Source organism: Chamaea fasciata, unplaced genomic scaffold (assembly GCF_029207755.1).
Source record: "Chamaea fasciata isolate MVZ Bird 193981 ecotype frontalis unplaced genomic scaffold, bChaFas1.0.hap1 SCAF_5, whole genome shotgun sequence".
Taxonomy (NCBI): Eukaryota; Metazoa; Chordata; class Aves; order Passeriformes; family Sylviidae; genus Chamaea; species Chamaea fasciata.
In genome coordinates this window covers 74,173,411-74,285,241 of record NW_027094090.1, presented here as the reverse complement: position 1 = coordinate 74,285,241, position 111,831 = coordinate 74,173,411, and the positions used below count along the sequence as shown (strand labels likewise).

The window sequence follows — 111,831 nt, the reverse complement described above, 5'->3', positions numbered from 1 at the left end:
CTCAGTCACAACTCCCTCAGAGAAGGATTCTCTTTTTTTTCTCCTTTCAGAGCAAATGTGGTGCACTTGGATTCCTGTTCATGCCTGGAGCCTGAAGGTGCTGCAGCAGTGAAAATGAATAGAACAAGAGCAGCAGGTGCTTCAGGGTGCAATAAACAGGACTGAGTGTCTCCCTCTGCCACCAGCAGGGAGCAAGAGCACAGTGTGTTGGAGCCCCAAGCTGACATTCTCTGAGGAGAATCTCTACTGGGAGTGGAGAATCCCTTTGAGAAATAATCCCACATGTCTGGCAAAAAACTTCCTTCCTCCTCCTCTATGACACAAAGAAGTGTTGGAAGAATCCTCACTGACCACAGGAACACTCCAAGGATGTATTTCACAAATTCAGAAATCCCCATTAAATAAGGATCTGATATTTCTCATTAAAGCCACTAGCAAAAAACTCCCACAAATTATAAGATGAGAGGACCTTAAAAGTGAGACAAGACCAGTATTTTCTGTCTGGTTAATATTCTGACCTCGTTGTTTGTTGCTGAAACATCACCATATGCTTAGGGGGGGTTTTGCCATTTATTGCCTCTGACACAGGAAAATCAGATCTAGACTAAGGAGGCCAAGTCAATTTTGCAACATTATTTTTAACTTTGGGTTGGAAATTGAAACACAACAGTTGTTTTTGTTTTTGTTTTTGTTTTTGCTTTTGTTTTTGTTTTTGTTTTTGTTAGTAGTTTTATTAAAGAGAAGGAACTGAACAGAATGAGCCCTGAGACTACAGAGGACCACAAGCTCATGGTTACACGCCTCCTGCTAGGTCAGAGTCCAGAGGCACACAGGACATTTATTTCTTCAAGTGTTCCCCCACCTTTCAAAAGGTTTTTCACTACAGAAGGTGGCCAGGAAAAGTCCAGGGTTGCCATGACATAACAGCTAGGAACACAATGTCTCCAGGCTGAAAGAGCTGGTAGTTCTGTGCTGACATCATGGGCTCTAACCAGCCCTGCAACCATGAGTGAGGTCTGGAGGCTGGGTCTCTTAAATCACTCTTCCACATCAGTGGAAATCACACTTTTATCAGAGTGAGCATGGCTCTGCTTGCCGTGGCTTCTTTTAACCCAGACTATGCTGGTAAAAACACAAGAGCAAGGAGAATTCTTTCTCACTCCTTCCATTATTTTAGGACAGATGATGGACAGATGGACAGATGGGTTTAGGACAGCAGGGTTTGGTAGCACCAATGTCAGGTTTGCCAATGCCCCAGAGGTGCCAGAGACAGGAGGCAGATCATGCATTATCTAAGCAAGAAATGGAAAATTCTGTAGGATTTGCCTGCTCGACGTAGACACAAAACAAACAAAATAAACTCCCGGTTCACAAACACATCTCAACCCCATCTGCAAAGGAGAAGTTCTGAGAGAAAGCACTCTTGGGTCTCTTGCCCATCCATCCCTTAGTTTTAAATGTTTCCTGTGCAAGAACATGCTACAGTGCCAACCATTAGACTTTTTTTTCCATTAAGCAGACACACGTTAGGTAGAAATTCCATCACTGCCATTTATACTTGGTATTAAGTGGCTTGCCCTTGGGAACTCCTATTACAAATTGTCAAATTATGTCCCTTCCTTTTTATTTCAGCAGAAAGTTGGATTTTTGTTTAAGTATGTTTTAAAAATTTCCAGTTGAGAGGTTGGGGTTAGTGAGAAGCAGAAACTCACATCACTTGTACCTATTTTTCCACCAGCCTCATGGAGGTGACACCAAAGTGGCTATCACCAATAATTGGACTTAAGGCTTTCCATATGCCCAGTTAAGAATCCCCAGAGGTTTTTTTCAGTCTCTTCAACTCAACCCATTTAAATTCAGATTTAACTGACATTGATTTAGGAGTTGGTTTTCCAAGGTGCTGAACACATGCCATCAATTGCAGCTGAAATTCTGAGTGCTCAGCCCTTCTCAATATCAGATCCTTCTTGTTTAAAAGAACAAAAAGCAGATCTGAAGTTTATTAAAGCCAGACCCATATGCTCAAAAGAAGGGTTGTTAACTCCCTAAGTGATCCTGTAAGTTAACATGTCTTTATTAGTTGGCTCTTTTCAACTTAGCAAGTGTTGTGGAATAGGCCATTATAAATTACAGAAGCTTTATTTGAACTGGCCTCTAATAAAACATAACACACCTACTGGAAGATTGTTTCATAAATGTCACCTCCTGATGGGCAGTCTGGACTAAACCACAGATTTTTTTTTTTTTTTCTAGACTACTGCTAACACACACAAAGTGTTTAATTTGTTTCATGAAGCTGGTCCCTGGACAATATTCAGAAGTGACAAAGATGGCAGTAATTCCTTTGTGTGCAGTATCTCAAACATTTTATACCAGCTCTCAGTTTGGTCCTATGTTTGCAGGGGAATGGAAAAAAAATATTACATCACTAAATAATTAAATTTGTTCTTGTCTCATGCCTGAGACACCAGCATGCACCAGTAAAAGTAAGAGATGGTGTTGGGAAGAGGGACTGATCAAGGACTTGAATTATTTTGAGGCCATATGGGTGGATGTAATTACCCACATTGTTTCCAAAGGCACTACAGCTCTTCTCTTCAGCCCTGGAGATTTGCCATCTCTACTTCTACACATACTCCACAGAGTCCCTCCCCATATTGACCCAAATACAGGAAGGAAAATGATTAAGAAATATCCAGAGTTAGCAAGATTCCAGATTAGTCACCAGCTAGCTGTAAATGCAGCAGGAGTAGCCTTGATTGCATTAAGTCACTGCTGGGAGCTCATCTGCCCTCTGTCTTTTTGCAGACTCTGAAACAGCTCTACCCACATTACTGACTTGGTCTTTCACACTCATTCAGAGCACCTTGGTCAGAATCTTCATTCCTGGGTTTGCATGGTTTTGTTGTTGTTGTTGTTGTTGTTGTTGTTGTTGTTGTTGTTTTTTGTTTTGTTTTGTTTTGTTTTGTTTTCCCCCAGTAAGAAGAGGGATGCTGAGGATGTGGCCCTCAGCACAACTGCACCTTCAATGATCACTTCCTGGACGTTGATCACGTTAACTGCCAGAAGAAATTACTAACCAGGTAACAAATCACTGGAGACTGGTCTTTAAGGGAAATATTTAATGAAAAGCAACTCAGGTTCCATCTTTCTGTGACGGGCAGAAGAGGAGTTTGCAGGGGGCCAGGCTTCCAAACGTCACCTTATCCAGGAGAAATAATTCCTGCCAAGCACTGGTCCCCACACTTGGCTCTTTCTTTTAGCCTGGTCACTGCAGGAGAAACATTACTAGCTAAGTTTTCCCTGTCTCTTGCTACAGTGAAATTGTGTCCTCAAAGGCCCTAAGTGCTCCTTGGAAGGCTCCTGACATGTGAAACAAAACTGGAGTGCACCAGTGTTGATCCACTGTGGTGAATTTCGGCGAGGGAAGAATGCAATCAATCAATATGATTGGTAAAGCATTGTTCAACTTTATTGCTCATAACATCCGTTATTATACTTTTGCCCAAGGCGTTCAGCATACTTGTCAAATTATAATTGGTTAGCATACACTACTCATCTATACTTGATTGGCTATATCAAGAATGAGAAGGTTCCTCCTCTTGGCATGCCGAAAACTTTGTATACGTGTTTACTGCTACGCTCACACGTTCTTTTATCTTTGGCCTGTAACCGTGCTTACTGCTGTCCCAAGGACAGCTTGTCTCAGCAGCACGTAGGCTGCTAGCACTTGGTATCGGGCCATAAGGCCTCTAATGATCCGTGGCTTTGCTCTGCTAACCATTCTTCAACAATTCCCCCATTTTTATTTTGTACAACAAACGCAGCGTGTTGAGTAGTTACTGTTTCTGCTACACGATACATCATCTGTTGCAAGCAGCGAAAAAAGCAAGGTACAAAAAGTACAAGCAGTAAAATAACAATCACAATATTGATTACATGTTGCAGTAGGGAAGTTATCCAAGGCCGTAGCCCAAAAGACCGTAGCCAATCTGTTAAACCCAAGCTTCTTTGTACTGATTTCACGCCTCCCACTCCTTCAACTGAATTTTCCTAATTCTGGAGAGGCCATTGTAATGGCCAACAGCATCTGGAAACAATAGTTACATCTGCACCTGTGTCTAGAAGCACTCAAAGGCGAACGCGATGTTGTTCTTGTTGAAGAAAAGCTATTACAAGCGGACGCTGATCTATAGAGAGGGTGAGCAGAACCAGTTTTCTGGTGGAACTAAATCTTTTTGTTCCCTGCAGTGGTCTCTTAGCTTCTTGCACCAACTGAGGCACTGGAACTAGTTGGGCTATTCGACTTTCTGCTGGAATACTTAGTGGAGTAAAATGTGTGAATGCCATTATCATGATTTTTCTAGTGTAATCAGCATTGATTACTCCAGGTATTATCATTAGTCCTTTCAGGGCTGCAGATGACCGTCTCAGTAACAAAGCTTCAAATGACCGTCCATTAACTTTAACAGGTCTTTTAATTCCAGTAGGGATTTTAATAGGTTTATTGTCTTTTAGCACAACATCTACTGCGGCTGCCAAGTCCAGGCTGATGCTTCCTCTTGTGGCGGGGCGTAGGCTGCTGGCAGGGAGGAGGGGGAGGCTGGGTAGACTTGAGCTGCTGTTGGTGTCGTTGCGCCGTGGCTCCTCGCACTCTGCTGTTTGTTTCCCGACTTCTTTCGGCAGGCGTCTGTTGAGTGGTTGTCCACTTGACAATTCTGGCACCAGACTTGTCCTGCTCGGCACTCCTTCTTCATATGTCTAGACTTGCGACATCGGAAGCATTTTAATTGCGCCTTAGGCTTAATGGATTCTTGTTTTTTTTCTGCACGTAATGGTTGCAGCGCGGCAGCAGCAAAAGCCTGAGCTTGTGACTGCCCCCCCTTGATAGTTTCTGTTAAGTCTTTAACAGCCTCAACTAGCATAGCCTGCGTTCTCTGAGGGATCTTACTCATATGATTTAAATATTGCACTACACCCCCATCGCTCGGGAGAGTAACAAGAATTCCTTTTGTTCGGGGATTACAATTTTGCATGACACACTCTCGCAAAAGTGCTCCTTGCATGTATAAAGGAACGCCAGCTCTTTCAATTGCGGCTGAGACACGATCGAAAAATGCAGAAAATGACTCTTGGTTTTTCTGCTTCACATTCATATAAGACGGTGCAGCACTATCAGTTCTAACCTTTCTATATGCCAGCCTTGCTAGCTGCATAGTCTCTCTTGAGATCAGGACTTAACATTGCCTGAGCCTGTGGTGTTGAAAAATTTCCTGTTTCTATATAATGCTCTAGTGTGGCCCCCCGCAAAGGATCACCTGGCCCCCTCTGCACATCAATTGCTTCTTGACACAATGCCTGCCAATGAGCCTGTCAAAGCATTATTTGTGATTGAGACATAATCCTTTTAAAAAGATTTTTCATGTCTTCTTGGAGCAACAGTCCAGCTCTTCAAATATAATTTAGCACTTGTTTGGTAGGTTTACCGTGCAGTCCAGATTCATTGATTGTGTTCCGCAATTGCATTAATAGCTTCCAGTCTAAAGGGGATACTGTTACATCTATCCTTCCTGCAGCGTTAGGCATGTATACCACCAGAAACGCTTGTTTATCTTCCTGTATTTCTTGTAATGTTGCTACAGCACTTGAATCTTTGCTCTCCAAAGCTTTTCTCATAATGCTTTGCCAATCAACTCTGCCTCTAATTTTGCCCCGACCCTGTCGAGCGCTGTTTTCATTCTCATGATAACGGGCTGCCTCATCTTCTAAGATAGCTTCTTCAGAGGGTGACAGTCTTCCCTCCGAATCGCTCGGATGCGGCGGGGCGGACGGCAAGGGTTCATCTGGGGTCCTAGGTGGCATTGTGAGCTGATTCACAGTGATCGGCTGTGGCAAGTTTTTCCCACCAAACGCAATCATTCCCTCCTTTGCAGGAGCTGATCTCCCTTCCAAGTGCAAGGCTGCTGCCACGGCAACGTGTTTTTCTGCTTTAAATTTTTCCAGGCAATTAACCACAGTGCGCCACGGTCGAGCTAACTTTATTGCCGCCTTATCATCATCTATTACAGCTTGCTACAGGCAATCCTCCACCTTCTGCCATTCCTCGAACTGATACATGCTTTCAGGGTCCCGGAAAAGACCCTTTTTCTCAGCATACTCTAGGAGGCCAGGAAGTTCTTTTTACAAATTTACCTCCTGCACTCCCCGCTTTTGTAAAAAGCATTTAAACAAATCATAGGCCACCTGTTTCTCCATTGCTTACCTTTAACAAACTATTTCAAGGGGAGCAGTCAGGAAAAGCTGTACTTTTTACCAGTGCGTGCACATGCAGCTTGTGCGAGGTGGCACTCCGTCGGTTTAGCAAGCTTCCTTCTGTAAGGTCAGCTTAGGCACGGAGCGGGGTGCACGCCAGCGTATGGGAGCCCTTCTGCTTTCCGAGTGCTGCTTCTCGGAGCTTCGCCGCTCGCTTACCTCCGGGTGAGTATCACGAGAGCAGTCTCAGTCGCTATCACATCGGGGTAACCAACTGCGGAGGATTTCGGCGAGGGAAGAATGCAATCAAACAATATGATTGGTAAAGCATTGTTCAACTTTATTGCTCATAACATCCGTTATTATACTTTTGCCCAAAGCGTTCAGCATACTTGGCAAATTATAATTAGTTAGCATACACTACTCATCTATACTTGATTGGCTAAATCAAGCGTGAGAAAGTTCCTCCTCTTGGCATGCTGAAAACTTTGTATAGGTGCTTACTGCTACGTTCACAAGTTCTTTCATCTTTGGCCTGTAACCGTGCTTACTGCTGTCCCAAGGACAGCTTGTCTCAGCAGCACATAGGCTGCTAGCACTTGGTATCGGGCCATAAGGCCTCTAATGATCCGTGGCCTTGCTCTGCTAACCATTCTTCAACAATCCTCCACCCTTACCACCTCTGTGTAAATCTTCCAGTCAAGCATGGCAGAAAAAAGGCACACAGGGAAGAAATTAGCAATTAGAAGCATCCTTGTCTATCCCTGCACTTCTCTCCATCCCTTATAATTAACTTGAAATTGCTACTTTATAAAATTTTCAATTTATAAAATTCTCATGATATCTGAAAACAGTTATATGCTAATAAAAGAAAGGGGAAAGAAATTTTAGAGTAATAAAGAAAATAATTTTAATACATGCTAACAGGTGATATTTAAAATTACAGCTGGTGGTAGTATTTCTGACAGACCAACATTAAGCTGTATTAGTAATACGCACATTTAGGTTTTTTTTAAATGCCCTATTTCATACAAAGGAAATGATTGAGAAAAAAAATGCAAGGTGAAAGCAAGCAATCACAAGAGGCCATTCATCATTCTGCCTACATTTTTTTATGATACATTCACAGAACTGCAACTGTGCTCATTCCACAAATAGCTCAGGGCAGAGGAATTAAATAAGAGAACCTTTCTAATTGTTCTCCTGCCAGTCAGCCTTTTTTATCTGCCAGCATGTGTGAACAATATCATTTCCATTAACAATGCCACTCATTTAGTGGCATTGGACTGAAATGATGACATTAGGTGGATACTGGGGAAAAAAAATAAAAAAGGAAGAAAAGAGATTATATAAATCAAAAAAACTGAAACAATTACTGAAACAGTTAATTGGCTGTTTCTCAAACACCCACAGCAAACAACATTGGCTCCACTGGTGTACCAGTAATTAAAAAGCTAATTACTATTTTATTTTGGAAAGTGAGAAACCCTAAGAATAAAGTAATGAGAAATGCAGCTTGCTGAAGTGAGAATAGTAACACCATTCTCATCAAGAGATCCCTGCAGCACCATCACCTTGGGAAGGTTTGCACACAGACTTGTCACAAGTCAATTAGCTCATTAGTAAGCTAGGAAATACCTCCTTCCCCATTCACTATCTTAGACTGCAGATACAATTCCAGATTTAAATGGAAAACTAACACTATTACTGTACTTATTTTGATGAAATATTTTCTGGGCTATGTTCATGAGATAAATTACTTTGGGCCATTTTTTTTTTTTAATTAATCCCTCCCTTAACTCCACAGGCTATTTCAGATACGTCAGCCTAAACCAATGTTGCCCTTTCACTTGAAACCACTGCTGAAAATACTGGGCAACCTGGAATTGTAGAGAAATACAAGTAACAGAATCATCTAATTCCCAATGTTTCAAGTGAAAGAGGAATTACACTTTGCAGAACTGTTTCAAAATACATCCAGCATCTATGGAACAACATCACTGCTGTCTGCTAATGCTGTCACTTTCCTCCTGACCATAGAGCTCATCAGAATACTTGAGCAAGCAAAAACCACTCTGAGGTGAGCCAGTACCAGCACTGCTCATGCTAGGCTGCGAAACAAGAGGGTCCTGAGCTACAAAGGGTGATGCCATTATTAAGGACAGTGCAGAAGGGATATTTACACTGATGACATAGAACGTGAAATGCAGAAGAGTGTGCAGGGGCACAGACAGCAGAGTAATTCATGTTACTTATACACAGTCCTCTGGAAATGGAACCCTTGACAGCTTCTGAAAATAGCTGCCACCACACCTGGGGCTGCCCTGTCCCTCCTCACTCTCACTGACCGCACCTGGGGCTGCCCCGCCATTCCTCATCCTCACTGACCACCCAAGGGGTGCCCAGGACACTGATTTATGCAGGAATTTCACTAAATTCCACTTGGAGTTTCACACAACAAGCCGAGAAAACCTTGCTGCTTTTCACATTAAAGCTGAAAGATGAAGAAAATGAGAATTGATCTGGATTGCAGGAGCAAGTCTATGAAGATACCCTGATGGGGCTGGGATGTGGCATGCCAGAAAACCTGCAGCAGATTTCTCCGGGAGTATGGAACGGAATCAGTTGGAGCAAAAACCTGAACCTGATATAGGCCGGAGTTAGGAATGGAGTCAGTTGGAGGAAAAAACATGGACTGGATTTCCACCGGAGTCCGGAATGGAGTTAGAGGGAAAACCCAGACTGGATATCGCCCAGGGTATGGAATGGGGAAAAACCCAGACTGGATTTTTCTGGAATTCGGAATGGAGGAAAACCCATATTGTATTTTAGTGGAATACAGAATGGGGGCAACCCATACTGGAGCTTTTCCAAAATACATAATGGTGATAAACCAATGGAGTTTGATCCCAGGCTTTTGTACAGAGGTGTACAGCAGAAACTGTGTTCCTAAACTAAGAAAACCATGTTCCTAAACCAAGAAAAACTAATTGCTCCAGCACTGCACTCTTCTCAAACATTCAAACACTCAAACATCGCTGGAACTACCCAGGTGCCATAAAAGACCGGACTGTTGGTGCTCAATGGCTTTAACAATCACTGGGTGTTTCTCCACTGATGCTCGGAGGTACCTCTTAGGTACAGAAGGGTGTGCACACCTGAGGCTTCAGCCTGGCTTTTCAGATAAAGGAAGAGGCTGGTAAGAGGCAAATCTTGCAGATAGGATAAGTCCTTGTCATGCCTCCCTTACACAATGACTCAGCAGTGAAAATTCCTCTCCAAAGTGCTGGGATAGTCACACCTCAGACGAGGAGATTCATCTTGGAAGATGGACCATAACACTAGGTGTGCATTTCTTAACTTCCCGAAGGCTTTTTAGCCTGACCATCAGCACTAGGATTTATTTTATTTGCAAGGACACTAAGCAATCAGGAGCCCTGCTCTTGAAGCAGTCAATGCACTTTCGGAGCTATCTGGACATTAGAAGTGCAGTGACAATTATCAGGAGCTAGCAGCTTTTGTCCAAGGGACACTGCACCGTGATGCTCAGCAGGCAGTGTGTTTGGAGACTAAAACACTGCACCTTTCAGCTTGAGCCGTCCCTTCATCTGAACCCATTTTCTGGGCTCAGACTTCTGCCTGCTACCTGCTTTAGAAGTGACAGAGTTCTGCAGACAAAGCTTAAAATATTCTTAAGACATACTTCTCCTAACTGAGCGCCCAGGCTTTCCCAGTGGTCATTACCAAAAGCTGTTTCAGCTGCACGCTGCTTCACTAACTTCCACCTGGCAGATTTAGCTCCTGTTTAACCTCCAGCGCCCTTTTGCACTTTGCTCAGGTGGTTTCATTCTCTCTAGGCAATTTATGGCTTAATGGTTCTTCTCTCTCCCTTCCTCCTTTCTATCGGGCAGTTGCCACACAAACCAGTAATAGGAAGGGTTCATCACTAAATTTAAACAATTGCTGAGTGCCTCTGCCACAGCCAAGACGCTGAGTCATTTGTGCCCTTCTGCTCCGAAGTCCACATTCCCCCGTGACGATTCAGGGCAGTTCTCACTGTCCCTACTGCCTCGACTGAAAACCTCGGAGAGCTAAAAACTGAAGAATTGTGCTGCCTCCGACAGAGGCAGTGTGAGCAGGCAGTGTGAACAGGATCCCCATTACCTGCCCCAGAGTGTTTGTAGCTGGGACCTCTCCACAAGACCAGCTCTAAGGGGCTCCAGATAACCCCTCCGAAAGCCTCCCGTGCGCTTTCTCCTTCCCATGGCTCAGCGAAGCCGGGTGGGGGATGCACAGAGGTACCTGACATAGGGCTGGGAGTGCCTGCTGTCAGATGAGCTGTGTGCGGACAGCTTAGCCTCATAATGCTTCCACATGCGAAGTGATATGTATTAAAGCACAAAGAACCGGCAGTGAAAATCCCCGGTCAATTTCTCCCAGCCCCCTCCGTGCCGGGAGGCGGCGCAGGGCGGCTCCGAGTTTCACATTCTATGCCTGCTCCCGGCCGAGCGGGAAATGAAAACTGCTCGGCGGGGCGGGCGCTGCTGCTGCAGCCGCTGCCTGACGCGGCGGGGCCGCCCCGCTCCGCCCGCTGTTCTCCTGCTGCCCGCAGCTGAGCTAATCTCGCTGCCCACCCGAATCTCGCTGCCCTCCTCCCTCTCCCCAGGATGAGCGGCTCCTCGGAGCTGCTGCAGTGAGGGTAGACGCGCGGTGCCATCCCACGCTGCCGCCTCTCGGCAGCGCGCTGTGAGCCTGTGGTCCGTCCGGCTCGGAGCGCTGCTGGTCCTGCGGGAATTGGTAAGAAGCCGTTTTTATGCTGGTTTGTACGATTGGATGCCGGAGGCGCAGGGTGTCTGGAGGGAAGGAAATAAGGAAATATTAACAGAGAGTAGTTCAGCAGCTAATGGGGAGGTCTCCTTTCAGTCGCATCCCAGAGAAGTGTGGAGGTGATGCGTTCTTAGGTGCTTCTTTCCCCTCAAGGGTGGGTCGTCACACTGAGTCTCTGCTGGACCCCTTCGAGGAGCACCTCAGGGGGATCACAGAAACACAGAATAGTTTGGGTTGGAAGGGAGCTTGAAGATCATCTAGTTCCACACCCCGTGCTGAGGGCAGGGATCCCTTAGCACTAGAATAGATCAGATCTCTTCCACTAGAAAAGATTGCTCAGAGCCCCATTCAACCTGGGGTCCCCACCTGCCCTAGCATCATCTGCACTCCAAGATTCCCATGAAGGAAAAGGAGCTGACAGGGAAGGGACCACAACAAGTGCCAGATGTGGGAGCCCTCCTCGGGGACGGGGAGTGAAGGGACAATGTGGGGTTTGTCATGAGAAGCCGGTGTCTTGGGTGGGCAGATGGACAGTGGAGCAGGCCAGGGTTAAAGGGAGGCTGCTGGGCTGGCTGAGGGAGAGGAGTGTGAGGGTAGATGATTATGGAATGGAGGGTACAAGGAGGGTATCACTGCTCCCTGCTCTCTGCCCAGTGCTGGTGCCAGCCGAGTCCTACCCCTGACATGCAAAGGAAACCGAGAAGCAACTCTGCTCCTCCAGAGAGAGAGAGGAGAAATGGGGGGCAGGACGAGAGCCTGCTGCTCAGTTCCTTGGCTCACTCACCAGTTGTTTTCTATCCTTGTGCAGGGAAAAGGAAGTCAAGCGTTAAGTCTTAGGAAAGCTGTATTTCTAATAGTCAAAATGAGCTGGTTCCAAGGGTTGTGAAGTTCTATTTGTGTTTCTGCTCCCACAACAGGATTCCTGATAGTGGTGGCTGGGATAGAATTTAATGGAACCAGAGATACAAATCTTCCTGTATCCCCCTGCACCCTCCTGCCCTAATATCCCTAAGATCTACCTTTTCCTCAAGTCACCCAAAGCCATTCAGCCTTTTGCTTGTTCCTTAATCCCACTATTAGTCCTCCCTTTCCTGACAAAACCTGTGTTTTGCAGGTTTGCTTTTCCCCCAGTACATTCCTAGATGTTGTTTAGCTACATCTGTGCTGCCTGCCCCTCTCCTTTCTGTCTTTTTCAACATCCCCACTGCCTGTGAGCATCTTTTACCTTCTGGCTGATTCCACACCAGCTAAACCCAACAGTCTGAGACGGGCTCCTACTCCAGCTCAGCTTTTAGAAACCTGCATGCGTCATTAAATCATCCCCAGGAGAACAGGCGGTCAGTGTTCAGGCTCTGTTTTGGCAAGGGAGAAATCAGATGAAATTTATATTTTCCTGTGTAGCTGTCCTAATCACTGGCTTTGCGTATAAAAAGTAATGTTCTTGAATCTGTCTTTCCAAGTTTATTTTTTCCACAAAAAAAAACTTCTCAGCAAATTCAACAATATTTTGTGAATCTTGGTGTGTGACACTTAGAGTTCAAAAGTAATCTTCAAAAGTAAGCAATCAAAAGTACAGTTGGAAATAAAGATACTTAAGCTTAAAGGTAATAATCGGGGAAAAAATCCATTTCCATCTCCTCTGCCTGAATCTTCAGTAACTTTGATATATGACACTATTAGGCATAGTTAACCCAAAACTAATAGTGCATTTTTTTAAAAAATGAAAGGCAGAACCAGGGTTTTGCTTATTTCCCTTTCTTAGTAGCTTTTCTTCATTTTTTCAGTGCTTGGCCTTAGGTTGATTTTTTGCACTGTTTAATATTTGTAGAATAATAATTTTGAGCTTTTTTTGGGGGGGGAGGGTCTCCACATCCCCTCCCCTTCCCCGTGGATATCTGCTTTTTCCTGATTCTTTCTCCACGTTGGCAGTGGGCTTTTAGAAAGTTACATTTTTGTGTAGGTGCATTTAAACTTTTATCAGATTATTTTGTGTATTTTTATTTTGCTTTAGTAGCTGAGTCACAGGAGACTGTCAGAATAGTGGTCTGTTGAATACTCCCTTAAAATCAAGGCATTATAATGGGTCTCTTGCATAAACAGTTACTTTGCCTGTGATCACTTGAAGGAACAGAAAAAGAAACTGGTATGTTGGTGCTTAAATGTCTTTCAAAATTACAGTCCAAGGTGCCACAGTAGTGCTGTGACTCAGGCACTTAAAACCAACGCAGGGAACCCAGTACAGAAACTAAACGTGCTTTTCTGGTCAGAAGAGAAGGTGAAACTTACCTTTTCAATAATTGGGCTACTTTTTTTGATAAAAGATTGCTTTTTCTAAACAGAGGAGTTTTGCAGCATTCACTTTTGGGCAAATTAAATAATCTTATTTACCCAGTCTTACCAAACAGGGATATGTGGATTTCCTTGGCTAGGTGGAGCCATTTCTGTGGAACTGAAGGCTCATTTATTTATTTAGCCACAAGAGGAAGACAGGATGAGCAATTATTGTCAGACTCTGTTTCTGTTCCCTTAGCCATAGCCTGCACACTTCAACATCCATGTTAATTCAAATATCCCACATGCTGTTGCAGTAATCTTACTGATTTTATTGATGTTCCAGGCCAGACTGGATGGGGCCCTAAGCAACCTGATGTAGTGGGTCTCATCCCTGCTTGTGGATGAAACTAGATGATCTTTAAGGTTCCTTTCCAACCCAAACCACTCAATGATTTTTTGATTTCACCTTTTTTGTAATAAAAATGTCTCTGCAGTCCTTCTGTCCCTGAGCAATACTGTCGATGGGACAAAGAAGTGGACGTCAAGAAAGAAGCAAGAAACCAGAGGTGGCACTAAGTGAGACCATGGAGGCAGAAATTGAAGTACAAAATAATAAAGAGGAAACCCAAGAGATGAAGGCCAAAAACCAGAAGCTGACATCAGTCTTTGGTGTGGCAGACTTAAAAAATGGTAATAATGTTTTGCCTATTCTTCACTGTCATATTTTCTATTTCTCATGCCTGCCGTTCTGTTCTCTGTCCATAGGCTCAATTTTCTCCTATTCCTTACCTCTTCACTGAGGAATATACAGATTCTCATTTTGCCTTGCCAAGTAACAATTTTGAGTTTTTTTAGAATGAAATACATGAAGATCTCAGAGCTTTTTCCCTGTTGAAGTCCTCAAATTGGCCATTGCAACCAAAAACTCCTAGTTGCTGGCTCTGTCACTCTCCAAACACATTGCTGGATTTGCTAAACCATGGACTAGGCCCTGGTTATTCTCCTCATACAGGCAGTCTTTGCCTCCAGTTGTTCTACTTTATGTTTAGGTGGCTTATGAGACGACTGAAAATAGAGGAACTGAGAAATCTGAGCATCATTAGCTAGGTTTACTTGGATATTTTCTTTCAGCTGCTGAACAAACCCAATTGTTATCTGCTTGAGCGACTGAAGAATAGATTGAACATTTTTTCAGGTCTGACCAAGATGCTGGGCTTATGCACTGAATGCCTGAATGTGCACAAGAAGAGTTTGCCACTTCCAGATAATTCTCACTTTTTTTTTCTTGTACCAATCCACAGGACTCACCTCCCCTTTTTCTCTCCTGCAGAAGCTGTTGGACTGTACAACCTTGGCCAGAGCTGCTGCCTGAACTCTCTGCTCCAAGTGTTCCTCATGAACATACGCTTCACAAGGATACTCCGAAGGTACCACCTGTTTGAGCTGCCTGAGATATTTCCATTATTGCGCTGTTGTCTCCACTCCTTTTTCTTTTTTATGTGGGATGTACATTTTAAAGGCTTGGATCCCCAAGGTGCTATTGGGATGCTTTTGGTCCCTCAGCAAGGTCTCTGCCTTGTTGTGTCTGTCAGACACTGACAGGCCCTGCAAAGGGAGAAGTTGCAGTGCTCAGGCTTGTTAATCATCTCCGCTTCATGTTCTGAACTGAGTCTTTAAGGCTTTATGTATCTCTCTTTTCCCTAATAGGATATCATTTTATTCTAGGTTTACTCACAGGCTGTTATAATAAAGGATGTGTCACCTGTAGCCATATCCACTATTTATTTTGTCACTTGAAGCATGTCAACATAAACATACCCTAATCCCTGGCCTCTGGGCCCTGGCTAGCCCGACAGAGAAGTGTTGCTGCAGATCATAAATACCTAGCATTACTTTGTTTTGCTTTACTGTTGCCCCTGCATGTTTTGAGGAGGATTTGGGCTTCTGTCTCCCTACTGACCACACTAAGAACTGGTTTGATTTGTTTCCAGTTTACTCACTTCGCTGCAGATTTAATCATCTAAGTGGATCATTCCTATTCAGTCCTTTCTTACATGCTCACTACTGAGCAGAGGAGAAAGAAGACAAATTACAGACATGCAGAAATTATAGGTGTCATAAATGGGCAAAGCTAAATAATGTAGACTCTAGGGCTACCATGCTTATTTGAAGAAAGAAAATCTTGTGGTCTACAGTAAATTTAGGGAGAATTAAGAGGTTTTGTTGGCATATAGTTGAAATGCAAGCATTATGATATAGGTGCCCATGAAATTTTGAGGGCATGTTGAGAGTGAGGACATCAATAGGTGGGAGGCAATAAAGGTCTGAAATTGGCTATAACCAATGTTTTTTTCTAGAGGCCAGGAAGCACTTGAGGTCCTGCTTAGCTTGTCTCTTATTCAGGAACAAACTAACTTAAAATTTTGGCCTTTTACTTTGGAACTGTCAGCCTGCACTGTGGGATGAGCTAGTGCAGGTGACTGCTTTCCCTTTTTCCTTCTTTTGCTGAAAATGTTACCCATTATGGTTCCTTTTGAGCTGCTATCTCTGCTACTGACCTGTGCTCCTTCTGGTGTGATGTCTGATATTTCTCCATTGTACCTCTTAATCACCACTGGTGTTGCTTCTTCCCCTTTCAGGATCACAGTGCCACCATCTCCTGGGCAGAGGAGGAGTAATGTCCCTTACCAAATGCTCCTGCTGTTGGAGAAGATGCAGTGTGGCAAGTGCAAAGCTGTTGGTCCCACAGACTTGGCTTGCTGCCTTTCAGAGCACAGAGTGAAATGTAAGCAGCCCTGCCTCGTGCCCATCTCTGTCTGCATTATCCAGCACTTACAAGCAGTGCAGACTCCAACATCTCCTTCAGGAATTCAGAAATGCCAGGAGTTAGGTACACAATGACACAGTGCACTTTGTAGCTGCCTCCCAGCTGAGTGGAATGCTGTGTCTTAATTGTGAAGAGAGGAAAAAAAAAAAAACCCCAAACAAACCCAGCTGGATATATTTGCTGATATCCAAAAGGTGGGAAGACTATCAGACTGCTGGAAGATTCAACTGTGGATACTGGCCAAGAGGAAAGGGCTATGCAGGGCAGAGAGGACAGTTCATTGTTTGATTTGCTGTACTGGCATCATGATAATTATTAGAAGAAAGGGATAGTGTGGAAAAGAGTGAGTTCTCACAGATCCCCCTCCTGCTCCTTCTTATAAGGGCAGAGAGAATTTGCAGGCTAAATCTCCCAACTGGTCAAAGTTCTAAAAGAGAGAGGTTTTTAATGCATGAGTGACCAGTGACAATGGAACACCAAGAGTATATGTGCACAAATACTCAGGGTATAACCAAATGCCCTAACTTTTGTCATATAAAAGCCCAAACAGAATAGGGGAGGTGCCCTGACCTTTATGAAAGAGGAACACAAGATAAACTCAGTATCTATCCCTGTTTACATCATTTTTCTCCTGACTCTGAGTGGCTTTGCAGTCAGCCATCTCTCTCCCAGTTAAAGAGATAGGGATCAAGAGGTTTACACTAGCTGGTGTGTGAGACATATGGATAGGCCCTCCTGTCATTTTAATCTCAGAACTCAGGAGCATTTTAGCCTTCATGGGGCATGAGGGGATGGGGGAAGCAGGTCTGTGGAGTAATACAGGTGAAAAAGTGAACAGAATCTTCCCTGGATTGTTTCTAAGGAGGATTCAAAGTGGGCTGTTCACAAGGGCATGGTAGGACACGTGACATAGAAGTGATAGGACAAGGGGTTGTGGCTTGAAACAGAGAGCTGATTTGGATTAAATATGGGGAAGAAGTTTTTTACTGTAGGTGTGGTGAGACACTGATGCAGGATGCCCAGAGAAGCTGTGGATGCTGAGTTTCTGCAAGTGTTCAAGACCAGATTAGAAGGTGTTTGCTGGTCCAGTGGAAGGTGTCTTTGCCCATGTTTAAGGCTCCTTCCAACCCAAACCATTCTCTGATGCTGTGAAATGCAGCCCTCAACTCAGTGAGCCACCTGAGCCTTCCACTGGTAGGTATTGAGTATCCTCTTGTCCCTGCATCTGGTGACAAGGACACGACTTTTGCACTGGGTGGTACAAAAACGCGTGTCTCTTCCCACTGCCTGCTCAGGTCACACAGAGAAATTGCAGCTTGTGCCCAGTGTAAGCTCTGTCTGAAGGGAGGAGCAAGGCACAAGAGACTAGATCGAAGGGGGTTGAAATAAATGTTCCTTTGCCATTTGTGCGAAATACGTGCTCAGTGCTGTTCATGATACTGACTGAGGTTGTGTTTTCTGTTTGTGCAGTGTTTGTGCAGCATGATGCTGCTCAGCTCTTTCTGACTCTCTGGAACTTGTTAAAGAAGCAGATGAAAAAGCCAGAACTAGTAAGGATGGTGACTGAAATGAACCTTTGCCTCTTATTGTATGTGGTTTCCTCTGCTCCTTGAAGGATCCCATTCACAGGCAATTTTCCTAAGTTAAATTTTTAAGATTATCTTCTCTTTCATTGCATCTTTCAAATGGGACAGAGAATCTTTGTTTCATAAGCTTTGACAGTTTGAATCACAGTTAAGTTTTGCTCATCCTGCTTTCAGGGCATGCCAATCTCCATTCTAATGGAAGAGCTGATTAATATCTAAAAGATTGATCTTTTTGCAGCATTGTTTTTATTTATATTTAATTTATTTTTTCCCAAAATTTCTGTAAGCACTTACTGGTGTATCTTGATACAGCTTTTCCATTCTTTGAAGTCAGCCACGTGCATTTCATTATAATTAGTCACTGATAGTATATGATGTATATAACAGTTCCTCCCATGGGACTGGGAAAAGTGACTCTTCCCTGACTGACTGTGACTGTTTTATTAATACAGAAGACAGGGTGCTGTTGCAGTTTCAAGCAAAACAGAACAATTCTGCGTCAAAGCAGATATTCAACTCTCTGATCTTATAGGCTGTGTCTTTCCCCTCTGTTAGGGAATGAGAGGAAGGAGTTGTTCTCCTTTAAATTGTGGGAAGTACTCTGTGCACATAAGTCATTGTCACACCTTGGTTCCAACCTTAAAGCAATAACCTTGCTTGAAATATGTGACCACATGGGCTTTCCCACCCACGGGGAAACAGCTCAGCTGTCTTCTTCATGAACCTTGTTTTGGCCTTTTTTGTTTGGTTTTTTTTTTTACCCCTCCAGGTTGAAGAGCTGAGTGACTTGTACACTATCTGCATACGGGAGCATCTGGCCTGTCAGAAGTGCTCTTTTGAAATAAAGACCAACAGCACCATGTTAACCCTTCCACTCCCAGTGTTGGATGCCGATTCTCACAGGCTGAAGACTCTGGTAAGTTTAGCAGCAGCACTGTTTCCTTAGGAGATGATTCCTCTCTGTTCATAGTGGATTTTTCAAATGTCAGTGGACCACTGGACCTTATTGATTCTCTGACCACTTTTATACTGTTTCAGCATAAAGGAGCTGTTTGAAAACCTCTAAGGCTTTGAAGTAGGTATAAAAGACATTTATACATCAACACCTTCTTTGTGGAATATTAGTACTCTTTTTTTTTTTCCCCAATTATTTCAATCACAGCAGCTGCTAGGAGAAATGAGGTACCTTTTGTTTCAGGCTGCTAGGTCCTTTCAGTCTTTTGTCCTTTGAATAAAACATACCTTCTGTAACTTTGCTGTTTGCTTGGACCTTCTGAAATAATGTAGAAATAAAAATCCAGCTTGAATGAATTCAGTTGAAAGAAGTCTCTGTCTTCTTAGGAGGACTGTCTGCAATACTTCTTCCATACGGAGGAGCTGACTGGACAAAACATGTGTTTCTGTCAACAGTGTGGGAGGAAAACAACTTTCCTGCAGGTAATTGGAGAATTATTTCCCCATGTCTCATACCCAGAACTCTTTTGAGGACTGGGGAGAGTGAGGAAAGGAGTCAACCATATCAGTTTAAGAGGAGAGGCACAACTCAGATTTGCCAGCACAGCAGTGTCAGTGAGATGAAAACCACAGGCAACCTTCCTCCTTTTAGGAAGATCCCTTGTCACAAGGAAGTTGATTTGCCCCTCCTCATCTTCCTAGTGCTGCCAACCTAGGGCTAGGAAAGCACATGAGAAGTGAAGCAGTCCTTGAGACACCCAAGGCTGGGTGCTGATGGCACTAAGGCTGAACAGCTTGGCTCTCCCAGCTCTGTTATGTGGATGTGCCTTGTGTGCAAGTGGGCTACAAAGCTTTGGCATCTGCTGTCTCGTGGAATTGGCAAATACTCACTGGAGCACTGGCTCCTCTCCACTCTACACACACTGGGTGGCAATGGCTGTTTCCATCCTGCTTCCCCAGGGTTTGTTCCCCAGTTTTCAATTGCATTTTTTATTGCTTTACAGAGCATGAAGCTTGTCCATCTGCCACAGACTCTGACCTTGCACCTAAAGCGCTTCTGCTTTGAGCGATCCTCTCGCACGCACAAGCTCAGCCACTCCCTGCCATTCCCACAAGAACTTGACCTCAGGGAAGTCTTGACAGAAAATCAGTGCCTAGAAGATGACAGTGAAAAGGTGAGATACTCCTGTTAAAAGAGGGCAGATTTTCTTCTCTCTGCTCCATTCTCATAAAAATTTAAGAGATCACACCAATACTTGTCTCAGTTCAAAGTGCCTCTCTTAAAATTTGTGTTTCAAACTTTACCTGTGCCTGGTGTTGTCTCACATCCCATAGTTTTAACTGATTCAGTCACTATGCAACATTCTCTGTTCAGATTAAATCACCAAAGGCACCATAACTCGAGCTCCATGCCTTAAGGACAAAAGCCAGGCTTTGCAGATCTCACCTGTCCAAGACAGGGGAACTCTATTTCTGTTATTTCCCATGCAGTATTTGTTGGTATTGTTGGCCACAGAGTTTGGCATTGCTGGCCAAAACAGCTTTGCCAGGTAGCTGAGATGGATCTGCCCCCCTCTGGATGGGTTTCGCTTTCTGGGAAATATCAAGGGGAAGAGTGACCACAGAAGTCACCACTGCAGCGTTGGCTGTGATGAACCTTTGTGCTGCTCTTTTGTTGTCCTCTTTTGCCTTTTACACAATCCTCTGGTCTCCAGGGAGGCTGCCAGCCCACAGCTGACAGGCAGAGCTCTGAGAGTAAAAGCAAAAAAAAAGCAGGATACTCAAAGCCAATCTGACCTTTTTTTCCTTACAAAATGCCCATCCTTTCTGCCCTGGCTGCTGCTTCTCTCCAGTCCATGACAGATGAGAATTGCTGCACTGAAGGCTGCTCTTTGTGTCTCTCTGCAGGCTACCTGGCAGTATGAGCTTTTTGCTGTGGTTGCTCATTCAGGATCAACCAGCTGTGGACATTACTGTGCCTACATTCGGAGCCTCACAGAGTGTAAATGGTATTGCTTCAACGATTCTGAGGTTTGCCAGGTGAGCAGAGCAAGCCACATTTCTTTTGTCCCTTCCTGGACACTCCTCCAGGTGTCATCCAGTCTGACTGGCTGCTGACTAAAGAGAACCAGGAAAGGAAAGTGAGGCTGCAGAGTTTTGTCCACCTCTGCTACAGGATGCTCTGACTCTCACTTCTGTACCAAACAAGGCCTCAGGTTGTGTTTTGTGATTTGCAGAAGCAACCACTTGCTGAGTATCCCACTCGATGTACCCTACATCTGCTTAATGTATACATTCAGAACTGGTTTTCCTCCAAGAGTAAAAGCAATAAATCAATTTATTGAAAGGTGTTTAGTTCCTGGAAGTGCCACTTACACCGCTCTTATGAGAACTCCTGTGATGGTATCAGAATGTGTCCATCTCTTAAGAGTTTTGACTCCTCTTGTGTGTTTTTCTTCGCTAGGTATCGTGGGATGATGTTAAATGCACCTATGGACATTCCAACCTCTACTGGTATGCAGACATATCCTTGATTTCTCCTAATGCTGCTCTGGACTTTGGAATGAGAGTAGCAAAGCTAGGGAAGACAAATTGGTTTGGGCTGCATATTGCCTGGGGGGTCGTGGGGATGCAGGAGATGTGTCAGTCAGGATTTCTCCATGCTTTTATTTTGATGCATCATAAGAAAATGAGCTTACAGGAGGGAGATAATCTCTCCTATAAACTGTAGCACTGCCAGGGAATCTTGGGATCACTGGAGAGGACCAGCTTAGTTGACTTAAAGCTCAGAAAGCTGAGCAGGAGCAGTTCTGGGATGTTACTTGCAACCTAGATCTTCAGACATACCTTGTGTTTTGCTTTCTCTTTGCCTCCACAGGAGAGAAACAGCCTATCTCTTGTTTTACATGAAAAAGCACCCTCAGAAGCCCTGTCCAGGAGTATCAGAATGTCTCTGAAAGCTGTGCATTGTCCATGGAGCTCAGCACCTCTGTGCCGCTGTGGACATGTACAAATGATTCACAAGAAACACATTCTGCGCTCAGCAGCCTCGGTCTTCACATTTATTTATGAAAAAAATGCAGTCGACACTCAGCTAGAGAAAGCATCTGGGAACTGTTGCAACTAGAGACCTTTTCTTTTGCGTATTTTTTATATTTATGTGACTCTACATGTTCATTTCCTCTTTAAAAGATGGTGAAGTTAGTCCTTGTCTCTGCTGCCTTACCATTTTCCTTAGTGCTGATGCCTGGATTCCCCAGTCCAGGGGAAGTGTTTGGCCTGAAAGCCTATGTGATGTTCCAGGGAGGTGTGTGCTATGACTGGAGAGCTGTGGGAGCCATCCAGAGCCAGTAAGAGTGTGAGATACACTTTGTCCTTTTAGCACCATCTTAGATGCTGGCAAGCTGGGCAGGAGACCCCAAAAATCACCACAGAAACAACTGGAGGAAGGATCAGAACCCTTAAGACACACACATCAGTGGCACACACTCCTTAAAACCTTTCTGAAAATGAATTATTGCAGGGGCTGAGATGTGTCAAGGGGTGTTTTAAATCAGGAGCTATTGGAGCAGTTCTGATTTCCAAGATGAGTTTGTATAAATCTGTGCAGGTGATTATTATTTCACCTCACTTTTCAGGCTTTTAGATGCATTTTCTTTCCTGTAGAGGAAAATATTCAGAGCAGCAGAGATTCTGAAGCTGGTTAGTGATTTTACACAACATAGGCTGTACATGGTGATAAGGGAAGTGAGATGCCTTGATGTGCTTGAATTTTTGGGATTTTTGGTTGTGTGGCTTTTAAAACACTCCTGGCTTTAACTCTTGATGATCCTCTTGGATTGAGGATCCCAGCAGTTTGAGATCTGGAAGTGCCTTCACCCTAATACACCCTATGACTGTATCTTTAGAAAGGTGCTGTTTTTTGTGGGACTGAGCAATTACAAAATTATATTAAAATGATATAAATTACATAAAACTAATGTAGATATACTACCATCTACGTATAGCCTAATTTCATTTTGGTAATGATGATGGAGTTCACAAATCATGTCCATTTTCTGAAGGTTAACTGAGGAATCTTAGAGCATAGCTATGAAATTACTCTTCCATGGTGTAGCAGGTATTTACTTTGCTGTGTTAGCAAGGTCCATTATTCCATTCAGCTCTGTATTTGTATTATTTACTCTGTGGTAAAAAAATCCTAGTGTATTATTTGCCATCAGGATGAGGAGTTTTCAACCTGTTCACCTTCAGGAATGCATTGCACTCTTTGTAAAGCATCTTGCAATGGGTTAGTAAGAAAACCAAGTTTCTAATTGCTTTTCCAACACTTTGCCTCTGTGAGTGAGCTGAAAAAATCTGCACTTTCAGGAACTGTGAAGTTAATGGAATAAGAAACTGACATTTCTAATTAGCAATAACTTGAAATTTAAAAATTTATGCTTTTGAAAAATGCCTTAAATGCATCATAACCTTCCAAGGATGTCACTCATCAAGGAAACAATTGCAGAGATATATTTAAGAATCTTTTCAGTCAGTGAAAAAAACCTTAATTTCAATGAAAAGTAATCTGTGGTTTGTTTTTTTTTTTTTAATAAAATATTATGGGATACATTCCTTAGAAAATCAGTCTTGAGGTTTATTCTTGATCTATTCTTCCCAAACGCTGTGAATGCAGGTCAAGTATTCAGGGTAGAGCTGCTACTAATGTTTCTCTCCAGGAGCCAAGGAAAACCAGCTAAACCTGGACACTTCACCTTTGTGCTGGAGGCACAGTGAGTTTGTTTTCAGGTTTGCTGTCACCTGAAAGCTTAAATTGCTTTTACAGGCAGATGGGCCGTGAGAGAGAGGGAGGGTGAGCAAACTGCAGGCCAGTGCAAAAACTCAGGTTTAAAAGCTGCCTGAGCTGAGCTGCTTTTGCAAGAAGTCACCTTGGCTGCCTCTGTGTCCACAGCAAAGCCCATCCTTGTGCCGGATAAACTGCCCAAGGAGTGATTTTCATCCAAGAAGCCCCCTTTCAGCCCAGTGCCTGGGGTGTGCAGCTGAACAGGCATAACATAGAGAGTGGTGGGAACCTCACCCTGGCACTTAAAAAAGCTCCTGACATTTCTGCCAGAAACACTTTTCTACCAAAAAAAACTGTTACAGAGGAGCTGGGATTATTTGTCCTGTGTTTGACCAACAGCAAGGGCTTTGAAAAGCCCGATAAAACCAAGAGGATATTTGGAGTGATTATTGTAGGTCCTGGTAACTTCTTGTTTCCGTTTTTTGTTTGGTTTAGGATTACCATGCAGTAGCAAATTACACATTCTCTGCTTCATCTCTGCCAGACTCTTCCTCAGATTCAGATATTCCTCACCTTCAGGAAACACACAGAAAACCAGGAAAAAGAAGTAAATGCATCTAATAAATGTCTCAGAAAAGTATAATTTCGAAGATGTCAATATGTAATTTACAAAATCACTGAAGGACAGGAAAACAATGATTCAGAGAGTCATAGTCATCACAGATCTCTCTTCTACATAATTTTCTCACAAATAAGGAAAAAAAAACCACATAGGGGAATGAAATCTCCACATATCAGTCCTGGGCACTACAACTGCTGGTTCACCCTGCTTTCACTGCAGAATTCAGGCCAACAGGCCTGACCTTTTTGAGCTCAGAAATAAAATTAAAAGGGCTCTGAATGGAGTGACCACTCATCATACAATGGCTGAGAGCAAAAACTATGGGGAGCCTTGAGATCAAATATATATAAAAATAATAAAAGAAATAATAAAAAGTATAAAAACATAGGTGCCTGGTGCTGTGGGGATGAAGCCATATTGGGATTTTTTTAACAATGATTCTTCCTGTGGACAGGTTTATGCTTTCCCCTGAGACAAATAGGTGGCCAAACAAAGCTTTGTGGCATCTTCTGGTGATGTGTTCAGGGCAGGTGAGATGAGAAAAGGTTTTGGGGCATTGTGCCAGCTCCCCCAAATACCACTTCTCTTGCAGAAAAGTGGAGACCATGACGTATACAAACACCTGCAACTTCAGCCAACGCAAAATTGCCAAAATTGTCGTGACAAGCTCACTCAATAAATTCATGAGGAGCCTGCAATCAGTTTTTAAGTTATTTGAAGGGTGAGATATAACAAAATCCCTGCCTCCTCTTGTTGCAGCACTTCTGCCCATATTTTCCTTGTCTGTAGCCAGTCAGCAGGCAGGAGGGAGGGGCAAAGCTGATTTAAAAGGTTTTGCAAGAGATGCATAGCCTGTCCTTGCCTGTGGTGCTGGGAAGAGGCTGCACATGGCCACTTACCTGGAGCTGCCCAGGATGCCCGTCCTGGGACTGGGGACCTGGCAGGTACCTGCTGCAGCTGGGGACCTCTGGTCAGTCTGGTGACACCAGCAGATTGCTGAGAATCACATTAGATTTTTTTTTCAGCAATCTCATCTTCTCATCAGGGGAATGCAGCAAATCCTCTGTGCCATATTTCCTTTTGAAATATCTCAGGTAATGCAGATGTTTATTCCCAGCCTTCAGGAAATCTTTGTAGCGAGTGGAGGTAGTCAAGTAGGTACAATATTTTTCTGAGCTATGGAAAAAAAAATTACATGCTACAAAAGTAAAAACTTCTGCCCAGCTCATTTTTCTTTGTATTTTGGGCCCCTTCCCTTCCCTTCCCTTCCCTTCCCTTCCCTTCCCTTCCCTTCCCTTCCCTTCCCTTCCCTTCCCTTCCCTTCCCTTCCCTTCCCTTCCCTTCCCTTCCCTTCCCTTCCCTTCCCTTCCCTTCCCTTCCCTTCCCTTCCCTTCCCTTTTTTGGTAATGGATATTGATATCCCAGCATGTCACGTAGGTGTCATCTTTGGTGAGTGTGTGTAGATATAGGAACTTAAGGGGCAATAAGTAGATTTGGAAATGGGAATTCACAATAATTCCTTAGAGACTGAGCGTAAATTATTTTTATTGGCAGCAGATGAGTATGCAGCACTTTGCAGGAATATAAGTGGCTCTTTTACCTGCAAATGTTACCTAATGGACTTAGGTAAGAAAGAGTAGGTTGAAGAATATACTGAATTATAAATGCAAAAGGAGTCTAGAAATGAGCTGAAAATTTTAAGAAACTGATTTTCTTAACAAAGATAAAAAGAATTAAAGAGTAGATTTTCCCCTGGATCTGAGACTGGGAACAAAATATGTCAAATCCCAACTTCCCAGCTCCATGAAACACTTTTCTGGTCACCATAAAAATATCTCAAATTCTTACCATGTTTTTGGGTCAGTTGTTGCTAATCAGCATCTATCTTTATGTGCACAAACGGGGGTGAGTTTGCTTAACCCTTTCAGTCTTTATTTTTCTGATGACAAAGCACACTAAGAAGCCTCAAGTAATTCAAGTAGGCTTTAAAAACCAAAGTGTGCCTTGCGGGGGGCTCTTAGGGTACAAGGCTGTGATGGGGGAGCTTTCTGCAAGAACCTGTTAAGTTGCCAATAAAAAACGCTTAGGACTAAAGAGAAGAAAAATTTTGGGCACACGATCCCTGCCGCCACAAAACAGTGTCTTCTGTTATGTAATGAAAATGTGCCCCAAGCCCATGGTGATTATTTCATTAAAGCTATTTGATTTCAAGGCTCCCACAGCAGCCTCAGCATTTCAGTGCAGGAACAGGGCCTCCCCTTTACCTGGAGGCTGTGACTCGAAGCTGGGCTCAGTGAGCGCCTTGTAAAACAAAACAATGGATTATTTTTTCTGAAAAACATTTCACATGACAGAATTTTGTGTAATCTCAGGGTATGCTGTTGCCTTTGCTCTCCATGGGCTCCTCCCCTGAGAAGCTATACCAATGGCTCCTGCATGGCAGCTTTCCCAAGCTGCAGCAGGACCCAGAGATGAGGTGCTCCAAAAATTCCAGAATTTGGCCACTGTTAGCCTGCTTCCCCATGCCTGCCTCCCCATGCAGGCTCATGTGTAGGAAGGGATGGCATGGGGAAAGGCACTGCAAAAAAGAAAACCTGTAAAACTTTCAACTGGCTTGTTAGTTGTGTGTAGCTTTGTGGGGGAAAAAAAATTGCTGTGTTTTCTCTGTTTTTGTTGTTGTTAATTTAGGTGAACCAACTCAACATCCTTTGACTGGAAAAACTTGGAGAAGTGATATAATTTAAAAAAAAAAAAAAGTAGGATGTGGTCATGGTTTTGAATCACGTTTCTGTTTTGAGTGCCATTTTCTGGATTCAGTCATCAAACAGCTCTTTAGTGGCTCCAAGCCAAGAATCTGAAGTGGTTTATTTTACTTTTAAGTACCAAGTGTGTATTTTACCCAGGAGGTGGCACTGTCTGTAGTGTTTTGAGTGTCCTCACCTCCCTGTCCTGTGTCAACAAGAGCTGGATTGTTTTTGTGCAAGGCCAGCACGCATTCCGGAGGTGATTGGTTTCCTCGTGTCACCTGTATGTCACAGTAAAGTTGCTTTTAATTTCTGGGGAAATTAGAATTTATTTCAAGATAGCCTTGTGTCTCAAGGTGAACTTCCAATCCTTAGAAAAGGGCGGATCAGCTCAGACGCCTCAACAGTGGCTCCCTTTGCCATTTGATTTCACAAAAGTAATGAAAGCCAGATCCAGACTGGAATACCTCGTTATTCGGGGGCTTAAAAACGCCAGATTTGCAGAACAGCAAACTTCTTAATCTGCTATTTGGCAAATCACTGGCTTCTCTTCTGGTTTCAGTCTCTGCAGGGAGCAGCAAGGGACGCAGTGAAGTTTGCCATCGATGTTGGGTACCGCCACTTCGACTGTGCCTACATGTACCAGAACGAGAGCGAGATCGGGGATGCGCTGAGACAAAAAAATGAGGAGGGCGTGGTGACGCGAAAAGAGCTCTTTATTGTCAGCAAGGTGTGTACTTGGATAATGTTTCTCACGTGGTGCCAAGCTCTAGGGAGGAGAGACAAAGCCCCGACATGGAAAGTGACACGGGATGAAGCTGAAAATTAACTCCTCTCTGTCAGGGCAAAGCAATTCGTGGATGGGGGGGGTGGTGGGGGTGGTGGTGTGAAGGAATGGGTCAACCCCTGAGAAACAAAAGGCTTGGTTTGAGAGGGGTTTTTTTTTGTAGTCCATATCCATTGTCAGCCATGGAGACAGGAACTGAGGCCGTGCTCTCGGTGGCCTCTGGGACAGGAAGCAGGGCTATTGTTTTCGTGGTCGCTCCCGCTGCGCCGCCGGCCTCAGCCTGTCAGCTCCTGTATGTTATGCTTTATTTTGTTTTTTCCCCCAACAACAATGGTAGGAAAAATAAAGTAACTTCTATCTGCTGGAAGCTGGCGGGTCGATTTTCACCAGCTTCACTTATTTTCTTTGTTTTAATTGTTGCAATAATTGATAGGATTTCAGAGTATCCTGTTCTCATTTTACTTATTTAACAGTATCACAGATAAATTAAGGTGCCTCAAGTGGCGCTTCCTCAAGTTCAGAAGGTGTGCCAGCCACATCCTGAGCTGCCTCTGTGTCATGTGTTTCCCTGCCAGGGATGCTCTGCCATTGTGAGGGCAGGAGAGCAGCTCCCAGGTTTTGTGCTCCCCCACAGCTGTGGTCCACCTTCCACGAGAGATCCTTGGTGAAGGAGGTGTGCCAGAAAACACTCGCTGCCCTCCAGCTGGATTATTTGGATCTCTACCTGATGCACCCCCCTATGGGATTCAAGGTATTGCAACTTTAAGTCCTGGGATCCATCTGTCAGGGGTCTGCCCATTTTGCCTTTGGGACCAGACATGTCTTTAGTACTCTCCAAGGAGGAGTGTTGGTAAACCTTGTTAGGACATAATGATAAAACACTGCAGGGAGAGCCCAGGAGGAAAGGTAAGGTCATGACTGCTTAAACTAAGTCTTGTAGTACAAAAACCACCTTATTTTTCCCTGCACATCATTTTCAAGTAATGGATCAAATTTCCATCCAGTTCACATTCCTCTTACAGTGTGGGGTTTGGCTGCCACTTCCTTACCAAGAATCAAACATGTGAACTATTTAGTTCCGATTTTTCTCCTCTCTCTCTAGGCCCAGGTTAAATTAATCCTGGTTCCCCCATTGTATCACCTCCCTGGCCTTCTCCAAACCTGAGGCACACAGAGGTGCCTGCCCTTCCTCTGCCTGCAGGACAGGGTCCCAAGAGACAGATTTTCTTGAAGATTTCTCTGTTGGTACAGGTTACTCATTTTAGTCATGTCTCACCCCACCACTGAGCACGATCTCCAGCTCAGTGTCTTCAGCTCCGCTCGCTTGCCCAAATTGCTATGTGATTTCTTTAAGTACTTGTAATTCAGCTGACCTTAATATTGCTTTTCTTTTTGTGCTGATAGTCAGGAGAGGAGCTATTTCCTGCAGATGGTAACGGCATGATCATTCCCAGTGATACAGATTTTCTGGATATGTGGGAGGTACACTCATTTACAGGCCAAAAATATCTTGCTAGTTTGAAATAACAACCTGAAAACTCTACGCTCTCCAACTCTAAGCTGTGGGAATTGTTCTGAGAGAATTTCTAACATCAAGTATTCAACATTGCTGATTTCTCTGTGTCGTTGGGCTCCTTTTTGTGTCACTGTGCCAAAATTTAGGTATTTTTATATTTACTGCTTACTGAACTGGCTGAGTTGGCATGACAAGAAGAAATCTTTGACTCTGTGTGTAGCCTGCAGCAGGTTGAGCTAACAAATGCTGTCACTCTCATGCCTACCCCAATCTCTGGGCAATTTCTGGTGGCTTTAGTTGTGGCCATACTCAACTCGTTGCATCTGAGCTGTCCAGACACCAGGAAAGCCAACATGCCTGCACCAATGTACCAGAGCACTCAGATTTCTGTCTCTAGAAGGTAGTGGAACTTGGCCCAAGTCCTTTGCTAAGCCCTGTGTGCAGCACAGGCTGCGTGGGAGACCAGGCTTGGGCGCGAGTTCAAATTCCTGCCTGGCCAATAGTTTGGGCTTCCTTTCCCTTCCACTCCCACCATGTGCTCAGCACAGCCAGGCCAAATCTGGTAAGAAACTCACCAGAGTCAGAAGAATTCCCTGATGCTTTTTGCCTTCTGTCAGATGAAGAATTTTTGTTGTTCATCTAAAGGAAAAAAGTGCTGCCTATGACAGCAACTTCAAATGAAAATTATTTCTGCTTTGGAACAAGGGGATCTTGTGCTCTAAAGGCTGGTGGTAGGTTATTTTCCCGTTTCTTTTCTGCTGGATTTGACAATATAATTAGGGCTGTCTGGCTGTTTTATTCTCATTAGTGTGAAAGAAAATTGGTGATGGAGGGGGAACACAGTGCTGCTTATCCTAAAATCCAACAGCTAAATGGAACATCTCTCTTTGGAAAGTAATCAGTGTTGATCACCATTATCCATGCTGTTCCAGCTGTCTTCTAACAGTTCCTTGTTCAGCTGTTCTGTTCCAAAGAAGGTGCTTTTTACTATGGGATGATTATTTGGTTAGCTGAGGAATTACCCTGAAAGTATTTCTTTCATCCATGTGAAGGTCTGCCTGGGGATAGTATTTCAAAATAGTCATATTTTGCTGAAATAATACTAGTTTAGGAATTGTGTGAATGTTGCTGTTATTTATCTGTATGGTGACACATGATGTGAGATCCTGAGTCTGTTCACGTGCTGTTCTCACAGCACAGCACAGGAGGAATTTTAGGAATTCCAGGAAGGTTTTTACCACTCAAGTTTTTGTGTGGGCATTTTTTCTACATAATAATGAAAGAACCTAGTGGGAAGTGTGGTTCTGTGGTGTTTCTAGGCTATGGAAGAGCTCGTGGATGTGGGGACGGTGAAAGCTATTGGAGTCTCCAACTTCAACTGCAAACAGATCAATCGGCTCGTGAGCAAACCAGGCTTAAGACACAAACCTGCATATAATCAGGTAAATTGTCCTCCAGCTCCTCAGTACTGACATCACACCTGTCTGGGGTGCTGCACAGGATGGAACATCTCTTAGAAGTCCCTTAAAAACCCCACACCTGCAAAAAGAACCACCTTTTCCAAGGTGATGTGGCACTTGGTAGGTCACCACAGTGATGGTAAACCTTGAAGTTCCTTCTGGGAGGTAAAAGCTAATTTTTTTTTTTTTTTTTTTTTTTTTTTTTTTTTTTTTTTTTTTAGATTGAGAGCCGCCCCATCTTCCTCAGGAAGAGCTGATTAAGTTTTGCCAATCCAAAGGGATCTCTGTCACTGCATATTGTCCCCTTGGAGCACCCAACTGGCCAGGGTAAGAATGTTATGTGAGATTTCTTTCTTCGATGTAAACTGGAGTCAATGCAGTAAAGCAGTCCTAGGATGTGGATGAAACCTCAGAGTAAAGCTACTGTAATTAGAAAAAGATTTACTAACTCATTAAAAATCACACCCACAGAAACCTCACACTTATGGTGATAATGAGTTCACTACAGTTTTATATTTCCAAGAAAAATGATCAATTGGTTGATGAAAGCAGAAAATAGAATTCTTAACTGAGCTTTGGTGAGCTTATTAAATGTGTAGGAGAATTTCTGAACCACCCCCCCTGCCCCCCAACAAACCAAACAAAAAACCAAAGCAGCAGATGCTTATGGAAATAAGCATCTTTGAAATAGAAACTATGGAAATAGCAACTTTGCAGTCCTGCTGAGACAAAGGGATTCAGTTTTTAAATGGCTAAGTTGCAGAAATTTTGCCTTTACTTCCATTTTCATGGCTTTCTCTGACCCAGGACAGGGTGTTTGCCAGAGCAGCTGTGCTTATAAAGGACAAGATGAAATTCTTGGGATCTGGATCAAAGAAATTCCCAGCCTGATCCCAGGCTGGACATAAACATCTTACAGTGACCTGTTTTTAGTAGAAACTACAGGCCTCTCCTTGTGTGCTCACTTGTTATAAAATGAAAGACTGAAGGCGGGAACTGAAGTAATGAGATATTAAAGTGTTAAAAAGCAAGGTTATGCTTTTTAATCATGTAAATAGTTATGATACAGGGCTTGAGGGAGAAGACAATGGGTCATTCAGCTACTGAAGTCTGTTTTTTATTTTCACAGGTCCAAGCCTGACCATATTTCCCTTTTTGATGATCCTCAAATTAAGGAAATTGCACTCAAGCACAACAAAACCCCAGCTCAGGTTAATACTAGTCAGACTTATTTTCCCTGCTGACATGTATACTTCCTACTTGTGCTAAAGTAACTATTTACAGAGGTATTATGGAATAATAATATGGAGTTCCAGCTTGTCTTGTGTGCAGTTTGATGCTTTAGAAAAATATTCGCTGTACTTTAGTTTTAGTTATGGACTGAAGATTACCAGTGGCTTTGGGCTTTACCTGGCACACTGGCTGCCTTTCCACACAGCATCCCTGCCAATCCTGAACTCTTCCTCAATGCACTCCTTTGTTGTCACCTCAGCTTCAGAGCTGGATAAGGACTTAATGAGCTCATGTGGTAATTAGGAAGGGTTTAGGTAGTGCTTCTCCTCTGTGAACCCTGACTACCAGTAGAGCTGCTCAGTATAACCATGCAGGCAGCTTTGGTTTTCAGCTTTCAGAAGACAGGCAGCACTTCTCATCTGTAAATTCCCTATGTGTTCCTGCAGGTGCTTATCTGCCTCCAGATTCAAAGAAATGTGAGTGTAATTCCCAAATCTGTCACTCCACAGCATATTGAAGAAAATTTTAAGGTAAGAGGGTCCCTTACAGAGTCATTAATGGTATTAAACTAAATGGGAAAAAAACCCCACTCTGCCAATGGTACAACCCACCCATCTCAAACTTACACTGGCAAGACCTTTGTCAGATACCACACAGGTTATTACTTCTTTATGAATGCATAAAGTCACTTAGAAAGTAAGTTCATTAGAACAGTCAGGTAAGAGTCAAACTCTCCCACCTTGTGGTACAACCATGATGCCTGCAGACCCCACCAGCACTGTAAGCTGACAACATTTATTCATTGCAGTCCCTGCATGGGTGCCCGCTGCGCACCTCCTGGTGCTTCAGCCTGCTTTTGGTATTCTTTCTGCAAATAAACTTCCTTGTCTCACTGAAAAACTCAACCAAGCTGAAGTAACCCAGCTGTTTGGGTCCTTCATGCAGGTGTTTGACTTCGAACTGACTAAAGAGGAGATGCAGACCCTCCTTGGTTTCAAGCAGCGCTATCGCATCTGTGCATTAAGAGAGTGAGTACCTCTGCCTCCTCCAGGCTTTATGAGGATTGGGTTAGCACTGGATATCCTCTTCATAGACACTATTTGATAGCCCAACTTCAAAATAAAAAGAGAGGGAGCCTTAGCCAACACCTGGTCACATCTGCTGGAACTTCACACTCAGGTTTACTAAAGCATTGCCTGCCCTGTACACGTTGGGAACACTGGGATTGCTGCAGGCACAATGTTCTTAAGATATCCTGTACTGGATGCAGACCAAACTGATGTCTGAAAATCAAAATCAGCTGGAAATTCCAAAAGAAATAAGCAGCCATTTCCCCCCCATTTTCTTTGGGACAGTCAGAGTAAATAAACTCCATTTTAAGAATGAGAGTTGTAAGGGGTTTTTTTGAAGGGAAGAGCTGTGCCTATGTACTCCTGCCAATGTTATTAAGGCAGCGCCTAGATAACAGAATGGTTACAGACTCACCAAGATCTGCATTTTATTGAGATTTCCCAGGTTACCCACTTGTCTAACAGGATCCTGGGGACTTGGGAGTTCCCAAGAGAGAGGTTTAGTATCTCTGGGAATTTGGCAATTTCAGCTGAGCAAAAGATACATTATGCTTTGAGAAGGAGATCACTGATAAATGTGAAGGTTAAAGCAGACAACCGTGTTTTTAATGTAGTTCAGTTTTAGCTCTTTTACCAGGGAAAAAAAAAGCTTTTCCTTTAATCTACATCCTTAAAATGTCTTAATCATGCTCTCTTTTTCTAGATGCAAAAATCACAAGGACTATCCTTTTTCTGAAGACTGTCATAGGCATCAGCTTCAGATCCTCCAGGGATCCAGACCATTTATTGTTATTTCAAGGAAGTTGCAGTAGTTTGTGTATTAATTCATGATAGAAGGGGAATATGTATTAAGAAATGTGAGAAGGTAAATCACAGGCATTCTCAAGAGTCATCTTTGAACATAGATACATTTGCTTCCCTTTTTATCAGCCAGTTATATCAGTCCTTTTATCTGCTCTTGTAACACAGTTTTCAGTTGCAGCAAAATATATATTCTCTCTCAATTTAGGAATGATAATGAAGTTTAATAAACCCATATATTGGGATTAGGGAAAAGCAGTCTTTCTCATAACTATAAATCCTGACAAAGTTCAGAAAAAAATTAAATTCTCTGATTAGTTATGGACAAAACAGTCCATACTGTTATGGACATAAGTTATGGACTTTTGGACAAACAGTCAATACCTACAGTATCTTTTAATTATCAGTACAAGACAATCCATTTAACATCAGAAGACTTTAATGGCATGAGATGCTGCTTGAGATGCTGAGTTCAGTAATTTCAGTGTGACAGGCTGAAAGCTCTATAGAGAACACTGCTGAATTATGATTCAGGAGCTCTTTTCTTAACAAGGTTTCCTATTTATGAACTGCTAAAAACTAATAAACTACTAGGAGATTTGTATGTTTGGTTTAGAGTACCATGCAAGAGTTTATAAATACTGCCTTTATCAGTAGAAAGGTTGCAGCTGAGACTGTGAATCTCTCCTAGAAAATCCAAAGTCTGATAAAGGAGACACACAAGAATTATTTTGTTTGGCAACTGTCATATTTTGCAAGCAGAAAAGCTGGGCAGCTTCACAGAAGCAAACAGTAGATTTTCACTCTCCTGTACTGTTCCATAGGTACTATTTGCTTGTGTTTTGACTCAAAGGATGTCTCTGGTTTAAAAAAAAAAAAAAAAAGTCAGTGCTGCTGCAGCCCTTGCTGGTGTTTTAATGAGGTGTCTGTTAATCAAGACTTACTCTTAAACTCTAACACTTGACTCAAAACTCCTGTACTTGCTTTAGGCTCTTGCAGCCCAGGATAAGAACAATGTGGCTCAGCATCGCATGCAGAGAAGGACAGTTGTGTAATTAATGGTCAGGACTAGGGTACACACTTTTTGGATATCCTTGTCCAATTGATTTTCTATGTAGTTGATAAAGGAAATGCTATCTTTGAGCTACTTCAGACTTTTCCAAGACGTTTGAGTAACAGGTGTCCTAGAAACAACAGGGCAAATTCCCATCAAATTGGATTTCCTACAGTAACTCTTCTAAAGGCAGAGGTCTGAAAAATCTATCAGGAATTGACACTGAACAGATATAATACAGTGATATGGACAGGAAGGTGCCTGTAATGGGCATTCTCTTTTCTTCTCCTCCTGAACATGCTACATTTAAAAGGCCAGTTGCAGGATATCATCCTACATGCACTCAGAAAGTCAACTCAGTGAAAGGTGCTCTGCTCCAAGGTATTCAGCCTGTGGTCACTTGTCCACCTACAGCAGCAGCATACTTTAAGGCTGTAGCATAGAGCCTGTCTTGAAATATTCTCTACTTCATAGGAATTTTCTAACCACATTCCAATTTAATCACAGCTCTCAGACTTGAAGCTATTTACAGGATGTTTATAGACTGTGGTAGGCAGGAAGTCAGACTAGATGATCACAGTAGCCATATAATAGTAAAAAATTCAAAACAAGTTAGAAGCCAGAGATTGTGCATTTGTTTCAGAGACAATAGATCTTTTTCAGCTGCACAGACTTTGGTAAAGGTAAAAGGAGAAGAATTTGGGTGGTGTCAGTTACTGGGAAATAAAGCCCTCCTGTTTTGCAGCAGAGTTACAACGTGCCTTTCTAGAAGAGAGTTGCTGCCTCACAGCAAACACAGCCCTGAGCCTGCTGCCAGGAGCTGGATGGAAAGGTTTATAGTATCCCAAAATGATTTTCAGTTTCTACCAGCTGTGCAGCAGTGCTCTTACACCAAACCCACACATACATCATTCCTAGTCAGCAGCGACATTATCTGTGCCTATGAACCCAGTAAAATGAGAACACCTTAGCTTAGCATTTTGTCTTTGTATCACACTGTGTTGTTCCATGACTTCAGCTTTTTATTGTGGAGTTCATCCATTCTGGTAGAGTCAAGCCTCATGAAAAGTTCCAAAGGGGCTGGGTGAAAAAAGTAAAATGTTATGTCTGTGTTTTGGACGGAAAATCGGATAATGCAGGTCATGAACAATAGGTAAAAATCCAAAACTCTTTGCAGATCAATGCTGCTCAAGGTTTCCATCCATGGTAATTCCAAGCTCTCTCCGATTGAGCTCAACATCGTTCAAAAGCAAACTGAATGAGAAGCCAAAGACAATCAGATACAAACCTATTTCATGAACTTTTTGCATGCAATTCTGCACAAGAAGTACTGGTCCTTGCCTTCCTCTGTATCTTAAAAAAAAGACTTACAAAGACTGATTAGGATAATCATTGGCCTTGGAATAATTTATACAGATGGAAATTAAGTAGACTAAGACTTTCCTTGACCTGACACCAGTACAAGGAGTTGTGCCAGATGTTTACCAACCCTGGAGCAGCTTGCAAAGTATGACTAGAAATAGACCAGTTGTTATTTCCTCCACTGAAAAACCCAGTAGAATCAAATGAATCTATCAGCAAATCAGCCTGAGACAAATAAGAGATGGCAATTTTTCACAAACTGTAAGTGTGAAGCATCATGCCCTTGGAACGTAACAGATTCAGAAGGTAACTGAACAACAAAGAGGTAACTGATGGCTGTTAAACATTAAAGAACATAAGCTGCTGTCAGAATATTTAAATAACACTCTGCTGCAATGCTCAATTTACACATCTTCAGCAACTTATTTTGACCACAGCTGGAGACAAGATGGAATATGTAGGTACTCAGTCTGATTCACTTCAGCTGTTCTTATGAGCAACTACCAGCTGGCTTGTCATCAGGCCTGTTTCAGTTTAGAAAAGCTTGATTTTGCATTTAGCATTTTTTTTTTAAAAAATACGGAGGTTTGTAGATGTTTGCATTCGTGGTCCTGTACCACGCACTTTAATAAGTTAAAATGCAAGAGCAATGTGGCCTATTTAAGAGTTTTAAGAGCTGCCTCACAGCTAAAATAAACAAGGTCCTGCAAGAATAAGACAGGGCTCTGTATTTTTAAAGAAACGAAGGACAAGGCAGAAATGACAAATAGTTACTGACTGTTTGTAGATGACACACTAGGGGGGTATTAAGTGATTGTAATGAAAGTAATTTGTCCCAAAAGCAAAAGACAACTAGAAATCTGGAGTATCTTCAACACAGTGAATACAGTTTAAAATCAAGAGACAGGATTTTCTTTTCCAGTTTTGTATACTGTAGTTTCCTGTGCCCCAGTTTTCACAACTCTGAAACAAGTGCATTCCATAGCATTTGTGCAGTCTTGTGAGCTCAGCAAGAGGAGAGGTCCTGTCTCCTTTTTCCCTGAGGGAAGCAAATAGCAAGTTAGAGAGCATCATATGAAAAGTGATTCCAGCCAGGCAGGACTATGTATTTGTGTTCCAATAGCAGAAGTAAAGCTATTTTCTCTCAAGAAGAACATCAACTGCAACCTAAAACAAACATGCTGTGCTTGTCAGACCTTCAACCAGCAAAATGCCAATTCCAAATACTTCCTGTATTCTCCTCTACCACACACAAAAAAAAACCAAACCCTTGTAAGAACAGTATCTTGCCTTCTCTAATGAGCTAAACAATTGCTGATTTTCCTTGCATGTTTTTCCTGATAAATCAGTTAATCATTATTCTTTGCTACCACGTAAATGATCTGTCCTGTGAGAGCCATTTTATTTTAAACGTGAAATAAAGGCTTGCTAATCTGGTAACATCTGGAGCAATGAGTGCAACTGGAAGTGAAACAAGTTTTGTGCAAGTACTAATTTTACCAGTTCCAAGGACATGTTTTTTTTCTGTTAGCTGCTCTTACTCTTTCCTGTAGGCTGGCAATCCTCTTCCCAGGGTGTGCTACAGTATCACACTAGCTCAACTGCTGCAGCAGAGTCTCCAGAATGTCTAGAAAGAGGCTGACAAGGTGGAGATGAACTACAAGTTCTTAAATTAAGAACACAAAACAAAACACAACCAACTTTGCATTGAAAGAGCTACAAGATTGTATTTGTCCTTAAAAATGTCTTTGATCAGAAACCCAGAGATCTGTCAAATCACAATACACAAACAAATGCTGTGGACAGTTTCAGCAGGAAGAGCTCAGTTAGCTGGAATGCTGAGCTCCAGATATGGAACTCTTTGATCTTTCCACTTTACCTTTTAGGAGATGAAAGGAAATCTCTGCTCTTGTAGGCAGAGAGTATGGCACAAGCATGGGGGTACAACAGACTGTATTTTACTGTAACAATTCCTGGATCAACCTAGACTAAAGGAAGACTGCCTCTTCCTCTATCTCAGTCTTAATTATATCTACCCTTGGAGAAGCAATCCAAAACCATGAAAGGTGACAGGGTTTCCTGTCACTCCCTTCCCATGCTTTCTAACAACAGCCTGTCTTCTGATCAAGCTTGTGCATCATCACCCCTGCACTCAGGTGCTTCTCCGTTTTCCCTTTATTCCCGCTCTGATACTTCACCAAGATCCAAAGCCCTCTGCTGGCTAACTGCTGCACTGTGTCCCAGAACGACCCTTTCCAAATTCCTTCCCACTAAGTCATCCAGCGAAATACAGAGAGAGCCTGTTACAATGCCACTCCACCCCAAGTGTGCTCGCTGCTCTCCCTTCGGCTGTGCAGCAGTCTGTCTTCCAAGTAGTCTCCAGTAAAATTTCTACTTTCAGAATGGAAAATTTCAGGCACAAACTTTATGAAAGTTACGGTGAAATGAAAACAGAGGAAGCTAACAGAACCTGATGTACTATTTTGGAAACCCTGACCTCAGTGTAATTTCTTGCCAGAACACACTTGTCACAAAAATGTTATTTGCAAGCAAGTCAACATTGCCCCAAATAGTTTTCTGTCACAGCTCAGACTAAGCAAAGAACATCAGCTCTTCTGGCTCTTTTAGATGCCTAAGGGCTTTTGTTTATCACATTAGAGATTCCCAAAAACACTTGCAGAGCTGAAGTTTTCTGTACATGCTTTTAAGCCCAGAATTTAAAATAATTTATAATCAATTTATATTAGCAGAATCAGCATTAGAGAAGCATATTGCTTCAAGTCAGACACTGATTCCTCCTCATATTTTAAATTTACTCAATCTTGTCTGCTCAGGCTATTGTAAGTTATTGTGACCAAAAACGTGTTGCATGCTAATTCTGGTCTCAGCATTACTGGAAAGATGTTTAAAAAGACTTTTAAATTTTTTTTGTAATAAATAATAACCATTACATTGAGAAAGCAGATTAGTTTTTGTAATTTTCAATTAGTATGACTCCTTAGTCAGACTCCTTTTGATCTGAACCAGGAAACAAACCACTTATTTCATAAATACTTTTTTATCAACTTGCCTTCATATTACATTTTAACCTGGCCAAGTTCACTTTAAGGTTTACTATACAGTTATGGAATTACAATCCTATATTTACCATTTAGATTGGTTATGCATTAACAGCCCTGGTGTCTCCCTTCTTCCATCTGTTCAGAGAGAACCCCCTTTCTGCCAGGCCTGCAAAACCTCCTCAGAGGGACCACTCACACCCCAGATCTACTCAGACATCTGAAAAACTCTCACAGGAATATGCAAGAAAGCCACCCAACATTAGCCACTGCTTTTACCAGTGGCCAAATGTATTTTGTGAACAGTTGTGAGCAGTTCTCAGATGGCAACAGCTTTAAAACCACTACATGCAAGTATTGTGAAAACAAAGGGACAAGCACACCTCACAAACCACAAATTGATTATCAGCCTATTTTTCTGTGCTCCCTAAACAAAGCATTTTCTGATCTGCTAGCTCAACGACACAGGATTCTCTTGGAAAGCCATTTTTACTGTATTTGCCTATGGTATCTTGTACAAGCACAGAATTCCTGCCTGCATCATGTGCTCCCTGCTGGAGAGGGCAAGTTTTCTCCTGCTTATTAAAGCAATCCCATAGGATGCTGTGTAGGCTTCAAGTCTTCAGTGGAATAAGTTTTCTACTAGCAAAAGTATACTATCAGCTCAGTAAAATAAAAACTGAATTAAACACGACTGTATTGGTCATCAGAACCAAAACAGTTCTATTTAAAGAGGCACAGACTCATTGGCCACAAGTTCAATGATGAGAACAGCAGGCAGCTCCCAGGGCACACATAAGCAGTCAACATCAACAGATGATTTTGTGGGGGATGGTAATTTTCCTTGCTTCTGTGTAATATCTAGAGACAGCTGATATTATACAGCTGCTCCAGCATTACCACCATTAGAGCACTGCTGAAATAACCATCTCATTACACACATAATGAAACTGCATTTTATTATAAGCAAAACAGCTTTTAGATCACCAAGAAACCAGGATCTATACACTTTTCAAAGAGCTACCCATGTAGAAATAACTTAGAAATCAACTTGTACTTCCAATCAGAGAGAAAAAGAAGGTATGGAGTGTTACAAAGAAACAAAATCAACCCCAAAAATAATCATAAAAAAACCCCAGACCTCATTATGCAATATCTGCCAGTATCCCAGTCCTCCCAGACAACAATAGTCACTAGCTCCAAATCACAGTATTCCAAAATAAAAGTGACTGCTTGGTCAAACTTGCTCAATGCTTTTCTGCTTACCAATTCCAGACTTGCTGTTTAGCAAAGAAAACCTACCAGTCCACACAGTGTGCTCTTCAGAACCATTTCAGCATTTCCTTCTTCCAAAAAAGAAAACAGCACAAAGGCTCGCCGTACATATACTGAATCTTTGTGGGGAAAAAAGGAGAAAAAAAATGGGGGTGTGGAGAGGTGTCTGATACAGTGAAAAGGCTACACAGACAACTGATAGGCAACACAGCAGAAGCATAGCTGGGAAGTCTGGAGAAAGGCAGGAAACCATCTTCAGTATTCTGCATTGAAAGGGTAGCCCTTGTGAGTTTTGCACCTGGAGGAAATCAAAAAGCAAAGATTATCTCAGGTCCCAAAGACATTGCCTGCAGCTGTAACCACTTCAAAGAACCACCAAGGGAAGAGATTAACTGTATAAAAGCAAAGTCTGTTTCTCTTTTCCTTGGCGACATGCTGGCATTTCTGAACAGAAAGATTCTGAGTGCCTTCTGGTGTTTGGGTGATGGGACCTAGAGCTGCTTTGTAGACAACTAAGTCAAGGTTTTGCTGTTTACTGACAGGGAGAACTTTTGTGCAGCCTTCCAAAAAAGATTTCATATCTGGATCTACACTTCCAAGTTGCAAATCCTCACGTTCTATTTTGAATGTTCATCTACCTTCCCAACAACTCCTGATAAATACAGATTTTGTAATGTACTTAAGAGTGACAAGGAAGAAAGACAAAACACCACAAGCAAAGCTAATCAAGATTTCAAGCCTGCATCATGCTCCTTCCTCCAATATGGACAAAAAAATTATGAATAAGCAGCCTTCTGTTGCAATTCCAGCTCCAAAGAGTTTCTAGGTGACTGAACTGAAGTTTGCTCAATGCTCATCCATCTTTTGGTTCATAAAGTAAACATTTAAAAAAATCTTACTCTGTAAAGTTATTTTTGAAGATGACCCCTTTGAATATTAAGTTTGCATACCCTGAATTTCAGTCAAGACTACCATCTGTAACTTCATTTACTGAACTATGTGAAAACTTAATAGCTTAAAGAAAAGGAAGTGCCACTTACATCATCATTTCACAGGCTCTCCAGTTCCTATTAAAGCTGAGAATAGTTGCCATCTCCTCTTTAGTCAATTCAAAGTCAAACACCTAACAGGAAAAAAAGCCAGAAATCACCTCTGAACAAATCAGTGCTTGTAAGCAAAAAAAAAAAAAAAAAAAAAAAAAAAAAAAAAAAAAAAAAAAAGAAAAAACCCCACAGAATTAAAGAACAAGTCCACAGTGTAGGGTGCTTGTTGGAAGTGACTGCTTCATGAAGGGAAAGGACAAAGACACAGCTCTCTGGATTACTGAGCCTCTAGCTGGAGTGCAGAGGGAGGTGAGCAGGGAGAGGCAAGAATTACAGAACCTCAAGTTGCACTTAACACATGCCAGATGTTTTAAGAGCTTTGGGGGGCACTGTGTAGCAGAATGCCTCCATTTGTGAATGATGTATCTTTCTGTGCTATGCCAAAGTAGTAGCTGCAAGACCTCCATATTGCACCTAAAGCCACTGAGTGTTTGGAAGCAAAATCCCAATACTGGGTCCAGTTCAGGACCACTGAATCAAGAGCAGCAATGTGTTTTGTGGACACCAGGACTATTTCCTTAAAAGTGCTAGCTTTACAGAGGTCTTTTGGGGTGTGCCACTGCACTCAGGTCCCAAGTAAGCTGTCAAATGACTCATTCACATGACACAAAACAGAAAGAATCACAATGTGACTGCTCAGATTATCAGGATATAGTGTTTCCCAAAGCTTTGGTCACTCCTGCTCTCCCACTGTGATCTTAAATTCATCCCTCAGGAGACTGTAGGTAAACACATGGAGAAAAAGCCCAGTCCTCTTGTCAGAAGAACACCTGGGAAGGGTGGGAAAGGATCACTGTTTGCTGTGCAGGGAGAAGCCCAGCCATGTCCCTGGACATGCCATGCACTCAGCTCACTCATAATGACTCACCTGGAAGTTCTCCACAATGCGCTGTGGGGTGACCGATTTGGGAATCACAATCACATTTCTCTGGATATGGAACCGAATGAGAACCTGCAAGAGGCACATTGCTGCCATCAGAGAGGAGATAGCTCTTGCTCCACAGAAAGCAGGGCCTGTTTAGCAGTTACAAGTTCAGCACAATTAACCCATTCTTTGGTGCTGCTCTTCAAGTGATACCTGAATTCTAAACAGCACTTCCTGAAGTGCATGTAGAGGAGTGGTGGGATCCCACAAGGCTTCCTTTCTCCTCTCTCCTGCAATTTAGTGACACTCAGTTTCTTGCCTGCTCACCCAGATTTTGAGTACGCTATTCAAATGTTCCCTTCTTTGCAACAGCACTTGAGATGGGAAGACAAACACGGCAGCATCTGAAGATGGATCAAGAAAATGTTTCTTGTGATGATCAGAGCACCCTTGCAAGCAAGGAAGGCCACATAAGGAACAAACCTGCATTGCTACCTAACACCACAGGTGACAGGGAATGAAGAGACAGCCTGTCCTCTACATTTTCATTAGCTGTCCTTCATGCTGGGCTACAGGAAGGGGTACTCTGCCACCTACCCACCTGTGCTGGGGTTTTGTTGTGCTTGGCTGCAATCTCCTTGATCTTGGGGTCATCCAGAAGGGAAGGATCCTCAGGCTTAGCCCTAAACAGAGAAAACAAATCAGTGGCAAGAAACCTCCACAGGTCCAAACTAGTAAAGGTCTGTATCTGGACGAAAAATTAATGTTGCACATGTAGTCTCAGTGCTTCCAGAATAATCCACACCAGCTCCCTGGCAAAGCAGTCTTACCATGGTCTGTCAGGAGAGCCAAGGGGGCTGTAGGCTGTCACAGCAATCCCTTTGGATTGGCAGTACTTGATCAGCTTCTCCTGGGTAAGGTATGGATGACACTCCACCTGCCAACATGAAAGTATAGACACTGACAGTGACTTAACTGCTTTAATGTGTTCCAGGATTAGTTTTTAATCGAAGGCTAATTTTGATTCAATAGTCTCTAAGCAATATTATACAGTCTTTATTTTCTCTATGCCCCACCCCCTTTCTACTCCTTATAGTAGCTCTCCTTGCAGTGAAGGGTCCAAGGACTGTGATTAAACTCCTTAAAACTTTGCTGTTCCAGATCATCTCCAGCATATGGGTGACCAGCTACATGATTGCTTCAATGGGACAGTAAAATGCACACCCCTAGGAGGGCTGTAAAATCATTGCAAGAGGATCAGGAAAGCATAAAGTTCTCTTTTCACCCCTAATTAAATGTGCCATAATATTTTTTTACAGCTACCATATTAACCTCAAGGTCAGCATTGTTTTATTAGTCTTTATTTACTTTGTGTCAATACTCACACTAGTCTGAAAATGTTTGGAATGGTTGCCTGCTACAGATTTTAGACCTTCAGCCCACTGCCCATTACAGACCTTTTACAAACACACATGCCCTTAGCATGAACTTCCATACGAATAGCTGCGTAATGGAATACAGATTCCTTCACAGTGGATCTGTGTTCTGGCAGGCAAATGCAGAGATATGGAGTATGGACCAGCAACTGTTCACGTGTCAGGAGGCACTGAATAAGCATGAATATCTGATACTCTGCACGGAGGGACTTTCAGCTTTCAGGATAGTTGCACACCAGGGAGCACTACTTTTCTTTCAGCAGGCAACAGCAAGAACCCTTTGGACTACACTGCCATTTGACCTCCTGCAGCTGCACTCTGAGGGCAGTCCCTGGAAACTTGTGCTGCTGGCAGGTGGAGCAAGGGAGTGCAAAACATGGAATCAGTTTACAGCCTCAAGCACTTTATTTATGCTTCTAGCTGCCTGCTGTTATCAGAGGCCTGCATGCCTGTTTCCCCTCTGAGACATGCTGGAATATTAAACAGAACAAAGAGCTCCATTTTTAGGACATATTATACATATTTGTTTTGCTTCAGCAGTTGCAGAAGACAAGCTATTTAAGAGTAACAGAACATCTAGTTTTCTCAACTATTTCATAGGTAGAATTTGTGCAACATAAGCAAGGCACAGTCATCCTCACCTGTCCACTGGCACTCAAATTGAAAATGTAAATTAAGTACTAGCATCATTGTTATGTAATTACTACATTGCCAAATTAATTTCTCACTACCATTGAAACCAACACACAGCCTGGCTGCATTCAAATAAAGAATGGGAATGACATGAAAGACAGTGGATTACATGTGAAATATCTGCACACAGAAAATGTTTTCAGGAAGCACTTTCACTGTTAGCCCAACTGGTAAGTGTTAGTAACAGCAAGCTTTCAGGCTTGCAAGCATTTCTTCAGAAGCAGTAGTTTTTGAAAGACAAGGACCAAAGACCCAATGCTTTGTGCTAAACTTGATTATAGTCAATAATCATTTAGAACTTGAGAGCATTTACAAGTGTCAGAGGTCCAAGATCAGTGACCCCTGTGCCAGAGATAAGGGTAATTATCATAGTGATAGTGGCAATGAGTTGTGACAGATATCAAAAAAGGTGTGGAAGGTATAAAACTTACACTAAATTTTCTGAAAGTACTTTGGGGCTGATAATGCTCAAGGTACCACAATAAATTACCCAGTTTCACTAATCCAGAGTCAATAATTGACTAGAGGCCTTCAAATACCATAAGAGTCAAGGTCAAGCCTAGACAGACCCCACAGGGGTCTATCCTGGGACTTGTCCTCTTCAGCAACCTGTGCCAGTCTATAATCATGTCAGTCTTGAAGGTGATGTCAAATTAGGGAACAACCAGCCAACATACTCAAGGGCAGGACTGCCACTTCAGAGGGACCCATTCAGGCAGAAAAAACCTGGAGGAATTCAACAAGGCAGCACACAAGGCCATGCACCTGAGAAGGAAATGCCCCTGGCAATAACACAGGCTGGAAACTGACTACCTGTAAAGCAGCTATGCTAGAAAGGGCCTGGGGAGTCATAACAGACTGAGCAGGACATGAGCCAGCAGCAAGCCCTGGCAGCAGGGACACAGCCAGTAAATTGTGAGAAGTGATCATTTGCCTCTACTCATCCTTGCCAGACCACCTTCACAATACTGGGTCCAGTATTCCTCTTTCCAGCTCCCCTCAGTAGCAGAAATATTGACAGACTGCCATCAATTCAGCAGAGAAACTCCAGGATGGGTAGGGGCTGGAGAACCTGCTGTACTGGAAAAGGCTGAGGGAGCTGGGCTTGTGGTGCCTGGGGAAGGGAAGGCTTCAGGCCTCCTACAGTAGCAGCTTTTCCATACCTAGAAGAAGGTCATTCAAAGACAAGCCAAGATCTTTAGTGGTGCATGGAGGAAGGCAAGAGATGCAAGCTGAAAACAGGAGAGGCTGAGACTGGATGTAGGAGAACTCCCTCTCCCTTTCCCTGCCATACACTCCAGGGGGTGAGGGAGCAGAGCATGCTGCCTAGAGGGGCTGTGCAGTCTCCATCCTCACAGGTTTTCAAGATGGATAAAGCCCTAGACAACCTGGTCTGATCTCAGGACTGATGCTCCTCTGAGCAGATCATCTCCCAAGGTCTCTTGCCATCTGAATTTTCCTAAGATTTCATTCAAGTACTGTCTGTACAACTACTCTATCACCTGCTCTGCAACTCCATTTCTTCCCTCCTGCTAACCCTCTTTATGTCTTGAGTCCATAAAACATGTTCCTGATCAATTCCCTCAGGCATCAGCAGCAGGAATTGGCTTCTCCACAGAAGTGTCATGAAAAGATCATCTAATTCTCTATATATACATACACGAAATCTTACTTTACTGCATCGAAGTTTTTAGACCTCATCTGAATTCCCCCTCCTTTCCTCCTACGAGAAGGGATTCTGGAGCTGCTCACTGCCAGATTTCTAAGCAGTAGCACAGAGTTCATAAAAAAAACAGCACCTTGGCATCCAGAAGCAGCTGGAGAGCTAGATTGAAGAATATGTAGTGTGTACTCCAGTCTCTCTTTCTATAACCTTATTTCAAAGTAAGATCTTTGTCATTTTCTTAAAAAAAAACCCACAACAAATGACCACACTAAAAAGAACACCACCAATCATTCGCCTCTGTCACTTTGCAGCTCACCTGATTATTTGCAGGTTTGTATTTCAGTCCTGGCTTGTTCAAGATTCTTTCAATCTGCTCATGGTTGAAGTTGGAGATTCCAATGGCTTTTACCAGACCAGCATCCACCAGCTCTTCCATAGCCTGGGAGAAAGAAGCACAAAGTCAGTAGCTAACATACAAAGGCAAGGCCTGATGAGCACATGCTTTCTGATGTGGTTTTTTTTGTTTTTTTTTTTTTTTTTCCCCCTCATAAGAAAACTAAAATAAGTGTTTAGATTTTCAGAGTTCAAGTTTGAGGAGAAAAAAACCTCAGAGCACTGGTGTATATGTGCCATGCCTCCCATGCTCAAAGGACTCATTCTTCGAGATGATGGAAAATTACAGCAAGTTAGAAGTGGAAAAGGATGAATTGGTACACAACAATTTGCTATTGTACCAGTGAGTCCTTCCAAGTAATTTTAAGGATGTGAGATTGTCTTCTGCTCTCATTACCTTCATCAGTCTAAACTTTCTCCTGCTGTGGCTGAACTCACCTCCCATGTCTGTAGAATATCAGCGTTGCTGGGGATAGCAATGCCTTTGTCATCTACAGGGAACAGGTCTTCTCCTGCCTGTCAGTGAGAGAGAAATTGCATGAAACACACATTATTGGAAAGTTGGGTTAACACCAGCTGAAGACCATGATCCTATAAACTCTTATTACAGGACAAACTAATCCTTATTATACTAATTATCTACGTATGTATTAGACCCTAATACTCACTATCTATAGTCTTCAGTCTTTTCTTTTGTTTTCACATCGTATTATGGTGGGTTTTTTTGCCTACAGACAACCCAGTAAGGACACATACTTGTGATGGACACTGTGTCCCCTGGCTCATCAAAATCCATATGGTGAAACTTAAGTCTCCACTTGTAAGACAAAGTAGAATTATAGCCAGTTTACAAAAATACACAGTTGTTACCTGCTTGTAATGAAGTGTTTTAGTGAAATGCATAATAAGGACCCTCTTAGGACTTGGAATATGCTCACCTTATACTGGATCAGATTTCCTGACAGGTCTTTAAGTTGCTGGCATAAGGAAGGTTAGAACACCCTGTGTCCCCCAGTTAGAACTATCTGCCAGGTTATCAACTTAATTTAAAAACAGTTATTTTCTGTTCATTCATTATTTACACAACATATTTTGACTTTGATAGTTCTGTCCATGTGAAACTAATTTTAAAAATACAGATGTTATAAAGAACAGTTCATCTTGGGAGCAAGAGGTAGAGAGAAAATTTTGATCAAGCTCCCACTGAAAGCCTAAAGTTTGGACATATTCAAGCTGAGATCAGTTTCTTTGCATGCAGTCAGCAGAAGAGTTAGGAACTAAAAAGTTTAACTCTAGAGCCTGTGAAATGCTAAAGCTCCTATAGCAAAGATCAGTTCAAACTGGATTGTTTTTAAGGACTCAGTGATTAAAGACAGAAGTGAAAGACAAGCAATCTCTTATTCTGTGATTCTGTAACATGCAAGAAAAGAACTTCTTCCAAACAGCAAAGCATAGCCCTCTTCCCACAAAGAAGGAACCACACTGAGCATAACTTTAGATTTGTAGAAGGCAAAACATACAACAATCAACAGGAAAGAAATACAACTTTGCTTCCAGCAGGGAAACCCATCCCTAGGGTTGAAGCTCTGCCTCTTCCATGACCAAAAGGGCAGCAGAAGCCATGCAATACAACCAGAGATCTCAGAGGTAAAAATCAACAGCCTGGCTCACATGGCCCCAGTAAAGCTGAGCACCCAGAGCAGTGCTGTTACACAATACACTTGGGATGATCTGTGCAAGTGATGAAATTAATGGGCTATAAAGCCAGAGAGCTCTTCATAACTACCACTCACAGACAAAGCCAAGGGCACTGCTGTTACTGTACCTTGAAACCAAGAGGCCAGTGGATGAGGTACAGATCCAGGTAATCCAGTTTCAGGGCAGCAAGAGTCTTCTGGCAGGCTCCCTTCACCAGAGGCTTCTCATGAAAAGTGCACCACAGCTGGAGACAAATAGCCAAAGCATATTGTGATCTCTTGGGTTAAAGCTCTTCAAACTTTTCTGTACTGTTCAGCAGGGTGCCAGTCCCCTTGGGAAAATGATGTGAAACCAAGTTATCCTACAGCTCTTCAAGTGGGGCTTGCTCTGTGAGCAGGACTGGCCTGTGACACTGGGCAATGTGTGCAGTGGCAGCACACACGACTGCACGGTGTCCTGGCAGACAGCAGTAGTCTTGTTTCACTTATTAAGACTTAAGTTGAAAGCATCACCCAAATTTGTGCTATGGACCCTGCATAATTCTCAGTACAAGATGAGGTAAAGTAGGAGTCTCAGGAATAGCTAAGTGATGTTCTGAATTGTTTCACGCTGCACAACAGAGTAGCCAAGAAAAGAACTGGGGGGTTACTTTAAAATAAAAAGGTAACCCCTGGTATATCTTGTATCACCAGACTCATACCTTACTGACGATGAAGAGGTCCTCTCGTTTCACAACGCCTTCCTTGATTTTCTGCTGGATCCCTTCCCCAACTTCGTTTTCATTCTGGTACACATAGGCACCGTCGAAGTGACGGTACCCAGCATCGATGGCAGCCATCACCGCAGCTGTCACTTTCCCTGGCTGGGACTGAAAAAAGCGAGGGCAAAATAAAGCTCTCATCAACACAGCACTGAAGATCTTTCTCAAGCCAAGATAAAACTAAGAAAGCCACCACATCCAAGGCAAACCCCAAGTAAAATAAAGCCAAATCCCGGCGACGGCCTGGCAGTATGCTGGTGGCGCCGGCAGCGCTGCAGGGCCCGGGCCGCGCTCCTCCTTTCCCCCCGTCCCCATCGCCCTCACGTCGCCGGCCCCAGGGAGCGCGTCCCGGTACCTTCCACGTGCCCAGCCCCAGGATGGGCATCTTGGCCCCGGTGTTGAGCTGCACGTAATTCGCCATGACCACATCAACAGCACAACCTCAGCTGCAGCCGAACCCCGCGCCTTTAATAGCGAGCGCGGCCGGGCCCGCCCCGCCCAGCGCGGCGCGGGGGTGCTGGGGCGGTGCCCAGCTCGGGGCCGCTGCCGGGGGTATGGAGCAGGCCGCGGCTGGAGGTTCGTGCTGGGGAATCGGCCGGCAGCCCTCGAGCTGTGTCAGACGGGTCTGCCCCCCGGGCAGAACTCACCGCACGCGGACCCGCCCTCAGCGCCTCGGTCCCCTGGAGCCTCAGCCCCGGGGCGGGTGTGACAGAGGGGCCGTGAGACAGAGCTGTGTCCCCGCGCCCCAAGAGCTGTTGTGTGCCTCAGGGCATGGAAGCGCTGAGCCGCGCTGAGCCCCGTGTCCCCGCCACAGGGGTGGTGGCCTGGGCTGCTCCCCCCTTGCCGGAGTCTGGTGGCCTTGGGTGCTGGTACAGCGACACGACAGCAGAAACGTCGGTGTGCCTGGCTTCTGAGAGCCAGAAGCTGTTCCTGCGCCAAGTGGGACAAATGCAGCTTCCACTGCGACTGGCTTTGAGGAGTAATTCAGGATAGAGTGAATCTAAAAGAAACCCCAGGTTTATTTTGAATTTTAGAAGAGGTTTTTTGAAAGTGTTTTGAAAGTCTCAGAAAAGGAACAGTGACTTTTTAATGATGGCATAATGATCACGTTGTCCCTCTGTCTTCAGGGGCGTGCTGAGGACATCGCAGAATAAAATGCACGATTGTAATCAAACTCGGTAGTGGCCAGCAGCTTCACATCAGAAACTGGCTTTCATGCTTCTGCAGACAAGCTTTTGCTGTTCTGCTGAAGACGTCACAGCGCAATGGAAAAAAAACAGACATGCCTGGGAGGCTTTGCTGCTTATTCACATGTGGAGAGTTTCTTCAGGTGCAAGTGTTTGCTCTGGGTGCCTCTCCCTGCTCTTTGCAGATTCATATTTTTTGCTCCATTTAGCTAAGGACAGCAAGGTAATTGTTTTTTTTCCTCTTTAATGTTCCTCCTGTTCTGTATCAGCACCATCAGGCATCCCTGGCAGGATGTGATGTCCTTTCACTTGGATCACAAAACCTTTACACAATTTGGTGCTTATCTCTTACCGTTTGGGTTGAATTTTCCCTCATGGTTTCAAGTCAGAGAGATGCCTCCATCCTGTCACAAGAGGCTTCAGGCAGAAGTTCTGTATTTTGCTGTTGCTGTTAGCTCTTGAGAGTTGGAGCCTTTCCCCTCAGAGCTGTAAGGCCAGTCAGCTTTCCACTGTTTGCCTCTCCCCAAGGTCTGGTGGGGGCCTTGGGGGAGGAAGAAGTACTGCACTTGTCACCCTGTGACAGCCAGCCTGCTAAATCTTGTGCCCTGTGTCCTTGGTAACATGGCCATGTCTTCATGGAGAGTGCTGACAATGAGGAACTGTGAGGGAGAGGAGGGTCTTGCATTCTTTTTTTTTTTTTTTTTTTCCCCTTGATCCACGTGCACTGAAACAGGAGGCGTAATATCATGAGTTTTCAGTTTGTTTTGCTGACTTTGTATTTAGTAACTGTAATTTCACCACAAGGCAGTGTTTGGAATCTGAAAACAGGGCCCAAAACAACAGAAGTGGGTATGTCCTGATGGACAGTGTTTACCAGAGAGACCCAGTGGCCCACTGGAAAAGCGTGAAGGCAAAGTAGGGGGGTGACAGTGTTGCAAGGTGTAATCATCTCTACAGCTAAGGGGAAGAGCTGCAGGGGTCTGCAGCTTCAGAGCTACTGACAGACACAGGTGTAGCTTAAACCAGGGTTTGGAGGTGAGGGCATGCAGGTTTCAAGCTTGAATTGCTGGGAAGCACAGCAGGAATTTCTGCTTCGTTTGGAGGGGAGATTTATCTTGCCCAGTGAGGGCTGAGTTCAACCCCTGGATGCCAGGAGGCAGATCTGAGGGGCTTGGCCAGCCCCGACTGTAGAAGACCTCAGCCTTTTTGTCACTCTGAGCTCAAATCAGCCCAGTAGAGTATCTTGATCTCCCATATTCTCAGAGCTGATGATACTTTTTGTCCTCATGCTTTTGTCCTTTAATCGTACCTGCTGAAATAACGAGCTCTGGGCACAGCCAAGGATGAGGAAGTGATCCTGCCAACCCTCTGTGGTGATTATTGGTGTGAGAAGGGCAGGTTTAGTGCAGCAGGGGAAGCCTGGGCAGGGGGAAATGATGAACTGCCCCAGGCTGGTCAGGACTGATTCTGGCTGCTCTGAAACAGGTGCTGTACCTAGCGTGATTGAGTTCTGCAGATGGGAAGCACCTGTGTGTCCCCCACAGTCCCCCTGCCCGATGAGAAGGACAGCAGCACCTCACTCCAAAGCGGGGTCCTGTGGGCTGGGCCACTCCTGCTGGGCAGGACAGTGGCAGCCCTGGAGACAGCACACTGCCCACCCAGGAGCTTCAGGACACTGTAAGCAGGACTGTGGTGAAAGGAAGCATCAGGCACCCAGCATCAGACTCTGAGCCACTCTTGATTCCAGGGAGGGACTGGGATAGCCTGGATGTAATCTGTGGTGACAAAGTTGGGGTGGAGAGGAGGACAGGGAGCAGATTGGTGTTTTGCCTAAACAGAGGCTGGGGAAGGGAAAGGCATTTACTCATTTGTCCTTCTGTGTTCTTTTTTCTCTCCTCAGTTACCTGAGTCACAGCCCAGAAGGGGAGCAGTGAGAAGAACCCTGGAAGGAGCAATGATCCTGGCCCTGGGAACACACACAGCAGTGGAAGTGGAGTAGCCAGTGCATGCCCAGGGGAGAGTGTGCAATTGCCTGAAGAGAGGAGGTGTCTGGGCAGACCACTGCTATGTAGGAAAATTACTCGTAAGAGAGGAACAGATGCTTTCTGAAAGCTGATGGCAAACTGAAAACAAAGCCTCTTCAGGCAGCCTGAGTTGCAAGGTTAGATAGGCCTGTGGAGGTGGGAGTTCTGCTCCCCAGAATGTGACTGCTCTGCTGACAGTCCTTTGCTCAGAATGAAATTGCAGGAATATTGAAGACTTGCAGCAAATGGCCCTGCACTGGTTATGTCAGTGCTGGGAAACCGAAGCAAATGATACATGTTTTTGCCTTGTAAGAACAGAGTTCTGGGAAGTTTGGGCTCTCTGCTACTAGCAGGCACTGCCCTTCCCAAGAGAGGAAGGCTTTAGGACTCACCAGTGAGGAGCTGTGGAGAGAAATCATCTGATCCTGCTGATTCCCCAGATGAGACTGCCCTGCAGTTGCTTGGACTGCTGGGTTGTGTTTACAGGCAAGGGGGAAGGGACCCTGAAAAAGTGGTGATCACTGATGCTGTTGCCTGAAAGCTCCAAGGTCTGAGCACAGTAACTACTGGTATCGCTTGATAAGCTCTTGAGACATCAAGGAGAAACTAACACACGTTTTTCTGGATGGTGTGTACCAGCAGATGGGCAAATTAGTTGCATGAGCAAGGATAGTGCTGGGAGTTCAGCCTGAAAAGCATTTTAGAAGCAGTTGGAAAATATGTTGACTGTTGCAGTGCCAATCCTGATAATGTTGTTTGTGGGAGAAAGGCTGGGTTTGGGATATGTGTCTTAAGTTTGCACTGGTGAGGTGTTAACTACACTGGTCTGCAGGGGCAAGGGGTGGAGATTACAATGAATATGCAGTAAGATGGTGATTATGTGAAAGATGGAGTTTGAATGAGGGTGAAACAATTCTTAATGTATCTTTCAATAAAGTACAGGGCGGAATGTAAAGAATATAAATTGCAGCTGGCATAAAGGGATGGCAGTGGTGACCAATGTGGAGACCACTGAAACAGATATAAACAGCCTGTCCCATGCCAGAATTTAGGCTCACAGTACTGTGACTCAGGAATACTTCTGGAGACACAGGTGCACTTTTTGAAGGAGATCCATGCTGAAAGGACTTAATTCCAAGGGGACTGCAGCTGGTGGATGAGTTATATTTGAACAAGGAAAGCCCTGAAGGTTCTATGGCCACTGGGTAACCTGTGCTGGAGAAAGTATTGACTAAAAAGACAGTGCTCCAAACTTTTGCATCACAGTAACATTATACCTTATTGTTCAATAAAAATGTGTATTTGATCTCAGCAGAGCTAAGTCCCACCTCAGCCTGGGGATTACAGAAGGTTTTATGGGTTGCTGCAAAGCAAACATTCTTGGATTACATTTTCATGAATCAAAGTGGAAATTTTGGAAAGAAGTCCATAAGGTGCTCATTTTCTTGAACAAAGGTTTTGCTCTTTTGCCTTGAAACCAAGTGTGCCACTTCATGATTGTGTTTGGTCACCTGCCCATGCGTTGGCAGCAGAAGGGTGACACAGCCCCAAAAGCAAATACCTCCTGATCTCCCCTGGGGCTGTGAGGCCAAGGGCAGAGGCGAATGGGTGGCTGGGCTGAAGGGGGAGGTGGATGGAGCTAGAGGGGCATCAGGTGCCGCCAGGAGAGTTTGGCCCCGAGGCTGACAGGGCCAGAGGACATGCTAGGCCCGGCGGGGAGGGGACCGCGCAGGTGGCTGAGGGATGGCTGCCCTCTGCTGCCCGCAGGGGAATGGGGAATGTGCCTGGCCCAGGGAAAATCCACACGCTCAGGAGAAAACCCGGCTGAAAATACTGCTGGAAAATACTGCCGACCACACGCCTGTGTGTTTTCTGCCTATGGAGTTTTTTTGGGTTTTTGTTTGTTTGTTTGTTTTTGTTTTGTTTTTGTTTTTTCCCTATGGAAAGTTTTTTCTTAAATAGGAAAAACCTCCTTTCTCAGTTACTTCTGGAGTGATAAAACTGCTGGCCTTTAGTTCACATTTCTCAGATTTTTCTCCCATAACTGCCAACTGTCCTCCTCAGCCTGTTGTGTTGAAGCAAGATAAATTAAAAATGTGAATGTGTAGTTCAAAGTCTCTCCCTCGCTAAATGTGGATTACAAAAGATGATTACAGCCCCCATTTTATTCTTTTAGAACAATTTTACTGTACCTTTCAGAAAGAATAAACAAGAGATGATCCTTGAATACATATGCTGTGACTTCACTGACTGCAGGAGGAGAAATGCTATAAGAAAGTTAGATAAATTGATAGGAAAAATATCAGAACAAGCTCTGAAGAGGGGCAGGATATGAGCATCTTCAGTATTCTGCATTGAACGGGTAGTCCTTGTGAGTTTTGCCCCTGCAGGGAATAGAAGACTTCATTTCAGTCATAACTTTCCTTTTTAGTTTTGCTTAAGGAAGCCACCAAGGTGGGATCTGAACTCTGTAACTCAAGGATGGGTTCATTCCAGATTTGTTTTCCTCTACAGTATGCATTTTTTGTACACTTGGAACATCCCAATTACTTCATCATTCACACTCTTGGCATTCTAGGCAGTATTTAGATGTAAAACCTCTGTGTATATAGTATTTATAACTTACAGGTTTGGAGAAAAACCCTGAATGCTACCACTTACATGCTCATTGTATAGACTCTCCAGTTTCTGTTAAAGCTGAAAATAGTTGCCATCTCCTCTTTAGTCAATTTGAAGTCAAACACCTAAAAAGAGAAACAGCTGGGAATCACCTCTTACAACCAGAGGCCGTAAGCAAAATCCACAAAATTAAAGAACAAGTCTGCAAGGGAGGGTAGCTGGTTAGAAGACATGACTGTTTCATGGGAAAAGCATGTCACTGTATCACCAAGAATGATTGGCAGAGGGAATAGAAAAATTAATCCAAAGTTGCAATTACACATGCCAGCTGCTGCAGGACACTTGGCAGGCTCTTGCATCTGCCACTTGTGAGAGATGCATCTTTCTGTCGTATTCAAAAGGCACATCTACAAGATTTCCATATTTCACTTAATCTGTCTAGGTTTTTGAAATCCCAATGACCAGTTTCAGTCAAAGACCACTGAATTAACAATAGAGCAACATGGTTTGTGAAGACCACAACTGTTTTCTTAACACTGCTTGCTCTACACAAGCCTTTTGTGGTGTGCTGCTGCACTCAAGCGCCAGTGAAAAACCATGTAGCAATTCATCTCCGGTCTGCACTTTACAAGATGCCATGTCAAGTGACTGCTAGAATTATCAGCATACTAAAAAAAGACTTGGTTCATTCCTGCTCTCCAGCTGTAACCTTAAGTTTAGCCCTTAGCAGAGTGTGTAAACAGACAAAAGCCTGTTCTTGCCTGAGCAGGAGCTGGGAAGAATGATAAAGGATCTTCTCCCTTGCTATGCAGAGAGAAGCAAAGCCTTCCCTGAGGGACAGCACCCAGCTCACTCCTGATCCCTCACCTGGAAGTTCTCCACAATGCGCCGTGGGGTGACAGATTTGGGAATTACAATCACATTTCTCTGGATCTGGAAGCGAAGAAGAACCTGCAAGAAGAGACAACTGAATCATTCCTCTTGCTCTGGAGAATGCAGAGCCTGTTCCAGCAGCTGTTATCCATGTTTCCAATCATTCCTGTCACTGCAGCCCTTGTTGCCCTGCCTGAAGAGCAAGGAGGGAAGTGGTGGAGCCTCACATGAAAGGCTTCCTTTCCCATTCAGTGTTGGGCCAGTCAAGTCTTCCTGCTCACCCAAACTTGTATCAAGATTTCATTCTCTGCAAGAGGACTTGAGATGAAGACTGAAACATTCCAGCATTTGAAGATGGGTCAAGAAAATGTTTTGTGATGACAGAGCACACTTGAGAGTGTGCATTGCAGGCCACACAGAAAACAGACCCTGCACTGCTGCCTCTCACCAGAGGTGACTGGGAACAAAGAGCCAGCCTGTCCTCTACATTGTCATTAGCTGTCCTGTTACAGGAAGGGGTACCCACAGTCTGGCATCCAAGTACCTGGGCTGTGGATTTGTTGTGCTTGGCTGCAATTTCCTTGATCTTGGGGTCATCCAGAAGGGAAGGATCCTCAGGCTTAGCCCTATACAGAGGAGAGATAACACCAGAAATTTGTTTTGAGATCAATAGCTAACAGTACCCTTACTGTCTCAGTGCTCGAAGTGTTATCCATGCCAGCTCCCTCACAAATTGCCAAGCAGTCTTACCATGGTCTGTCAGGAGAGCCAAGGGGGCTGTAGGCTGTCACAGCAATCCCTTTGGACTGGCAGTAGTTCACCAGCTTCTCCTGGGTAAGGTATGGATTGCATTCGATCTGCAGCAGAAGAGTACAGAGATTGATAGAATACAGCTGTAACTCACTGCAGAGATTATCTCCTTATGCACTGGTATTTGTCCTCCTGTGCCAGTCTTTGCAAGGTATTATTCAGCCACAGTTTTCTACAGCACCTGCTTCTACCCTGAGATTTCTTGTACCTCTTGGTCTTTGCTCTGGGGAAAGAGCATTTCATAAGGCTCACCTCTGGGTTCTTTGACCCATGCTTCTTGGCATATTCTGAGGTCCTTCTCAGATTTCTAAGCAGCAGCTTAGCAAATATTGAAAACCCCAATGCCTTGTATATTCAGCCATAATGTGGAGTGGGATGAGAAGGACATGCTACATCTGCTCTGTTCTCCCCTGTGTTCTAGACATAAAAGCTCTCTTTCTCATGAATTGGTGCCCCTTTCTCAGGTGCTGTAGTTTTGGACAAAGATACCTTTTTTTTTTCCTTTCAGCATGCTCTTTTTTCTAACTACATGCAGAGGAAGGACTGGCAGGCTCTGGACACTGAGGGAACTTAGTACTCTTAGTGAACATGCGAGAAGTACTGAATTTAGAACTGTAAGAGATGCCTGAGTCTGTCCAAGGCCCCTTGAATGGATAAACTTCTGCACCTCCTGCATACAAAGGGGCAGTGGCTGCTGTATGCAGACAAAGAAAAATCACTAGGTGATTTTTTTAATGTGTGTATAAAACCACTTTTTTAAAAAATTTTACATAAATCAGGGTAGATAGCAGGAAGCCCCTAATGTGTCAGTAAATGCTCTGCTTCCGTACAGAAGTTAAAGCTGACCTCCCTTTCCAACTAGGTGACTGAATTGTGGATTCCTGCATGAGAAAAAACACAGGTTGCGTGAACAATTATCTCCTATTAATAACAGATTGATGCCATCACTAATAACAAAACAAGTATTTTAAGAAGTTCTTGTTGTAATTTGTGTACCACAACTTTATTCAATATCAGGACACAGATCTACAACATCTTTATGTGTACTCAGAAATAATCGCAGGGCGTAATTGTGCTGTGTCTGCTTTGTTCTTCCTTTTTGCATCTCCTCGGGCAACTGTAATTGGATCTTTATAATCCCACAAAACCAGTCACCTGCAGTCACTTTGCAGCTCACCTGGACATTTGCAGGTTTGTACTTCAGTCCTGGCTTCTTCAAGATTCTTTCAATTTGCTCATGGTTGAAGTTGGAGACACCAATGGCTTTTACCAGCCCACAGTCCACCAGCTCTTCCATGGCCTGGGAGAAAGCAGAGTACAGTCAGCACCAGTATAAAAGATAGGCTCTGAAGGAATGATTCCTTGTGTGGCTTCATTTCCCTTTGTGGGCAAGGAAAAACAACTGTTTGGATCTGCAAAGATTGTCTCTTGGGGGAAAGTGCACACTGGTGTATTTCTGCCATGTCTTCCATCTCACCCAAACCCAAGGGCTCCTTTCTTGTGATGGCAGAAATTCACTCTCAGTTATTTTTACATGGGAAATGAGGATAATCAATTAGTGTTCTTGAGCCAGCACCAGAGGGCTGTAGTGCAGGCTGTGGGTATGATCACAATCTAATTTATTTCAGTAGAGTGTATTTGAGCAGTTTAAGAACAGTGGTGAGGACAGTTCTGATTCTGTTATGGTCAAGCAGTCTGGCTTGCAGCTTCACTAAAGATTATCAGCTTGACTGAGCATGTATGTTTTGAAAAGCTCCATTGTATATGGTGCAATAAATACATAAGAACTCTGTGGCTGCCGAAGGCAATGAAAGCATGGAAACGACTTCCAGTAAAAGAAAACATGATTTCCCACCGTGGCTAAACTTACCTCCCATGTATCTAGAAAATCTGTGTTGCTGGGTATAGCCATGCCCTTGTCATCTGCAGGAAACAGCTCATCTCCTGCCTGTCAGTGGAAAAAAAAATGATTTAAACACTCTTTTTATTAGCAAATTAATACCAGGGCAACTGAAGATAATGATGGCTTTAGCTACTAGTACAGAAAATGCTAACATTTGTCTACATTGTTCCTGTCAATTTTGCCAGCAATCATTCCTAGTAGGATTGATCAGGAGCCATTCCTACTAGGAATGTCAGGTCTATCTCCTAGACAAGCAAAGTGGTGACTCACTAAAACACATCCAGATAAACAAGTCACACCACTTGTGGAACAAACAAGCTTCCCGTACTATTCTATTACCCCTTTAAGAGAGAACTGGGTTTGTTTTTGTTTTTGGTTTTTTTTTTTTCAGGACCTGTTGAGGTGCCAGGAACATTTAAGGCAGGTTTAGGCTGAGCCACATCTGCTGAACAAGGTATTATGTAAACACACAGGGACACTGAGCCTCAGTTTAAGTTGGTGGCAAATCAGAACACCCCAGATGTACAAACTCAGAAACAGAACCCCACATCTCCACATTGCTCCACATCCAGTGTGCAGATGTCAGAGTATTATGCCATGACACTTTTACTCAAGTTCTTTGTTCACATAAAACTAACGATGACAGCTTTGCAAGTGTGACAAACAGTTGACAAGCTCAAAAGCAACACATAGGATGGAGGTCTTAACATGTCTGCAGCAGAAAGAAATAGCCAAGACTAGATATAGACTGAGACATCAGCTCCTTTGAAGTACATGGAGGATGAGAGGTATTTCATGTACTTCTGACATGGATGTCAGAAAGTCTCACCTTTTGAAATTGAGGATTTGTGGAACCGACTTTAAGGCTCCTGCAGCAAAGGTCAGATCAGGCTGTACTGTATTAAGGACTCAGTGATTAAAGAAAGAAATGGAAGACAGAAACATTCTCTTGTTCTGTGATTCTGTAACACGCAGAGGAAAGAATTTCTGTCAGGCAGCAAAGTACAGCCTTCATTCCCTCAAAGCAAGAAAGCATGATTTAGCCAAAAGTTAAGCAGCATGAGTCAATCTTGCAGTTGGGAGGCCTGACCTGAGTGCTGGGCCTGCCTCTCATTTATCAGGAGGGCAGAGGACACTCTGCAGGCAGCAGTGTTGGGGCAGAGATCAGGGGCAGAGCAGAGCGGGATGGGCAGCACTGGGACAGTGCTGGCACAGCAGGCACAGGCTCTTCCTGGAGCAGCAGTGCTGCTGCAAGTGCTCCTGACACTTCTGAGGAGCTCTGCCAGGAGAGAAAACCAAGGGCTCTGCTATTACTGTACCTTAAACCCCAGAGGCCAGTGCATGAGGTAGAGATCCAAGTAATCCAATTTCAGGTCAGCAAGAGTCTTCTGGCAGGCTCCCTTCACCAGAGGCTTCTCATGAAAAGTGGACCACAGCTAGAGAAATAAAAAAAAAAAAAAGGCAGATTGTCACCCCCTGGGTTAAAGCTCTTTCCTGAAGAAGGAAGAAAAGCTAGCACACCTTCTGAGACCATTTCTGCTTAACATGTACTTTGTACAGTCCCATGGAGGATATGGAACACATTTTAAATAATGCTCTACAAAATAAAGTGACAAAAAGAAGTTTCTTCCAGTATGAGCCTGAACTATTCTCCTAATTACTCCACACTATAGTACACAGCCTTTTCCCACTGCTCTGAATTTCCCTCTATGCATGTGTTGTCACAAAGCTTTCTCCTGGATCTTAGGTCACCTTACCTTGCTGACAACAAAGAGGTCTTCTCTTTTCACAACACCTTCCCTGATTTTCTGCTGGATCCCTTCCCCAATCTCATCCTCATTCTGGTACGCGTAGGCACAGTCGAAGTGGCGGTACCCGGCATCGATGGCAGCTATCACTGCAGCTTTTACTTGCCCAGCTACAGACTGGAAAAAGAAGGTTAAGATCCCAAAAATCCAAGCATACAGGCCACTTCTAAAGAAACAAAAAAAACTAAAGAAACACATACAATGGGATTTTAAGTAGAGTTTTTCCATGCCATGTTCTTAAAGCTCTTGTCATCTTACAAATGCAGGCTGCTGGGTTTGAAGCCAGCCTCCAGCCATTTATCCATAGCTGCAGTACCAAGCAGGCTCAGCCAACAGCCAGGTAGAGCAGAGCCCCCAACACTGCCAGAGATGGACCAGGGGGAGCCAAGTTTTGTGCCAGGGAGCTCTGCAGTGCCTCTTATTAAACACTCCTCACTTCCCAGTGCTATGTCTAAGAAGAGAAACAGCCAAACTGCCCAGGTGGGAGAATTTTAGTTCTATGGGGAGGGCAGTGGTCTACACCTTAGTCATCCACATCATCTTGGAGTGTTATACTGTGCTCCAGCCCAGCTCATCCTGGAGAACATCCCACCTGTAATTTGAACTTTATGTCAGCTGCTTCCTTCATAGACATAGGAGGTGTGGAGTTCTATGTGTTTTTATACCCTGAAAGGGTGTGTAAGAGCTGTGCACAAAGAAAAGCAGGCATATCTTGTTCACACAAATCCAGCAATGTTTGTCTCTAGGCATTGTATAGATCAGTGATTTTGTAGTCATCATAACAACAGTGCAAACCTCTTTGTCAGAACTTGCTTGAAACGCATGAATTGTCTTCTAAAGCCATACCAGATGATTCCCGGGGACCTCGCCCAGGATTACAATTACTCAGCACGGAAGCAGCAGGGAAGTGCTTCAGTGCAGTGGCACGGGAAGGGGCAGGGAGAGGGGCCCGGGAGGCCGCGGCAGCCGCGGGAGCCTGGTCGGGATAGCAGGGGATGGATGGGATCTGCGCATCCCTGGCGGGTACGGGAGGGCCGGAGCCGCCGCCTCTCCCAGGCTGGGGACACCCAAGGGTCACCTCTCCCGCGCTGCAGGAGGGGGACGGCAGGGATGTAGGGCACGGCAGGGAAAGCGGCTTCAAAAGCAGCGCCGGGACTCCGCGTGCGGAGACCACTGGGGGGACAGGGTATCCCGGGCGGGATGGCGGGGATGACGACGGGGACGTGTCACCGAGCCGAGCTGTCCCTGCTCCCTGCCCACCCCCGAGCGCTCTGGACCCCTCGCGAGGAGATAGCACCCAGCCCCTCTGAGAGCAAGCGACGGCTGTCCCCGTTACCCCGTTCCACGTGCCCAGCCCCATGGCGGGCATCCTGGCCCCGGTGTAGAGCTGCACGCAGGTCGCCATGGCTCCAGCCGGGAATGCTGCCCGCTAGAACCGCCCGCCGAGTCCTTTAAGGACGGCAGAGCCGTGCCCGCCCCGTCCCAGGACACGCCCGGGACAGCCACAGCCGCGGGGGACACCGGGCAGGGCCGGGCCGGCGCTGCTTCTCTCCGAGACCCCGCAGCGGCACCGTGTGCGCTGGGCTCCCTTCCAAGGTGGGATGATGGTTGTGATAACAGGAGCGGAGAAGTGACCTCCTCTGTAGGGGTAAATTAGAAAGCAGTTCTTACAAAGAATGTTACCTTTAGTGTTTGGGAGAGGCTTCTTTTAATGTTTTTTGAAAGTTGCTGAAGAATAATAGGTGTTACATCGGAACTTTGCTGCATGCTTATACCTGGAGAATTTATTCAGGTGTGAGCATCAGTTGGTAATATAATAGTGCATTTTTCTCTGTGTGCCTTTCAGATGCCCAGCTGCTTTGGAGCTCTTTTTTTGCCCTGCTTACCTGAGGGCAGACAATAGTTTGTCTTTGTCATCCTCCTGTGTTTTGTCAGCACCATCAGTCATCCTCAGCAGGATGTGACGTTTCAGTTAACATCACAAAATAGTTATGTAACACAGTGTTTGCCTTTTTTTTTTTTTTCCCCCCCCTCGGATTCCTTCTCTGTAAATCTGCTCTGAGCATGCTCAGACTCTTGGTGTTTGGTTTGAGGGACAGTGAAATCAATGGAAAGATTGTGATATTAGGAGTACAGTATTAAAGCCAAGCTGTTTGCATGACAGGCCTGCTGCTATCCTAGTCGGAGGTTTTTTTCCCCCATGTTTTCTTGACTGAGAGATGTCTCTGTCTTTTAGAAAGGATTTTGTGCAGAAGGTTTGCATTTGCTGTAAGGTAGCTGAGGTCTGTTGTCCTGTCTCTCATAGCCAAAATGCACAAGACAAAAGCACAAGTTTTGTTCACACCTCATTTGAGAAAAAAGGCTTCTTCCTTTTTAATCAGGTACAAAGGCCAAGTTCTTTTTGCATCTGTCATGGGGTAAGGGAACACCAGACAGCGTGATAGTGCTAAACTGGATTCACCAAGTGCACCAGTGGAGGAAAAGCCTGGTGGGGAGAATATGACATATGCACTGAAGGAATCTTGGTACATATGAGCTGAGGATGATAAAGTGACAGGAGAATGGTATCTGGAAATATTCACAATGTATAATAGTGTGTGCCCCTCATAAAGTACTCCAGGTGAGTCAGTGTGGCCTCACCTGGGGGAAACACAGCATCCAACTCTGACCTGTCAGGCTCTGGGCAGTGGCTCAGCACTAACACATGCTCTTACACCTCGTGTCCTCATCATTTTGGATATCTGCATGGGTGTAGTCATTTCCCCATAGTCTGTTTTATGGAGGGCTTGTAAAGCTAGATCGATGTCAGCACAGCCTGGCAGCCAGAGCAGTCCACACTGTTTCACCAGTTTCACCAGTTTTCCAGCATTTCCAGTTATTGTTCTCCTGGCACTTTCACATCAGACGTACCAAGATTCCTCCCACAGTTCTTGTCTGCACCAACTGGTCAGTCATGGTTCATTATATCCAGTTAAGTCCAAATCATGCTCCTGTGAGTCAGTCTCTCAGCCTTTCTGTCATCTGTCAAGCACCTTTCATCCATGCACTCACACGTACAACTCAGTGATGTACAATGCAAGTAGCTCAAGCTTGTCTAAGTGTATTCACCGACTGCACACTGAGTTAAATAGTAGTACAGCATGAGCACTAAGTCAGCATTGGGCCCTAATACTATTAACCTTCACAAATGCTGTTTTTTGTTAATCATCTTGTTCTCAAGGAAGCCTCTTGACCACTCAGTTGTTCAAGACAACTCAAACTTCACATGCATTTGTCAGAGCCCACAGCTTGATCTGGTGTGGATGTCGTGGATCAGAATGCAGAAGACGTTATGCAGGTGCCCCGAGCCCACCAGCCCAAGGCACACATGACATATGGACACCCAAACTGCCATGCACTGCCCAGCCAGGCTCACCTGCACCCTCCACCAGGAGAGGCTATGTCAGGGGAAGCCTTTACTCCTTCACATGGTTACAGAGAGCAGAGACCCGTCCCAGTGAATCAGCACAGCCTGAAGGGAACATAACACTTGCTCCAGCCTCAGGCTCTGGGCAGCAGCTCAGTATTAACAAGTTCCAGTTCCACCATGGACCCCCTGCTTCTGTGTTGTACCAGACACCTGCTTAACACTGCTTATCTCCCCTCTCCCCCTATTCTCTGTTACTCTGGGCTTTTAAAAGCCAGATACCAGCACTGGCTACCAACCACATCAGTCCACAGTGATTACCAATGCAGTTTTCCAGCAGTTTCAGATGCTGGTCTCCTGTTGCTTGTTGACCCACAGTCCATACTAAGGCTTGTCCTGCTCAATTGTTCTTTTCAGCATTGCTCTGTCAATGCTTGTTATACCAAATTATTTAACTTTTGATCAAGACAACATCTCAATGCTCTAGTGACATCATTTAAAATTGAATAGCGATGATTATTTCCAATTACATTGTTAATGAAGCTTCTTGGTTTGTTAACTTTAACATTAGAATAGAACTTCCAAACCAGCAGTAATCCAAAGATTTTTATTTTGGTCAAGAATGAAATTGAACATCAATCTCTGTCCAGTTTCAGCCTGTAAAAAAGTGACTGAAATAAGGCCCAGTACGAGTTGGCAATTCATCTGTAGGTCTGGACACTTCTCTCATTTATTTTTCTTTCCCAGAAAGCTTTGGGCTGTAATCTAAAGTTAATTTTGTCTTTTACCTTCAGGCAGTGATTATATGATTATTCAGGATGGATTTTTCTCCTGCACTTACATATCCTTAACCCTGCAGTCGTAAGTGTTCCTGATGCAAGACAGTAGATAAAATCAGGTGCTAGTTCCCTCTTCTCCTTTGCTCCTTCTCCTAGTTTTCTTCTTTGCTATTTCAGCCATGCAGAGACACTCATGTAATGAGAATTACCATAGGCCACATTTCGTTCTTCAGAACAACTGTACAATTTCCTTTCACCAAAGAAAAAGGCCCAAAGTGACTGAACACATATCCTGTGCCTTTGCTGGCAAGTGGGGTACAGTGTCTAAGCTACATAATGCATAATTTGAGGCAATGGTAGAAGCTCATTAGAACCTGGAGGCCTGAGAGAGGGCAGGGAAAAAAAACATCTTCAGTATTCTGCATTGAAAGGGTACTCCTTGTGATTTCTGCACCTGGAGGAAATCAAAGAGGAAAGATTACTCAAGGCTAAAATAATTGTTATATAGGACAACAGTGGGAGTACAGAGGAGCTTTCAAAGGAGGTTCTGAACTGAGTAACTGCAGAGTGACATTAAGAGATTTGATAGGGTAGAAACAGCCTACAGGACCAACAAGTTCCAGCTTTTTCCTATTATTCAGGGACTCGACAGTGATGGGACCAAGTTATTTTCTCGATACTTTCTAGTTAGAATTCACACTGCTTACAGAGACAGCAGCAGTTTCTGTGGCCTTGCATCCAAGACTTCCTGTGTCGGCTTCCAAGGTGCCTATCTGCAAGCAGCTGTGCTTTGTACTGCACAGCAGATGGTCATCCCCACCACAACCACCTGTGTAAGAGCTGACATCAAGTTATAATACCCCACAGGAAAAAAAATCACTCCAAGTTTAAAACTGCCTAATGCTCATTTCTCCCATATAGACACAGCCAAGGTTATCAACTAGAACCTGCATTTTGGAATTCCAGGCATACAAAGTTTGCTGGAGAATGGATTTACAATGAACACACAGCATGACTTATACTCGCCTTTCAGTCAATAAAGTGAAGTTTAACAACAGATGCTTCATCCCCAAAATTATTTCAGATTTCAAAATACACCCAATTTCAACAGCTATACCAGTTCCTGTGAGATCAGAATAAAGATCATCGAAAATGTAAGAGTTTGAAGGACACAAACTATCACTTACGTGACCATTTCACAGATCCTCCAGTTCCTGTTTAAGCTAAGGAGGGTTGCCATCTCCTCTTTAGTCAGTTCAAAGTCAAACACCTAAAAAGAGAAAACCAGCTGGACTTAACTTCTTTGAACAAATCAAATCAGAAGCAAGATTCACAAGATGAAAGAACAAGCCCATATCAGAAAGGATGCTAGTTACAAGTGATGGATTCATGAAACATGGAAAGGAAAAGAAATATCTTTGGAATTTCCAGACTGTACTGGCAGAGGGAAGAAAGAGAAGAACATGTAAAGTGCCTGATAAGATTATCAGCATACTGTTTCCAAGAGCCCTGTCTGTTCTTCACTGTAGATTTCACTGTAGCCCTGACTTCTAGACAGACAGAAAGAGCCCAGTCCTCTTGCTGCAGGAGGCCATGGCAAGGGTGATAAAGGATCACTGCCAAGCCACCCCTGAGGGGCAGCACCCAGCTCACTCCTGATCCCTCACCTGGAAGTTCTCCACAATGCGCTGTGGGGTGACAGATTTGGGAATCACAATCACATTTCTCTGGATCTGGAAGCGAAGGAGAACCTGCAAGAACAGATAACTGAATCATTCCTCCCGTTCCAACAGCTGTTTTCCCTAAGCAATACCTGCTTCTGCAGAGCTGCATTTCAAATCATCCCCGTCCTTGCAGCCTTGGCTGTCCTGCCTGGAGAGCAAAGAGGAAAGTGGTAGAGGCCCCATGGAAGGTCTCCCCTCCATTCTGGTTTTGGCCTTTTCTTAGCACCCCAGAAGTCTTGCACTATATACAAGGCTTTCATTTCTGCAAGAGGACTTGAGAAAGGGAGTGCCAGCTGAAGATGAGTCAAGAATATTTTCTTGACTGACGGCCAGAATTAGTAGTAGCATTATCTTGCAGGCCACAGAATGGACAACCTGCATTGCTTGTAAACAAGATGAAAGAGCAGCATTGTTCACAGGTACCACAGAGGCTGTTCCCTCTCTTCAGACATAGTTTCCTAACTTGCTGTGTTACAGGAAGGGGTATCCACTGTCTGGCACCTACTCACCTGTGCTGGGGTTTTGTTGTGCTTGGCTGCAATCTCCCTGATCTTAGGCTCATCCAGAAGGGAAGGTGCCTCTGGCTTAGAACTAGACAAAGTGGGGGAGAAAAGGATGAAACAACAAAGAATCACTTCAGAAAGATTCTATCTAGCCCCATTAATTAAATATATATAGATGTATGCATATAGATATATATACACCTGCACCATTACTCAATTAGTCTGAATGCTTCAGACTTAAATCACACAAACCCACTTGGAAATTACCCGTCAGGACGTCCAAGGGGACAGTATGCTGTCACAGTGATCCCTTTGGAGTGGCAGTAGTCAATCAGCTTCTCTTGGGAAAGGTATGGATGACACTCCACCTGCCAGCCCAGGAGCAGAGACTGAGAGCTGTAAAACTGCTGCAGTTTTCTCTTGCTTCAGAGGTTTTTCTGAATTCTAATTTCATAATTACAAGATGCCTTCACCTGACCCTGCAGGTGGTTTATGTGACAATACAAGACTATAATTCTATAGGGCACCAACTTTTCTACTGAGTCTTTATGTGCTTTTTGGATTTTTTTCTGTGAGGCTTTATAAGAGTCAATCATTATGTCAGAATGATTACTCATATCTGGATTCTTCATGCCTCCAGAGAGAATGGTTTCTAGGAAAATACTCCTAAGTTAGTGGTTCAACAAGGTGAGACAAAAATGAAATATTCTGGTTTTGTTTGTATGAAGAAATATCCAGAGAGAGGGATTTAAAGTACAGGCTGTGTCTACTTTGTTCTCTCTTTTCCCACCTCCTCATTCAACTGTAATTGGATCTTTATAATCCCTGAAAAGTATTCCCCTGCAGTCACTTTGCAGCTTACCTGGTTATTTGCAGGCTTGTGCTTCAGTCCTGGCTTGTTCAAGATTCTTTCAATCTGCTCACGGTTGAAGTTGGAGATTCCAATGGCTTTTACCAGACCAGCATCCACCAGCTCTTCCATGGCCTGGCAGAAAGAGGAGCACAGGCAGCATGCAGTGGGTAAGACACGACTGAACACACTCTTCCTGACGTGCTCTGTTTTTCTTCATGGGAAGCACATTTTTAAAAGCTACCATGTGCTTCTGTGAATTCTTTCCAACTAATTCTGCATACATAGATGAACATTCTGCAACTGCTGAAGCCAACACCACTGCTGAGGACAGAAGATGTGACTCTTCCACTTGGGATGAACTCACCTCCCATGTTTGTAGAATATCAGTGTTGCTGGGGATAGCCATGCCTTTGTCATCTACAGGGAACAGGTCCTCTCCTGCCTGTCAGTGACAAAGAAAATGCTTGGAAATCTCTTGACAAGTCCACTTGAGTGCTCACAACCACAGTATCTTAAACTTCTAGTGCAAGAGTGCTAATTCTTGTCTACATTCAGTCATTCCTTCCTGAGAAGTGGAAGGAATTTAAGGCATTTTTGCCAGTGGCCACTCCCCCTAAGAACAGGTTTTTCTGCTCGACCCCTGGAAGTGATGGCTCACCCAAACACCTACAGGGAAACAAACCAGTCAGAGCTACAGCCTCCGGTCTTACATGTACTCCATTCAAGTGCTGTTCTTTAGTTCCCACTTAGCAAGAACTGTTTAGTTCTTTTTCCAGGGGGGCATCAACACTTTGGTCTACAACACTAGATATACTGAAAAGAGGTATTGTGTGCAATGACAGTTGTTCCATGGCAACACTCAGTGTAAAGCCACCAACACTAGGAAAGTCAGAAGAACCTTTGTGTGCAAGTTATGAAAAGATGCCAAGACTGAACTGTGTTTAGCAGCTGTTTGCTGCCGTCACCATAAGACAGTATAATTTTCATGGCTCTGTTAATATAAATCTAAAATAAAGCATGAAAAAAAAGATGAGCATCTCAAATGCAACAGGTAGAATGGGGAGGGATTAGACAAGAGGACAGAAAGGTTGTGACTAGAAATATTCAAACTGAGACATCAACTCTCACTGATCTTGGGGGCCCTAAACTCTTTCACAGAAGTTTCACCTTTTAAATTTCTGTCTCAGTGGAACAACACTAAGGCTCCTACAGGCAAGGTCATCTCAATCTGTACCGCATTAAGGACTTGGTGATTAAAGAGAGAAATGGAAAACAGAAATGCTTTCTTCTGCTCTCTGACTCTGTAGCACACAAAGGAAAATTGCAGAGAAGCAGCAAAACGCAACCCTCCTTCCCACAAGGTGTGATTTTGAGATGAATACACACTGGATTTTCAAGAGAAAAGGAAAGTAGCCTGTCTTATGCTTGGAGCTGGGAGAGCTGCCTCTAGTTTCTCCAGTTTTCAGGCCATCATTCCCAGGATCAAAGGAGTGCACAACCAATTGCCTCTGGGGCAGAGACCAAGAGCCTGAGTTGCATGGCCAAGGTCAAGCTGAGCACCAGAGGAGTGCCGGCACAGATAACAGGCATGTAATTGTCTTTATAACCAGAACAATTGTTGGGCTGTTAGGCCAGCCAAAAGAAACAAAGTTAAGGGCGCTGCTGTTACTGTACCTTGAAGCCAAAAGGCCAGTGGACAAGGTACAGATCCAAGTAATCCAGTTTCAGGTCTGCAAGAGTCTTCTGGCAGGCTCCCTTCACCAGAGGCTTCTCATGAAAGGTGCACCACAGCTGGGGACAAAAAGAGGGCACATTGTGAATTCCTGGGTTAAAGCTCTCGGGTGCTCTCCTGCACAGCACAGGAACGCTCCCTGTTCTTTGGAATAAAATGTGCAACGAGGCCAGCTTAGTGCTTTTCACACGCAGTGAGGTCTGGGCTGTGTGGCAGCACAGGAAACAAGAAAATAGTATCAGGAATTAACTCATTTACATTACAAACTTCTCCAGTGCTACGGCATTTAACTATGTTAAACGTTAGATGTTCTTACGCTAAAAACACCAGCGGTAAAACCACTATGTCCACAATCCATGACCATCTAATCCATACCTTACTGACCACGAAGAGATCCTCTCGCTTCACAGCACCTTCCTTGATTTTCTGCTGGATCGCTTCCCCAACTTCGTTTTCATTCTGGTACACATAGGCACAGTCGAAGTGGCGGTACCCGGCATCGATGGCAGCCATCACCGCAGTTGTCACCTTACCTGGGGGGGACTAAAGGGAAAAAAGGGGCAGGACAGGTGTCGGTGAGGGATCCTCAGGTGCTCCCGCGTGGAGCAGCGCGGCCGGCGCGGTGCCCACCTCACCTTCCATGTGCCCAGCCCCATGAGGGGCGCGCTGGCAGCAACCCCGAACCGCACGTACCGCGCCGTGCCCGCCATAGTTGCTCTGCGCCCGCGGTCAATCACCGCCCCCGTTCCCGCGCCCGCCCTCCGCACCGCCCAATCAGCAGCTGAGCCGGCAGCCAATGGGGCCCGCCGGGGGGCCCGGGGGGATGCGGTGGGGTAGTCCGTGTGTGAAGGAGGCCGAAGTGCGATCCGAACGTTCCCCCGGGAGAAAGGTGAAATTCCTTATGGAAAGATAAGGGCTGAGCGCAGGTGTGTCCCGGCCTGCTGGAGCTCCTGCAGGGATCAGCTCCTGCAGCGCCCTGGCCCCGTGCCACGGCTTTGTGCCATGTCCCCGGGTGTTCTGACAGCCTCTCAGTTCCCTAAGAGAGACAGAAACATGGGACAAACAGTTTCACCTTGGGGTGAGTTTGCGAGTAATTTCGGAAATGATCAGTACTAATCACTTCGTTGTAAATGCCGAGGGAAGGCACATTTTAGTGTGTTTTCAAAACGATTGAAGAACACTAAGTTTTCAGCGAATATCATAATGATTACGTTGACCCGCTGCCTTTAGGGAGGTGCAGACTGTATTTCAGAAGGAAACATACAAGTGTAGAAATAAATGGTAGGTGGCCTTTTAATTTCACAGTAGAAACTGACTTGGCAGTTTTGGAGGGGCAGAATATGTTGATCGGATGAGGTGTTGAAAGTACAATGAAAAAGAAATTAATTTATCAACAGGATCCTTCAAGTGCTCCATAATAGCCTGTTAGGGCTCCTTGGGAGGCTTTGCTGTTTGCTTGTACTTGAGGAATTCATTCAGGTACAAACATAAATCTGAACTATGTACAATGGTGCGTTTTTCTCTGGATGCCTCTCCCACAGAAGATGCCCAAGATTTTTCTGCTTCATTTAACTGAAGGCACGCAAAACAATTAGTTTTCCCTTTAATCTTCCTCCACTTTACTGTCAGTGCTGCCAGCTGTCCTCTGCAGGATGCGGCATTACAGTTCAGTCACATAAAGAAAGCAGGGCTGAGAAATGCAGTTTGTCCTTCCTCTCACTTTCTTCTGTGAACTCATGTTCTCCTGTGAAGGTTGGTGCTTGCTATTCCCAAGGCATGCTGTGAGATAGACACCTCGGTCTTTTAAGAGAGGATTTTGGGCAGAAGGTTTTGTGTTTTGCTTTGTTTGTGCCCATTGGTGTGAGGCCTTGCCCAGACCACGCCAATACCCAGGAGGTGTCTCTTGTTTCTGTCCTGAAGGTGTGGCTGGGGTGGTCAGATGATGGTAGGGCCTTTGAGAGAAGAGTGTGTATTGGAACATGATGTTTATGTTGCTAAATGGTGTGCATTGGTTCAAATTCCAGATGCATGTTAAGGCAGGAATAAAACAGGGGGGTAGAGATTTAATCTGATTTTAAGACATTGGCTTCTTTCTTGCACTGAAGCCAGGAGCATCCTCTGAGGTCCCACCAATCTCTCTCCGTGTCTTCTCAAGAGGTGTTGTTTGTTTTGGTTTTTTTTTTGTTTGCTTGTTTTTAAGACTTTAACCTGTGATAATTCTTGTATTTGTCAATTAAAAGCAGGGCTGTGCCCAGGGTTTGGGGGCTGTGGCCAGTGAGAAGGGGACAAGGTGGGTGCTGAGGGATGGCAGGGAAAATGCTGAGTGTCCAAGGCAGGATCTGTGTCCCCCCAGTGCAGGTGACTGCAACCTACCCCTCTGTGCATCTCTGTGTGAGAGGGTTTTGGGTTTTTCCTACAGAAAACTTTCTGCCAATTAGTTTTTTGCATTTTAAAGTTAATTTTATTTTAAAGTTAATTTTATTTTAAAGTTAATTTTATTTTAAATATAGGACACCTCTGATGAAATTGTGGACCTGTGGGGTGTGTTTTGTGGTTTGTTGACATCTGGTTTCTGCTAATGTGAGACTGAAGGGAATCACTGAATGGTGGTGCTGTAGAAAATTTTGTGCTGTAGAAAATACTCTTTCCTTCTTCCACAAACCCCAAATTTCATGGGATAAACATCCCATGTCTTCACTGGCAGCACCAGGGCAGAATGCAATAAGAGGATTTGATAAAGTTAGAGCAGAGGCAAATGAGACACCAGAGGTCTAGTGAAGGCCATGCTACAGGCACCTTCAGTATTCTGCATGGAAAGGGTATTCCTTGAGATTTTTGGACCTGAAAGAAATGAAAGTGAGAATGTTATTTTCACACATGATCTAAATGTGATGTAGAGATATGTTGTGTGCATGGAGAAGCCACCAAGGGAAGATCTGCATCATGGAGTTACAGCAAAAATAGGTAGAGATACATGTCCCCCTTTCTCTAATTCAGACAGCAATGAGTTGAACATCCAGAACCTATTTTTTGTAATTCAAGTTACAGTGAGTTTCCTGAAAACTAAGAATTAAAAAATTAAAATGCAGTTTGGTTTAATATTTCGTTTTGTTTTTAAAGTGAAAATATTAACCCCTCTCCTGAAAATGTTATTTTTTTGGGACCGACCAGTTGGAATTTGAGTTGGCGTGATTTTCAAATAAATTGAATTTTGTGTTACCTAGAAGCTGTGACACAAAATTCCTCATAAAGAATATTCAGAATTTAAGATTTAGAAGAAAACAGGCAGCGTCATTTACACGTTCATTTGACAGATCCTCCAGTTTGTGTTGAAGGTCAGAATAGTTGCCATCTCCTCTTTAGTCAGTTCAAAGTCAAACACCTAAATAGTGATACAAGTGGAAATCACTTCTTTGAACAAGCCTAAGAGAAATGCAAGAGCAGCTCCACAGTGGAGAATCCATTTTCACACATGGACCACTGAACTATGAGGAACAACTTGTTTTAGGGACATAAGGGATTATTTTTTGAACATTGCTAATTCTAGATAAGACGTTTCTGGCATGTTCCTGTGTGGGGCTTCCAAGCAAGCTGTGCCTGCTTATCCATCCACAAGCCACTGAACAGGGAATAATATCATGTAAGGATTGCTGATTAAACTCTCAAAAAGTAGGCCTGGGTTAACACTCAGTAAAGTGTAGTTAAGCATAAACAAGGAAGAAGGACTGTCCTTTTGCTGCAGGAGGCCATGGCAAGGGTGATAAAGGACCACTGCCAAACCACCCCTGAGGGGCAGCACCCAGCTCACTCCTGATCCCTCACCTGGAAGTTCTCCACAATGCGCTGTGGGGTGACAGATTTGGGAATCACAATCACATTTCTCTGGATCTGGAAGCGAAGGAGAACCTGCAAGAACAGATAACTGAATCATTCCTCCCGTTCCAACAGCTGTTTTCCCTAAGCTATACCTGCTTTTGCCCCACAGGAAAACCTCGTTCCGATCCAGGTTTGGGCCAGTCAATTCCTGTTGTTTTCACCTGGGATTTTAGCAGTCTATGAAAGGCTTACATTCTCTGCAAGAGGACTTGAGAGGGGAAGTGACATCTGAAAGTGCTCAAGAATCTTTTTGATGGCTAAAGAGTTAACAGTGTGTCCTGGAGGTAATATAATAAAAAAAATCTGCATTGTTAGGGAAAAATCAGAGGAGTGCCACAATTCATGGGGAAGGGATAGAAGTACCCTTTCCAGAACTCTGTTTTCCTACATTGGGAAGGAGTACCCACCTGTGCTGGGGTTTTGTTGTGCTTGGCTGCAATCTCTATGATCCTAGGGTCATCCAGAAGGGAAGGGTCCCCCGGCTTAGCTCTACAGAGAGAAAACAAATCAGTGTCAAGAAACCTCCACAGAAAGATTCAGCACAGCAACAGAGATCTGTATTTAAATAATAAATGAGCAGTGTGTGTGTAGTCTCAGTGCCTCAGTCATAATCCCCAGCAGCTCCCTGGCAGATTGCAAAGCAAATTTACCAAGGTCAGTCAGGAGAGCCAAGGGAACAGTATGCCAGCCCTTTGGACTGACAGTACTTGATCAGCTTCTCCTGGGTGAGGTATGGATGAGATTCAATCTGCCAACACAAAAACGAACAATCTGACAGTGGTAGAACTGCTGCAATATTGTTGTGCTCCATAAATTATCTCCTTGTCCAATTAGAGGCTGCTTTTTTTCCCTAATGTGACAGCAGCCTGCATGATAATACCCATCTTTAGTATTAAAAACACCTGTTTTGATACAAAATGCTTATACAGTTTTTGCTGCGGGGGTTTCAGAAAGCTCTGGGTTCTTTATTATTCCAGAAAGACTGTTTTCAGGGAAATTCTCCAACATCCTTAAACAGTGGTTGAGCAAGGTGATACAAAAAAATAGAAGTATCCAAGTGCTGTATTCTGAAATATCCATAGAGAGGGATTAAAAGTATTTAAATGCCGTGTCTACTTTGTTCACCCTTTTCCCACCTCCTTTTTCAACTGTAATTGAATCTTTATAATCCTACAAAACCAGTCACTTTGCAGTTCACCTGGACATTTGCAGGCTTGTGCTTCAATCCTGGCTTGTTCAAGATTCTTTCAATCTGCTCATGGTTGAAGTTGGAGAATCCAATAGCTTTTACCAGTCCACAGTCCACCAGCTCTTCCGTGGCCTAAAATAGCAAAATCATCATCCAGTGTGCAAGGCAGCTCATGATGATGTTCTTCCTAATGTGACTTGTTTCCTACCATGAGCAGCACGAAAGAACTATTTAGAGTTGCAGAGTTCTCTAGGGGAAAAGCAGGCTTTGGAACATTAATGCTATCTCACCCAAGCCCAAATTCTCATTCCCTGAGTGTGTAGAAATTCACACTGAGTTGCATGAGGGGAAGAATTATGATACTCAGTAATCCACTGTTATGCAAGCACTGGGGGTTGTCCCACACATTGTAGGCCAGATCTCAACCTAAAATGTCTTTATTTCTGTGAAATTTGTTTGAGCAACTCCAGAAAGGCACAAGAACTGTGGTGAAAACAATTGTACAGTTGTTATTGTTCCTCAGTGAACTTTTCCTGGCTCCAGTCTGGTGTTCAGCTCCACTGGAAGTGCTTGTGCAGCTCCAGTCAAGTAAGACACTCGGAGAATAGGAATAACCAGGGAAGGATTAAGCATGCCCATTATGAAAAGCTATTTTGTACTGCCTTATGTTCCTTCCAATTAATGCTGTGTGAATGAGACAACAGTTCTGTGCCTGCTGAAGGTAATGAAAGCATGAAAGAGACTGATGAGGACAGAGGACATTCCTCTTCTGCTCTGGCTGAACTTACCTCCCACATCTGCAGAAGATCGCTGTTGCTAGGTATGGCCATGCCTTTGTCATCTTTGGGAAACAGTTCCTCTCCAGCCTGTCAGAGAGAAAGAAAAGGCTTGAAATAATCTCTGCTGAGAAACCAGCTATGCAAAATCACCCAACAGGGGTGTAAGGAGCTAAAGCTAATACTGCATTTTAAAAAAGTCAAGGAATTCTCACCCATAACTTAACCAATTCTTCAATCACTTCTTAGTTCATGTATTTTTGTAATCTACTATCCCAATAAAGACAGGTGTTTCTTCTGGACCCTCTGAAGTGATGATCCACAAAGTGCATGCAGGAAAGTGGTTTACTTATAGAACAATATTCTGCAGTCTTACATGATTTCACTTCAAGTATTGTTCAAGGAACAGTTTCTTTAGTTGTTTTCAAAAAGCTATATGGAGAATTGACTTTGGTCCTGTGAACACAGATATTTATACTGGAGTGCACCTGCTGACAGGTGTCCTATGGGGAGGCTCGCTGTTGAAATTGCTGTATTAGAAACATTAGAACAGCCTGTAACTAGACAGTATGGCCAAAGTATTTTGAATTATTGGAATTATCTAAATGCCTCAATATTGTGCAGTTTCACTTGACAACTTTGTCCTCATAAAGCTAACTGAAACAATATTGAAGTGTAGTAGTTTGAAGGCAAAACAAATGAGAGGCTCCAAGTCGGAGATACAATTTAATAGGAAAAAAAAAGGAAAGAAAGTAAAATAAAATAGATACAATAATACAAAAAACCACTGACAGAGTCAGAATACAACCTGAGCGTAGTGATGGAAGCAGTCCAGATGAGATGGTCTTCCTGAAGCAGTGATCCTGTAGAAAGGTCTGGTAGCTCGGGTCCTCTGGGAATCCAGTGGGTAAGCGCCCCTCTGGTGTTCAGAGTCTCAGCTTATATCCAGGCTGGAATGCTTGGTTCCTCCCTCTGGGCGGAGCATCTCACAATGGGATGGTGAGTCATGTGATAAGGCCTGATGGGCCCATTAACAGGAGGTAGTCCAGGAGGGGGTTATCTGTGAGCTGTATAGCAAAGGTGCTGATGGGCCCATTAACAGAAGATAAGCCAGAGTGGAGGAGGCAGGGAGCACTGCCTCACCTGGTTTCAACAGTTCTTGAAGATGGTGATAGAATATACTTCAACCCAGGACATTATCCACCCCTTATTCTATTACCATCTACATCATCCCAAATCAATACCTTCCTTAAACTACACACACACACATATATATATCATGAAATCCTACACACAGTTCTCACTTAAAATAAGGTCTCCTTGTGGTACACGGTGGGTTTCCCCATCCTTTTGCATCACCCACCAAGTGTAACCAGGTCCTTGAGCAAAGACAACCCCACGGATGGGTTTGCCCTTGCCCGAGGTGGGATTAATCCAAACAGTCTTTCCTAACATACCTCTCATGTGTACCACAGGGACCCCATCTCCATTCACTGTATGCAAGGATTCAGATTGGGTAGGACCAGCTCGATTGATGGACCCTCGGGTATTGACCATCCAGGTGGCCTTCGCTAAGTTCAGTTCTCAATTTTTGAAGGTCCCTCCGCCAAGTGCCTTAAGGGTAGTTTTAAGCAGTCCATTGCAGCGTTCCACCTTCCCAGCAGCTGGTGCATGGTATGGGATATGGTATATCCATTCGATTCCGTGTTCTCTGGCCCAAGTGCTTATGAGGCCATTCTTGAAATGAGTCCCATTGTCTGACTCAATTCTCTCAGGAGTGCCATGTCTCCACAGGACCTGCTTTTCCAGGCCCAAGATGGTGTTCCGGGCAGTAGCATGAGGCACAGGGTAGGTCTCCAGCCATCCAGTGGTTGCTTCCACCATGGTGAGTACGTAGTGCTTGCCTTGGCGGGTTTGGGGAAGGGTGATGTAGTCAATTTGCCAGGCTTCCCCATACCTATACTTTGACCATCGTCCGCCATACCACAGAGGCTTCACTCGCTTGGCCTGTTTGATCGCAGCACAGGTCTCGCAGTCATGGATAGCCTGGGAGATGCTGTCCATAGTAATGTCCACCCCTCGGTCACGAGCCTATCGATATGTTGCTTCTGTCCCTTGATGACCAGAGGCATCATGAGCCCAACGAGCTAGGAATAATTCTCCTTTGTGCTGCCAGTCTAGATCAACCTGAGATACTTTCACATTGGCAGCTCGATCCACCTGCTCGTTGTTATGATGTTCTTCATTAGCCCGACTCTTGGGTACGTGCACATCCACGTGTTGAACCTTCACGGTCAGCCTTTCTACTCGGGTGGCAATGTCCTGCCAAATCTCAGCAGCCCAGATGGGTTTCCCTCTGCGCTGCCAGTTGGCCTTTCTCCAGCGGTCCAGCCATCCCCACAGAGCATTAGCTACCATCCATGAGTCAGTGTAGAGATAGAGCCTTGGCCACTTCTCTCGTTCAGCAATATCCAAAGCCAGCTGGACAGCTTTAAGCTCTGCGACCTGACTCGATCCACCTTCTCCCTCGGTAGCTTGTGCAACTCGTCGTGTGGGGCTCCATACAGCAGCTTTCCATTTCCAGTTAGCACCTACAATTCGGCAGGAACCGTCGGTGAAAAGGGCATATCGTCTCTCACTCTCCGGTAGCTCGTTGTATGGTGGGGCTTCCTCGGCCCGTGTCACTTGCTCCTCCTCTTCTTCAGAGGATAATCCAAAGGTCTCACCTTCAGGCCAGTTTGTTATAATTTCCAGAATCCCAGGGCGATTCAGGTTTCCAATACGGGTGCGCTGCGTGATCAGGGCGATCCATTTGCTCCACGTGATGTCGGTGGTGTGATGTGTGGTAGGAACCTTTCCCTTGAACATCCACCCCAGCACCGGTAGTCGAGGTGCCAGAAGCAGTTGTGCTTCAGTACCAATCACCTCTGAGGCAGCTTGGACTCCTTCATAGGCAGCTAAGATTTCCTTCTCTGTGGGAGTGTAGTTGGCTTCGGATCCTCTGTAGCTTCGGCTCCAGAATCCCAGTGGTCGTCCCCGAGTCTCACCCGGCACCTTCTGCCAAAGGCTCCATGACAGACCATGGCTCCCGGCTGCGGAGTAAAGCATGTTCTTCACCTCTGATCCTGTCCTGACTGGGCCAAGGGCTACCGCATGAGCGATTTCCTGCTTGATCTGGGCGAAAGCTTCCTGCTGTTCTGGGCCCCAGTGGAAATCGTTCTTCTTGCGGGTAACCAGGTAGAGAGGGCTCACGATTTGGCTATACTCGGGAATGTGCATCCTCCAGAAGTCTATGGCACCTAGGAAAGCTTGTGTTTCCTTCTCGTTGGTCGGTGGAGACATTGCAGTGATCTTATTGATGACTTCAGTGGGAATCTGACGCCGTCCATCTTGCCACTTCACTCCCAGAAACTGGATCTCTCGAGCAGGTCCCTTGACTTTGCTCCTCTTGATGGCGAAGCCGGCCTTCAGGAGGATCTGAACGATCTTCTCTCCCTTCTCAAAGACTTCTGTTGCGGTGTTTCCCCACACGATAATGTCGCCAATGTATTGCAGGTGTTCTGGAGCCTCACCCTTTTCCAGTGCAGCCTGGATCAGTCCATGGCAAATGGTGGGACTGTGCTTCCACCCCTGGGGCAGTCGGTTCCAGGTGTACTGCACACCCCTCCAGGTGAAGGCAAACTGAGGCCTGCATTCTGCTGCCAGAGGAATGGAGAAAAAGGCATTTGCAATATCAATGGTCGCATACCATTTTGCTGCCTTGGATTCCAGCTCATACTGAAGCTCCAACATGTCTGGTACGGCAGCGCTCAGTGGTGGTGTGACTTCATTCAGGCCACGGTAATCCACTGTCAGTCTCCATTCTCCACTGGACTTACGCACAGGCCATATAGGGCTATTAAAGGGTGAACGAGCCTTGCTTACCACCCCTTGGCTCTCCAGCTCACGAATCATCTTATGGATGGGGACCACAGAGTCTTTGTCGGTGCGATATTGCCGACGGTGCACTGTTGCTCGGGCGATCGGCACCTGTTGTTCTTCAACTTTCAGTAGTCCCACAGCAGAGGGATCGTCTGAGAGTCCAGGCAAGGTACTCAGTTTTCTGATGCCTTCTGTCTCTAGAGCAGCTATGCCAAAAACCCAGCGGTATCCTCTTGGGTCTTTGAAATACCCATTTCTGAGATAGTCTATGCCCAAAATGCATGGGGCCTCTGGATCAGTCACAATGGGGTGTTTCTGCCATTCTTTCCCAGTTAGACTTACTTCAGCTTCCAGTACAGTCAGCTCCTGGGATCCTCCTGTCACCCCAGAAATGGAAATGGGTTCCGCTCCCACATACCTTGATGGCATCAGAGTACACTGAGCACCGGTATCAACCAGAGCCGTATATCTTTGTGGGTCAGATGTTCCAGGCCATCGAATCCACACAGTCCAGTAGATCCGATTGTCCCTTTCCTCTACCTGGCTAGAGGCAGGGCCCCCCTATTCCTGGTCATGGCATACATTGCTCTCTTCTTGTAAATATGTTTCTGAGGTTCCTTCAAGAGGATCAGTCATATCATCATTCCTGTACCGTCTGGAGTTCTGTGCACGAGAGACCGGAGCAACATTGATTCTAGATGGGCTCTTTGTGGTAGGTGTTTGTCTTTTCAGTTCACGTACCCGGGCTGCTAAGGAGGAGGTGGGTTTTCCATCCCACTTCCTCATGTCTTCTCCATGCTCCCAAAGAAAAGACCAGAGGTTACCTCGTGGTGTGTATCCTCTCCCCCTGGCTGGGGAGCGCCTGCTCCTAATGGCAGAGACTCTCATTGGCTCTGGATGGATATGGTAAATTTCTTCCTTAAGTTCTTTTTTCAGTTTCTGATGGCCTTCTTCAATCAAGTTCCGGACTTGCTCAGCCAGTCTTGTTTCCACAGACGAGACATGGGTACGAACTGGAGCAGTGACAGTGTCCTCGTAAATTCTTAGTTTATTAGCCAAGACACCTACCCTGTCCTCACCTTCCCTCCATTGCAGTGTTGCCAGGTAACGTGAGTACATCTCAGGTCCAAGCCGTGCAAATCTCAACCACATCCGTGATGTGCACTGGACACCATCTGGGTTTTTAGGAAATCTCTCATCTTCTGAAAAAATGATTTCCAACACAGCCAATTCCCTCAGGCATCGGATACCTTGTTCTATTGTGTTCCATTTTCCTTGGTGCACTTGGAGGTCTTCTTTACAAAGGTATCTATCCTTCACACTTGTTAGCAGTCGCTGCCAGAGGCTGAGAGGTTCTTGGCTTTTCCCAATCCCCTGGTCAATGACCACATCCTGGGACAACGATCCCAGTTGTCTGGCCTCACTTCCATCCAGAATGGTGTCATTGGTTGCAGTGTCCCAGATGCGGAGCAGCCAGGTCAGGATGGACTCGTTGGTCTGGCGGGTGAATTGCCTTCGCAGGTCACGCAGCTCACCCAGAGATAGAGAGCGAGTGATGATTTCTGGCTCTGTCTCTTCTGCTGATTGTGAAGGTCCTGCTGCACTCTCATCAGTCACTATGCGGACTGATTTGGTCCTTGATTTCTTTTTCTGAACGGGGGCAACTGCTACTGGTTTAGGCTGTTCCGGTTCAGTGATGGTTTGTGTGGAGATGCTGATGGCACCCTTAGTCCCTTTCTCCTCTGTGACAGTCTGCATAGATGTGGACACTGTTACCTCACTTTTGGCTTCTTTCTCCTCTGTGAAGGTCCGTGTACATGAGGACACTCTTGCCTTGCCTTTGGTTCCTTTCGCCTCTGTGACACTCTGTGTAGACACTGATACTGTTGCTCTGCTTCTTTTTCCCTCTTCCTCTTCCTTCAGAACACGCTGTATCACACCATGTAGTGTTTTGATTGTAAGCATGGTGCGGGCTGTGCAGAGAAGACAAAGCAGGACTAACAACAACATCATGCTGTCCTTGGCATCCAGAGGGTATTCCATATTTTCAAAAACTGCTGTGTCATGCCTGAAAAGCTGGAGAAAAATCATTCTTCACTCCTCCCCACAGGGGCTGGGTGAGATTGTTGAGGCCCCAGATGTAGCATCCTAGACCAGAACAAGAAAACAAAAGTGGGTATATATTCTGAATAATGTTCATTGCCTCGGAGTTTATCAAGCAATGAACATAATAGACCGCTAAAGCAATTTTAGTACCATACCCTGGTCTACGCAGGAGCATTCAGACTGGCAGATAGTGCCCCAGTTGTGGAAAAATATAGAGAGATAGATATAAGACACATGTAAGCATGTTGAGCATCATAGCGAACAGGTGTCTTCTTCAATACAAAATTGTAATTCTGACTTTTCTCAGTGCCTTGTGCCGCACGTTGGGCGCCAAAAAATGTAGTAGTTTGAAGGCAAAACAAATGAGAGGCTCCAAGTCAGAGATACAATTTAATAGGGAAAAAAAGGAAAGAAAGTAAAATAAAATAGATACAATAATACAAAAAACCACTGACAGAGTCAGAATACAACCTGAGCGTAGTGATGGAAGCAGTCCAGATGAGATGGTCTTCCTGAAGCAGTGATCCTGTAGAAAGGTCTGGTAGCTCAGGTCCTCTGGGAATCCAGTGGGTAAGCACCCCTCTAGTGTTCAGAGTCTCAGCTTATATCCAGGCTGGAATGCTTGGTTCCTCCCTCTGAGTGGAGCATCTCACAATGAGATGGTGAGTCATGTGATAAGGCCTGATGGGCCCATTAACAGGAGGTAGTCCAGGAGGGGGTTATCTGTGAGCTGTATAGCAGAGGTGCTGATGGGCCCATTAACAGAAGATAAGCCAGAGTGGAGGAGGCAGGGAGCACTGCCTCACCTGGTTTCAACAGTTCTTGAAGATGGTGATAGAATATACTTCAACCCAGGACAGAAGGAATGGAATTGAGCTCAAAAGCATAAGGTAGAATAGAGATTTTGATAGGTATCATCTTTTTGAAATCCAAAGTCTGTGAAACAACACTAAGGCTCCTACAGGCAAGGTCAGCTCAATCTCTACTGTATTAAAGGTCTGTTGATGAAAGAGAAGAAGGATAAACGGAGGTGTTTACTTGCACCATGTGATTCTGCAACCTGCAGAGGAAAGAATTTCTGTCAGGCAGCAAACTGCACCCCTATGTCCCAGGGGGTTTTCTTTCAGAAGAGCCCACTTTGGGTTTGTAAAAGAAAGGGAAAGAGGCATAGCTTTTGCTTGCAGCCAGAGGGCTGACCTCAGTGCTGGGTCTACGTGCCCATTATCAGGAGGGCAGAGGACGCTGTGCAGGCAGCAGTGTTAGGGCAGAGATCAGGGGCAGAGCAGAGCAGGATGGGCAGCACTGGGACAGTGCTTGCACAGCAGGCACAGGCTCTTCCTGGAGCAGCAGTGCTGCTGCAAGTGCTCCTGACACTTCTGAGGAGCTCTCCCAGGGATGAGACCTGCTGTTACTGTACCTTGAAGCCAAAAGGCCAGTGGATGATGTAGAGATCCAGGTAATCCAATTTCAGCTTGGCAAGAGTCTTCTGGCAGGCTCCCTTCACCAGAGGCTTCTCATGAAAAGTGCACCACAGCTGGAAACAAAACGAGGGCATGCTGTGACCTCCTGGTTAATGCTCTCAGGTGCTCTCCTGCACAGCACAGGAATGCTCCCTGTTCTTTGGAAGGTGATGTGACATGAGGCCATCCTAGTGCTCTTCAGATGTGGCAAGCTCGGGGCTGGGCCCTGCCTGTGACTCTGGGGGCAGTGTGTGCTAGGCTCTGGTTCCATGAGTTCACACACCATTTGTGAAATCCCATGGTCTGCCTTGGAAGTAGGGGGCTTTCAGAGGCAGTGGTGTTTCTGTTGTTCCTGAGCATGCACAAAACTGCACTGCACGTAGCAGGCAAAGCCAAGAAGATATAAGACAAACCACAAAGAGTGGTTGCCACCAGCCTTTACTTAGGTAAGAAGTAACTCCAGATTCCAACTAAGTAGCCTGATTTTTGTAATAAGAAAGAAAAGCCACCAACTCCGCCTTCCTTGGGACATGTGCTGAGCAGATTACAGTGCCCAGAAGGATGCCTCCCACAGCAGGGACACCCCTTTGGCATTGCTCTGAGCCCAGCTGCTGGAACAAACAGGTAGTGACAGGCCCACGTGCTCTGCTGTGCCTTAGCAGTCAGCAGGGTGTCAGCAAGCTGCTTCTGCCTCTATCAGTCCTTTACATTGTGTGGTCTCTGACCTCTGCATCACGTGTTTCTACCTTGCTTGGGACTACCTGGCCCACCCTGCCTTTTCCTGCTTCCCTTCTTTTGCACTAATCAATCCATCCCCCAGGACTGCTGGGTCACCACATCAGAGTGCAGACACCGTGTATCTTTCCTAACTCTCCCTACAGAATGGGGTGCAGCTGTCAACTTGTGTCAGGAGTGACCTGAATGCTGTTACAATTTGCTTTATCCCACAGCATAAAGTTTGTCTCCATTACTTACCTTCCTGCTAGGAAAATACTCTACACAAAGCATTCCCCTGGCTGTGCTCCAGGCTGCAGGATCATTGGGTCCTTACCTTGCTGACAACAAAGAGGTCTTCTCTTTTCACGACATCTTCCTTGATTTTCTGCTGGATCCCTTCCCCAGTCTCCTCCTCATTCATGTAAGCATAGGCACAGTCAAAGTGGCGGTACCCGGCATTGATGGCAGCTATCACTGCAGCTTCTACTTGCCCAGCTGGGGACTGGAAAAATGCATAAATATGAAGAATCTCAAATGAATGCTTGTTAAAGACCTGTATTCTAGCAAAATAAACCCAGGGAAACCATGTTAGGGAAAGCAACGCCCCCCCCCCCCAGTCCAGGTTGTTGTTTTTTTTTTTTTCTTTTACAAGAACATTATTTTTTCAGCAACAAACATGGACTCCAGGGCTGGAAATCAACCTCCAGCCATTTATCTGTAGCTCCACTCCAACTCACGCTCAGCCCAACAGCTAGGTGGAGCAGAGCTCCAGGCCCCAGTACAGTTCTCCAGAGCTGGAGTTTTGTGCCTGGGAGCTCTGCAGCACAGGTGCTTTTCTCTGTAGCTCTTACCTTCCAGGTGCCCAGCCCCACGAGGGGCATCTTGGTACTGGTGTTTAGCTGCACGCAGGTCGCCATGGTCCTGCACTCCGTCCTGGTTGCCTCACCACAGCTGCCTCTTGCCTGTCTGGTTTAACAGTGATTACTGGCCAGGGCAGGGGACAATCCTGGGCCATCACTGGTGCTCTGGGTCCTCCCGTATCCAGCAAACAAGGCTGTGGCTTTTTCTCTGTACACTCAGCTCACAAAGGTTAATGTGAAAGTTGAAATCAATTCAAAACCGCGGAGGGGATTACTTGGGGTGTGGCAGTGGTGTGCCCTGTGGACCTTTCCCTTATCAAAAGATAAGGGTTGAGGGCAGGTGTGTCCTGGTCTGGCTGGTGTTTCTGCCGGGATCAGCTCCTTCAGTGCCCTGTCCGTGTCCCAGGGATTTTCCATGTGTCTCTCGAGTGCCATGTGCCCAGGTGTTCTGACACCCTGTTGCAGTTTCCCCCTTAGATTTCCTGAGAGAGAAGGTTTCATTCAGGGGCACTTTGTCCCAGGATTGTCACTGGTAAAGCCTGGGGGTGTCCTGAAAAGTGTCAATAAATGAGTCCCGGGGCAGGATGTGTTGCAGAGGCCCCTTGCTCCTGGAGCTGCTCTCTCGCTGCCGCTGCCGGGTGTGTGACTGACTGTGGGCTGAGCCCTTGGCTGGAGCAGCACGTCCCTACCACAGTGGTGGTGGCCTGGGCTGCTCTCCCCTTGACAGAGCCTTGTCCCCTTGAGTGCTGATGAATTGAGGCAGCTGGAAAAACCTCAGTGTGAGTTCGCAGAGGCAGGAGTTCCTTTTCACCCTCCCCAAAGGTGTTGGTATCCACTCCTCAGGTAAGGCATAGTAGAAGAGGAAAGTTCATACAGGGCACCTGTGCCAAACATGAGAAGTCAAATTAAGTCCCTGTTTTTCCCCAGTCTTAACAGACTCATCCCTTTAGTAAAATTCCAGAACTGCCTTTTTTTTTTCTTTTCTTCACTTCTTGTTTTATTATTGTGGGCAGCAGACATATTTCTAGGGCTTGTTTTTTAGCAGCCAGTGCAGTCATAAAGGAGTTTAATAATGCAAAAATATGTGAGTGTAGAAGAGAAAGGGTCTCTTGTAGCTTCATGGTCATTGTGGATGCCATTTATAATTACTGCCACAAACTAACACACCCCTTAGCACAAAACCAGAGCAGGATCTAGGGTGGATGTGTTTTAATGTTTGCACACACGGGGGCAGAGTTAAACCTGTGTGTGGCCACTGCTTTTGCATTTCTTCAGTCTTAACCCAGCAGATTGAATTGGATGTTGTATTCCTTAGATTTTGTAATAATGAGAAAGTGGAAATCTCTCATCCTCTGCCTCTTTTCCTAAAAAAGGATAAGAAGGAAAAAAATAAAGGTGGCTTACATTTGTAATAAATAAATAGACTTGAAAATTTTCTGGTAGGGACTCAAAAGATACAAACCTGAGTTTAAAGAGGAAATTAGCTAGTCATCACTAACATATTGAATTTCTGAATTGTCTGATCCTTAAATTAAAGACAAAAAATTTTCCCCTTTTCACTGCTGTCTTTTGCATTGAAATGTATGAGACAGTCTCCTGCTTCAGCTCACCACTGTGTCTCAAAGACGTTCCAAAGCTTCCACTTTTAAGCATTGTCATGCACACAGAGGGGAATCAAGTCTTGTTTTCTCCCTCCTGTTAACAAGGCACTTACCTTCAACATTTATGTCCGAGGAGAAGCAGAACGACTATCTAAAATTTATTATAGTTGGATTTACAACTGGGAGCACTCTCCTGTGCTCCACGGCTCCTGCTTGTTTTTGACTGCAGCTGTCTGTGGGGACTGTGGGCCATGTGCAGCTGGTAGGAAGCAGAGCGTGCTGTACAGACTTGGGTTGTTAACTGCACATTTGCGGCCAGAGGCTGCTTCCATTGGGAAGTTTGCCATGGATTCAGCAGCGTGGAAACGAGCCATTTGTTCGAATGTCTGCCAACAGTGCCAGCTCTTTGTTCAGCCAGTGTAGTACCAAACTCTGTCTAACCTATTCTGCATGTTGGCCCTGGTGTGCTTGGAATGGCTGGATGTTGTGATTTCAGCACTGTTTTCCAGTGCCTCATCCCCAGAGATTCCCTGTGTTCCCCCTGCAGCTCACAGTGCAGCAGTGCTGGTGGCTCGGGCAAAATGGGGAGAGAACATTGCTCAGGATCTGCCTCCCAGTGTTGGCCTGGCCATGCTGGCCTCTGGGGGACAAACCAAGAAGAGTAAGAAGAGTAAGGACTGACCTTTTCCTTCTTCCCAAGGACATTCCCCACTTTGTAGGATAAACCAGTGAGCTCAAGAGGTGCTGGGATATCATGCAAAGCTGAGAAAGTAGGTGCTAAAAATGGTCTCTTTTTTATACTTTTTCCTCACTCACTGTATGTCACTCTCTGGAGCAAGATTCCCAGGAGTAGTCACAATCTGACATTTCCACAGCACTGGGCACACAAGAAGCCTGAAACAATATATTTTGGGTTCTGAGGAAAAACATAGCCAATTATGTCCTGAAGCTAGAGTATTTATTACTGTTAAAAATGGAGGAAAGGGGAGAATCTGGGGAACATCAGATTGAAACTATCCTGAAGAGGAACCTTTTAACTTAGAAGAAGTGCAGGAAGCTACAGTGTTTGAGAACTACATCAAATGGGGTGGTGGTGGTTTGGTGATAAAGAGAAGTATAACTTGCCAACAAGTGGGTACCTGAGGGTAAACAGGACAGGAAGAGATAGTTAATAAAACTGTCAGGCAGTGAGTGGGGAGCAGACCCCTGGAGGCAGTGGAGGAGGTGTTGACAGCAGACAAGGGCAAAACAAGGCATGCTCACCATATTCCCAAAGAATATAATAATAATATAGTTACACTTCTGAGTCTTGTCTACATTAAAATCTTGCACTGTTTCATTATGCTGATGCAAATGCCTTTTTTGGACACATATCAGTTGAAGTATGTTGTGTATTGATTTAGCTTAAATCCCTTCCTTTACCACTTCAGTTAAAACAGTAGAAACCACTCCAGCAAAATAACATCCATCCTCCCACAGACTTCACATTAATTTAACAGCATCAGTTTTTGAACTGGTTTAATTAAACTGCAACTTCCTTGCACAGGCCAGGACTGGTTGCTGTGGAAGCAGAAACATGTCAGTGTCTTTTGTGTCTTTTCTTTAACTTTTAAAAAGAAACCTTCTGATCACAGACTGGAGAGGTGGATTAATGTGGGACTGGCAAATACTTTGCTTGACTTTCTCTAGGTCAAGCCCTGTAAAAAGAGCAGGTACCTAAGCATCAACAAACACCAAACCTTCTCAGTTGTTTCTGTGGGAGAATGAGCTTTGTAATGAGAGGATAGGCAGCTTCAATTAAATAGGAAGAACACCATGGCCAGCATCCAAACCCATCTCATCTATAAATGAAAAATTTGCCCATCCCAGACCTACATTCCTGTCCAGTTCTGTTGGTAGGCATGGTTATCACAGGAATGGGATTTTCCTTTCTCAAATATGCAGACTGTAGGTTTTCCAAAGCTCATCACTTCATAGAACAGTTGACTATTTTGCTTGCCAAGTGGAGGCTCTTGATCTTTTGAAAAAATATTTTCATGCTTCCTTTTAAGTTTCAGCAGTAAGCCATGTCTGGTTTTGACAAGAAAGGGATGCGTTAAGTATCCCAAGAGTGGAGGAAGAGGTATGTTTTCCCTTTTAAAAAACACAGAAGTTTTGAAAAGTGTTGGAAATACTTTCCTCATGTTTGAAAAGCAAAACAAAATTGAAGCACACAGTAAAACTAATGAGTTCATCTCGTTTAGGAACAACATGAAAAAATACCACTGTGGAATCTGTACAATTAGAGCTGAATAGAAATTGCTTTATAACCTGAACTCATACACAACAGGGGAGCCAGATTGTTTTAGCTGACTGAGTTACTCAGGTTTTGTAAATAAGAGAGCAGAACCTCATGTGGTGTTTCTCCCATCACATGGCAGGACCTGTGGTCAATAGGAACATCTAGTGGGGATGTGGAAGGTCCAGTGATTCCCACAGAAGTTCGGCTCATTGTCCTTCACTAATCCATGGCTGTGCAGTTATTGCACTCTGTGCTCCAGGTCTGCTCTAGGGTTGGTCAGATGGGCTCCTGCACTCTCAGCATCTGTCATTTCCAGAAGGAATTCATGATGTGCAGGGAGGAGGCCCTGAGCTGAACATTGTTCTAGCACAAGGCTTCCAGCAATTGTCTTGGCTGGAGACTCTGCTTGTCCTGCAACCAGAACACGTGTGGAACCCCAGGGGCTGAGAAGAGGTGGGTGGCCACATGTGGGTTGCTGCAGAAACAAGGAAAATCGATTTGGCCTGTGTGTGCTCCCAGCTGCCTCCCCAAACTACAAGCAACCATAAGAGCAGATGAAGTGGCTTCTCTGTCTCTAAAGTTTCTGTATCTTGAGAAGGGCAAGAGACCTTGGTCCAAGAGCATGTGCCTTATTTTGTGCTGGCATTCTAGAGACATTATGCCCTTCCCCCAAAAGAAGACAAGTTGTTGCCGGATGTATCTACTGCTGCAAATTCCTTCTTAGGAAGGGCAAGACCATAGTGCCCGATTTTTCCCTCAAACATCCCTTGTATTGATCTTGGCTCAATCCCCTGTTTGATACATTACAAATGCAGACATGTACAGAGAAGAATAAGGACAGCAATACTGAATGTTTAAACAAGGACTTGACCTATCCAAAATGTTGAATGTTGGATAGTGCAGAAGCAGAAAAGTCTCTTTCTTTGTACGATAAAATGGAGATACTGAATTACAGGCAAAATATTTTTTCCTGGCCCTTCCATGAATAGCTAGATCTGGTGATAATGTAGAGGAATAGACTAATTCTGAATAGAAAAAGAGTGGAAGTCAGGCACAAAATTATTGAAGTAAATGGTTTTCCATGTAAGTAAAAGAGATGAAAATTCAAGTTGAAAAACTCTGGGAAGTCGGATATTCTGACTCCCCATCATGCATGATTTATTAATCCTGTCTGTCTTTCCACTCATGCGCCTTTTTTTGTTAAAGAAATGGGGGGGGGGGGGGGGGGTGGAGGGGAAGGAAGCATGAATTAACTTGTGATACACAGCTATTTATTTTGCAGCCTAACTCCTAAAGTTTGCTGGGAAACAATCCAGTAAAAGAGAGGCCTGATTTTGTTGCTTTTTATGGTCAGGAGCAGCCCCAGTGAATTCTGAGGAGTTACGGTAAAGTAGAACAGTGTGACTCAGTTCTTCTCTTGATATTATCTAACCGTGGCACATGGGACAGACCTTTTATATAGGAAGCTCATTTTTGTGCTCCATTCAAAACCCAACTGAACTTCAGCCAGTTTTGTTTTGTAAACTGGTGTGGTGCAAGAGAGCCATATACCCTGGACAGAAACATAAGAAACACCAGTAAGGTCTTTGTGATTTGTACAAGAAGATCAAATTTATGAGAAAACAAACACCATAAATACAGACAGAGGTAACTATACACACACACACATCAACAAGGTCTTAGTTAACCCAGGGTTCATTGTAACATGGAAGTAAAAGTCTTTAAAACAGCTCTTTTTTTTTAGGTGAACCATTCATTTTTCATAGCAAGACAATAATACACATGAACTTGAGTATGTGTAGTATGTGTTTGTTGTCCTCACCATTCTCTGCAACGACACTGAAGTTCCCATTTTACCCTTTTGGTTGTATTTGCCCAGATTGTTATGTGCTGTCATCATGCTCTAGTATCAGCACTATCCAGTCTGTTTTCAAAATAACTTATCATGACTAGACACCACCCTGCTGCTTTCTTTTTTTCAAACCCCTTTAAAATTATCTCTTCCCAGACAGTTCCTTACTGACGTCTGGTGTCTGGAGCTCTTTGTTTATTATGGGGGGAAAAAAGCAGATTAATCACAGGATTTTCTTTGCTTTTGATACTGCTACAATAAGTTAATTTGTACAATATTGTGACTAAAAACCTGCAAAATGCTCCAAACCAAAATCTGGAATGTAAATCCCTCCAAACCCACAAAATTTAAAAGTGAACTTTGTAAATCTTCATATTTTGTCTCTGGCTCTAGACATGGGAAAACTTTTGATTGTGAGAAAGAATTTTGTTTTCCTAGCCATTGATACCTCGTAAAACATTTTAGAGGTATTTTTGAAGACTAGAACTGTATCCATGAGGATTTCTTCAGAAAATTGTGTTCCACACACTTTTTTGTATATTCTAGGCACCTGCTGTGCTGAGATGTTTATTTGAAGATGACAATGTTATGGTTTTAAGGGCATAGAGAATATAAGCTTTTTTCCCATGCATATGTTCTCACCTTGGGATATGCAGAAATAAAATAATTTTTTTTGAGTTAATATTTCAGAAGAACAGACAGAAGTCACCTTTTGTAGTTCAGAGTAACACTGCCAGTACCTAGCCATTGGGATTACATAAAAAATTCAGTTTCCACTTCAGGTTTAGAATATGAACGCCTCACAAAGCAGCTTCCCTCCATCTGTTTTGTGTATAATGAGGGCTTTTATATATTTTCTTCCTCCTTCTCGCTCATTTATTTGGTATTAATGATTCAGAAAAACTTCTGCACTTACTTAAACATTAAAGCTGTCATCCTGGTGACAAATGCAGGATTAGTAGAAGTGCTTACACACTCATCTTTTTTTTTTTTTTTTTTTTTTTTTTTTTTTTTTTTTTTTTTTTTTTTTTTAACAGATTTTCCCTCCAGGTAATGCAGTTAGGGAGAGAGCAAGAAGAAAAAAAAGGTAGAGTACTTTATTTTGTCTTCACATGGACTTACACTTCAGGTTTTGATATAAAGAGAATCTACTGAAGTTGCGTATTGCCTCCATACCCCAACAGAATGAAAGCCCTAGTGTTAATACATGAAAGCAGCACTGTATTAAGCAGGCCTCAAACAGTGCCTAAACTAGTGAAACAAAAGGTGGAAAAGGGCCTTTGCTAAGAGCTTAAATTGTAATTGGGTGACTACCTGCTGTGCAAGCTGTGCCTCGCTGCTCTGTCAGGTGCACCCTCAAGTTTGAGGTAATAATAGGCTTGGCTTAAGATGCGGTGGTGTGATATGTTGACAAATAGGGGTAGATGTATGATGCAAAATTCCCCACACACAGGTGTGCTTGAACCAAGGAAATCCTGAGAACTACGTGTGTGGGTACTGCAAGATGTGGAGAGTGGCTCCAACAGAGACAAGGGAGCCTGGCACATCCTTGCCTGCTCCTGCTCCCTGAGCTCTCATAGAAAAAGGTTCATTTTCCTTGTGTTACAGACTGAGGTCTGGCACGTAGAGATGTATGAAGAGATGGATTTACCCAGAGGAATTTTATAATGTTGTAATTCTGAATCCTCAGGAAGCAGTAAGGATGTTTTTCTCTTCGTAGTGTGTTATACTCCCAGAGCTTTCTCCATACAAATTTGTCCATGGGTGGAAATGAGCCATCAGAATAGTTGCAGTGGAATCTGAGACAATAGCATGGATAGCAGACAGGGGAAAGACAGTATCTAGACCTTTTGTTGGGGAAAAAACGTCAAGTGTTGAAAATGGCCTGACAGGGCCTGCATCCCAGAAAAAGGTGAGGGAGGATTTCCTGGGCACACATCTGGGTGGCAGAGAGAATGGGCTGGAAAGGAGTAGGGAGGGTCTAGAAAAGGAGACATAAATTCATGCAGTAGGAAAACACACAGGAGAAGTTTTAGAGAGAGGGTTTTAGGGTTATTAAAGAGTGCAAGGACTTGATTACAGAACTTTATTTTGAATATGAAATTATTAATGGAGACAGATCATGTATCAAATAGCTCTAAACAAAGAGATCGGGGTTTTCTGGAAATTAAAATGGGTATGTCTGCAATGCTCTGTGGCAAACAGTGGATCTGGCTTTGAACAAAGTAACTATTCTGTGAAAGAGTACCAAGGGCGTAATCAGTGAAGAACGCTCCTGTTTGCCGCAGTTTTAATCAATCATTAATCAGCCTTTCTTCTTCCCAGTTCTGTTTTCTTCTGCTTCTGCCTTGCTCAGCTCCAGGCCTTTATTCAGTGCGGTGCAGTTGCACTGGTGCCCTGGCAGAAGTTTACGCATTGAGAAAAGGAGTTTCCTGGACTAATTCTGCCACAAACATTCCAGCTAAACGCAACAGCCTGGAAGGGCTCCAGAGCAGAGACCCTGAAAAACACAACCCAGCTGGTCTGAGAGATAATAGCTGCCAAGTGAGTGTAGCTGTCTGCAAGAAGTCACGCACCGCACCGGGATGTGGCTTTGACTCTTCTGTCCTTGGATAGTTTGAAATGTGAATCAAAGTCATTAGGCTGTTTTTGCCATGCTAATGAAATGGTCTTGACTAAAGACTAAAGGAGACAAAAATATGTATTTAATGGCCATAGAGGCCCTGGATTGTGGCATGGGTTACTGTCTACTCACTCATGACTGCATATTTGCCTAGAATGTTTCTTTCTGTTAATTGTATTCTCAATGACTGATGTACAGCCAATGCACATAGTGCTGATATTCAAGAAAAGATATTTTTCCTTCTGTCTCAAGGAACTGTGCTTCTTTTCCTTACAGAGTCAATCAACCAGTTTGCCTGAAGGCGTGGTGACTGCAGGTGTGTGGTTGTACAGGGGGATGTGGGAGCATTTCTCATCACCAGTTCAAGCTGCTGGCTGGCAAATCAAACTCTTCTACACTGTGAACTTGAATATTGCTTTGATTACATAGGCTGGATTGGATTTATACTCTAAACTCTGGCTTAGACAAAGTTGACGGAAATAAAAGGTAGTTGTTCATATTAAATTTGGTGGATGAGATGAAAAGGATTTTATGTGCAACTGTTAAACACAACGTACATCCAGTAGAAATATTCTGCAGAAGCTGCAGATTTTATTGTAGTTCTGTGGTGAGGTCAGGAATAGCTCTGTCAGGAAAGGCATTGAAAGGCATATTCTCCCTGAGATGCAGAATGCTTTCTAGAGCTTCCCAAATGAACAAGGAACAACGTGCAGTAACCACCAAAGAGGTGCAGGATGCTGCTCATCAGCAGCCTGGACACTCTTACCACACAGTGCTGTGAGCCTAGCAAAGCAGTGTTTCATCTGCATTAGCCTTCTTTCCCACTGACATCTTAGGATCTAATCCTTATAAATGTAAAATTAGATACCATTTCTCCTCACAGAACAACAGAGACATTATTTTAATACCTCTGCCCCAAATTTTCTTAAATTTACTCGTGTCACTTTTCCCTATCAGAATCTGAATCCCCCATCTTTTATTTTTATGCACTTTTTTTTTTTCTTTCTTATAAAGAAGGGAAGATCACCTCTATCCCCTGTAGAGAGGATGATGGAGTACATTTGGTGTACATCCAGTTTGTGGCCCTCTAAGCTTTAGCTTGTAGCTGTTTAGGGGTAAGCATTTAGAGAAGAAAATGTGACTCTGATGAGGTTTGAAAGATGTGCTCTGCTTCTTTTTTAAAATGAGATCAGACCCATGGCAATAGAAGTGCTAAAGGACACATCTTCCCACACCACATCCCTCTTGTTTTGAACCAGAGCTGCTCCATCCACTTGTTTTTAATTACTTTAGGTTGGGATTAAAGCCTGTGGGAACGAGGGAGCTAGCATGATCCTTAGGAAGACTCATATCTTTTTTTTTCTCTCTCTCTTTTTTTTTTTTTTTTTTTTTTTTTTTTTTTTTTTTTTTTTTTTTTTTTTGGCTACTGATTTCATTATGAGTAATTAGATTTTTGAACACTTGCTTTTCACCAGGCCCAGAAGGTCCTAAAGCGGTTTCGGGAGAAGCCAGAGGTTTGCATGCCTCCGGTCGTGCTCTGCGCGCGCTGGCGCGACCCCGTTTCTCCGTTGCACAAAGCGCCGCCTGCGTGCCCGGACCCGCGGGGGCGAGCCAGCATCTCTGCTGCGATCCCTGGCGGCAGATCGGCCCGCTCCGGGAGGCCGGGATTCCCAAGGGAGAGAGGAGGGCCAGGAGGGCCGGGACAGCCGCAGCACCCCCGAGCCCCGCCGGGCACGCCAGCGCCGGGCACAGCGCGCCCGGGGCCTCGCGTCACGGCCCCGCCCAGAGCCCATTGGTTGAACCCGCTGCCCATCGCGCTGGCCGGCCAATCAGTACGCGCCGCTCTGGCGGGCGCGGAGGCAATAAGGTGCGCGGCCCGTCTCTCACCCGGCTTGGTGGCGGCTCCGGCGCTTCCTGGGAGGCAGCCCGACTTCAACCCGGTAATTCCCGGGAGCTCCGCGTCGGGCGCGGCGAGCGGCCCTGGGGGAGGAGGTGGAGCGGCCCTAGGTTCGGGGGGCTCCCTCGGTGGGGCTGTTCTGGCGCTTCGGACAGGGATGGCGGTGTTGTCCACGGGCAGGCGGCGGCTTCCCGAGGGGGCGGAGGCGCCGAGGCACCGCGCGTATGCCCGTGGCCGTGTCTGCGAGCCCGTGTTTGTGTTTGTGTGCGGGTCGCCGCCCCGCGCTGCCAGCCGCGGGTGTTTGCTTGTGTCCGAGAGGTGCTGCCCTACTTCTAGCTGAGCCTCCGTGCTCGGGGAGGCTAGAACACGCAGGTGCTCCGCACAGAGGCGCCTTATAAAAGGGGTGAGTAGGGGAACTCGTCCCGGGTGGAACAGGAGCCCTGGAAGTGATCGCCTCTGGTATTAGACCTTAAAGCTGTGCTTGGCCAAGAGATCCACCCGTGTAAGATGTTATCCTGAGCACCTTGTGCTGCTCTCCTGTGCTGACCTGGGGCTCTGGGTTTCTATGCTCTCCTACATGGAACCACTGAATGGTTTGGTTTGGAAGGGACCTTAAAGGCCATCTGGTTCCAACCCCCGGCCAGGGACACCTTTCGCTAGACCATATTGCTCAAGTCTCCAACCAGCCTGGTCTTGTACAGCTGTAGCGATGGGGCACCCACAGCTTCTCTGGGCAACCTGTTCCAGTGCTTCTGTGCTGGGTCCAGGACTGCTGTCTGTATTCTCCATGGTGTCCCAGAGCTTTTGGTAGATTTCTGCACACTAGAGCCATGGTAACTGCAGCCTAAACAAATCTTAGGGAGCAAGTGATATCCCGGGGCATGTGGGAGACCAGAAACTTTCCCCTGTTAGAAATGCAGGAGCTGTGTGTTGGCATCTCTTTCTGGGAGAAGGCATTTGATAGCTTTCCCAGCCCATACAAGGGGTATGTGCTCTGTTTTTTTAACAGCTTTGAGAGCAAGTGGTGGCTGGCACAGCCACTTGCACTTGTGGCCTCTTTCTGTGAGCGCTCGGTGTTTTTTCTTTCCCTGCAGGTAATCAGCCAAGAGTGTGTGGTGGCCTCTGCCTAAAGGAGCTCTTGAGCCTGTGCTGGGATTTGTGGAGGTTGTTCCTTTGTCATAGGAAAGGTGAGTAGGATTATTTCTGTGTGTTGCTCTAAGGCTTTCTAGTTTAAATGCTTTAAGAAGTGGACTGATACTTAAAGAACGCTGTGGCTGCTAGTTCTTTCTAAATTTGTTTGAGAATTGTGCTTCTGCCTCATGTTTTATATAAATGACCTGGACTTTATGGCACTCGGATGAAATTTGGTCTTTGTGCAAGTATGTCTCTTATACTAACTAAATTTTTGTTGCTTCTGGCTAAAATGCCAACTATGGCAAAGAGGTGCATCACCCCTGTTGTTTGGTCTTAATTTGGTTTTGTAGATTATGTAATTTATTCCTGTGGGTAATAGAATCAATCTGAATAATGAGGTATCTGCAGAGACAGGGCTTTCTGTGGGGCTATTATATGTATAGTAGCTCAGGCTGTGAGCACATTGCAATTTTTTAATTGTATGTGTGGTATGTCGAGTAAGGATCACTTGCTTTAGGTGGAAATGCTATCAAATACTTGTTTCTGTTATAAACCTGGATCTTACAGGGTGCAGTTTAGTGTGGGATCTGATGTGACAGGACACCTGTTTCCTAGCAATAGCCGATTTCTTTGCTTGAAGTGCAGCTGATTATTTGGAGTGGAAAAAGTGGACGATGCAGGGGCTTTTGTCTGAGGTGTTTCTTGCCATACACAAATCTCAGCCTGCCTTTGCATTAAATAAGGCTTTCTATTGTATTTATCAAATACAAAGTTTTTGTATTGTATGTCAAACAGTACTTCCTGATATTGTGTAAAAATCTCAGTCCTCAAAGGCTTTTTAATCCCTAGCTGTGCCATTAGGCAGAAGTTAGCACGGGGAGGGGGGGTTTACATAGTGCCCTTGTGTGATGTAGACTTTGTCTTAATGGGAGATTGGAGGAGAACTAAGTTGCTGTTACAAGCAAGATCAGATTTCTGAGTCTGCTAATGAATTCAACTTTTCTAGACGCTTCTTCTTTTTGAAAGTCTGGAAAAATGAATGCTGGATTTGTGCTGGGTATTTCCAAAAGACATGGGCCTATCCCATCTTGCTGACCTATTACAGGGTCACAGTGGGCCAGTATTTGAGGCACTTGGAGTGTGGTTGAAGCAGCTCCAGCTGGTTTGAGATGATGGGACCTCCCTTAAGTGTATTTCATATGGAATTCTTGCCCAAGATTGGATGTGCAGAAATCAGAGCTCAGTCTCCCCCTATCCATGGTTTTGAGAGCACTTAAAATTTGTCTGAGGTACAGCAGTTCCCCCCAGTGCAGAGGGTAGTATTTTTACTTCTTTCCCCCTGCTCTGTCCATTGCCCTCTAGCCTGTATCTCAGGTCAGAGGGGTCAGGTGGGGTTTTCAGAGTTGCACTCCTGTGTTAGAGGAACCTTTCAGGCATCCTACTGACCACCTTGGCAGACCCTTGGGTCTGTGGTCAAAATGTATCTGCCACTGAAGACAATCCAAAGGTCGTGTTGCTTGGTCAAGAAAAAAGAGAAAGGTACTGTTTGACCTTATCAATGTGTAGCTGCCTGACTTAGGATAGCAAATAGACCTTTTGTGCCCACTCTAAAAGTAAAAACATTAATCCTGGTGCCTAAGAATCTGGCATTATAATTCACAGACAGGAGAGGAAAAATAGACTTGAAAGTCAGGAAGAGGATGGGCTAATCTGTGGATTCAGTGGAATGAGGACTCTCTAGCTGTACATTGCATCCCACAGTATCTGTGTTGTCACACTTCAGCGTGGAAGAATGATGGAGGAGGTGGCCTGGGGAAAAAATCAAGCATAGACTGGCATAATTAGCAGGACAGGATAGGGATATGAGGAAATCGTGCAGTGTGACTATGTTGACATCTCCTTTGAGAAAAGCTGATAAGGTTTTGTGTGTTGCCAGTTGCAATTCTGTCTCAGTCTCCAGTTCCTCTGGCTGAGGGCCACAGCTGCTGTTTGTGCCTGCATTCCCTTGGAGCAGTGAGGATCTGGACAGCCCTTGTGGGCTTGAGCTACATGTGGCACCTCAAAGTTCCCCAGCGAGGGAGATCTGCTGCTTTGGGAGCCTGTGATACTGAGTGAGGCTCTGTTTAAGCACTTGAGGGAAACCTGTAGGCTGGAACAGCTTGTACAAATCTGCTCCTAATCAATTGTTTAGGTGGGGTAGTTGCAACAAGCTGGGTGAAGGATGGCACTTCCCTTCCCACATGAGGTCTCTTGGTTTGAAATTCCTCCCACTCTCAGTTGTAAAATCATACTGAGCAGACACTTGTTTCTTTTGGTTGTTTTGATTCTGATAGTTGTTTACTTTTTACTGCCATGTGATGCATTGAGCTATGCACGAGGTAATGCATTATCTGTGGGATGTTTGAGTTGTCTATCTCATGTCTTTGTCCAGATGTATTGTTATTAGATGCCAGACCAGCTGCCATCCGTGCTAAGCTGCAACCAAAATGGCAAAGTATAGGCTCGTTCTCCTAAGGCATGGGGAAGGAGCCTGGACCAAGGAGAATCGCTTCTGCAGCTGGGTGGACCAGAAGCTGAGCAGTGATGGGATAAAGGAAGCTCAGAACTGTGGCAAACACCTCAAAGCTCTGGGCTTCGAGTTCGACCTCGTCTTCACCTCTGTGCTGAGCCGCTCCATCCAGACTGCCTGGCTTATCCTGGAGGAGATGGGCCAGGAGTGGGTTCCCATTCAGAGCTCCTGGCGGCTGAATGAGCGTCACTATGGAGCTCTGATCGGGCTCAACAGAGCAGAGATGGCTCTGAATCACGGCGAGGAGCAAGTGAAAATCTGGAGAAGAAGCTACAATGTTACCCCACCTCCCATCTCTGAATCTCACCCCTACTACGCAGAGATATACCATGACCGCCGCTATAAATGCAGTGATGTCTCTCAGGAGAATCTCCCAAAGGCTGAAAGTCTCAAAGATGTGCTTGATAGACTCCTTCCCTACTGGAATGAAAAGATAGTGCCAGAACTAAAAAGTGGCAAAATGATTCTTATCTCTGCTCATGGCAACAGCAGCAGGGCATTGCTGAAGCACTTGGAAGGTAAGGGCCTTTGTTTTAGCCTTCCCCTCTCCTCCTTACTCAATGGCTTGGAGCTTTGTTCTTACTCTGTCATATATTACTTACCTGGGCAAGGTAATAATATTTGTGGTCTCCAAGGAGGAAGTAGAAGTTTGGTCAAGGAAGCAAACTGGGAGATCTGGAAATGGGAGAGAATTGGTTAGGTTAATGTAGTTAAGGAAAGGGCCAGATGCTTTCATTTTATCTCATTGTTCATTTAAAACTACTGCATTTAAACAAACTTTGTGGTTGGTTTAGATAGGCAAAACTCTGCAGGCTCACATTATTTTGGGTTTTTTTCAGCTGCTTTGTCAGGTTTGTGATAATAGTCTCTTAGTTAAAAAAGCATTGCTGTAACACAGCACAGTGATAATAGTCTCTTAGTTAAAAAAGCATTGCTGTAGCACAGCACAATAAAAATGCTTGGCTTGAGTTGTGGAAGGTATTCTTGTTACCCTGATGGGTCACCCTGATAATTTTGTACTTAAAAGTTATGTGACACGGAGTTCTGCAGAGGATAGGCTAAAGCTTGTGTAAATACTTGTCTATGTCCCAATATAGAAAATGCATCCCAATAAACAGCCAAGTTGGTAGCTTAGCATAAGGTTGTTGATTTTCCACAGAATGGCTTGTGTTGGGAGATACCTTTTAAAGGCCATCTAGTCCAGTCCCTGTGCAATGAGCAGGGACATCTTCAACTAGATCAGGTTGTTAAGAATCCTGTTGAACCTGGCCTTGAATATTTCTAGGAATGGGATATCTGCTGCCTTTTTGAGCAACATGTTCCAATGTTTTACCAGCCTCATCATAGAAATTGTCTTCCTTATATCTAGTCTGAAACTATCTTCTTTTAGTTTAAAACCATTACTCCTTGTCCTATCAGGCCCTGCTAAAAAGTCTGTTTCCATCTTGGAGGCCCTCTGGAACTTTCTTTTCTCCAAGCTGAACAGCCCCAACTCAGTCTTTCCTCACAGGAGATGTGCTCCATTTCTCTGTTCAGTTTTGTGGCTCTCCTCTGGTCCTGCTCCAGCAAGCCTTACCTGTGCTGAAAATCCCACAACTGGTCTTGAAAAGGATTTATTTGGCATTTTATGATAAAAAACCCCATCCTTTTCATTGTTAGAGTCTTCCCTCCCTTCCTTTTTCATCTCCTGGTTTCTAGGCCATCCTGAACTGGAAGTTGAACTATATTAATTTCTTTGTGGGTAGAGCAGAATGTAATGATTATATATGTGTGAATGCAGCCTAGTACAGTTGTAGTTACAAATGTGCACAGACTGGATTGTGTCCACTGGGTTGGTTTTTTTTTTTTTTTTTTTTTTTTTTTTTTTTTTTTTTTTTGTTATAAGATCCTCTGTTCTGTGTACTGTGTTACTGTGGCCTGCTGAGTACTTTTTGCATTTGGCCATGCTGGAGCAGTCAGGACATCAGGAGCCTGAAGTCTGTGAAATGAGCAGGTACAAATAGCTTCTGGAACTAGAGAGGCTGTGAATCCTGGGCTGCAGATCACTGCTTGGATGAAGGAGAAAGAGCTGATTCAGTCAGTTCCATGGTGTGGTCAGAGTGGTTGTCCACACTGTGTGTAATGATAAAGGAAAAAGAGGAAGAGGGATCTGCAGCTATGGTGACTCCCCTGCCTCCCAAGAACTGAAGCAACTCCATAAAACCGTGCTGGCCAAGCCCTTTGGGGGTGTAATGGTGACAGCCGAATGTGGGTTCCAGCAGAGATCCTGGGCTACCTTCTGTGCAGGCCTGCAACAGGGGCTGGCAGCGTCAGGGGCTGGAGAGGGTTGCTTTGGAGTTGGCATGGGTGGATTTCTTGCTGCACTGAGATCAGAGAGGAGCAGTGCTGCAGAGCTTTTCTTTGGAACAATTGCCAACTCTGTGTAGCTCTTCCAGGACTGTCCATCCTCAAAGTATGATAAAGCTATCCTTTGTCTTTCAGTATACCTTCATCCTCTCAGCATATGCTTACATGGGAAATGTGAGCAGTCCTTGGCAGAGGATCTAGTTCTGTTGACCAAGGACCATTTGTGAGCTATCCCAGCTTCCACACAGGAATAACTGGCAGGTACCTGCTGGGTCTCCTGCCCTTTGTGTAGTGGAGATTGGATTTCTAAAGAACTGGCCTGAAGGGTTGCATGGATAAAGCTTTGAGACCCCTGGTATTGCAATCTGCATTTGTTGGGGTTTTTTGTTTGTTTGTTTTGGTTTTTTGGTTTTTTTTTTTTTTTTCTTGAGGTTTTTTTTTTTCCCCCCTAAGAGTTTTCTTGTTTGCATTGCTGTCTGTCTCTCCCTTTCTCTTCTGAAAGGTTGTGAGTTGCTCTGGAATCCTGCTGGAGTTGGACATGATTCAACAGGGCTTAAACTTTGCCAGTCTACTGTATTTATAGCACCCACTGTGAGATGGGCTGTGTTTTTGTGGATTTTTCTTTTTTATAAGTTTAGTGTGTCCTGCATTTGAACGGAGTTTTCTAAGCCCCTCCAGATTATCTGGAGCCCTTTTTTTTCCTTTTTGTTTTTTTGACATTTTGAAAACTGGGCTCCAAATGCCTCAAGCAGCAATCTTGCACAGCTGCTTGGATGTCTTAGTCATGGTGTTAAGTTGATCTTGGAAGATGTAGATCAAACTTTAAATGGCAGGAAATACTAATGTTTTCATTCAGTTGGATCTGATTAAACAATTCTAGTTGTTTCAGTGGCAATTTGATTTTTTTTTTCCTAAAAGACTGCAGAGTATCCCTTGAAGTTATTTTCAAGGAGATATTTCCTTGAAACAGGACTGCAATTCTCTGAATCTGTGTTTTCTTTGTTCTGAGTAATTGGTAAAGAGCTGGAAATATAGTTCTGCTTTCTACTTGCATGCAGTCACTAGAGCAACAGTATCATGCTCAGAAGGCTTTGATTGTGGTTTGGATTTTGTTCTTGTTTTCTCATTGCATGCAGTGGACCTCATTAAGGTGTATGAAATGTCTGTAGAGTCTGCTTTGCTAAATGACCATCCTGGATGCACAGGATCTTTTAGCAGGTGTTTTTTTCTCAATTCTTTGGGGGAGAATAGTTTTCTCTTTATCTAATAATGAGTGCTTCATATTGGAACCCTCTTGACAGTGTCTCTTTATGAAGGTATTAGTGTAATACTTGTGACCACTTTGTCCCATTTCTGTTGAAGTGCTAATTGGAGACCAGTCCAGTGGACTGATTTACCACGTGAAGGTTTGGTGGGCTGTCTCAGCTTTTCTTCCTTGCCAGCTATTTAACCCTGGGGACTGGTGTCAAGTCCCTCAAAACAGGGGTTTGTGGAATGCCTGATTCCAGAATTTCCAGTAGTATTCCAGTAGTTTACATGCTGGAGCTGCCCATTGTGACACCTTGTGTGGATTGTGTGCTGAGGGCTTCTTAGTAAGATTATTCCACTGAATTTGCTGCTTAGACTTCTTGATGAAGCACTACTTATGTGAGTGTGGTGTCGTGAGTGCAGTTGCAGGAAACAGTTTGAGATCTAACAACTCAGTGCTTTTGAGATGAGGTGGTCTTGCTCTCCCTGTCATTTCCTGCAGTCTTTGCTCGGTGCTTCTGCTGCTTGTTTCTTGTGAGCTTGTTGGAAATTACCTTGGCCTGTGTTTTGGCCACTGCTAAGCAATGCTCCCGTAGCATCAGGAACGTCTCTCCAACTTTGTACCCAGATAGCCTGGGGTTGGGCAAGCTCTTGGGAGGGGACCTAGCCAGGAGAACTGACTCAAACTGACCAGAGGGACATTCCTTACCCCATATGGTGTCTGTTCAGCAGTAAAAGCTAAGGGAAAGGAGGAAGGGCATTTGTAATGACATTGGAGCAATAGCTCTGCATACTGAAGCCCTGATTAGGGTGAAGTGACTGGATTGCCTGCTGATAGGAAGTGGAGAATAAATCCTTTGTCCTTCTTTGCTCTGTGTTTGGCCTCTACTTGTGCTTTAGTAAATTGCCTTTATCTTGACCCACAAATTATTTTTGTGTCTTTTCTCCTCACCCATTGTGCTGAGGATGGGAGTGAAAGAACAGCTTGGTGGGCACCTGCTGTCCACCCAAGGTCAGCCCACCACAGTTCCTTTCTGGGGCCCCACTGTAGCCCCCTATTACTAAAGCCTGGCTGTGCAAACCTAATACAGACAGAAAATCTTGGCAGACATGAGTGAAACAAATATAAATGATATACTACAACCATGGTTGTAGCCCACCCATTTTTCTTTCCTTAAAATTTGCACAGCAAGATAACATTCTGTCAAGATCAAGAGCCAGATCTTAATACTGTGCTTATATCCCTCCTGTGCCCTGTTGAAGATAGATTTTCTGTCAGCCTGCAGGGAGGGCAGAAAGTGGCTCTAAACATTTACCTTAGTAGGCTAAAGCTTTAGTATTTTCATTAAGTATGTGGGAAGGGTGCTATGACCTGATTTGGAGCTCACTTACAATGCACCAGTATTAAACAAGTTTTTGTGGCTGAATTTATGCATTTGATCTTGTGTATGATCTTTTATTGGATGAATCATCTGGCCTCAAGTGCAGTCGATGTGCAGAGAGGATGGTTGTTGTTTATTCTCAATAACTTTTGTGGGTTTTGGGTTCCTCTGACCATAAGAGTAGAAGGGAGGAACTTGGTAAGAACAGGTGAGAGGGAAGGGGAAGCTGAACCAGCCCCTGTGAAAATGCTGTAGGTGCTTAAAATCAGTGGGGTTTTTCTTTGTAGAAGACACTTCATGGGCTACCACATGAAGGTGAATTCTTAAGCTTGCCTGGAGGTATTTCCAGATGGTGTGTTTGGTTACCCAGTTTGGTTAATGGAGGATAAGTGAGCTGGGGAAGAATTTTGGCTGTGACTTTGAAAGGTCTCTTTTATAATAAGTGCTGTACCAAATTTCTGTAGTGTTTCTGTACCTGTATTCGGGTGAGGAACAGTGTTCTCAGGACAGAGCATGGCAGATGTCCACTGGAGGAGTGCAGTTGCCTAGTCACCACTTTCTGGGCTTCTGAGGAAGTCATCCTGAGTACTTCAGTAATGTCTGTGGGTTCTCACAACTAGAAGTAGGTAGGACCTGGGTTTCAAACCTCCTTGGGTAAAAACTGCTCCAGCAGCACAGTACTTCAGCAGTGCTGAGACCCAGGATTGGTATTAAACTGAAGGAAAGAGCGTTGCTTCTTCAGTGGTCCTATTTACCATTGCACCTTGTAGTCAGCAGTTGAGATCTTGCCCTGTTTTCACCCTTCTTCACTGTGCCATGGGCTGGGTTGTGACACAGGCCAGCTGGGGTGGAGGGCAAGAAAAGGTCAGCTGGTTACAGTTACAGCACATGGAGTAATTGGATAGCAGTGAGCTCCCACTGCAGCCATGGCAGCTGTAAGGTGCGATCCCTGTGCTGTCCTCCTGGTCTGCTGTCTGGGGAATGTTCTGATGAGCTCTCCCTGCAACCTCAGAGCTTTTGTGACCAGCCTGCTCAGCTTCTTGCTTCATGAAGAACAGAAGTACTGTACACAGCAACAGGACACTGTTGTTTCTTCAGGGTTTTCATCTGACTTTCCAGATTTCTGGCTGTGGGGCAACACTTCTGTATGAGGAAAAGTCCTGAGGAGAAAACCCATCATGTTTGCTGCTGTGTGTTTATCCTAGAGTGCACTGTTTCACTTTGTAAATCAGTACTAGTTGACATTGTGGTCACTTTGTGTACTGCAAAAACAGTAAAATACATTTTTGAATCCATGTAGCTGCAGCTAGTTTTATTTAATCCATCTCCAGAGGCAACTTTTAAATATCATGTCTCCTGACCACATTATGTGGTTTTCCTAAACTCTCCTGCATTACTTCATCTGCTTTGTGTGTTTATGAATGGTTTGGCCTGAGAGACTGAACTTAGGAAGTGGTCAGAACACTTCCTAGGCACAGATTCTCAATATACATGATGTTGTGGGTGTTGTTAAAATCTAATGCTTAAGAATCCTTGAAATAAGGGCTCAGGCAGCTTGACTGCTTGTTTTGCAAACAAAGTCCTTGAGAACAGTGCTTGTGCCTGGTGAATGGAGGCAGTATTTTCCCATTACTTTCTATGCCCTTTTTAAATTTCAGGTATTCTTTGAGGTTTTTTTTCCCTGTAGGTCTTACTCTGTAGCCTACACCAGGTGAATTATTTGTCCCTTGTATGCAAGAATTGCTTAAACTATCTGAGTGGGACTTGTTTCAGTGGAATGATGCTCAGTATGAACCAAGGTGTAAGATTTTTGCAAAGGCTTGTTTCTGGTGCTCCATGCCCTTTTGAAACTTAGGGCTCACCCAAGTGCTGAGCATAAAGCAAGAACAGATCACTGCAGAAGGTGGGTGCTGGTGTAGCCTCTGGGCAGGGGCATGTGATCCTCACCTCATGAACAGGTCTGTTTTTTCTGACCTGCTGTCACCCCACTGTTGCTGACTTGCTTGACTTGTGTGTGTTTTCCTTTGAATATGATGGCTCTGCTTTTCTACTTAGTGTGAAAATCTCTGGTAAATTTACACCTGTGTGTTCTGAAGACCATCTGTTTTGTCAGCTGCTCCAGGAGGATGTTTGCTTGGTGCACCTTGTTCATATGGTGTCATCACTTTGTAAGCGCGGTCTGTGCATTTTCTAAGTGAATTACTCAAAGCTGCCCTGCTTCACCTTAGCAGGCCGGTACTGAGACCTCAGTGCTTCTCAAAAGGGGAAGAATAAGGAAATATTGACATTCCCAATGACACTAGCTTTCTTTTGCCCGATTTTTTTGAGGGTTAATGTCTTTACAGTCACTGCTTTTAATGCAACTATTTAGACTTCGTGTGGAAACTTGACTAGGATGTTTAGTCTTGAAATTCACTTGGAGGCTTTGAATGTGTATTCAGTATAAAAATAACCAGCAATTTCATTGAGATGAGAGCCCAGAATATTTTAATTACATATCTGCATGAAACAAACTTTGTTTCTATGTACACCTTTCTTTTACTTAAGTGGAAAAAAGAAAAATGCTTCAAGCTGTACAAGTTGACTTTCTACCTCCTTTTTCTTCCCCTCACTGGAAAGTGGAAAATAATATCCTGTATGTAGTAATTCTAGAAGAGTACTGTAGACTCTGTTATAAACATGCTTGTGAGAAATCAGATGTGGGCAAAGAGTGATTCTCATACAAGAAGAATTAAATACTGATTTTTATGACAGTTTGTGTGATAAGAGTTGACCAGAAAATTTAGGAGGAAAATTAACCTTGTTATCCTGCTTTTCTAAAGAGTCTGTACTGGCTGTGTACAGAGGCTGTTTCATGTTGGAGTAGCACATGTGGGCAGTCATTATCTTTTGTGATGTGTGAGTTTGGAAATTATAAAGGGGAACCTATTGTTCTGCATGCCCTGTTTTAAAGGAATGGTGTAGTCTCCAGGGCAATCTCTTCCTGTTTATTTCACACATGTAGGCTGAAGAAGTGAAGAAACTGTCTTCATCTTGATGGAAATTCTCTCCTTCAGCTGTTTCTGAAGGACTTCCTATGCTGTAGCCTAGCTGGGAATTGACTCTTGAGTGGCTGGTGATGGTGATGAAGCCTGGAAGGTGTCCTTGACTTTTTAAAGACCAGGTAACCTCAGAAGTAAGGTAATAGGCAATGAGGAAGCTGGAGGTGTAACTCTTTGTTTTTCTTTGGCAGGCATCTCCGATGAGGACATCATCAATGTCACCCTCCCCACTGGTGTGCCCATACTTCTTGAACTTGATGAGAATTTGCACCCTCTGGGCCCTCACCAGTTCCTGGGTGATCAGGAAGCTATCCAAGCTGCCATCAAAAAAGTGGAAGATCAAGGGAAAGTAAAATCTGCCGAGAAGTCAAATCCCACTGTCTAACACAGCTGTATTCAGTGTGGTAGTAAGTGATGATGTGTGTATGACTGCTAGGTTGTGCTGTGTGAATGTCTCAATTTTGAGCACTAAATAATTGGAAGGGACAATTGTTGAACCTCAAGTTTGTAGTTTAACCCTCTGACTTTTCAAAAACTGGAATTTAGATTGCAGCATTGAGGTTTTCAATACTGGAAAAGGAAGAGATGATTCAGGTAGTGGAAACTTGCAGAGCAGTCTGCCTCAGATCCACCACTGAGGATGGCCCAGTAGAGAAATAAAGGGATGTGCTATTAGTGTCTACCAGCAGTTAGTCCTAATCTGTTAAGGAGAAAAGCACCAGCTTACTGGACTAATTGAAGTCCAGGATGTTATAGGCACTAAAACAGTCACTGATTAAATGGAACCAGATAACTCTTATCAACTATGATTCTTCTGTGTCACAATAGCCTTGTCAGTTTGTTCTCAATGGATTTCCTTCAATCTTTCAGAACACTTCCAGCTGCACTGTTCTCTGCCTTTGTTATTTTGAGTCTTCCGTGGCCAATTCATGGTCCAGAGAATTTTGAGAGATGTTCTGACTACTAGAGTTATCATAGCTGTCCTTTGTTACGTTGTATTCGGTTTTTAAGGAATCTAGATGGAGCCCCTTTTCCTCCACCATCTTTGCAAAGCCTAGCATCACTGCATTTTGCTGGCTTGCAGTAATAGGATTTAAGTCAGACTTTAGTCCCCAAAAGAAACACAAAGGTTTTCTGCTCAGTGTTTGAACTATCATGTAGCTCCTAGCGAGGGACCTGAATACCTTTGAAACACTTCGGTAACATGTACTAGAGGTTTGACCACCCCTTAGTCAAGCTGATAAATGTTTCCTGCTCACCTCAGCAAAAGTGACATTGGAAAAAACCCTCTTAAGCTTTCCTGAGTTGCAAAGGTATCTTGATAAATGTGTCCCATGGTGACATTACTGGGGCATTATCTCTATCAAATTCTCTGAAGGGCTGGAAGAGATGCATGAAGCATTTCAGAAGTGTTACTGGGTGCAGTTCCTTCAACCATCCTGCCTGTAAAGGAAGGATGTTCTGCCATGCCTGAAAGTGTTCTGTAAACCTCTCCTCACAATCATAGCTTGATTCCTGCTGAGTGTGGATTTGCTGTTATTTTGCACTGGATGTGACCAGTTCACCCTGTGGTTGGATGCAGTGTAGCAGCCTGGTGTTCTCTTTATGTACACAAGCACCAGGGTAGTTCCACTTTTGAAGACTTGCTCTTAATTTTACCTGCAAATATGAAACTGTTAAAAAGTTTATATCTGACCCACCTATCTCAACAGCTGAGCATCTGATTCTGACCTTGGATCTCAACATGGGTGACACTTGTGTATGTGCTGCTTGAGTTGAAGGTGTTCTCAGCATGGCCCAGCTACAAATCTCAGTGTAGATGAGAATTTCCTTGATATGATGGTAAAGTTTTAAAATCTTAGAGGAGCTGTTGCTTTGCAGCTCTGTAGCTTGCTTTGTAAGTGTGAGAGGATGTTTTTTTTTCTTTTGAGGAGAGCAGTGTGACAGTGTGGTGTGCCTCTGACAGTCTTACTGACATGTGGAGCAAGACTTAACAGGTCTGATGCCAGCTCACATTAGAGTAGCACATACTCCATAAAAGACTTCTTGCTAGAAGCTAGTTTCTCATGCATGAATGGTGCTTGGGCTTCTCTTTGGTTTTGTTTTTGTAGCCCTTGCAATAGGAACAAAGTTACATGTTTCTCTTTTAAACATAAAGCTAGTGGGTTTCCTCTTTCTTTGTACAAGAGAACTATTTCAGTGTTTTTTGGTTGTTTTGGTTTTTATTTCCTCCAAAATAATATTAGCAGCTGCTCTGCTACTTGTTTTGATACTGACTTAGTTTCTGGGGTTTTAGTTTTCTGTGCTTAGAGTAACTCTGAATCTTTGTTGATAGTTTACCAGTGAGTGTTACAGTGTTAGATTGCTGATCAGCAAACGTTCACCTGTGAAAACCCTGAGAAGGGTCACTGGCACTCAAGTGAATACATTCTTCCCCAAACATAGAATAATATGTGAAGCTTAATATCAAGTAAATGTTACTGTAGACTTGTAAACAAGACTAGCAGAGCCACCTGTTGCCAGTGGGAAGTGTGTGCATCCAGTTGTGTGAGCACACAGGCCATGTCCATATCCCTTTGGCATTGTGGAATTGTAATGCAGAACTCCTTCAGGATGGGACACCCAGCTGGAATATACTTGGAAATGAACCCAACTGAACTGGGAGATAGGTTCTCCCCTCCCCTTGTCTCAGAGAATCCATGATCTCTTCTGTGGGTGGAGAGGGGAATGGAAAGGTGGATGAGGGAATTTAGGGAGCATTAATTGCAGCTGAATGGATGAAATTGACTGAAATCATCCTTGGAGTCATGGACAGGAAGATGAGAACATCACCAGTGTGATGTTTTCAGGAGGTGCTGTTTCTACAGTGCTGCTTGAGATGTGAACAGTGCCAGTGCTCTGGAAAGTTTGACTTTGTTTGCTTGGATTGTGGCTCCAAAGTGATGACAGGATTTTTTTTTTTATGTACATATCTGGCAGCAATAACACCTGGCAAAAGTATCAAATGGAACCAACTAGGGATTTCATTGTGCTCTTTAAGATTATTTTAACACCTTTCAATTCTGAGTAACCTTTTAATTAAAATCCTGATTCATAAACCATGTATATTGAGGGAACAGAAACCAAGTTCCATCAACAGTGGCATAAGGATCCCTGATCTTCAGGCATAGCTACATCAGAGGGAGAAATGAGAATCTTGCTTTAGGGATCAGTGCATGGGAAGCATTTTTCCCCTATGTTTGAGTGTGCCTCAAAGTCCTATAAGGTAAATGGTGTTTTTACAGTTAACATAATGGATGTGGTTGATTTGGTTTGTTTATGCATTTTTAACATGTGTTTCAGAAGCAGTAATAGCTCTAGATCCTCTTGGAAAACCTTTGTAAATATGGTGGAGCTGGCAGGTTCTTTATAACTCAATAAATTCACCTGAAAATAAATTTAGTTTGGCTTCAGTCTTTTTTTTCTTCTACTCCTATCCCCTTTGTTTCCTTTTCAGGGGTGATAAGTAAATAAAACTGACCTTCAGGGTTCCAAAACTTCTCAAGCAGTTGTTTATCACACATCATGCAGTCAGTTGGGTTAAAATACCACTGGAGCCAACACCTCCTCGTGTTTACATGTAAAGAAACTGTGTTGGAGGGAATACATACCCCTTCAAAACTACAGGGGCATTTACTTGGGAGCAAGGAACTTTAGTTCCAGAACAGTGGATGTGAACAAATGCTTTTACTGATTCCTATGCTTGCTTTTCATTTTAGTAAGAGGCATTACTTTTTGATGGTGTTTTTAAAGTGGTGGCTTCTGGAGACAAAGCCAGCCCCCTCACTCTCCAAAGCACTGAGATGCCAAGCCGAGTTGGAACTCCAATGACAAACATATGGAACTGCAAGCCCTGCAGAGGGCTGCCTCTTACTGCTGACCTTCACATGGAAAGCCTTGGGTCCTGGGATGATGGGAGGTAGTCTGAAAGTCCTAAAAAAAGTTGGACATTCAGGTAGAAGTGGGGAAGACAGCTGTGGGGCTTAAAAAAGAAAAGCATACTAAAGAAACAGACTTTTTTAAACTTGGTCTCATGATGGCATTGAGATTAAATGGGGAATGGAACAGATCTGTCTGGGCCATTTGTGTACTGATGTTTATCATTTTGCAGTTAATGTGGCACTGCTGCCAACCAATTCAAAATTGTATTGCTATTTTAAGGTGCATTCCCTCCCTTTCCCCCAGTCACTTTTTGTACTTTGCTTTAGTAACACCTCAGATTGTTCAGAGCCATGTCCACTCTTTCCTGTCTTGGGAAAAGACCATCTGAAGACCAGCTTGGTTTCAGTCTGCTATACTTCTGAGCCAAGGACTTTGCTTTGAACCTGCTCTGTGCAGTCTGAGGAGAGACTGACTCTACCTAATCGCATTTTCAAAATTGCAACTTTGCTTTTCTTCTTCCTTTTTATTTATTTATTTATTTATTTATTTTTATTTTAGTTAGTGGAGAGTGCTCATTCTCAAAGGTCACAATAAATGACACTTATCTTTTCTGTCTTTTCTGCTGGCCTCAGCGTCTCCTCAGCCTTAAATTCCCATGGGCAGGAGAGGAAGCTGACATGACAACTCTGCTGTTCAAGGAAGCTCAGATCTGTGGTGGGAACTGGCTAATGATTCAAATAGAGGGTGCAGAAGGGTTTGGAATCTCCCTTTGAGAGCTGTGCTGAACAGGTATTGCTGCCTCTTCCTCGTGTTATGGTGGCCAGAGGTTCTGGGGGTGGGTAAATATAAGAGGGAACTTCAGCTTAGCACAGTGAGCAGGATGGCTGTGACATGGCATTCCTCTTCCCACTGCCTTATTCCTTGTTATTCAGCAGCCAGGCCTTCTTGGGACTATTCCAGTAGAATTTAGCAGCCAGGTTGTATCCCCACGCTACAGAAAAAAAGGGGGAGCAGGGGATGAGGCTCCCTGTTCTTGTTCTTCCTGTTATGCTGACAGAGCAGGGGAGGGCAGCAGATACCAGACTATGGCTGGTGCTGTGCTGTGCTGTCCCTCCGAGTGCAATGAAGTGGCCTGATCATGACTCCTGATGGCTCTTTTGAAAGGAGAGGCATTGACCCACAGCTCTGTTGGAGATGGCAATGTAGATGATCCTTATGGATCCCTTCCAGCTCAGATTATTCTGTGCTTGTTGCTGTGGTGCTGTAATTTCTCTTATCAGGCCTCAGAAAGCAGTTGTGGCCCTAGCAGGACCCGTGGCATTAGAAATGTTGTGTCTGCAAGCATTATTGCCTCACTAGCAGAACCATGTTCTTCCTCAGGTCTCTCCCAGCTCCCCCTCAGCACAGCACCTGAGTATTTCCTCACCTTCAGTCTGGTACTGTCATGAAAGTGTTAGTATATGTTAATTTGGGGAAAGATTCTCTCTCCCAGGAAAGCAGTGTGAATCCAGTGACGGCAAATAACTTACATTTGGGCTGCTGTTGGCCTGAGAGGAACCAGGCACTACTTTGCTACCATCTTCCAGGTTGGTCATTTCTCATACCCATGAGGAGCAAATGGCACAACTGAATATGCACACGGAGCACCCTGATGCTGCCAAAGCTGTTTTGTGGAAGTGCCTGTTTCTTTCACTAAAAGCCATTTTT

General features: G+C 44.4%; 5 protein-coding genes, 2 long non-coding RNA genes and 2 pseudogenes across 14 annotated transcripts; 5 read left to right on the top strand and 4 right to left on the bottom strand.

Moving 5' to 3' along the window:
- Positions 1–1,010: 1,010 nt before the first annotated feature.
- Positions 1,011–23,346, top strand: USP18 (ubiquitin specific peptidase 18). Of its 3 annotated transcripts, none has more exons than XM_066184484.1 (13): positions 1,011–3,083; positions 3,320–3,453; positions 8,060–9,597; positions 13,848–14,043; positions 14,684–14,780; positions 15,993–16,138; positions 17,651–17,730; positions 18,536–18,682; positions 19,108–19,203; positions 19,725–19,895; positions 20,629–20,760; positions 21,185–21,234; positions 21,599–23,346. In XM_066184484.1, exons 4-13 carry the CDS (start codon positions 13,875–13,877, stop codon positions 21,675–21,677), a joined length of 1,167 nt encoding a protein of 388 aa, XP_066040581.1. In that variant the 5' UTR covers positions 1,011–3,083; positions 3,320–3,453; positions 8,060–9,597; positions 13,848–13,874; the 3' UTR covers positions 21,678–23,346. The 3 variants fall into 3 exon arrangements, with proteins under 3 accessions (XP_066040581.1, XP_066040580.1, XP_066040582.1); XM_066184483.1 differs by having other exon boundaries at positions 8,060–11,049; XM_066184485.1 differs by lacking the exon at positions 3,320–3,453 and having other exon boundaries at positions 8,060–11,049.
- A 1,669-nt stretch (positions 23,347–25,015) lies between these two features.
- LOC136290037 (aldo-keto reductase family 1 member B1-like) lies at positions 25,016–37,597 on the top strand (annotated as a pseudogene).
- Positions 37,598–40,156: 2,559 nt separating this feature from the next.
- LOC136290036 (aldo-keto reductase family 1 member B1-like) lies at positions 40,157–49,588 on the bottom strand. Its single transcript, XM_066184475.1, has 10 exons — positions 49,459–49,588; positions 49,044–49,211; positions 48,471–48,587; positions 47,084–47,161; positions 46,569–46,691; positions 43,288–43,394; positions 43,059–43,140; positions 42,461–42,544; positions 41,530–41,612; positions 40,157–40,787 (listed from the first exon to the last, which is right to left on the bottom strand). Exons 1-10 carry the CDS (start codon positions 49,522–49,524, stop codon positions 40,745–40,747), a joined length of 951 nt encoding a protein of 316 aa, XP_066040572.1. The 5' UTR covers positions 49,525–49,588; the 3' UTR covers positions 40,157–40,744.
- Positions 49,589–49,609: 21 nt separating this feature from the next.
- Positions 49,610–54,541, top strand: LOC136290038 (uncharacterized). 2 transcript variants are annotated; one of them, XR_010720937.1, is made up of 3 exons: positions 49,610–49,679; positions 50,231–50,513; positions 52,191–54,541. It is a non-coding gene; the product is annotated as an uncharacterized lncRNA (long non-coding RNA). The 2 variants fall into 2 exon arrangements; XR_010720936.1 differs by having other exon boundaries at positions 49,628–50,513.
- Positions 54,477–62,265, bottom strand: LOC136290033 (aldo-keto reductase family 1 member B10-like). Of its 2 annotated transcripts, XM_066184470.1 has the most exons (11): positions 62,214–62,265; positions 62,011–62,102; positions 60,277–60,444; positions 59,839–59,955; positions 58,487–58,564; positions 57,794–57,916; positions 56,557–56,663; positions 56,351–56,432; positions 55,801–55,884; positions 54,976–55,058; positions 54,477–54,698 (listed from the first exon to the last, which is right to left on the bottom strand). In XM_066184470.1, the coding sequence occupies exons 1-11, from the start codon at positions 62,242–62,244 to the stop codon at positions 54,656–54,658; spliced, it is 1,008 nt and encodes a 335-aa protein (XP_066040567.1). In that variant the 5' UTR covers positions 62,245–62,265; the 3' UTR covers positions 54,477–54,655. The 2 variants fall into 2 exon arrangements, with proteins under 2 accessions (XP_066040567.1, XP_066040568.1); XM_066184471.1 differs by lacking the exons at positions 62,011–62,102; positions 62,214–62,265 and adding an exon at positions 61,664–61,770.
- A 2,061-nt stretch (positions 62,266–64,326) lies between these two features.
- On the bottom strand, positions 64,327–70,062 carry LOC136290035 (aldo-keto reductase family 1 member B1-like). 2 transcript variants are annotated; one of them, XM_066184473.1, is made up of 10 exons: positions 70,018–70,062; positions 69,700–69,867; positions 69,267–69,383; positions 67,957–68,034; positions 67,602–67,724; positions 67,007–67,107; positions 66,746–66,827; positions 66,180–66,263; positions 65,700–65,782; positions 64,327–64,966 (listed from the first exon to the last, which is right to left on the bottom strand). In XM_066184473.1, exons 2-10 carry the CDS (start codon positions 69,835–69,837, stop codon positions 64,924–64,926), a joined length of 849 nt encoding a protein of 282 aa, XP_066040570.1. In that variant the 5' UTR covers positions 69,838–69,867; positions 70,018–70,062; the 3' UTR covers positions 64,327–64,923. The 2 variants fall into 2 exon arrangements, with proteins under 2 accessions (XP_066040570.1, XP_066040569.1); XM_066184472.1 differs by having other exon boundaries at positions 69,960–70,054.
- Positions 70,063–70,174: 112 nt separating this feature from the next.
- BPGM (bisphosphoglycerate mutase) lies at positions 70,175–109,640 on the top strand. 3 transcript variants are annotated; one of them, XM_066184468.1, is made up of 4 exons: positions 70,175–70,213; positions 95,578–95,670; positions 98,049–98,704; positions 106,395–109,640. In XM_066184468.1, exons 3-4 carry the CDS (start codon positions 98,104–98,106, stop codon positions 106,586–106,588), a joined length of 795 nt encoding a protein of 264 aa, XP_066040565.1. In that variant the 5' UTR covers positions 70,175–70,213; positions 95,578–95,670; positions 98,049–98,103; the 3' UTR covers positions 106,589–109,640. The 3 variants fall into 3 exon arrangements, with proteins under 3 accessions (XP_066040565.1, XP_066040564.1, XP_066040566.1); XM_066184467.1 differs by lacking the exon at positions 70,175–70,213 and adding an exon at positions 94,443–94,526; XM_066184469.1 differs by lacking the exon at positions 70,175–70,213 and adding an exon at positions 94,837–94,886.
- On the bottom strand, positions 72,085–84,286 carry LOC136290031 (aldo-keto reductase family 1 member B10-like; annotated as a pseudogene).
- LOC136290032 (uncharacterized) lies at positions 73,463–94,259 on the top strand. Its single transcript, XR_010720935.1, has 4 exons — positions 73,463–73,484; positions 91,001–91,050; positions 92,863–92,902; positions 94,062–94,259. It is a non-coding gene; the product is annotated as an uncharacterized lncRNA (long non-coding RNA).
- Positions 109,641–111,831: the final 2,191 nt, after the last annotated feature.

What these genes read in the sequence shown, in the direction of transcription:
- LOC136290035 (XM_066184472.1), bottom strand. Translation starts at nt 70,034, where the DNA reads ATGGCGGGCACGGCGCGGTACGTGCGGTTCGGGGTTGCTGCCAGCGCG. An exon ending in CCCCTTGGACGTCCTGACGG is followed by an intron (nt 66,828 to 67,006) that starts GTAATTTCCAAG and finishes CACTTTGTCTAG; the next exon opens with TTCTAAGCCAGAGGCACCTT. An exon ending in ACAACAAAACCCCAGCACAG is followed by an intron (nt 66,264 to 66,745) that starts GTGAGTAGGTGC and finishes CTGTTCTTGCAG; the next exon opens with GTTCTCCTTCGCTTCCAGAT.
- LOC136290033 (XM_066184470.1), bottom strand. Translation starts at nt 62,244, where the DNA reads ATGACAAAGACAAACTATTGTCTGCCCTCAG. An exon ending in AAACTATTGTCTGCCCTCAG is followed by an intron (nt 62,103 to 62,213) that starts GTAAGCAGGGCA and finishes TAAATTCTCCAG; the next exon opens with GTATAAGCATGCAGCAAAGT. An exon ending in GCATTGTGGAGAACTTCCAG is followed by an intron (nt 55,059 to 55,800) that starts GTGAGGGATCAG and finishes TTCTCTTTTTAG; the next exon opens with GTGTTTGACTTCAAATTGAC.
- BPGM (XM_066184468.1), top strand. Translation starts at nt 98,104, where the DNA reads ATGGCAAAGTATAGGCTCGTTCTCCTAAGGCATGGGGAAGGAGCCTGG. An exon ending in ATTGCTGAAGCACTTGGAAG is followed by an intron (nt 98,705 to 106,394) that starts GTAAGGGCCTTT and finishes TTTCTTTGGCAG; the next exon opens with GCATCTCCGATGAGGACATC.
- USP18 (XM_066184485.1), top strand. Translation starts at nt 13,875, where the DNA reads ATGGGACAAAGAAGTGGACGTCAAGAAAGAAGCAAGAAACCAGAGGTG. An exon ending in AGATGAAAAAGCCAGAACTA is followed by an intron (nt 17,731 to 18,535) that starts GTAAGGATGGTG and finishes TTACCCCTCCAG; the next exon opens with GTTGAAGAGCTGAGTGACTT. An exon ending in ACGATTCTGAGGTTTGCCAG is followed by an intron (nt 20,761 to 21,184) that starts GTGAGCAGAGCA and finishes TTTCTTCGCTAG; the next exon opens with GTATCGTGGGATGATGTTAA.
- LOC136290036 (XM_066184475.1), bottom strand. Translation starts at nt 49,524, where the DNA reads ATGGCGAATTACGTGCAGCTCAACACCGGGGCCAAGATGCCCATCCTG. An exon ending in ACCTCTTCATCGTCAGTAAG is followed by an intron (nt 48,588 to 49,043) that starts GTATGAGTCTGG and finishes ATTTGTCTCCAG; the next exon opens with CTGTGGTGCACTTTTCATGA. An exon ending in AGAGCCTGTGAAATGATGAT is followed by an intron (nt 40,788 to 41,529) that starts GTAAGTGGCACT and finishes GATTTCCTCCAG; the next exon opens with GTGCAAAACTCACAAGGGCT.